We start from the raw sequence: 144,179 nt of genomic DNA, 5'->3' as shown, positions 1-144,179 counted from the left end.
ACATCTACTGTACATTAAAATGTATTTCTAACTTAAACATTTCTGAAATCTCAAGTTTATGTCTAGACTATTTTAATCAGCTAAATGTCATAATAAGCCATATGTTGGTCTTGATCAGTTACATACACCAGTCCTACTCATAAAGTATCAAAAGGTGTTTTTAGACAGAAGGCTGTGTTTGTTTTACCAAGAAAATTGTATTTCAGTCTATCATATCAGACATGCTGGCGAGCAGAAGGGGACCTTACGTAACTGGTGGAAAAAATGGATTTTTTTCTCCTGCTTTTCCTTCTTCTACCACTCCACCCATAGCAATTTCAAACTTCAGAACGTAAAGCAATAAACTTAAAATTGGTCTACAGTATCACTTAAGCACTGTATTTGAAATATCGACACTTCAGCAAGCAAGACAGTGTGTTGTATGTACTGTGTAAGTTATTGCTCATCTCACTGCCCTCATTTTGACAGGGGTTCCCTATTTCCAGCTCATTCAGCCCAACCTGAGTTGGCTTGCACTTCTCAGCCTCATAAAGAGCCAATGATTCACCTAAACATAAGGAGAAACACACAAATATTTGTGAAGCATCTGTCATAGCAAAGGTGTTGTGTTAGGACCTACAGTCACGCTAATGAGCAAGAGGATCCTGACACCTGCTTGCACAGAGCTTGCAGTAGTATTTGAGAAAGACGTTACACAAATGGTCACAGAAATGCATTTTCCTGAGCTCACTGAAGAGGAAATATGTTATGAAGGGACATACAAGCTTTCACCAAGGCAATAGCCAAAGGGTAACGGCATTGACCTTAGAAATAACACAATAAGTTGGTGAGACAGAGGGTGGGCATGGAGCTGAAGAATTGATGCTAGATAGAAAGACAGGAAGAAAGGAAGGGAAAATAGGAAGATGGAAGGAAGTGAAGGATGGAAGGAGGAAGGAAGAGTACAAGGAAAGGAAGGATGTGGATAAAGAAGGTAAAGAGACAGCAAGGAGATGAGGAGAAAAGGTGATAGATGGGCAGAAGATACAAAGACAACAGGAAAGGGAGGAGAAATGGAGAAAAAGCAGGGAAATGGAGGGAGGGAGAGAAAGGAAAGAAATCAAATCTGTTCACTGCATAATTTTATGACAAACTAGGAAGCATCAGAAATTATCTAAAGCAAGTTTGTTTCCAATTCTAAAGGAGCATAATTGAAAGAGCACTTGTTAATCAAATTGTAAAATACAAGCTTTCTTATCAATCTAAAGGGCTCTTAACCCAAACTACAGTGAGGGGGGAAAAGCACACAAAATGGTACTTCAAGGGAAATAAGTAAATTGGGTTCCAGTGTTGGCACTTGATAAAACTTTATGAAGTGTGGATTATGAATAAAAATTCTTGAATGTTTGGGAAGATGAAAATGGCCATAAAGCTTGTTCATGCCAAGCCTAGACAGAAACACAAGGAGAGTTTGTCTCTCATGATACTACACAGCCACATAATTGTACTCATTTGGCACAATCTAAGAGCCGGAAATTCTTTTGGATGATGATATTTTTTCAATGATGTTTTCTCTGGACATCTTCTGGAAGCAAGCTCTGCCTTCCCCAACTGGAATGAACGCATCTTGAGAGGAAGAACATGTAACAGCAGTGTGTGTGTGTGTGTGTGTGTGTGTGTGTGTGTGTGTGTGTATGTGTGTATCTGTCATGTCTGCCAACAGCATTAAGGTACAGATGTACCTTACCTACTAAATGAAGTCTCACTGTGCTTTAGCATGTTCAGACACTGGGAGAAGCTGGGTGCTATTTATCAACTCTTTTTGGCTTTTCCTTCTAAGACTGAGGATGTGGTAGCACTTTCCACCTATCCTAATGAAATGTCAATAAAGAAATACAAATCATTTCCAGGTAGAAACATCAGTGACCATGCACTAAGTAGGTAAGTGCTTACCAAGATGGAACTCTGTCCTTTTGAGACCCTAGGTAACCACAGAACAACGTGCTAGCGTCCCCAGCACAGGTAGCATAGAAATGTAATATGTTCAGTTGATCAACTAAGGTACTCTTCAGTTGTTCTCTAACCTAACCCAGTCTGGATCCACAAGAGTCATTCTACCTTCCCTTAAACTGCCCTACCTTCTCTTATACTACCCCAAATTATTCATCTTCCTCCTGTATAGATGCACCAGGCAATCCAAAAATGCAAATGTGTATTTCTTGAGATCCAAACTAGCTACTTTTCCTAAAAAAAAAAAAAAAAAAAAAAAAAAAAAAAGCTGGCAATATTTGCATTAATATGATTTGATCAAATTCATTCCCTCTATTACTCTTTCTTGTGTTTCTTTTATTTTCTTCACAATTTTAATGGGTTTCATTATTCTGTTTTCATACATGCTTATAATGCACTCCAACCATATTCACTGATCATTTGTCCTTTCTGTAACCTTCCGTCTTCCCTAGTTCTTCTTCCAAATAATTGCCCTTTTAATTCATTTTTTTCTTATTTTAGGTTTTTGGTAAGGTCCTAGGGCAAGCCCCAGCCTGGGTGCTGTCCATGAGGAGTTTTTACTCAAGGCTAGCACTCTACCACTTGAGTCACAGCTCCACTTCTGGCTTTTTGGTAGTTAATTGAAGATAAAAGTCTCATAGACATGTCTCATAGACATTCTTGCCCAGGCTGTCTTCAAATGTGAGCCTTCTGTCTCAGCCTCTTGAGTAGCTAGGGTTATCAGGAGTGAGCCACTGACTCCTGGTTCCATTTATTTTTTTAGGTTCAGATTCCATGAGTGAAAGAAAACATATTTGCCTTTATGAATCTCACTTATTTCATTTAGTATGATAATCTCCAGTTGTATCTTCCTCAAATTGTGTTTTTCCCAAAATGACAGTTTCATTGCTGAATAATACTCCATTGTGTGTATATATATGTACATATATACATATACACAAGTATATATATATATACATATATATGAATTACATTTTCTTTTTTATCTAGCTATTTATATACACCTCAGCTAATTCTAAAGTTTAGATGTTGTGACTAGTGCAGCTAAACATAGGTACAGGTATCGCTACCACATGTTGACTTACATGCTCAGTAGTGGTTAGAGCATGATCATGTATGGTGGCTATGGTGCTGGATTTTTTGTTGCTGTTGTGGTTTTGTTTTTTGAGAAACCTCCATACAGATACCCATAGTGGCTACTTTATGTTTCCATAAACAGTATTTAAGGGTTCCCTTTTCCCCACAGCTTCACCAGCATGCCTGTCTGTTTCTTGACCATAGCCATTCTGACTAGATGGAGAAGGAATCCCAATGTTACTGTGATTTACTGGGATAGAGTTTTGAGACCATCACTGTGTAGGTCATCCTTATCAAACAGAACATGGTCCTGCGGCATATGACTCTACCTCTATACATCAGTCCACTCTGACTGCTATAAAATTGCCATAGATTGGACCTCAATAACCAGTGTTTATTTTTTCACAGTTTTAGAGATAGAAGCCCAATATAAATATACAGGTCAGTATGGTACATGATCAGTGAAGAATTCTTCCTGGTTCTCAGGCAGCTACCATCTTACTGTGCTCTTATGCAGTGGAGAGACAAAGACCTCCTGAGACTTCACTCCCAATGCTCAACCTAACCCTCATGTCCCCAAGCCCCATCTCCATCACACTGGGTGCTAGGGACTCAAACCATTTTCAGGGGACACAAACATTTACTTCATAATACTCTGAAAACAGAGAAAAGCCCAATGGTGGCTCAATTATGACCTTCAACACTTGGGAAATCAGTCTGTGTCTGGGCAATCCATGTTAATGTTACTTCTTTAAGAGGTATTTACCAATTATGTAAACGGCCTTGTGCTAGTAACCACAGGAAATGTGAGAAAGTAGACATGGTCTTTGTTCTCCAAGAGCTTCATGGTCCAACTGAAAATCAGAAAAGCACAGGAAAAAAAAACACTAAAGATATAAAATATTACCCAAATAAAGTCTATGTACATAACAAAAGAATGAAATAAAAGTGTACTATGGCACAGGTGGGGGTGGGGGGTGTCAGAGGAGGCTAAACAGTGTCGGGCATTGTGAGTGAGAACCCACATTTTGTAATCAGATAGGAATGGGCTGGCTTCCTGGCTCTGCTCTTTCCTACCCATCTGATAATGAATTTGGAGAAAATTCATTAGCCATCCAGAACCTGTTTACCTGCCTGTGAAATGGGGCTAATCATGTTACCTCCCTCCCCCCTAGGGTTGTGGAAAGTCCTTAGCACCATGACTGGCTCAATAACAGTTCATTAAATAGAAGTGTAGGTGGGGGAATCGTGTGCAAGTGAGCCTTGGGGAGGGGTGGGAATTATTCCCAGAAGATGGCAGGGCTTTATCTGAACACAGAATCCTCAGGTCAGAGTCTACAAGGGAAGGCAGGCTTTTACTGGGCGGTGAGGGTTGGAGTCACAGGCTCCTGTTTGGAGATCTGTAAATAGATGTGTCTGGATAGAACGGACCGCAGGGTTAGAGGAGCATGGAAAGAGAGGATAGAGAGAGGTTGGACTTGAGCCCCTTGTATCCGTGGAAGCCAGACCAAAGTTGGGGTTGTTCCATGCCCTACCTCACTAGGAAGAATGCAGCACCTTGTCTTCAGAGCTTGTGAAAAATGTTTTAACTCAAAGTACATTTTCCTACTAAACCCACATTCAATAATAATAATTTTTTTAAAAAACATCTGTTTTTCCCTTCACATTGTTTAGGAGTGAATCCCAGTTTGATTTTATATTCAGAAGCTTGTTCTGCTTTAATGTAAAAAAAAAAAAAAGCATAATGGGACTCAAGTGGTTCATAAAACTATTTCAAAGGAATTTTAATTTCAAAAATGTCTAATGAAGCCCCTCCTTAACCCCTCAGGCTCCAAAGGTAAGTGAATTCTTGGCTTTTTCTTCCAATTTTCTTTCTCTCTGATAAAAGCTTTCCTAAAAGAATAAATATTAGTATTATGCTAATTTAATCTAATTAGTGTGGCCATTCTAAGTTAGTAAAACTTCTGAATTGTTCAGTCTGTTTAATGTTCTTCTAATACTTTTATAGAACAATAGGAATCAGAGAATGGCAAAAAGTTTGCCAGGTTGGCATCTTTTTTTTAATTAAGATTTTTTATTAGCATACATTACTTATACAAGGAAGTTTCTCTGTGGCATTTCCATTCACACACACACACACTATGCAGTGCAAACCATCAAACTTAGCCCTTACATCATTCTCATTTATCCCCTCCCCCTCCATTCTTGAAATAATTTTAACAGTTTCATAGTTCTAATTTCATATATGCATATAGAGTCAGTTAGGCATCTTAATGAACAGATAACCACTGGTATTTGTGCCTTTAATGAGGTCAATGAAAATGTGTCCTGCTAAAATTTTGAAAGAATAGGAAAATTGTTTTCCCTTTAAATATGCCACCCATCCTACTAATGTTAGGTACAAATGGGATGAATGACATTCTGTCCTCTGGCAATTCATATCTAGTTTAAGCAATAATGTTTAAGTAACAACAACTGCAACATACTATAGTAAACACAAAACAAGAATCTTCACAGAGCACTGAAAATGCTTCCTTAGCTCTTTGTATTGCTAATTTGCTTAATAAACCCTATTTCTAAAAATAGTAAAAGGTGATGCTATCCAATCCAACTAAGATTTTCATTCCACTTCTATCAGTTCCAAATTAGTAGATTTCAAATGTGTGATCTTCATGCATGAACCTATCTTCTAAAATCCTACTGACAGGAATGTCTTTTGATCCCACTGCCTTTCATTGTTCTTAAACTTGAAAAAGTGTTAACACTAGGTTGCAAATTTCCTCATGATAAGCATTCCAATGGTAGGTTTGTCTGCTTGCTTGTTCGCTTGCTTGTAACCAGCTCACATTGAGAAGCCCCGGGCCTCTTGAGTGCCATGATTACGAGTGTCTACCACCGTACCAGGCAGTGCTAGTTATTTTGCATTCCTTAGAACCTAAAAGAAATGAATAGAGGATACAAGAGGAATGAAATGAATGAGTAAGTGATTACTTGGTGAGAAAGCCTTTGTCCAGAGAATAATCATTCCTTGAAAATCTTGCATAATAACCTGTCATAACCATAACAGATACCAGTTTCTATGTGCTTCCTGAACCATGTGTTAAACCTGATTCTAAGCACTTATTTGTATTAGATCCTTGAAGTTTCATGGCACAGGAAATTATGTTCATTTACAGTCAAGAAAATGGACCCAGAAAAATTACCTATGAAAGGCTACCTAACACCCTAGAAACCCTCTCCTAGAATTGCATGCTGTTTGAGAGTTGTATATTCTGAGGAGACATCTTCTTTTATTTGGATTCCAAAGTAACCTATCCTCTCCCTTCTTCCAAAAGCTCATTTTATATATTTCAGTCTCAAATTAGATATTAGCAATTCAGTCTTCACACAGGACTGACTATAAAGCTGGTAATACTGCTGTAAAATGGAGTTTTCCATACTCCAACTTAATTTCCCCCAGATTTTCAATAATAACAATAACAATTCTTATGCATCTTTCAGTCTTATCTCACATCCCATCTCCTCAAGCAGAGTGCTCTAAGAACTCCGGAAGGTTATGTCTTCTACTTAGAGAACCAAGGTACTCACTTATGAGCACCTTCATTCCATGAACACACCATAGAGTTTAGGAAAGGGTGGCACAATCTTCCATGACTCCCTATTTTATAGATGAAACAAATCTCAAAAAAATAGTCAGCTGTTTGCTCAAGGTTAACCATGGATCTGTGACTGGGACATCATGAAACTATGAACTATATACCCTAAGTCCTGGCTACAACTTCCAGTATCAGGCCCTCAGTTCTCAGGAGAGTAACAGCACGCTCTGCTTCTTTACAGCCTCCTATATATAGGACATCCAGTGCAGTATGAATACATAGTCAATCTTCTGTAAACATACATTACATGAAAGCAGACAAGAGGCAAGATAGGAAAGGGAAGGAGGGTGCACAGCTCAAAAGGCTCTGCTCAAATGGCCGCGCTCAGAAGTCCACGTGGACCCTGGCCCACAGCCAGGACCCAGGGCCAGCCCTCTCTGAGAAAAGGAGAGAGGATCCCACCTGGAGACCACAGGAACATCCTGTTCCAGCCTCCAAGGTGCCTCCGCCTCCATCCAGCACTTAGGGGAGAGGTGGGGGGCTGGGGGATGCTTTCCCAAACTTCCAGCTCAGCCCAGTTCAGTCCTGCCTAGCTCATCCCAGCTCAGTTCAGTCCAGCTCAGTGCACTGTGTGGTTGGTGACTCAGAACCGGTGCTGTCGTCTGAGGTATCATTTGTAAAGTGCTTTCTTGGAAGAGAAAATGTTTAGGGCAGCTGGAAGGGGAGCTCCCAGTGGTAGCCACAAGAGGCCTTGTTGTGTGCTGTCTGAGAACACAGGCTTCTTATTTCTCTCCTTTTTTCCCTTGGCTGTGTTTATTTAAAGCTCCCACCATGGTAGGGTGTGGGCCCAGGACTCCAGTCAGGGCCCCTGGAGTGCCAGAGAGCAAGCCCAGCACTTACTGCAGGGACCACAGCAGCCATGGTCCCAGGCCATGGGCCAGAACCAGGGAGCACAGCCAGGACAGTGGGAGGCATTGGGAAAGAGTTGTTATTGTGTCTTTGGCCATCCTGCAATTATTGTGTTGGCTGTTATGATTTCTGTCTCTATTACCATTTCTCTTGGTAAATCTGTGCCCACTTGTGTTCGTGTGTGTGTGTGTGTGTGTGTGTGTGTGTGTGTGTGTGTGTTTTTAATACTATATATAGTAAGGCCAGGCATGGTGGCTCATGCTTGTAATCCTGGCTACTCAGAAGGCCAAGATTGGGAGGTTTATGACTGGAGGCCAGCACTGGTGGAAGAAAAATTAGTGAAACCCTCCCCCCATCTCAACAACAACAACAAAATCTAAATATGATGATACGTATCTGTCATTCTCACTCCATGGCAGACATAGGTAGAAGAAGATTGCCCAAGAAATTCCCCATCTGAAAAACAAATCATCCAAAGCAAAGAAAGTTATAGGTAATACTCAAGTGATGAGCACCTGTCTAGCAAGCCTGAGGCCCGAATTCAAACCTCAATATGGCCAGAAAAATGTTATTCATATTCTATAGGTATGTGTATATATGTAGTTATGGGTGTGTGCCTTCTACAAATACCATAAAATATTATGTTGTATATATACATATATGTGTATAAACACATATATGTGTACACAAACACACACACTGGGTTGACTTCTCCTAGTCTTAGAGGGGAAGACATTGGGGTTGGTTCCTCAGGTAAGCTCAGAAAGGAAGGTAGCTGAAGGACATCAAGCCAACTTTAGGGAAGACTTACACATTAGCCATCTATTACTTCGGGGGGGCTCTTTCTTCTCTGCCTATCCCTTTTGCTCAAGGAGCTCCCTCCAGTGGATTTACTACTTCTAACACTGAGCAGGCTAAAGGTATCCAAATGCGCTGGAAATCTTCTGCTCCCTCATTTTCAGACAGGAAATGAGCAGGAAAGAATAGAGCCCTGAGTCTGAACAGCCAGAAGAGGGGTGAATAAAATATCTCACACATCACAGGACAAAGGCTAGGCCAACAAAGATATCCATGGTTCCTGAGGAGCAGCCTGTAAGGTGGTTCGCAGACACAGACCATCATGTATATTTATTTGCACAACTCACCTGGTCTCCTTCCAGAGTAACTCTCTGTTTGCCACGGGCCAACATTAGTGAAGCTTGCTTTTACTTTGAACTTTTTTTCCTTCTTCTTCTTCTGTTTCCCCCAAGAGAAGCTCCAAGATCAAGCAGGATTGAGCTTCTTCAGAGTTAGGAAAACTATCTCAATAATCACCCTAATGTGCTTTCCAGACAATGGGGAGAAAAAGAAACTGATGTTTAGATCTCCAAAAATGATATAATTCCATAACAGTGAGTAGATGTTCAGTTACAGCCAGGCTCAGCCTCAGCTTTTTCTAGTTATTTTAAAACAAAAACTCTGTTTGGTTTTACTCGACCAGTGTCTGGATAAGACACTGGTGTATTTAGAAAAGATGGATAGCATTAAAGATAATTATTAGGTATTTGTGAACTTAGTACCAATTTCTGTCCTAACAAGTTTTAAAAGGCAAAAATCATATACTTACATATAGGCTTTTCTAAGTTAAAGTCTATACTTGATGGGTTCAGTATTACTGCGTTGAAATGCAGAAACATTTTTGTGTCTCCTGATTTTAATATACATAATATCAGCCCTTCTTCTATGGCCTAGTGGCAAGAGTGCTTGCCTCGTATACATGAAGCCCTGGGTTCAATTCCCAAGCACCACATACATAGAAAATGGCCAGAAGTGACGCTGTGGCTCAAGTGGCAGAGTGCTAGCCTTGAGCAAAAAGAAGCCAGGGACAGTGCTCAGGCCCTGAGTCCAAGGCCCAGGACTGACCAAAATAAATAAATAAATAACTGCATAAATACATAATATCAGACATAAATATTTATGACATATATTATGTAAGATATTCTCACACTGATATATAAAGATAAATATATATACACGTATATTCACACAGATCACATATATTTCATACATACTCTACCACTGCTTCTAGAAAGTCAGTAGTTGGTACTGAATGTCATCTCAAGTGCAGTGTGTATTATTTTATAATCCTGTCTAACAACTGATAGGAATAGGTTTCCATCCTAAGTGGTCTTCTTATTTAAGATTGTAATTGCGTTATTCTATTATTTTTCCAAATAAATTTTCTGAAAAATGTCCACAGTTTCTAGGAAAAGGATAGCCATTTTTATTAGATTGTGTGTATATGAATTAAAATGATAAATTCATTTGATTAACCTTAGAAAACATAAACTACTTGGAAGGAGAGTCGGGAGTTAAAAGCCAGTGTGGGCAAAAAACATTTGAGAGACTCTGCCCTCATAACAAAGCAATACAAAAACAAAAGGATGGAAAGATTAGCTCAAGTGGCAGGACAAGTATGGGAGGCCCTGGGATCAATCCCCAGCACCCTAGTAGTTGTAGTAGCAGCAGTACTAAAAATCATCATCGTCATCACCATCATCATCATCATCATCATCATCATCATCATGCTGAAGGCTTCTGTATTCATTCCTATCTAAAGCAACATCTACTTATTTAATTGATCTTTCTTCCTACCTTTTCCTTTGTCATGGATAGAGTCCATGTTGATAAGTGTAAAAAGTGTATATCAAAGAAAGACAGTCCCTTCTACACGAGTGTTACTAGGGCTCTCACAAAGATACTAACTACCCCAGTACACTTGCAGCTATTCTCTACCTGCAGCTGACCCCTGAGCTGTGGAGTATGAGAAAGCTGGGTGCCACTTGGGTGCTCGACCTCTGTCCATCCCGATGAGCACCTTCCCACTCCCTCACTTCCTTTTCGTGTCTCAGACACAAAGAATCCAGTGTTGCAGACCTGCACAACCCTGAAGATCATAGAACCCCTGCTTCCCTAATCACTGTTGGACAAGCCAATCTGCCAATATTCCATTGGGCCATTGTATGAATGGGAAATAAAATTTCATTGCACTAACCCACTGTGATTTGGGGCTTTTTTGCTGCGGCAGATAACCTACACTAATGGAATAGTAAAACTCTCTGCCTTCCAAGCTGAAGACTCTAATTTAATTAGAGATTGTATTGATCGGGGAAACAACTAAGAAAAAAAATGAGATTTATTTTAGCAATTTGGCTAACAAAATTGTTCTGGCTGGCAAGTCTGAAATCTGTAGGATAGGCCAGCGGGCTGGAATTCAGGTAAGAATGATGTTGCAGCTTTGAGTCCAATCCACAAAGCAGGCCAACAGGCTGGAAATGCAGGTATGTTTCTGTCTCGCAGCCTTGTGAATGAATGGTACCCAAGGCAAACCTCAAGTCTACTGTTGGGGCTTTCAACTGATTAGACAAGGTCCTCCACATTATGGAAATCATCTGCTTAACTAAAGGTCTACTGATTATAAATGTTCATTATATCTAAAAACATTACTATTGACATGATAAATTATACAAGATTCTAGGCATTCACACACAATAAGACCAAAAGAGGATACTCTTAGGAGAGGAACACAAAGGCACAATGCCTATGTGCATTTGATCATATAAAATAATACTTATCAAAATGAACTCCAGGAAATGAAAACAAGAGTGTTTTGCTTTGTTGTTGTTTTCTTTTCTTTTCTTTTTGTCTTGTTTGTTCATTTATCTGTCTTTGGAAGGGTAAGAGGAGGCCCAATAACAGAGGGACAAAGGATGCACAAATTGCAACAGTGGTACTCACTATACTTTGAAAATGCACTATGCAGTTTGTGGTTGAGGAAAGGAGGGAAAAGCTGGGAGAGAGTAAGAGAAGTGGTGACATTGTCCATAAAGAAATATACTCTTCACCTGACTTACGTAACTGTACCCCTCTGTACATTATCTTTATAATAACCATTTTTAAATTTTTTAATTACTATTTTGGTAGCATCTACTCTAGCGTTTGAATTTTCTAGTTCATCAGCCCTGAGACTATCAGGGGAAATAACTGACTTCATTGTGTGTTGTGTTGCTAAGAAAGGATATTCCTGAAATTAGGCACATTGAGTGTATTTGTCTTTCAATATTTTCAGCTTGTGATCAGCTTATCGAGATGTAACCTCTTCGTGAGTCACCAGGCATCCATCCATAGTCAGTTTGTGTAGATTAAACATTGTTATTTAATCACTACATGGGAAATCACAACTCACAACAAGCTATTTGCAAGTGTGTAAAGTACAGGAACACTCAAACTAATGATCTCTTTAATTGGACCAGCTTAACAAAAGTACATGGTTTCCATTCACAAGTCCAAATTCAGCTGGGTACCAGTGACTCAACTATAATCCTAACTACTCTGGAGACTGATATCTGAGGAATGTGGTTCAAAGCCAGCCTGGACAGGAAAATCTGTGAAACTCTTATCTCACTCAAAAGCCGAAAGTAGAGTTGTAGCTCAAAGTGGTAAAGTAAAAAAAGCTCAGAGACACCCAAATGTCCAAGTTTATTCATTATACCTGCTTTCTAGCTAAATGAGTAAATTAGGACTACCATAACAAAGAGCTACAGTCTGGTGACTTAAATAACAGAAATGTATTTTCTTATACTTGGTGAGCCTGAAACCCTGAAGTCAAGAGATCAGTAGGATTGTTTTCTTGGGAAGCCTCTCTCCCTGGCTTGCAGAAGGCATCTTCTCCATATGTCTTTACATGGCCCTCCCTTCTGCAAGTGTTCCAATCTCTTTTCTTACAAGGATATCAGTTTAAACCTCACCCTAACGACTTCATCTGAAGTAAATTACCTCTTTAAGAGTCTACTTCCAAATACACTCATATTTTGGGTTACTGGGGTTAGGGGTAATTACAACTTGCACATTTAAATTTGGAGGAGAACACAAACCACCTCACAATACCACGTAACTTGCCAACCCTCCACACAGGGACACGCGCACACACCAGCTTGACTGTGTCCTAACCACCTGGTGTCTGAAGAGGCCTACCCTTGCCTGGGCAGCTACTTAGGCACACTACAAGATGCAATGAAAGTTTTGAACTGGTATACCCATGTGCATATGTGCACACACACATACACACACATGCATATACACATGTGCATATACCCTGCGTGAACTGCTACACATTGGTCAGTGTCCTACCTGTAGACTTTTCATTGGAAGGCACATGCCTTGGCTATGGAACTGAGCCATAGAGGAGCTGAGTTGATGACCTTGTTAGCGAGACTTAATAACATTCACATATGCATCATCATCACAAGAGGTCAGGGTATCCCTCTTAGTCCACTGATCTACAAACACCAACCATAATGCTGTCTACTTTCAAAAACCAAGACCTGAATTAAATGGTCCAGAGTGCATGAACTCTATCAATAACAAGCACACACATTTCAGAATAAAAGAACCACAAGCTTGTAATTACTGCAAAAGGCAAAAAGAAAGAAAAAGCATCCCAAGACTATGCTAACAAAAAGGTAGATGCCACTCTGCATTTTGAACAGGTTTCTAAATCAAAAAGGGCAGTAAATCATGTTACTTATCATTTAAAAATAACGAGGATTTAAGAAATGAAATTAGACAAGTGATTAATGCATCAACTTCAGCCAGAGTTCCTTTGATAGTTGGAAGAAAATAAAAGCCAGCCAAGAAATAAACATTTCAAATTCAGGTGCTTTGCAATCTGTGCTCCAAATGTTTCCCTGAGCTTGTGAAGAGGTGGCCTGCTCAGCATACACAGCAGCCAGATTGCTGGCTCTGGTCTTCGCCTTCAAAATAAGAGCATCAGCACAAAAGAGGAAAGTTTGGGCTGATATGTCAAAAGACCACTGGAGTTAGATGGTCTGTAGAGTCAAAGGGGGTAAAGATATGGCCACATGATATCTGGCTACATGGCATTATATCTAAGCTTGGTCCCTTTCTAGCTGGATTTCCTGGGCACTGTAATTCTTTCTGCCTCAGGTTTTCCATCAACAAAAAAGTAAATCAAGTGTATCTCCTAAGACGGTTATGGGGACTAGCATGAATAAAGCAAGAAGAATTATATTCTAAATGCTCTGGAAGAATAAATTGCTGTAATGATGATATTACCGAGGGCTCACTCCCATAATCCTAGCTACTCAGGAAGGTGAGAGCTGAGGATCATGTTTCCAAGTCAGTCAGGGCAGAAAAATCAATGAGACCCCTATCTCCAGTTAACCAGCAAAAGCCAGAAGGAGTAGCCAAGTAGTATAATGCCAGACTTGAAAGAGAAAGCCAAGCAAGAGCTTGAGGCCCTGAGTACAAGCTGCCCCATACAGAAACCAAATGAAATACATACATACATACACACACATACATACATACGTACATACATACATACATACATGGTCATTTTTGTAAAAAGAAAATTAAGAAAAGAACTTTCAATAACAATGTGTATATTCTAAGGCTGGGGTAGGGTAAAAAGAATGGGGACATTTAACAGAGTTCATTTAAAGTGAAAAATTAGAAGAACACTCATAAGTTTAGTGACCAAGATAATACTAATTCAACACAATGGTACTAATTCAACAGCAATTCAACAGCAATAACAGTAGTTTAGCATTGACTTACTATCTATATCAAAAAGTATATCTATATCAGAAAGTATCCGAAAGGTTAAATCTCAAACTTATATTTCTGGAGTAAAAAATTATGTGCAGTTTCGTATTTTTGTTTGCCATGAGGCTGTATATAAGATAAACAAGGGTCCTTAAAGTCTAATTTCTTCAGTAGACACTAAGTTACAGTTTAGAGGAAGAAACTCTAGCTAACTAATACAACCCATTAGGATATATTTATGATATAGCCGTATCAGTGGTCTGTCTTTTTTTGGGGGGGGTGGGGCCAGTCTTGGGCCTTGAATTCAGGGCCTGCACACTGTCCCTGGCTGTGGGGCCTAAATTCCACATCCCCCCTCTTTTCCCGGGGAGATGCCAAGCCCCAAATTGTGAAGGACACTGGGCTCTGCTTCTCCTGCCAGCAGGAGAGACAGAGCGCGTCCCTATCGGGCTAAGCCGAGCTGAGGTAGGATGCTGAGACCGCCCCCTGTCCCACTCACGAATCAAGAGCATATGCAGACACGAACATATGCATATGCAGATCTCGGGGAGCTGGTCCAATGGACTGCCAGCCTCAAAGGGTTTTTTATTCAAGGGAGGGGTTTATATAACAGTAATGGCGGGCAGGAAGAGGAGGGACTAACTGGGTTAACGATTGGCTAATGGGATGTCCATCAGATGATGTCATGGAACTTCCTCTATGGGCGGAGACCACAGCCCCCCAAGGACCTGGTCTCTGGGTCTCCGCCATTATACATGTGGCCAAGCCAAGAGGTGGGGGCTGCTTTGCTTCTCTTCTGGTTGAAGCTGGAAGGTGGAGTGGCTACCTTCCACACTGCCCCAGAGTGGGAGGGAAGGCAGCGTCTCAGGACCACCCTCTCCCCCTCAAAGCCAAGCTGAATCCCCAACACCTGGCTACTTTTTGCTCAAGGCTAGCACTCTGCCACTTGAGCCACAGCGCCACTTCTGGCCGTTTTCTATATATGTGATGCTGAGGAATCGAACCCAGGGCTTCATGTATACGAGGTGAGCACTCTTGCCACTAAGCCATATTCCCAGTCTCAGTGGTCCATCTTATTTCAACACACAAATTAACACAACTTCTCTCATCTTCTGCCCTATCTACTGAAATTTTGACTACCTCAAAGAGTACTACCATTAACGTCTTTGCATTTAAAAATGATATTTTTACATATACACACAGACATTTCCACCACTATATATGTCAAGCATTTTAATTTTTGCCAACCCCAAAACGAAAGCTTGTATGTTCTAGTGTGTACCTAGAACATGTGAACATGTTAGAGAGCTGATGTGAGCACAAGCTTGGAGTCAGGCTCAGAAATTGAGTTCTGGTGTTCCCATTTCTTATAGGTCTGGCTTTGCTACCTGACTTCTCTGTGCATCTGGCTTTTGCTCAGTCAAATGAGGTAAAATGATCTCAATGTCCTTGAATGGAGTACATGAGTTAGTCAGGCACTGGTGGCTCACACCTGTAATCCTAGCTACTCAGGAGGCAGAGATCTGAGGATCACGGTTCAAAGCCAGCCCAGGTGGGAAAGTCTATGAGACTCTTGTCTCCAGTTAGCCACCAGAAAACCCAAGTGGTGCTGTGGCTTAGAGTGGTAGAGAACCAGCCTTGAACAAAAGAGTTCAGGGACAGAACTCAGGCCTTGAGTTCAAGACCCACAACTGACAAAATAAGAAGTACATGAGTTAATAGATATCAAGCTTAAAACAATGCATGAAATACAGTAAGCCTCAAGTTTTTGTTGGCGGTTATTATTATTAAAATAAGAATGTTAATAGTACTTATTTAATGACTATTTGTATCACTATTTTTACAGCAAAAAATGGTATAAACTGAGTGCTTATCATTCTCTCACTTGCAATTTTTACACATGGAAGCTGTGTGATTATATTTGGAAATGGAAATGAATTTGTTACTTTTCTCATCACTGTGACAAAATACTTGTCATAAGCAACTTAAAGGACGAAGAATTTATTTTGGCTCACAGCTTCAGATATTTCCATCTACAGTTTTTGGCTCAATTGATTCCTGGTCTGGTCTATGGTAATAATGCATAATGCAGGCAGGAGACTGTGGAAGAGGTTTTTTGCCTCATGGAGGACAGGAAGAAGAGAAACAAGATCGAGGCGGAGACCAGAGCAAGAAACAGCCCCTGAGGGCACACCTCCCAGTGAACTACTTCTTTCAGCCAGCCCCACCTTCTAAAGTTTCTGAAGCCTTATCCAATAGGACCACCAGCAAGGGACCAAATGTTCAACACAGGAGCCTTGGGGGGGAGGTGTTATACTGAAACTGATATTGGAAGTAATTAAGGACATAAAAGTTATGAGCTGGTAATTATAATTCCATAAGATTGCTGTCCTGGGTTGAGGATTAGCTCAGTGGAAGAGCACTTGCTGGACAAGTATTGGGCCCTGAGTTCAATCCTCAGCTCTGAAAAAAAAAAAAAAAAAGATTAGTGTTCTTGTAAAAAATATCAGATCTCTTTCTGTCTCTCTTAGGTTCTGTGTGCATGTGTCTTTTCCTCTCTCCCTCCTTCCCTTCTTCTCTCCTTCTCCCTCTCCCTTCCTCTCTCTCTCCCTCTCTCTCTTTCCCTCTCTCTCTCCCTCTCTCCCACCCTCCCTCCCCCTCTCTCTTTCTGCATACACACACACAAAAAGAAGTCATGTAGTACATCACGTTGATAATAAATAAACGAAGTCATGCACACACAATTGCCTGGTAGCTGCCTGTAAGTCAACAGAAGAGGCCTCACAATACATTTCTGTTCTTGAAGTTCCTGAGTCTAAGGTGTTTTGTTACCTTGGTCCTTGAAAACTAGTACATTCCGTTGATGTCTTCTGCTCACATTTCCATCCAATTAGACTTTTTTCTTTGTGTGGGTTTCTCTCATCCAATGGTAATGTATTAGGGCAGACGTGCTGACCAAAGCATCTGATTTGGAAATGAGTGTGGGTCACTGGCTTCTACTCAGGTCTTCCAACCACTGAGGACAGGAACTCAAGTCAGGTACTGCAGGAGGTAACATTTTCAGGCTTAAATAGTCCAAAGGTATGTGTAATTCTAGTCTTCAGACCCAACACAACTACAGAATTCCACAACACCCTCCAAAAATTTAGAACAAGCTCCAGGACACCAATGTAAAAGCTAGAAGTTATTTTTGCACATTACTGTCTAGTTAAAAAAAAATAGAGGGTATCTGTTACTTCCTACCATTGTTCATTTCCCCATCAAAACCTTGGTACTGAAATGCACTTTTGCAAGTTTAAATCCAAAATTGTAATTTAATGCAGAGCAATTATAAGTAACAGATGCTAGAAGGTTTGCACTTTTTGCTTCCACCAAAAATATACATGTACTTGGATCCAATTTTTTAATATGATATCCAAACTAAGTTACGGGCTAGAAGAAACTAGAGATTGCTAATTTTAAAGCCATGGGTTTAAGCTTCAAAAGTTGAATGTATGAAGGGAATGAAATTTTAAAACTTTATCGTAAAAGGCACATGCAAAACGACCACACCAGTGGCAATCAGTCCAAAGACAAGGCAATACATTGTCATGACAAAGCATCAATTCAATACCCAGGCCTACAAACTTAATCACCACATGATCTTACCTGGTCTAGTTTCCCTTCTGGGGTTCATTTTTTCCAGCTACAAAATAAGAATTATGTTCCCTACTTTACTGAGTTGTGAGAAATAAGTAAGCAAAGGATTAGAAAATGCTCAACCTATCCCAGATACCACATACTGTATACATACCTATAATTCCAGTTCTCAGAAGGCAGAGGCAGGAGAATAGCAAGTTTGAGACCAGCTTGGGCTACATAACAAGACCCTAGCTCAAAAAGTAAAAAGAAAAAAGAAAGGAAAGAAAAAGAAGAAAATGAATATTCAGCCCAGATCTAACATATACTCAAAGAGTTCTGCCACTAACAATCTCTAAGACTTGTTCTCAATATCCCAAACTTTTTATTTCCAAGTTTTGTTTTTGTTTTGTTGCCAGTCCTGGGCCATGGACTCAGGGCCTGAGCACTGTCCCTGGCTTCTTTTTGCTCAAGGCTAGCACTCTGCCACTTGAGCCACAGTGCCACTTCTGGCCATTTTCTATATGTGTGGTCCTGGGGAATTGAACCCAGGGATTCATATATACAAGGCAAGCACTCTTGTCACTAGGCCATATCCCATCCCTGTTTCTAAGTTTTTTGTTATCCTTCCAGTTCAGTTCCACACTCAACCAGTTTGTTGAATGACTACTAAGTACTAGGTACGTAATAGAACTATGTGAGGAATAAAGGAGACAAATGAGATGCTCAAGAAATGAGCAGGGTAATCACAGGGGCAACAAGAGTACATGTGAAACAGTGAACAATGCAAGTGGGAAAAATAAGTATATTAGCCCACAAATAGTGCATAGCTGAGTCAGGGCGGAGGGAAGAACACTGGTTTTAAACCATTCACATAGAAATCCATTGCCAGTTCTACACTGCTCACCAAACTGTGCTCATTCAAAATATCAGTGCATATAATAACCCTCACAGATCACAGAACAAGACTGGTTCTTCCTAGACAGTATGACAGGCACAGAGCAGAACAGCATAGACTGGGGCCAGATAGATGTTCTGAAATTTTCTTAGGCAAGTATCCAGGGAGATGGATGTTTGAATTACTTTTGCCTCCAAATTACTTCCCGGCTTTACCAATGGCATTTCTACTCCATGCACAAGTCTTCCAGAGAAGCAGCAAGTCTTACAAGGGCAGGGAGAGAGGGACTGGCTTTTCTTTGCATCCCTCTGTCCAGGAACCCTGGACTCTCTAGCCACCAGCTACAGTGTCTAAGCGACTAAAATGAATAAATGAGTGCAGTTCATATGTCTTATGTCAGAGTAGTGCAGGTAGAAATAGGAGGTAAGGGAATAGAACCCAAGGAGCTGCTTGTGATGAAATTTGCCAGCAATCTGTTGCAATGAAACTTAGATCACATAGAGTCTTCTTCATTTTCCCTAAGACTCTAGTCCATGGCTTGGTGTTTCATGGCAGGAAGGGAGATGTTATTTCATTTATCCTTGCTACAGAATGGACCACCCTAGAATTTAAAGCTTCTAAAATAACAACTCTCTTGTGGTTCTATAGATGGGCTGGCCACATTAGGACATCTCCATTTGAAGATTCAATCATAGGAAGTCTGGGGCTGGACTCAGCTCAGTGACTGGGTTGCCTGTCCAACATGGCTCCTTCACTGACGTCCCTGCAGCTGTGATATTTTTCCTCTGGAATATCGATCATCCTCTAGAGCCTTCATACACGGCTTGAGCTTTTCACTTCATGGTATGGTGGTCCCAAGATATTCTCCCATAGCAACACACCCTCAAGAGGCTGAAAGTTCAAACTGTCCGGTGAAGTCAGACTTGCTCCTGGAAGTGTCAATGTCATGTCTTCCATATTGTCTTGCTCAAGGCACTGATGGGACTCAAAAGAGTAAATAGGTTCCACCTTCTCATGAAAGTTAGAAGGTAACATTTTCACACAATGGGAGACAACAGTGTGACAACCAACATGGGAAAATAAAATCCACCAGGGTTTGTTAGGGTTGTCATCACTGATGCTGTCATCCTCAAGAATATTTGCTAACTCTTCAACTACTGGTGCTGGGAGAACTGGGCAGCCATATGCAGAAAACTCAAAGTACACCCAAGCCTATCACCATGCACCAAGATCAACTCAAAATGGATCAAGGACCTCAATATCAGACCTGAATCCTTGAAACCACTGAAGGACAGAGTAGGAAAGACATTAGATCTTATAGGCACAGGAAGGAACTTCCTGAATAGAGTCCCAGGGGCACAACAAATAAGGGAGAGACTCGACAAATGGGACTACTACAAATTAAAACGTTTCTGCACAGCTAAGGACATAGCCACCAAAACAGAAAGACAGCCAACCATATGGGAAAGGATCTTTACCAGCACAGCAACAGACAAATGCCTAATATCTGTCATCTACAGAGAACTCAAAAACTAACCCCCTCCAAGCCCAGTAAACCAATTAGGAAATGGGCAAAGGAGCTAAAGAGAGACTTTGCAAGAGAAGAGATAAAAATGGCAAAGAAACATATGAAGAAATGTTCAACATCCCTGGCAGTAAAGGAAATGCAAATAAAAACAACCCTGAGATACCACCTCACTCCAGTTAGAATGGCCTATACTCTGAACTCAGGCAACAACAAATGCTGGAGGGAGTGCAGGGAAAGAGGAACACTTCTCCATTGTTGGTGGGAGTGCAAATTAGTACAACCACTTTGGAGAACAGTATGGAGGTTTCTCAAAAAGCTCAATATAGACCTACCCTATAATCCAGCCATACCACTTCTAGGCATCTATCCTGAACAGCAGGTCCCAAGATATCAAAAAGACATTTGCACTTCCATGTTTATCGCTGCACAATTCACAATAGCCAAAATATGGAATCAACCCATATGCCCCTCCACAGATGAATGGATCAAAAAATATGGTACCTATACACAATGGAATACTACATAGCGATTAGGAATGGTGAAATATTGTTATTCGCAGGGTCAGAACTTGAACAAATAATGTTGAACGAGACAAGCCTAGAACACAGAAAACAAAGGGGCATGATCTCCCTGATATGACTGTTAAGATGGGGTGACGGGGAGACAGTAGAGACCAGGTCTGTGAAACCAAAAACTTCTTGTCAAATGGTATTTCCCACAGTATTGGGTCAGCGACCCAACATTATGTAACTAAAACCAAACAACTACTCAACATATAAAGGTCAAAAATTGACCTCTCAGTGGAATACAATAGCTCAAAAACTATGTATGTACGTTCATATATGACTACTGTCAACATATTGTCTAATGTCGACATTACATTTAAAGCCCTAGGCAAATTTTCTTTGGCATAGGCCACATGGATACTGTATATGTTCTTGGTACATTGTGTATTGTATATAAGTCTACCTGACCTAGGGAAAGGAAAGAAAAACAGGGTGTAAGATATCACAAGAAATGTACACACTGCCCTACTATGTAACTGTACCCTTTTTGCACAACACCTTGTCAAAAAAATTTGTTTAATTAATAAATAAATTACCAAAAAAATGAATATATGCTAAGACCAAGTAATGCGGAAAACTTCTCCAACCTTAAATCCTACTGCCAAGGTGTTTGATGGCTAAGTAGCAGGGAGGTGAAGAGGGATCCTGAAGCCAAAGTTTGGCCATGGCTCCTCAACCATTCTAACCATGATCCTTCAGCAAAGCTCCTCACTATATGCCATGCAGAGATGCCCATGTGAATCAGTTTTTCCTAACTGCAGCAAAATAGCTAAGGTAATCAACTTATGGAGAAGATAGATTTATTTTGGCTCAAGGTACCCAAGGCTACGATCGATGAGACTTAGAGTAGTGCATCACATCATGGTGGGACCATATGGTGTAGGACTATTCACCTCATGGTAGCCACACACCAGTGTCCCTTTCCAAAGTGCTTGTCAAACTTGCTCCCACTAGGCCTTCTTTAAATTAATTATCTCAGGCTAGTCTTCTGCCTCCATCTCCCAAGTGCTGGGATTACAAGTATAAACCACCATAGCAGGCTTTCTAAAAAGCTTGCATCTTAAAGGTGCTACCATCTCCTATTAGTGGCATAGGTTGGGACACGGCCTTTAAGACATGAGCCTTTGGGGTACATTCTCAATCTACACTAAAGGCCTTTTCCTCAGATGTACAATGTGAGTGCAGAGCAGATTGCCTGGGTTGGTGGCTGCCCTAAAGCCCACCCCCACAAAGTGACAGTGAACAGAAAGAACGTACTTCACTTGTAGTGAGGAAGCAGGCCCTCATGTATCTATGCATCTAAGTAATCTGGAAAAAAAACCCTAAGTTATTCATAACTGTAGTGGAGCAACAAGGCCAAACAATATTATCTCAAGTATTACCAAAGAATATAATTTTTCAGACATGTAGTTACTTTTTCGGAAACATAATTCACTTGGATGATTTTGAAATGCAGCCCTTTGCAGCTGTAAATGACCATTTGTGGGTGTTTGACTTATCTCTTGGCTTATTAAATCAGACCTTTTTACCTCTTTGCCAAGCTGTGGCTATCAGTTTAGGATTAAACTTTGACAGGGTGTTTGCTCTGCCTTTGTAGCAGCTCAGAAAAGAAACCAGCTGTGAGGAGAAATTTTGAGAAGGTACGTGCCTTTAAAATTCCTTTTTGTATAAACAGAGAAATTAATGTTATACATATATAAATTCTCCCTTGTTTCAGTTATCATGAACTTGAGGTGGTGTTCACGCTGAGTGCCACAGCAGGCTCTGTTCAAGTTCTCCTAGCACCAGGGCAGCCTTCGGCCCCCACCAAGAAGAAACGATGCATAAAAATGTGCTCTCGCTGGAAAACAGAGTATCAGCTTACAGCAGGTGAAGCAAAACCAGAGTCCCTATAGCCCCGTGGGTTTGGAAATCTACCAAATCACTTCACTCTATCTACTCAGGCCTTCTGGGTATGTAAAAATGTAAATATTTTATTTTATAGTTTATACGGGGTGTTTTATAGAGCAGAGAAATCAGAACAGCCTTTGCATGGCACTGGAACATTCCTCTGCATGGCTGTACAATGGCTCAGCTGTGCCCTCCTCTTGATTTCCCCTTATCAAGGGTGAAGGGGCAGATCCTTCATACACGAGAGCTTTGTATATTCCTCTCAGAAGATCCTGGAGAGAACTAGGTCATGAGGGAGAGTTTTGTAAGTCAAAAGCAGATTTGAGAGCTCTTTTCTTGCCTAAATTTATAAACGGCAGCTTAAGAAGTTCCCACAGAATTCAGAGCAGGAGCTGAATATATTAAGAGCCCAGTATTGCAATGCTAATAGGAGCACTAGCAGAAGCTCTCCACGTGCCAGGAGAGCTCTTCGCAGGCTTTACCCTTGTTCCCTGCCACCTCGACCCTCCCTAGCCAGGCACTGAGTAACACAGATATCAAAAACAACAACTTAAATTCATGCAGTGCTTTCTGCGTGCTGTATGCTGTTGGAAGTATTCTCTATGTAACTCATAAAATCCTCACACCAAGCCAATGAGAGTGCTACTATTATTATCTGCTGGGGGGAGGAGGGGAGAGGAGGGCTAGTATACCAGCAGTACCAGAGCTTGAATGCAAGCCTTAAGATCTCACTTGCCTTTTCCACTCAAGGCTGTGCTCTGCCACATGAGCCATACCTCCACTTCTAGATTGTGCTTGTTGATTGGAAATAACTGGAAACCAAGTGTTTCATGGTTTCAACTGCTTTGGCTGGCTTGCAACCTCGATCCTCAGATCTCATCCTCCTAGGTTTACAGGTATGATGCATAAGTATTCAGCTATGATGGGGAAAGTCAGGCACAGAGAGATAAAGCTCTGTCCTAAAATTCTCAGGAATACCAAATGATGGAGTCAGACCTGGAATGATTGTTCGCTATGATTCTCCCCACCTTACAGATGTAAGAGTCAAGGCATGCATGGGGAGGCCATGTGACCTCGTAAGTGATCAAAGCAGAGTTCACATCAAGTGGGCCTGGCTCCAGAACCTAAGTTTTGTTGTCACTGACAAATGGGATGGACAAAGCAACGACCTCTTGACTTGAGTGAAAAACTAGAGTTTGCATCTCACACCACCTACCCTAGCAGTACTCAGCATCATACTCCAGAGAAACAGTTTAAGTCTGAGTGAAACAGGGCATTGCCTCCTATGATTTCAAGATCACTCCCCAAATACACTCCTTCCTATGTACAAGGAGTCATTCTCTCTATTTCAGCCATGTCTCTTGTAGAGGCAAATGCTATGTTGCATCAACAATCCACATCTCAACTATCTTCCTCTCATTTGTTCAGAACAGGAAGTGAGAATACAGTTTTAGGGAGCAAAGGAGGGGGAAAACAAAAAGCCTGAGACCTACCTGAACAGCCCAGACTCACTCTAAGCCATGTCCAACTCTGGGATTCAAATACAACAGATTTAACAAGCTAGTGGGGCTGGATTGCCATCAGCACATTTGCATGAGAGATGAGAAGCCTCCTGGGAAGGCTCTCACCCTAAAAGGAATGAGAGTCCACAAACTTGGCCTGATGACAAGGCCTTAGTCACAGCAGCAGATGTAATTCTGAGCATAACACTGTGTTCTACCAATCACCCTGGTCTATTTTCCATCTAGGTGGTGGGTGGTAGATGATAGACTCTGAGGGGAAATGGAGAATTGACCCACTAAAGTGCTAAGTTGATGTCTATTAAATTAAACATGGCACAAAAGTGAAGGAAGGTGGGTTATCTAGTATGGCAGTCTATATCCCTGAAGACTTGAGTTTACCAGTTTTGTGATTAGGCAAGAGAGGTCCTTTGTGGTAGCCTTTGTGGTTTTTGAAGGAATTAAGGAAAGTGGCAGCTCCTAAAAGATATGGAAGCCTTGTCCTATAGAGGTAATTGTACAGCAAAGCAAACCAGGGTGGAGAGGAATAATGTGAGCCAATGAATCTCATTCCCCCGCAGCAACTTATTTTTTTTTATTGTCAAAGTGATGTACAGAGAGGTTACAGTTACATAGGCAGTGAGTACATTTCTTGTCAAACTTGTTACCTCCTCCATCATTTTTCTCCCACTTTCCCTCTTCCTCAATTTCCTCCCTCCCCCTCCCCAATATAGCTGGTTTACAGCATAATTTCTTGTAAGTATTGTTGTTGCACTGGTTTGCCTTCTACCCTTTGTGTCACCATTTTGATGTCCCCCTTCCCTTCCCTAGTTCAGAAAAACATATATACAATACCCATGGTACAAATATCAAATACAGTGATAACAGGAGTAAAACCATAGGGAAGAAAAAAAATAAAAAGGCATAATTCCACATCATACATTGAAAATAACAACAACAATGATAAACCACTTATTTCCATAACTTGGAGTTCTTTCCACTTAGCATCATCTTATGTGATCATATAGTTATTGAGCTATTGTGATCAGCTGCTAGGACTATCCTAGACAAAAACTAATTATTACCAATGAGGGAAACCATAGGGTCTATGTTTCTTTGGAGCAGCAACTATTTAGAATAAGTGGTATATCATAGTCAGTTGGTCAAATCTGAGATATCAAATCTGAGAGAAAAGTACCATAGAATTCTCTCTTGCCCTGGTAGAACCTATCTCTCAGTTGAAACTCAGGACCAATTTCAATCTTCAAATTATGTATTTATTCATTCAACAAGTACTTACTGAATAAGTGCTTTGTGTTCAGCAAAGGCAGGAGATGCATGGGTTGACAAGACTCCCTAAACATACCACCCACACCCTGTATTCACATGACTTCCTTTAGAAGCCTGTGGCAGTGGGCTCATTTGTTCCTTCCCAAGATTTATAGTTGACGTTCTATTCCTCAGTGTGATGACATTTGAAGGTGGAGAGTGACTCATGACAAATGATGTTACTGAACGGAGCCCTGGCCCTGTTGATGGGACTAGTGCCCTTATCTGAAGGGACATTGGAACTACCTTGCTGTCTGCCAAGTGAGAATACCTTTAGAAGGTGCCGTCTACAAGCCAGGAATGGAATTCTCCACAGCAACTGAACTGGCTGGCAAACAGAGCTAGTGTTTCTAACCTCCAGAACTGTGAGAAAATATGTGTTTCGACCATACAGTTGAGGACATTTTTGTCATGCAGTCACAGACAAAGGCAGAGAGCACAATGGGGTTGTGTCTTTGTCTCTTCTTTCCTTTCTGGGACCATGTCCCATGTTTTATGATGATTCTCTATTTCCTTGGCCATAGTACCCACCAGACACGATCACAGCAAAGGTGGAAATCTTGTTGAACATAACTGCCTTCTAATCTCTCGTACCTAGAATACTGTCTCACAGTAAGTACTCAATAAGCATTTGTGGAATCAGTGCTCCAATTTTGTTATTCCATCTGGAATTTCAAAGAATGTATGAAAATAAAGCACAAACTAACTCAGGATTTGGCTAAGGAATAACTAACACCTTTTTTTGAAATTTCCTATTTTTCTGTTATTTCAAAAGGAATTCATTTGGAAACATCTCCTAATTTGCTATTCCTAATGACAACTTATAGTATACACTCTTAACCCACTCATGATAGAATATTTGATCCAGTGATGGAAAACAATCTGATCTCTGAACTTTCTAGGTGTTTTTCCATTCTCTTTGTAAAGACCATTTATTCATTCATGTATACAAATTTTCCAGAATCTTCTAACATTTACATTACCTTGATTAGCCTCCTACCATTGTTTTTTTTTTAGTTGGTAAGGAAATTGAGGTTCAGAAAGGCTCATGACTTACACAAGGTCATCAACTAGCACAAGAAGAAAAGCCTAGAACCCAAGTATGGTATTTCTGAGTTTAGAATTTGTTGGAAGAAAACATAAAAAATTCAGAAGGCCCCTATGCTAAATCACAGAACATATATATCTTTGTATTAAAGTCATCATAAAGTAATGGTCACAAGTTAAAATTTTATGTTCTACTGGAAAGAAGAGACAGTGGGGAAAATATGATGTTTATTGCCAGTAGCTGTCCATTCACAATGGAGTATGTTCTGGGTGTCAACATCCCTTCTCTAACCACTCCCTGACATCAGCTGTACCTAAAGGATTTCACCATTCTTTGCATATTGAGGCAATCATTATATAGGTCTCCTGGAAGGGAAAATTGCCAACCTGACTTGCAGTGTCTACTCACATTGCATTTCAAGGGGATTTGCTCCATAATGTCTAAGCTGTGGAATATGTTTAAATACAAACTTGCATATTTATAATCCAGGGGTATCATCTTGATTGGCTGGCAGAAAGTTGAAGTGAGATCAGGAAAAGCAAAGATCGCTCCTTCCTGATCTATAATGCACTATAATATACTGAGATTTGTAGTGGTGTCAGCTCAGTGACTTGACTAACCAAATATTCATAAGAAGGCAGCATGCCCCAAATATCTCCAGCAACAAGGCTCCTGGCTTTGCTACTCCCTAGAGACAAGTTTATTGGCAAGTCTTCTGTCACAAGAGATGTGGAGGTTTGCTCTTAGTCAGATGCTGCACTCTCTCCCACAGCTGCCTGTCTTGATTCTTTCTTCTCACAGTAAGTCCCAGGAAGCAGCTGTCAAACATGAAATTTCAGTCAGTCATAAGAGACTCATCATTTGTGCAAGAGAAAATACTTGAAAATTTGGGGCTAGATGACCTAATTGTGGTTTAAAAAAAAAAAAGAAAAATGAGAAAAAAAGAAATGGCTCTATAAAAATGAGGCATGATGAGCATTAGCATGTTGCCTGGCACATTTTCAGCACCTCTGCCTGAACTGTAAATATTGTCACAGCCAGTCTTGTGGAAGCCTCGCCATTTTGTCCATACTACCAACCACTGGGTTGGTGGTCTCATCCAGTAGGCTGAAACCAACCAGTGCTTCCTCCAAACTCTATATGACCTTAGTATCTTCATGACTTCCAATTTTACACTCTATCTCTGACCTCCCCTCAGAGCTATAGGGTCATTTATCCAACTGTTTCTCCACCTGTCCACTTGCATCTCTCCCAGCCAACTACAAATTCAGAATTTCCAGCTGGGAGATCATGATTTCCTGTTCAACTTCTTTAAAAGATGTATCCTTCCTCCATCTCAATAAAAGAAATCCCCCACATGTCAAAACCCCAGGGAGGCATCCTGGATCATTCTCTTTTCTCACTCTCATACAACCTTTGCCTACACACATCCAATTTGTCACCTAGAACTATCAGCACATTCTCCAATATATGTCATGAGGTGGGTAATTTATATCTATCTCTCTGGATACTTTCCTAATGCTGACCACCATTATCTTTCCCTGGACTACAATAAACAAACTGAATGTGTCTCCCTGCTCCAATTCCTCCATTCCCATAATTCGCTCTCCATACAGCCACAAGGGTAACATTTTAAAACAAAGCTCTGATCATCTCTCTCTTTTGTGTGAAAAATCCCAGTGACTTCTCACTACCTTTGAAATCCATACTCCTGGTTTGGTCTTTAGATCATCCAAGACCTCCATATCCAACTGCCCCCTGCTTCTCTCACTTTATCATGCTCCTTTTTCTTCACTAGTTCTTCTATGGTGGTCTCTTTTCCAGCATTTCCAGCTCTCAGCTTTCTGTACTTGCTGTTCCCTCTGCCTGGAATACTGATACCAACTCTCCCCAGCTGAAATAACTGGCAATTTTTCAGCCTTTAGATCTTGATGTAAATGTTACCTACTCAGAGAGGCCTCCAGTGGTGTCCCAGGGTGGATACATCACCCCACTCATTTCTTTCACAGAACTTCATCAGAATCTCACAAAACATGATTTGTATATTGATTCACTGGTTTGTTGGATTTAATGTTTCTTTTCCTTACTAGACTATAACCTAAAGGGCTGTCTTTTTCACAGCTCTCTCCTCAATATGTTGAACAGTGCCAGGGAGAGAGAGAGAGAGAGAGAGAGAGAGAGAGGGGAGAGAGAGAGAGAGAGAGAGATTGATATAGATAGATATCCCTGTTGTATATATATATATATATATATATATATATATATAACAGTTTATTGAGCGTTGATATTCAACGCTCAATAAACTGTTAAATAAATGTACAAAGTAATCTACAAATGTAGTTAGTGAGCATTTCTCTATTATTAAAATTAGAGAAGTTCAAAAGAGAAATGCAAGTGACTGTGGGGACAGAACAGTATTGATTATCACATGCAATTCATATTTGCACCATGAAAAGCTCTCAACTCACTAGATTCTATGAAAAGGAGACCAGATCAGGTTAGCTAATTGTATTTATAATATGTGCATATGTAGTGCTATTCAATATGTATATACACAATTCATATAGTACAGGGGTTTAAACCCAGGGTCTCATTATTGCTAAGCAAGCACTTTACCACTTGAGCCATGCCTCCAGCGCTCCTGTAGTATAATTCCTTAAAAGAAATCAAACTCAGTTCTAGAAGACAAGTGTATTGGTTTGGTTTCCTATGGCTGTTATAATGAAATACTACAACCTTGTAGCTTAAAACAACCCAACCCAAATGTATTATCCAACAGTTCTGGAGGTCAAAATGGAGATGGGCTAAAATGAAAATAAGCACTATTGCTTCTTTTTATTTTGAGACGCTACAAGCAAGAATCTTGTTTTTGCCTTTTTCAGCCACTCCAAGCCACCTGAAATTATTTCCTCCTAGACTGTTCCAATATCTTCAAAGAACATCACTCAGGCTGTGCTTTCCACTGCCTCATTTCTTCTCTGACTTTGACCCTCTTTGTTCCTCTTATAAGAGCTTGTGGGCCATCTATACAATCAATAACAAAACCAAGATATTTAATCATACTTGCATATTCCCTTCATAAATATAATAAAATTCTTTACACTTGCAAAAAAAAGTCATTGAGGATCCTATAAAGCTATTGATTATTTGAATTATGTCTGTCAATTTATTTTACTGAGGCAGAAACTTTGAACTATCACACTTCCTACAACATTTGGGAAATTCTATTGTAAACCCAATAGGGAATGAGAGGGAGACCTTATGAAGTCCTGGAACGATCTTACAAACTTCACATCAAGAGCCTCTATTCCAGCAGCACAAACTGCCTGTCATGTGCTGCATGTACATGCTGTTTCCTTAGAACTGCCTTGTCTTTAATTGGTTAACTGCTTCCTCTTTAAGAGTTAAGCATTGTTTCTTCTTGAGTCCTGCACACAAGTCAAATGCTCTTCCTCTGGCATCAGGTTATACATTCTCTTTCTCCCTGGCTCATCCCCTCACTCAATTCACATTGCCCTGTTACATTGGATTTAACTCTCTTTGTGGTGCATCCCTCATTGTGAGCTACCTGAGGATGAAAGCCATGTCCTTTTATGTCCCCATATAAGCAGTGCTGAAATGTTTATTAGATGTCATGTAATGAGTTCCTCCTCCTGGCAATTAGAGCATCTCACAAGGCTTAGAAGCCAGAGCGGAGGTGGGCAGCACCAGCTGGTGTTACTGACTCTTCTTCTTCCTACCTTGCCCAGACGGATCACAAAATCTTTGCCGCTTTCATATGGCACTGACTGGTTCTGAACAACGTGGGTTGTCACTGAGGGGGGAAAAGTGCCTATAACTCCCTAAGAAGTTTAAGTCCACCAGACTGCCAATCTTGGAATCACATGTGAAGTTAAGCTGTTGTCCCCATTGACTACGCAGCTGACTCAAAGGAACAAGCAGAGGAACATATGCAAATCTATTGATGAAAAATGTTTAAGAAAAAGGTATTCAATAACACTGGGTTCAAACATAGACCACTGCAGAAGATTTGGAAAGATGCATTAAGTTATGGGTATGGCTTTATGTCCTGACTATGCTATTGCATAGTGTCTTCATGGGACATTTGAGTCTCCCTGTAGGAACAAAGGTCTTTGTGCTCAGGTGATGATGTCTTGGGGGCAAAAGACACAATACAAGATCCAAACATAGCTTTGAAAGCTCACATATATCTTTGGAGACAATGCTTGCTGTGGTCTTTCCTCATCTATGGATTTTGGCTAGACCAGGGAGTTCAGGAATCCATTGTTCTCTGTGCTCACTCCCTGATTTCCTGGCTTCCCACCTGCCACAAGTGGGCTGACTCTGTGGTAGTACTCTAGAAGTTACAGTGGAAGACCCAGCCTACTCTTCCAGTTGTGCAAGAATTTTGTGAGTGCCTAATACCCTTTCTGATTAAAAATAGTGAGTGGTTTATGCTAGCTATAACTAAGTCCTGTCTGATAATGGAATTAAATGATTCACTCATACTTCATCTCATAATTGAGTACGTGGTAAGGCTGGGATTCAAAACGAAGACATGTGTACTCGGTGGTATCCACTCCAGTGCATTTGTGCGGGGGTGGAAGGAGAGAATGATCGTGATTCTGAGGAATGATCTTAGGTTTGGAATAAAGTTTGTTGCCTGAATCTTACTTTCAAGTTCTTTCATTTCTTAGCTGTTCTTCACCAAGGAAGCATTTCAACAAGGAATTTTTAAGCAAAATATTATTTATTAAATGTAGAACAAGCCACCAGTAATCCCACAAGGCTGGGGTTCTAGAATAAATTTAAGGAGGATATGAAGTTTGTGGTGAGATCCCAAACCAAAGAGATGAGGTAAATCCATCTGACCCCCAGACTTCACGTAGGATCTGGAGTGGACTTATCATTAATGTGAAAAGAGGCAAAGAGAGGCTGGGAATATGGCCTAGTGGTAGAGTGCTTGCCTCATTTACAGGAAGCCCTGGGTTTGATTCCTCAGCACCACATATATAGAAAAATCCAGAAGTGGTGCTATGGCTCAAGTGGTAGAGTGCTAGCCTTGAGCAAAAAGAAGCCAGGGACAGTGCTCAAGCCCTGAGTTCAAGCCCATGAACTGGCAAAAAAAAAAAAATGAGGCAGAGAGAGAATAGAAAATGAGTCCCATGGATGTCTAATGCATTAAGATTGGCAGCTCTTTCTCTCATATGTCTAGAAATGGCAATGGAAGAATTCTGCATCCAGCTTGTGCAATGGTGAAAATGTGGCAAGAACTTCCTGAGCATGCCTCTCCCCAGTGTAAAGCAAGTATGATAGGAAACTCCATATCCTAGAGTCTAAAGTACCTGGACAACTGGGAGGAAATGAATGTACTACCTAGGAAAAGGACATAAAAGTTACCAGAAAGAAACGGAACATCACATTTCCTCCCTCCACTATTTTGCTCAAGACATTCGGAATGTGGGGGCCTTTTCTCAGCTTAGCTGTAACAATACTTAGAGGCATGCAACTGAATACCATCTCCTACAGATCGATGAAAAATGCAAAACTTGCATGCCCCTTGCTGGGCCAACATAGTTCCATTCCTTCCTAAGGGAAGCTGGTTAATAAGATGGCATTCATCTTACTCTAGTGAGTTTATTTTATCACAGACTTGCTGAGGAAAAAAAGCAGTGCAACTTACCACAATAAAGTAAACATCACAAGATAAATGACAATGTTGGAATGGAAATCACTTAGGGACAGACTACGGTCAGATGCAAACAGTTTCAAGACTATTAGCTGTTAAAGGTTATGCCTTATGTCACCCAAAAGGGTTTTTTCCTAGATTTATAGTGTGATCTCATGGAAGATTTATTACCATCCTAATTTTCCCCATTTTAACTTTGTGAACAGTCAGCCTGGAATTTTTCCTAGGTCATTTAGGAATGAAGAGTTGCTGGTCTTTAAGAAATGCTTTGTGGTACGTTTTCTGCAGTTTTAATATCCTTATGGTGAATCAGCTCATGACTAAATCATCTATTTGCCTCTCCAGAAGCCAGTTAATGCCCTTTGCCACCCAGCTCCCCTTCCTAGGGAACTGTCGTGGAAGAACCACAGAATAAGCCCTTTGTTTGGCTTCCACCAGAGTTGAAATGAAAAGAAAACTGACCAGGGATTACCTGGAGGGAGGATGTGGGTCATTTTTCTCCGGATCTGTTCTTTGTGCTCTGTGGCTAGCTCTGGTTCTCCCTTGCACCAATGTTTGGCTCCTATCAGGCAACCTTCGTCTAGCAGCTCTGCCTTCGTATTCACTCCTGCTGTGACAAGTAGTATCACTGGTCACAAAAAGTCTCTTCTTCTGTCAAGGCAGAATATGATGCCAACCACACTGATTTTACATTGGTCCATGGAATGTAAGCAGAGGGAGGGGAGCTGAAGTTGGAAATGTGTTCTATGTGGTTCAGCTCTGTCTGTCTCATTCGTGCTTTCCATTGGGAGAAAAGCATACCCTAAGAAGAGACCACCATTATCTGGGTTGTCAAACAGGAAAGCTTTCAGAGCCTTTCCAAGGCAGCCAAGCCCAGCATTAAGCAGAACCACAAACAACCCACAGTCATCACCTATTGCTACAAGGTTCAGAGTTGTTTCATACTCTTGATTGCTGGCTTCTCTATGCCCTTCCCAACCCCTAATAAAATGCCTCTTTGCTAGAGACTCCCCCATTTACCTAATAGGATAATGTCATCACTTCTTCCAAGGCCTTGATTGATACCAGCTATGACTAGAATTGCAAATATTACACCAAAATGTCTTTGATCTAGAAGAACATTGATTAAACTCTCTTTCTCACGATAAACAATTGTCAGGGGAAAAAAAGAGATTGTGTTGGGAGAAGAAATTAGGAAAAAGAGGAGGAAGAAGAAGAGGAGGAGGATGAGGAGGAAGTGGAGGAAGGGGGGACGAGTAGAGGGGGAGAAAGGGTAGAGGACAAGGAGGAAAAAGATGAAGAAGAGAAAAAGAAAAGGAAGGGAAGGGAGGGGGAGAGAACAGCTAGGTATTGGGGTATAGGGGCACAGGACTACAATCCTGGCCCTCAGGAGACTGAGGCAGGAGAATCTGGAGTTTGAGGTCAACCTACATAGCAAGACCCTGTTCCCTGTTTCAAAAAAAAATTAAAAAGAAGAGAGAAGGAGAACGTGAAGGAGGAGAAGCGGGGGGAAGCTCTTTTATAAAGGGGGGAAGAGGGAGGAGAAGGAGAAAGAGAAATAGTCAGTAGAGAGGAGGGAGAGAGGGAGAAGACAGTTGCTGAGGGCGTACAGTGTGTCAAGCGCTGTGCTAGAAGTTAAACATGATCTCATCCCACTCTCACAGCAACCCTAGGTACTGCCCATTTTTAGATACAACAGCTTTTTCAAGGTCACCAGATGCAATGCAGTCATCCGGCCTCCTCCCTTCCCCTGGCTGGATGTGTTCTCTATCTTGAAGCTGAAAAGTGGTCCAGCACAGTCCAGCCTCCCAAGACTATGGATGATGCAGTTATTCTAATTCTCGGTAAGTGCCAGAACATCTTACTGGCCAAGAGAAATAAATGCAGCACTTTCAGTTTATAAAATGTCAACCAATAAGCAGGTCTGCTCTTTATTTTCTAAATGTGATAGTGTCTTAGTAGCTCTGGAGTTCATGTGAATTCTGTACTTTTTGTGAAAGATGCACCATAAAGCTGCCAAATGTGTGCCCAGACCAGATTCGACAATGCTCAGATTTTCCATGATTGGGCAAAACAAAGGGAACTGTGGGGTTCCCTAGAATGAGGGACAAACACATACACATTTCGTTGTCTTTGGGGGATTTGTTTCTGTTTCAAGGTTGTCAGAGAAGCAATCGTTTAAGCGAGGCCTCCACTTTAAACTAACTTTCCATTCACCCCAGGCACCTTCTGTCCATTCCTGAGATGAGGCTGGAGAATTAGCTCAAGATGGATGGGCAGTTGTGCTTTGATTCCATCCTAACCTTTAGAAGAAGTCACACACCCCAGAGCTGTGAGCTGATTGCTCTCAGCAATCAGTCACAACGTCTGTCATTCCACTGTCCAGCACTCACAGCCTTAATTCCTTTGGTCTCACCTTCTTTTCTGCCACCTGCACATCTGCCACATTCCTTACTTCCAGGACAGCCAGCCTCTGCCCATGTCAGATGTCCATGCCAGAACTCTGATGCTCAGGCTACCTGGGCTGAACCCTAGCTCCACCATACATTGGTAAAACCAGTAATGATGGTGCCTAGTACATGCACTTCCGGGGAAGACTGCACGCTTAGAAGACCTTGCTGTGTTTCTCAGAATCCATAAACACCCTTGACACTTATACAACTTCCTTCAGTTCTTGTGGGCCTTCCTTATTCTCTGTTGAGTCCTGTCCTGTCCCTCCAGTCACACTTACCTTCCCCTTCACTTCTGCACCCATCTCCTATTGCCTGTCTGTCTTCCCAACAGCCAGTCACTCATCTTTCCGTAGCGATCTCTCTTCCTCTATCCTCCAGCCTCCCCCGCCCTCCACCCCGCTGCAATCTGCAATCATCAGTGAGATGCTGAGCACAGCTGGATCTTCAAAGCCAGTGGTTAATTGCGGGGAGCAGAGGGTGACCTGATAGCACTTTCAAGTATGTGGAGTGTGAATAATGAAGGTGCTGGTGAGCAGACCATCTGAAATCAGTACACGGCCCCCTGAATAGCTTCCAAGAGCTCTGATGAAAGAGTCTCACTCCCAGCTGGGGAAGATGTGGCTCCAGCTGAGCTGGGAGGCAGATGAGAGCTGGAGATCAACCCAGGGAGGTGTGCAGCGGGGAGCGAGTGTTCCTGGTCCTGAAGAAGGATTCTCATCACTTCCCAGTTGCCATGGCAGCTGGGCACACAAAGGATGACACAGGCACTGAGTCCTTAAATATTTATTTAATGAAGTCGTAACCTTGAGAACCCAAGGGCCTCCTCACCAGCCACTGTAGTCTCGTGACCCCCATTGCGGTGAATGAGGGACTCTCTAATACTCCAACATAAAGAACAGAGCTGGTCACCCTCTGGGCAAACGGGGGGCATCTAAACAAATCTGACACAACCTCAGCTCTGATCCATGTTCTCAAAATCTGAGACAGTTCAATTCATGCCTTCAAGCAGCACTTCGTTTTGCCCAGTACCGAAATCCAGACAATAGATGAGCAGGGAACCATCTGAGGAGATCATGCCACAGCACTCCGCTGGCCCTATAGGCAGGGCTTATCAGCACAGAAGGACATTTCGTGTTTCGGAATTTTCAGTTTTCAGAATAGCATATTTCTGTGAAGTACTTCCTTTGTAGCAGACTAGGGACAAAGCAAAGAAAAAACTAGGACCCTGCACTCAAGGAGTTCACAATCAAAGGCGCTGACACACACATAAACAAGCATACTGGGGTGGTATGCTACAGTACTAGAAGATGTGGGTAGACTGTCCACAAGAGACTTTGAATGAAGGAGTCTGAGTGAGGACCCACGCAGCTGGTCCCAGCTGGCAGGCCGGTAGTACTGTGCGCGGGGCTGACTCCTTGGCTGTGGACAGGTCAGAGCCATCAATGGATTCCCCATGTGGGAACAGAGGATGGTCTTTTAGAGTAGCAGAGCATTTCCTGACCTAATAGCTGTGTGTGTGGACACCCCCACCACCCACCCACCCACAACTGTCACTTCACATAGCTTGAAGGTCCCCATCTCCATCAGAATCCAGACAGAACTGAGAACCACTGCTGTCCCACATGACCCAAAATGGCCTCAGTCTCACAGATGCCCTAATCCAGAGTCTGAACTGACCATGGAACACTGCATTCTGGCTGCCCTGAGACAAGCTGGCACTGGAGCATTGAGGAAGTCTAGAAAAGACTAGACTTCCCGAACCAACTTCACAAAAGAGAAACTGGAGGCAATACAGAGGCAAAAATCACAATGGAACCATACAGCCAATATGAAAATGAATCATAATAAAGAATCTCCCAAGAAAGAAAATCTCAGAACGGAATGGACTCACTGCTGAAATCTATCAGACCTGTAAAAAAGAACTACCACCAGTAGCTCCTCAAACTATTTCAAAAACAAAACAAAAAAAAATGGAAGGGACACTATCAAACTCAGCAGGTAGTACCCTAATACCAAAACTGGGTTTTAAACCTGTTTCCTTGATAAACATAGATGTAAAATTTCTCAATAAAATACCTGCCAATTGAATATCAGTTACAAATGAAAGCAATCTTACATCGTGATGAATTTGATTTCATTCCAAGGATGCAAGAATGGCTCCATCTAAGCAAATCATTCAGTGCAATACCACACATAAACAGAGCCAGATGAAATAGATACAGAAAAAGTCTTTGACAAAATTTAATGTCCTTTCATAATAAAATCTCTGGAAAAAAAAACAAAGAGTGGAATAAACATACCTCCATATAACAAAAGCTAGATATGACAAACCCAGGGCCAACAACATGGAATAAAACTACAAGTACTTCCTCTAAAATGAAGACTGAGATATTGGTATCTCAATAAAATGTCTAGAAATTAAGTAAGAAACTGAAAGCTCTCTTCAAGAAAAACTATAATTCAATTGATAATCCAATGAATTCTTACTCTCTGATCTGTAGTCCTTTCCCATGTCATATAGTCTGTTCTCAGATTCTGGAGATTAAAATATGGACCTGCTAGGGTTGTTCATGATGACCCCTGGGGCTTCTACTCTTCAGTTCTCTAACCAGACTCTTTCTATCTCTGCGGCTCGCTACACTGATCTAGCATAAAATATGCATACCCCCAATACTTCTGGCACTCCAAGCCTTCCTTGCTGTCTTATTTTTCTGTTTTATTTATCCCCACCTGAAGTATTATGTATTCTATTATTTTTATATATAGTCTCCCCTCCACCATTGAATGTAAGTTCATGAGAAGTTACTTTTCTGACTCATATCCTAAGAGACTAGACACTTTATGACCCTTAGTAAGTGCTCAATAAATATTTGCAAAATACATGAAAGAGTTCAATCATAGATGCTAAGTGGTAGTAGAAAAATGAAGTGCAAAAAGCAAAGATAAAGTTGTGAACCAAGAGGGCACAATTAGACAGAAATCTGGGGTCAGTCTGGAATGGATTCTGTTGACTCACTAACTAACATCCATTCCCTATTCTTCTTCTACTTGAACCCCAATTTTGGTCAAGAACGTGGAACCCAGATCTGCATTCATGCCATTTAACTTAGCAAAATCTGATCCCACATCTTCTTCATCACAAAGGAGCTGACCCTGTGGGTGGAATCCCCAGGTTTCTAGGTTAGCCATTTGTTTGGCTCCTGGAGATAGGACGTACTACAGACAAAATTGTGTCATCCTCAAATTCACATGTGGAAACATTAACATGTGGCTAGAGACAGGGTCTTTAAGGAGGTCCTAAGAGAGCTAGGAATATGGCCTAGTGGAAGAGTGCTCGCCTCATATACATGAAGCCCTGGGTTCGATTCCTCAGTACCACATATTTAGAAAATGACCAGAAGGGGTGCTGTAGCTCAAGTGGCAGAGTGCTAGCCTTGAGCAAAAAGAAGCCAGATAAAGTGCTCAGGCCCTGCCAAGGCCCAGGACTGAAAAAAGGAAAAAAAAAAAAAAAAAGGAGGTCCTAAGAATGGAGTCTTATTTTTGACAAGATTTGATGTCCTTAGAAGACACTAGAACCCACTCTCCCCACCACCCATGAGAATGCACAGAGGAAAGGCCACTTAAGGACGCAGTAAGAAGGTAACAATGTGCAAGCCACAAAAAAAGGCCTCACCATGTAGCAGCCTATGGAGCTTGACTAATCCAGATAGGTTATAGATTGACCACATAGTCCTTGGTTTGACCAAATGATGCAAATCCATCTTCAGCCACTGTCCTCAGGCTTTGTTAACCTTTAGGCAGTCAGAGGATCCCTCCTGGGTGTCTGGGAGCTGTGTAATCTGCTTTATAACCCCCTGCTTAACAGCAACTCACAATCATTCTAGTACCTCTGGCTGGATGAGCCAAATGTCATTGGCAGGTCACTAAGTCCTGTGCTCATCAAACCACAGAGATGAACCTATCCAGAGGGCCTTGAGGAGCCAACATAGCAGCTTTGTCCACAGGAAGAGGGACACATTCAGGGCTCCATCTTAGAAAGACCCATGACAAAAGGCATCTACCCACCGTACCTGGAGGACTGGTCTTTGATGCTTCCATTTTCTACTTTAGTGCTGGGTAGACACAACCTGAGACATCTTTTTTTCATAAGGAATGCTCCTGGAGAAAGAAATGAGAACAGAGAACAGAAGGTAGGGACTGGCTCTCCCCTTTCCTCTGGGCTTGGGTGTCCTAACTCCTAAGTTGTGCTTCACTTTAACTTGTATCTAAACTGCAATTTACCTGCTGGGGCATGTTTTAAAAGATGGCGTTGCCTCCACCTCCACAACCTACTCACTTGCAAATCTCAGATTCTGGCCCTTGAAAGTGAAGGCTGAGGAAGAATAGACCAGACACTCTCAGACAGGACTGTGGCTATAGGATTTATAGATCCCTTCTAAGGGACCATAAACTCTAATAGATACCAGCCAGTAGCTACAATCACAGTGCCAGGCACATGATCTGAAACATCAGTTGTGATCAACAACAAGCCACAAGGAGAAGCCTACTGGTTCTCTGTCATTCTCCGGAACTTCTCCATCTTCTAGCTACTTTTCTTCCTCTCTTTCTTCTTCATCTATCTCTTTTCTCTCTTTCTCTCTCTCTGTCTCTCTCTCTCCCCCTAATATTCCTGGAAGCATTTCTCTGCCAATCACTGTCAATGGTGACTCCAGACTAAGCAGAGCAGCAGCAGATGCACAAGGAGATGCGCAGACGTGGCAATGAGCTAGGAGGGAGCTCTGCTCCCATGAGAAGCTGCAGATCAGACACGGGATGCTAATTCAGCCTGGAACAAAGTATCACAGATGGACAGAAAAGCAAACAGGTTTTAAGGACATTGACTTGTTGAACCAAGAAGCTAAGGTTTCTTGATGTTTAAGGATAGCCATGTCCAGGTGCTGGTGGCTCACACCTGTATTCCTAGCTACTCCAGAGGCTGAGACCTGAGGATCGAGGCTTGAAGCCAGCCCAGGCACGAAAGCCCCCATGAGACTTTTATCTCCAATTAACCAACAGAAAACTGGAGGTAGCACAGTAGCTCAAAGTGCTTGACCACTAGCCTTAAGTGAAAAAGCTCAGACAGTGCCCAGGCCCTGAGTTCAAACCCTACAATGCACCAAAGGGGGAAAAAAGGCCATGGCTTTGAGAACAAAGGTCATGATTGACATCTAGAAGAGCAGTTTCTCTCTCCTGGCCCCTCTCTCAGCACCAACCTGGACTCCCCTGTGTTTGTCCATATACACAGTTCTTTTTGGTTGTCTTTGTCATGACCTATGGAGAGCCACACAGGACAGGGGAAGCAGCTTGAGTGGGAGAGACTTATTATGATTCTCCAAACTTAAACATGTCATCTTGGGTTCTTGAGACACACTCACTGGTTTTATAACCTGTGTTGGCATTTCATCATTTTGTAGTGCAGTGCAGAAGACTGGAAACAGCTTTGACACCTGGAGGTTCTCAGTGTACATGACCTGATGCAGGAAGTGTTCATTGATAGGCTGGTATGAGTCAATGTCTTCTAAGGAGCAGGTAAATCCCTAATGCTTTGCTATGTTAAATGTATGATTTTAATCAGTTTTCCTAAGTGTGTGCACTGGGGAACCAGAGGGAAATTTCCTTTTCCTGAAAAGAAAGAAATAGGCAACCATTGAATCCTAAGTCAAAGAACAGTAAGAAAAAGGAGAAATGATCCTTGCAAGGCTTTAGAATTTCTCCCCAATCCCCACTCAAGCACACAGCCTGACACTTTCTTTAGCGTATTCTCTTCCTGTCCCTCTACACCTGGTTAACTTTTGTTTCTTTCAAAGCTCAGCCCACTACAAAGAAGCCTTTGTGACCCTCAGTGACACTACCAAATAGCATCTCAGGACTTCTTGGTGCCAATCACAATTGCACACAACCACAGGCAAGCATGATGAATTATTTTATGACGGTCTCCCTCTCCATATGGAGCATGGCAGCCTTCAAAATGGGCCACTTGGATCGTCTTCTGTAGGGCCAGTGAGCCATGAACTGGCTTTAGCCTGCTGGGCCCAGACTCCACCAGGATCTGGCAGACTTTGTGGGACTGTGTTGGTCTCTGTTGAACTCTGACAGGCTACTTCTTTTAATGGCTTCCTCCATACCTAGCCAGAACTTCCCTAGAACTGGGCTGTAGTCACAATCCCTTTCCCACCACTCTTTCCTGCCTTTTCTCCTTCACAGGAACACCCTCCCTCTTTTCTTCCCTATGGATCTGTAAGACACGCACAAATACAGGCAGAATGGTTCCTGCTTATTCTCTGGTTTCCTCAGGGCCTGGCATAAGGCCTGGGGCTTCACAGGTGCTCAGTTACTATGTGTAAAATGAATAAATGCTTGCAGACATAGGAAAGACTTGCTTGACAAAAACAAACCAGATTCAGCCACTAGGAACCAACTCCAAGGACAAGCCTTATAGACTTCACCTGGCCTGTTGTTCAGTATTTGTGTTGTAAGAGAAATGGTACTGCTGGGTGGTGGCACACATCTGTGATCCCAGTCCATCTCTAATCCCAGCACTTGGGAGGCAGAGGCAGGAAGATTTTAAGGTGGAAGCCAGCCTGGGCTGTAGAGCATGACCCACCTCCCCAATCAAAAACAATAAAGTGAGCAAACGGATAACAGGCCCCCAAACAGTCTCTTCTCACCATTGTAATACCAGTATCAACATAGCTACCTTTTATTGGTATGTGTCAGCATGGACTACCAAATTCACATTGATTGATTTATTTCTCATGATAACAGTCCAGGGTTAATCTTACCTTTACAAATCCCATGGTTAAAAAAAAATGCAAAACCAAATGCTAGTGCTTAAAATTCACATGTAAATGGGAGTTCTGTTCCTGGCATACATTTCACAGAAGGAAGTCTGTACGGCTTTCACACAAGACATGTTATTTGACCTCCAACCCTGGAGTAGGGCTCTGATTGGCACCTAGGACTGATTTGCTGGAATTGAGCTGGAGGGACCATTAGGTCTCATCTCTAGATTTGTTCTGGACTGAATTTCTTTTGCTCATTGGTTCTGCAAAAACCCCAAATAAGCTCACTTTGTAGTATGCAGAACTCACTTGCTGATCCATTCTTACTTTTGAGGAGAGCTGGCATTCGGCGTTGCAAAGATACAGTGTTTTACAACCTTTGCGTTTTCATCTTATTACAGAGACTACCCCCATAATTCTCTGCATTGGGCTTGTTATTTCAGCCAGGCAAGTAGAAAAGAATTTCTGTTTACATCTCTTCCTAGCTACTTAAAAAAAAAAATCCATGATACCTTTTGATGAACTTTCAAACCATAGTTTTTAGACAAATTGGTTATGCCATGTGGCCAAGTTTGGTGGAGTTTGACTTTTCTCTCTCTCTCTCTCTCTCTTCTCTCTCTCTCTCTCTCTTCTCTCTCTCTCTCTCCTCTCTCTCTCTCTCTCTCTCTCTCTCTCTCTCTCTCCCCTCCCCTAACCCCCCCACCCGCTTCGAAGCTGGAGATGGCGACAACCCTACCAGGTGACTGAGAAGGAAATCCACACTTGGCTCGCTGTGTGGACAGGCCAATGACAAATGACTACAACCATTTAGACAGGAATCCATTTTGGTTCCTGGACACTTGTGCACGGAGAGACAACCTCACTACAAGGGCCTCCAGGGACAGAAACGAGCACTGAACAGGGAGGAGAGAGACACTGTGTCCACACCCTGCGGCTCGTCTCTGACGGACGGCAGCCGTCCAACTCACAGCCCGAAGGCTGCCAAACTTCTTTCGTCCGGAAGCAGCATGTGGTTTCCTGATTCGAGCCCCTCCTCTGTCAAAGTGGGTTCCCTCCCAGCAGAACTTCCAGGCCCCCAAATCCTTCTTAAACTTAATTGGGGTCGTGGGGCTGAGAAGTCTCAGCCGCCCTCGAGACAAAGGCAGTCCTGGGGAAGGAGACCTTGGTCCTGTTCCTAAGGCCCACCGGGTGTGTTGGCCTGGGTCCTGCATCCAACGTCCAGCAAACGGATCTGAGCCAATCCCATAACCATTTCAGTACCTCAGTTTCCCCACCCATAAAAACTCAGCTCTGGGACTTGGGAGTCTTAATGAGCACTGGCCTTTTCTGGATAAATTAACCAGGTGCCGGAAACATCTGGGGCTGGAAGCTGAATCTGCTGTATAAACAGAACAGAGGATTCTTACACACATGACTGTAAGGAAGGCTCGCATGCCAAGCCTGACTCCATTCTGAGGCCTCTTCAGTGTTTATCTCCCGACACATCACCCCTTCTCCAGTCTCGGTTACATTCGCTGTGCTCCATGCTACTCAACACAAAGGGCTTCTGGAAAGGTGGAGAAATCGGTGGGGTTTTTTTTGTTGTTTTTTTTTTGCACTCTCCACTTAAATCATATAACAATTCTCCAAAAATAAACACCCAAGAAGATTGTATATGCCATGCAGACAGGGCCAAATCCATCTTAGTCACTACTGTAGCTCTCGATCTCAGCAGAGTACTAATTCCTGCCAAAAAAGAACTTATTGAATGAACAAATAAACACACACGCACGCATGCATGCACACACACACACACACACGCCTATGAGGTTTACTTTTTGGCAGTACTGGGGTTTGGACTTAAGCCCTCATGCTTGCGAGGTGGATACTCTACCACTTAAGCTATACTTCCAGCCTGTTGTGTGTTGGTCATTGTTTGAGATAGAACCAGCTTCATACCTGAGCTGTCCTGGGTCATGATCTTCCTATGTGTACTTCTCCGCGTAACCAAAATAACAGGAACATCCATCCATTGGGTGAGAAGAATTATCCCAGACTTCTTGCCTGGGGTTGCCTCTTATCATGATCCTTCAATCTAACCTCCTTACAAGTAGCTAGGATTATAGGTTTGAGCCACTGTGGCCAGCAGCAGAGGGTTGTAGAGTACCACTATAGCATCTTTCTCCATGTTCTCTTTCACTTATGTATTTACTAGGGCAAAAATCTAAGCCACTTGGTGAACCAGTTAACTAAGCCTCAAAGAGCTCAATTTGTTATAGCCGATGACAGAATTAGAACCCAAACCCAAGACTCCAAACACCCAATTCAGACCCCTTTACCTTTACAAACCACTGCTTTCCTTTGTCATCAGTTAGAGGCAGAAAACAGGAACCAAACTCAGATCATGTCCTGGTTTTTGTAAGTAAGGTTTTATCAGAACACAGCCATACCCACCTATTTAAATATCATCTGTGGCTGCCTTCCCATTGCTACCAAGGATGTTATTTGATAGCATAGGGACCACAAAGCCTAGCATGGCACCTGACAGAAAAAAAGTTCGCTGATCCCTGCACTATGGACTTCTTCCTCTGGAACCCTAAATCAGTCCTGAGAGCAACTCCCAGAAGCAAGAGCTTTACAGGTCCCCTGTTTGATCCTACAGCATATGCAATCCACTACCACTTGATGAGTGTTTGCAATAGTAAATACAGAGCTTTGCCACATTGCTTGGTGATCCTATTGTGTACATGTATCCACAAAGTGGCTGGAACTATGCAAAATTGCCTTTACAATTGTTAGCATTTCCCTAGCCTCAGGTCCTTAGCTCCTCCCACTAGCCCCCAGATCCACCCATACCTAATGAGCCACTCCTACTCACTAGTAACTACTTCCCCTTTACCCCGAGAGAGAGAAGCTGCCACCTGGATAAGGTGCAGACGCACTGTAGCTCCCTCTCCCGTGGGAACTATGGCCCCACTAATAAACCTCCTTATGAACCTTCTTCTCCTGTCTGTGATGATCTCCGCATGGTCCTCTGGGATGGCCGATACCTATGCTTTCAACAATAAGATAGGGTACTGGCAATTTAACACAAGTCCAACTAATACTATTATCTTCATTTGAAAGAAATGGAGTCAGTGCTGCTGGGCACGGTGGTATGTGAGTATTACGGACGTGCTCCAACACCAGCCAGCTCTGTGCCAGGATCAGCTGCTTTCTCCACTCCTCTTAAAGCTTCACTTTTTAGGCTGGGAGTGTAGCTCAAGGCCCAGACTTCAAACCTCAGTGTCACCAAAACCAAACCCCAACAAAAATCTTCACACCCTGTATTATATATTAAATGTTTTATAAGTGTTGAAGCCTAGTACTATTTACACAAGCCTTTTTCATAATTTATTTGTCTAGAAGTTGTTAGGTTCTCCCCACACACACACACACCTTTCCTGTGTAGCACCTATGACCACAAAACTAGCTGTTCTTTGAAACAGACGTTGGGAAACATCTCCAAGTCCTTCCATCTCCATAAACAGCCAGCAACACTTCTGAAGTGCTGCAAACTGCCATCAGCTACAGCCATCTCTCGCCTCACCGGGATGCCCACACAACTGCTCTGGGCATGCCCAATTTGAGACATGCACAGCCTTGCTCCACGGGCAAATGAAACTCCATTTTCACTACAATAACCTGAATCGTCCATGCTATTGCTGCAGGCTAATTCCATTTACAGGAATAATGAAGCTCCCTCCCGGTGTGGCCTGGGATGTTTATTTCATATACTTTAACTATCCCATACCTCCCATTTGTGATGCAAATAAACCACATCTTCCATCAAAACTGCATGATCCCCTTCTAAGTAGAGGTTCTTTGGATTTATGTGCCGAATCAGTTGCAGGCTTTGGTTTTTTGTTTTTTTTTCCCACTAGTAGTATGTGTAATTGGAGGCTGTCTTGTAGTCTTAAGCAGCTTGGTTATATGTTCAGCTTTCTTTCTTTACTTTTTTCTTTCTTTAAGATAGAACAATTGTTTTTACACACCAAGTTTACAGTCTGGACTCTATTTTTTTTTTTTTAAAGAAATAACGTAAGTCCATCACTTGTCAAAAACATCTTGCCCCTCCTACAAATTAACATGGTAGGGAGGTTAGAAATCTATCACAACCAATGACAGACACCAGGCACAAAAATAGCAACTCTCAAGTTTAATATTTTATTGCCATATTTTGAAACAACTGGCTAAGCAGCTGCTACTGTTATCTTCCAATTACTTCTCATTTTTCCAGAGTTTTAAATGCAAGCTGTAACAAATTAAATCTAAATTTCTATATGCTCTCTCTTTTTTTAAGAGACTATTGGTGATACAAAGGGTAAAAGGCAAACCAATGCAACAGCAATACTTACAAGACAATATATTATAAACCAACTGTACAATTTGGGGGGGATTGAGGAGGAGGGAGAAAATGAGGGAGGAGGTAACACGTTAGACAAGAAATGTACTCACTACCTTATGTATGTAACTGTAACCCCTCTGTACATCACCTTGACAATATTTTTTTAAGAAAGCACTGGAAAATAAAGAAAAAACAATAACTTGAAATGGAAAGGAAGAAAGGGGTATTGGCAGAAAGAGATAAAAACTTTATTTTTGGCCTGTCAATTATTTGTTTCAGTTGCCTTGAGGGATACAGATTCGCATCCCCTCAGTAGTCCTGGTACTTTCCATTCTCAGTAGACTCAAAGTGTTGAGACGTGGCAGTGTGCTTAATATCCCTGTGGTTTTAAGAAGATGCTCCAGTCAAAATTCCCTCCACCAAAATGGTGAGCATTTTTGCCAGCTCTAGTGTTCCTCCCCCCCCCCGCCCATACTGGAATTTGAACTGAGACACTTATGCTCACTTACCTGCTAGGCTGGTGTTCTACCATCTTACCATTTGTGCCATGCCTCTAAACCTGCTTGTTGCATTTTAGAGACAAATCTCACAGGCTTTTCTCCCGAGTAGCTGGGATTTCGGAAGTGAGCCACCATGCCCATGCTCTTCTTTGTCATCATCTATTTATGCTAGCAATGTGGCCATTGCATTCAGCACAGCTGCCTCAAGGAAGCCCTGCTATTGTCTCAGGCTCACGACATACAAGGCTCCATGGACCTGTGGATTCTTCCAACCTTTCCCCTTCCTTCTCCCTTTCTTCTCTTGATTCCTTACTTATCATCTCTCCTCCTCCTCCCTCTCCTCTCCTCCTTATCCTTGTTCATGACTTGATGTATTATTCCCCTTTACACTCAGGTGGGGAGCCTTTTTTTCTGTCAAGGACCATTTGGATAGTCATAATATCATTAAAGGAATACAAAATTATCAATACAGCCAGCCAGCCCCAGGCAGCTGATGAGAAGGATTATGTGTCTGTCTTGTCATGTAACTAATGACTTCGTGGGCTTTATACAGCCCAGGGACTGAACCTTCTCACCTTACATGTCTGCTCTACAATGACTTAGTGAATTAAGTCTCCCCAATATCAACTGGCTAGCAACTTTTTTAAAAAAATCCATTAGAAACCCGTATAATTTATTATGCCCCAGCGTATTTGTTTTCGTTTTACCATCCAGTGTGCTTACTTGTAGACTTATAGGCACATTCTAGTTATCACAAATGAGGGAAACCATGCAACCTATCTATCTTTTGGTCTGATCACAGAAGTGCAATAGCTATGAGTATCTGACTATATAAAATAATATTTAATGGATTGAACTCCAGGAAATGGAATTAAGAAGTTCTTTTTCTGTTTGTTGCTGTTTTTGTTTTCATTTCCTTCTGTCTTGTTTGTTCACTTAAATGTCTTTGAGAGGGCAAGGGGGGGGGGGGACACCGAAACAGAGGGACAAAGGGTGAACAAATGCAGCAGTGATATTCACCGGACACTCTGTTGAACACAAACTATACAACTTGTGGGTGGGGTGGGAGGGAAAAACTGAGAGAGAATGAGGGAAGGGCTGACATTGTTCAAAAAGAAATGTACTCTTGGAAGTGGTGCTGTGGCTCAAGTGGTAAAGTGCTAGCCTTTGGCTGAAGAGCTCAGGGACAGCACCCAAGCCTAGAGTTCAAGCCCCACAACTGACAAAAAAGAAAGGTAACATAGAAATGTACACTTTGCCTGATTTATATATCTGTACCACTCTGTACATCACCTTCACAACAACAATAATTTTTTTTTAATTCCAGGCCTTACTACCTTATTTCAGAGTTGATTTAGAAACAATAACAGCAGCAAAACAAACAACACTCCCGCTCCGCCCTCCCCTCCAAAGAAATCCCCTAATAGCAGCTAGATTCCAGAATCGAAATGCTGGAGAGAACACAGAGGTTGGGTGGGCTCCTGACAGAAACATGGAGAATCTCATTCCTAACAGGATCACAAATGAAACTCCCCCTAGGACCGTATCCTGAGAACCACTGCTCCTGACTCAACCCCTTGAGTCAGGGCTGTCTGTCTCCTCCCGGGCAGAGCTCAGACCATGGCACATTTGTTTGCTGAATAAACACTTAGAAAGTGCTCTGGATGGTGGGGAGATAGAATAAAAATTCATGGTGAGCACCCCTTTGAAAGCTGAAGCTTGTGATTCAACATTTGTTTCTCAGTGATGCTCCACTGGCAAAGCTAAATGCCATGCCAAATTAGTGACGAGGGACTCACGCCACTGGACTGGGCAGGTAAGCAATATTCAGTTCTTTTGCAGGAAAATTCAGTCTCCTATTGGCTTGGCTGTTTGGTTTCTCTTCCTGGAGCTAATAAGAGGCAAGCCTCTAGCACATGAAAGAATCAGAAGACAAGCTTTAGTCCAAGTGCGCTTTCGGCTGGGAACAAAGATTGACTGGGAAACCCACTCAGAATTCATGGAGGATTTGCAACACCAGTCTCTAATCACTTCACAGCAGAGCCCCCAAATTGCTATAGTCCCTCCACACAAGATGGGAGGTTGTCATCCAAGATTTGCCACATCAGGGCTTCATCTAGATGCAAAATCAACACCTTCCCTTTCTCCCTCTCCTAGCCCAGATGATTCTGAATTTCCGTACATTTGCAAATTCACAGAAGCATGAACAGAATGACAGGAACATCATAAATGCAAATGTCTTTGTTCCTAACAAATCACTTGTTTCTCTGAGTTTGGGAGTGGGAAGGAATAGATTCCACGTTACCATTGCAAAGGTGAAGAGTTGTTCAAATCTTAGTCCGTAGTGTAGTAAGTGGTACGTTTACACACACACACACACACACACACACACACACACACTCTTCCCAATGCCGATTTGTACTCCACTAAAACTGGCATCTGTATCTCCAACACACTTCACTATTAGGAGAACATGGCTTAATTTTTTTTTGCTTGAAATGTTTTCATTGCAGATCAAATTTAGAATAGGCTGCCATGTGTTTACACCGCCAATCTCCAGCAAAACTTCACCTCTTGCACTCACTTCCCAGCTGGAACAGCCAAGGTGATGGGGAAGGTGCAAGAGGAATCAAGTGAGCTTACCAACTTCATGTTTCCTGAGTTGTGTAACCTTTGTGTTTTGAATACTTTAGGGAACAAGAGCACCTCACAGAGAAAAAATGCTACCATGTAAAGGGAAGATTCGGGCCCCCAATGAGATGCTGAAACACAGAATAATATAAAAAGGTGAGTGATTTTGGAAGCAATAGCTCTCAGTACCTGTACTCACACACCTGTGAGCTGAGACTTTAATAGTGGCAGAGATGAGACAACACAGCCTAATTTCAAATCCTATCAACAGATTTGTAAATTAATTCATTTTCCTACTGCTACTTAGGGCTGAACCCCATTGACTTATTTGTTTATATTTAGTTATTTATGCATGCACTGGCTGTAGGACTTGAACTTTGGGCTTTGTACTCTCGCTTAGCTGTTTAAGGCAAGAGTTCTGTCACTTGAGCCACATCTCCACTGCAGCTTTTTTGTGGATTAACTGGAGAGTCTTGGGTTTCTCTACTCAGGTTGGCTCCAACCCATAATCCTCCGATCTCAGCTGGGTAGATAGCATTATAGGTGTGAGCCACTGAGTGCCTGGCTATCCTCAAATTTTCTGAAACCCAAGAGCAGTTAGCTATGCTTTGGCATACATGAGTTCAATTGGTGTGTGTGTGTGTGTGTGTGTGTTTAAAATTGAAAGCTATATAGAAACCAACCCAAAGTTGTTTCAGGGGGAGAAAAAAGTGTTAAGAAGAAGGATCCTTCTCTCGGGCCATGCATCACCTCGGTCACAGGCCAGCAGCTCGGTAATAAACTTTTTCTCCTGTCTGAATACTACATGGCGTTCTCCTTTATCAGCTACCGGAACTCCCCACTGTTTTCCTCCTTTTTTCTGGGAGTATCCCCAGTCCTGATGGCCCTTTTTCCATGAACCGAACTGCTGCAAGACTCCACACAGGAGGACTTTCCACCAATACCATTGCTGGCCTCCACATCCTCGTCCACACCACTTCTCTACCCTGGTGAGCAAAACCGCTGCTCAGCTTCTCTGTGGCTCGGTACCACAAGTGACCTTCCTGACCTTCCCAGGCCAGGGCCCAGTCACCTCCGGGGCCGAGGACCCTTGGCTTTGGAGGCTTGGCTTTCCCAGTAAGCTCTCCTTCACTCACCAGAACGATTCCCTCAAGCACTTTTAATGGGTGCCTGCGGTCACAGTCACGCCTGAGCCCGGACACAGCTAGCACGGTTCTTGCCAGTGCAATGAGGCCTGCTCGAAATACTCACACAAATAGCTGCTGCTGCTGCAATGGTAAATGGTCAGAAGTCGCTTATATTCAGGCTCTCTGCTCGCTCGCTCTCTCTCCCTCCTTTCCTCCCTTCCTCTTCCCTTCTCTCGTCTACCTGCTTGCTTGCTTACTTTATAAAACTCCAAGTCGTACCATCCTGATAATGTGCCTTGCTCACAAAGCTGCCTCTTTTCACAGGCCTTCGAAATGGAGGCTCGACCACCAATGTGCTTTGTCAGCAAAGCTATCTAAGATTGCCTGTTTTCTCTAGCATTGACCACGTGGCAGATGTTAGGTTTAACAGGCACAATCATGGCACCAGCTCAGGCGACATTATGCCATGCCACGTGTTCTGTTAGTGTTTGTGTCCTCTCGGCCCTCCTCTGGTCACCATGGCATCCCACTTGAGCTGAATCAGTTGATCAAAATAGGGTTTCTCCGTTTGGTAATCTGAAAATTTTTGTTTGCTAGCAAAGTTTTTGTTTTTCTAACTGACCACATAGTTCTAAAATATTGGGCAAAATGTCATTTGCTGCTGCAATTCCAAAAGATTCTATGGCCAAAATCCATTTTTGTGTGCTGTAAGACCTATGTGCACAGTGTGTATGTGTGTATGTCTGTCTGTGTAAATGTCATTTGTTAGTGAGGTTTTGGAAAAGGGAATTGAAGAAACAGTGTACGGAAAAGATGGTATGGGTATGTCTTAAATTCATACAAGACAAAGCTTGTTAATTTTGTGTATAATTAACCGGCATGTCATTCTTTATATGTCCATTTAGCTATAGATCTGTGCTAAAATTCTCATCACATCTACTGAGTTTTGTCATTGCAGAATTCTGGCAAGTATTTGTTGGTCAATTCTTGACAAGGTACAGGTAAGCTCTAGTCCTCTTGGTCTCCTTGTTGTTTTAATTAGGAATAAATAGGGGATTTTTTTGTGGCAAAGACTCCTTGGATTGCAGTTAGGAGCCAGCCCGGGCAGAAAAGCTCTCTAAAACTCCATCTCCTAACTAACTAGCAAAAAGCCAGGCTGGAAGCATGGTTCAAGAGACTTATCTCTAACCAGCCAAATGCTGGAAGTGGCGCTGTGGCTCAAGTGGTAGAATGCTAGCCTCAAGCAGAAGTGCTCAGGGACAGTGCCTAGGCCCTGAGTTCAAACCCCTGTGAATGCCAACTGGGGCCAGCCATCCCAGCAACAAGCACCTAGACCCCTGGGACTCAGCCAGTTCGGGGAACAAGGATCATGGAGTACAGAGAATAATGTCACATCCTAAATGGAGTCACTTTACTCTCGCCCTTTCAAAATTAATCAGAGCCAGGGGACCAAGGAATAGTAGCTTGTCCATCTAATGCCCGTACCTGAGTGTAAGAACTAGCCAAACTAGCCAAGTCATACAATTTTTAATTTTCTGCCCTAAATCCTTGCTTTTGCCTTAGTATTTTTTTTGTCCCGGCCCTGCCTCATGAGACTTCTTCCAGGTTTCATTCAAGGACTGGCATCTACTACCAAGTGCCAGCTGCTGCTGGCCTTCTCCTGGAGGGGCCACATTTCCACTTTTACCCCTAATGTCGATGCCCTTTGCCAGCAGGAAGCAGCCAGAGAGTCTTCATCCCTTTTCATAACTATTAAAAGGCCAGAATGTAAGGTCCACCCAGGAGGGCTCCAGGCAGATGCCCCCCACCTGTATACCTGGAGGCAGTTACCCCACCCCCCTGCCCTGAGGTCACATCCTAATCCACCTGGCCACACCCCGACCCCTGCCCTAGATAAGGCATAATAAACTTTCTCTCGTGCCTGGGGGGGGGGGGGGGAGGAGAGGGGAAAAAGCAGAGGAGGAGGGGGGAGGGGGGAGGGGGGAAGGAGACCACTCAAAACTGATTCCATGAAGCCAAGTCTTTGGAAAAGAAACAGAAAAGTAAGTGTTAGGAGCTGAGAAAGCATCTTTCACTTGGGGTCTGATACTTCTCCCCTTCAGTATGTCTGCTACTAAGCCCTGCATGACAGAACTGTCAACATGAGGTTTAGAAATGAATCTGTTGTTGTTTTATTGCCAATCCTGGGCCTTGGACTCAGGGCCTGAGCACTGTCCCTGGCTACTTTTTGCTCAAGGCTAGCACTCTGCCACTTGAGCCACAGCGCCACTTCTGGCCATTTTCTATATATGTGGTGCTGGGGAATTGAACCCAGGGCTTCATGTATACGAGGATACTGGAATCACTTAATCTCAATCTTTATCAGAAAAGGATCACTAACTGGGCAAGGTGTCTCTCTCTGGTCTTTTTATAAACACCCCACTGCTCTGAATTTAGTGGGTGAGTGGCTCAGGATGAAATAGTCCCTGGAAGTTGTTGCGTTAAGGGGAGAGTGGTTTACTCCAGAAGGGAAGGTATCACACAAATGGCAAAGGTTATCTTGAAACAAAGTGTGCTGGGGAGGTCTTGAAATCCACCTGTTTTTAATAGTCACAAGGATTCTAACTTGTTCCCTGAACTTAGCATGCATCTCTGAATATCACAGTTCTCTCCCAGACAGGCAAGGATCCCATTACCTCATCTTCAAGATGACAATGCTTGGGGTCTGTTTGTATAAGGGGAAGAACACAAAAGCAAAAGAACACAAGGCCTGAGCTCCAGTCCCCATGCTGTTATCTAGGGTGAAGCATCTCCAGTTAATCACAGCCTGCTTGAAATTTAGTTCCATCATCCCTGAGTGGGAATTGTATGTTTCATCCCCTCAGTGTGCAGCCACTTTCGAATGCATCTGTAGTCCTTCCTCATCCTAAATGAGAAAACATATGAGCAAGTGCTTTGCCAATTATAAAATAATATATTAATGAAAGGGTTGCTCTTAAAAGCTGTTTCAAACACAATGCAATTTGTCTATTCACTTTCTTTTCCCAATTACCTAAGTTTTGAAAAACCTTCTTCCCTAATAGGTCTGCTCTGCAGTAAGGAGGATCAGACTATAAGGCAAAACAAAACCTCCTGTCCATTAAGAACAGACAAGGTATTTTAAGTAGGCAGCACATGCATTTTGGGTTTTTTTTTGCCCATTGCCTCCTGAGAGTGCATTTCTGTTATAGTACAGTGGTCTAGAAGTGGAAATCATCAGCTGCAATTCCTCTCTGTATCTCATTAGAGGTCTAGTTTCCCCTTAATGCACATGAAGACCTTTCATTAGCAATAATGGGAGCTGTACGCATCAAAGAAAAAAATAGACCCGCACCATTGTGATGTAGGAGATGAGGTTATTGGGATACTTGCCTGTCTGATTAGAGAATTATAGCATTCAACGATGCATGATTAGATCAGGAAACAAATGAAAATCTTTGTAACTCTTAAAAAAATGGATTTTAACATCTCAAAATGAAGAAGGGCAAGAATCAACACCAAAGAATCACAGGCAGATTCAAATTGGGGAAGAGTCAAGCAAGTGAAAGCCAAATGACAAGATAAACAAAGGTGGGGAAAGATTACCCAGGGGATCTGACAAAATAAGAACGGTTTCCAACACACACAAAGTAAAACGTTGGCAAGACAGACTACAGCCCAAGAAAAGAAGGCAAGGATCATTTACCGTCAGAGACGGTAAACACTGCTGAAAGTTAAACAAATCCTTCACCTCCATGTCCACAAAAGAAGATGGAAGATGCCAGAAATGGCTGTGTCCTAGAGAAGGGTCAATGAGGAAATGATTTCTAAAAGTAATAAAAATGATACCTGAGTTTACATTTTGAGGTTGATATAAATGCCAGAACCATTAGTTCCCCCTGCAATCAACAAGGAAGGGGCATGTAGAAATGGACCATGTCTTACTGATGGTCAGATAAAGTGCTACTTCACTTTTGTTCAGAGTAGACACCTTTGGGTCAGGAGAGAAAATCATCTTTCCCCTACAGATCTTCAGCAGAGTATAAGAAAAATGCTCATACAGACATGGACAAAAAAGAACCCCAAACATATCTGAAACTCATTTAAAAGGACTTCCAGCCAGTCCTGAAGCATGGATTCAGCATTTTGTCTGCTAACCCCTTAGCTCAAGATAGTTCCAAGGACCACTTGTGTTTCTAAGACCCTGAGATTTTATTCAATCTCTGACACATTGCTGGCCATTAATTCAACAAGTGGATTGAAAACTGCATGACTAACTTGCAAGAAAACGCAACTGACTTCCACAGCTAATCCCACACAATCGTGACTGTAATAAAGTGATCGTATGGCAATTGCAGTAACGGTTTCACAGCCTCTTGAGAATAAGGATGACTCAGGTGCCCAGAGAATTAAATGTCTGCGAGAGATCAAATTCCAGAAGAATGGCCCAAACTCTCCCAAGTTGGCTTTTGGAAACCATTCCTGATTCCACAGACTGTAGCCCTAAAATTACCATTAAGACTAACGTATGGCCTCTCTGGCTTCTGCCAGTTCTATGGAGCCAAATAGGCTTATAGTACATTATAGGGAGTGTCCATTGATGTAAAGAGAAGTACCAAGGAAATGGGCAGTTTCTGCCAGCAAATGAGTTTCCCAGCAGATCTGGCACCCCACCTTCCCATGATGTCTTGAGTAATTTGGGGGCCAGTCCCTGTTCCAAACCATCCAAAGAGATTCAAACTCCTAGTTAGTAAAGGCATCACTGTTCAGCAAATGAGCTCAAGCTCCTACATAAGTACTCTATACCACTGCAGACAGTCGTCATGTACTGCTTTCCCGAGATCTTTGACAATCTTAATACACAGTTTCTATCCACCCCTTCATGTCGAATCCTCTGCACATACCAAGTCTGAGATGGCCTGAAGCACTAAGGTATTATGGCTTCTTCTTCCTGGCACCAGGAATTTGCTAGCAGTAATGAGCGCAGAATCTGTGGACTTACTTGGATCTTGGTGCGTTGCATAATTTAGTTGTGAAATACTTTACAAATGGGGTTTATACTCAGTTGCCCATGGCACCTGCCTAGCTCCTCAGAAGGCAGAGATCAGAGGATCACAGGTGGAAGCCAGACAGGACAAACCTGCAAGACTTATTTCCAATTAACCAGCAAAAGGACAAAAGTGAGGTGTGGCTTAAGTGATAGAGTGCTAGCTTTAAAGCAAAACTATGCTAGGGAAGAGCACAAGGACCTGAGTTCAAGCCCCAGTACTGGCATGCATGTATGTGCACATGTACACAGAAGAAATGAAGTTAATAACTACAATTTTAAAACTTCATTAACATTATTTCTATCTATCTATCATCTATCTACATACATATCAGGTTTAATGCCAGCACAAAGCAAAAGTGAAGTTTTCTAATGAATGGAATTAGAGAAGATAATACTAAGTGAAATATACACGGAAAGACAATTCTGTATGTTCTCATGGTATTTGTAATATGTAAAGTCTGAACTCAAGAGTTGTGGAGGAGGGGGAGAACAGATAGTACATAGTAATCAAATGACACAAAACCCTCAGGTAGAGGACAAGCTTGTGAGTTTGAGATGTTTACACAGAAAAGTGAATATAGCTAATACTTAAGTACTACACATTTCTAGGCTTTCATCACAAAGATGTCAAATGTTTGAGGTGATGAAGGGAATGTCTGGCTTGATTTGGGCATTTCACATTGTATTCCAAAATCCTATCGAATTGTACCTTATAAGTATGTACAATATTTTTCCCTAAATAACTAATGGTGTTTCAAGGAGGATGAAGATGTATTCTCTCAGGTATTTTCATGGGAAGAATGTAGCACTTTCTAAAATGTCACAAGTGATTATGAGACAATGGTCAAATGTTTTACTTTCTGAGTTATCAATATTCAACTTCCCACTGCTAGCTTTTCCTGTCCTTTTAGTCTGTGAATGACTTATTAGACCTGGTACTGAGCTCATCAGCATTCTTCTTTTCAACCTGAAGGAACTGCAAATAATTATGGATGAACCAATATGTTTATTCGTGAAAAATGGCGAACAAAAGCTACACTCTGTAGTAACATTAGCTAACACTACACACTGTAGCAATTTAATTCTTGATTTGTTTTCCTGAAGTTTTCCCCACAACTCCTAAATTAAAAACTACTAAAGTCATCCACTGAATACTCAGTATTACTGAGTTATAAGAAACAAAACAATCATAAGGTACTATATAAAAAGAACCACACCTTATGAAAATATTAACTGAATTTTGTTCATCATGAAATAAATACTAATTTAGGTTATGTTGGAGCTGAATTTCTTTCCTTTTATTTTGCCCTGCTACTTCAGGGGCAATAAAATTCCAAATCCAGGCAATTAGAATGCAGGGAAATGATCCGAGAGTATTCCATCCACAAGGGCACAGACCATGACTTGTCTGTTTATTAGTGTATCTATTCTGCCCAACAGTCCTCAAATATGGATGTGTTGACTCAAATATCACCGTGGGTGACAGTGGGAATCAGTAGCAACTTCTTTTTGCCTCTGTGTGTGTGTGTATTTGTGTGTGTATGATGCTGGGAATTAAACCTAGGATGTCTCACATGCTACATAAATGCTCTAACATCATACTATACCTCCAGCGGAAGCTTCTGCAAAGGCAACTGGGCAGTATAGGTAAAAGACCCTTAGTACTTGCATACCATTTGACCAGTATATCCACCCCTAAGAATTCATCCCTAATTGTTACACATGTGAGCAAGTACTAGGATTCTAGACTGTTCATGGTCTTAAGATATTTTTTGTTTTCAAAAATTGGCAGTTCCGAGGTTTGAGCGCTGGGCCTCTTGCTTGCTGGGCGGTCGCTTTACCACTTAAACGAATTTGCTTTATTCATCTGGGGGACAGTCTTGTATTTTTGCCCAACCAGGCTGGAACGCAGTCCTCCTATACAGACTTCTGTATAAGTGGGATTACACCACAACTGGCTTATTAGTTGACTCTAACCATATGAATGTGTGTGCGTGCGCGCACCCGCATATGCATAATTCCTGGGGCTTGAATTCAGGGCGTGGGTGTTGGTCTGAGTTTTCGTGCTCAAGGCTAGTGCTCTACTACTTGAGCCACAGCTAAACTTCTGGTTTGGGGGTAAGGGCGGGGGAACAATTTCAATGATTTTTCCTGCCCAGGCTGGGCTCAAATCATGATCTTCAGATCTCAGTTTTGAGTAGCTAGGATTATAAGTGTGAGCCACCAGCACCTGACTGACTTAGAATGGTGATCTTCTCTGAGCTTTTAAAGCAAAACCCAAGTTTCAACCTCACACCCTGAATAAACTGCCTAGAGTATATTCTTCATCATGAACACATAATGAATAATGGCTATACATTCCTGTACAGTATGCTTTACCTCCATCCCCAGTGAACTTATCTAAACTAATATTCTTATCCCCAATTTTCATCTCACTGATGAGGCAGCTAAGTAAAGTAAGCAAAGGAAAGTTAATGACTTTGTTTTAATTAACCTGACAAATCCTGTGGTCTCTCCAAAGCAATATTGAACAAGGGATTCCTCAACTCTCATGACCTATACAACATGCCACATCCGTCCATCACCAGGGCTTGAATTTGGTTGTTTACAACTTGAGCCATGCCTCCAGTCAGGCTTTAGATCCCACCAGGGCTGGCTTCAAACCTCAACCATCCAGGTTCCTGCCTCATGAGTAGCTAGTATTACATACAAACGAGCGTCTCTGACCCAGCTTCCTCAATTCCATTTCTGATCATCCTCTCAAGGTTAATTGTCATCTAAAAGTCTCATAGATGACTAACCCCGCCACACAGGTATACCTTATATATACACACAGTATCTTTAACCATCTTGAAAACATCAAAACTCTTTAAGTCTTTTTTTCGAATGTACTACATTTCTCCTAAATTCTCCTTCTCCTTCTCAGTAAGACTTGCCATTAGCAAAATGTATGAAAAGATAAATGCAAAATAGTAAATAGAACAATATATGCAAAACGAGTTGCTTCCATATAAAACATAGTCCTTCACTGAAATGACTGCAGACCTACGGACGGGGTTGCTGAGCGAGTACATGAAAGCTGGTCTTCCGGGGCAGAACCTGGGAGCAATGAGGATAAAACAAGTAGCTGTCAGGGTTTCGTGGCAAAAGTGTGGATAAGTAGCACTGAACCATACAGCTGAAACACGGCACTTGAGTGGGAACAAAACGATGCCTGGTGAAGTTTTTGGCCAACCTCCGTTTTAAGCTTCCAGTAAAGGTTCTCTATTAACTTTTGGAAATAAACAAGTATCAAAATAAACAAAATACACACGCCAAACGAACACTGTCAAGATTTGGTTTTATTATTGGCGAGAGACATTACAGCCAAAGACGGTCGTGACATCAAAGGAATGCTCTGTGCTTTTCAAAGTGTAACCACAGTTCTTCCAAGAGCTGCCCTGGTTTGATCTCCAGAGTCCTCGTTAACTCCTTGCCCTGAAGCTCCTTTTTCTCAGTTGTTATATTCTTGAAGAGCCTGGGCCATGAAGAGTTTGCCTAAGTTTTGAGCAGTGAACTCCTTGATATTCTGGCAGTAAGTGTTAATCTGACCTGTGTATTTGACAAAGACCACAATGGCAAAATCATCAGTATTTTGCTTTGAATCAAGAATTTATAAAATAATTCACTTTTTCCATAAGGAATAATGTATAAAATGTAATTTCTTTGGAAAAGGTACCTTCTACTTTTGATCAGGTAAGTATAGTTTTTCCAGGTTTTTAGTCATAAAGCTTTATTATTAGCTGACAATCACAAAGAGGTGATTACGCAACACTGGCTCACCTCAACAGACAGAAAGGAGAATTACAAAAGCACACAACTGCAGAGCAGCCAGACCCACCCATCCGGCTGCAAACAAGCAGAACGGCTTTCAGTCTGAGCTTGGGGAATGTTTAAGCGCCTTTCCCCTGAGCCAAGATGAGCAAGAGCTGAGTCCTCTTTGCTTCATTAAGCAAATCATCAAGTGAAAAAGACATTTTTTGAAAGTATAACAGTATATCTGAATTGGCCCTTACAGAAGGAATGGTATCTCAGCTTTCCAAAATTGGTTTTTATGTACACTAGAATATTTTAAGGAATTTTCATTTTCACCTACTCAAAAACACATCAATAGCATGAAGAAACTGTGAAAGATTACCATTTGTTGCAGCAAGTTTTTACTCTAATTAATAAACGTTATTAGAATAAAATGGCATGTAATATTTTTACAGAAATTTGATATGGCCTAATTAAGAACATGGGCAGTATATATGAAAAATTATCTCTATAGGATGCAAGGACTTATACTTTGTTCAACTGAAAAGAGGGGAGGGAGGAGAGGAAAGAAAGAGAGGAGGAATGGGGAGAGCGGAGAGAGAGGAAGAGAGGTTCTAAATGCTAAGCATTGCTAGCAGAAGGTCATCGGGAATTATGTTCAAGTAACCATAAAAATAGTAGGGCAATATTTTCAAGACAGAAACTCCAATTCAATGTATATACCCAGTATGCACACTACTAGAGCAGATGATGAAAAGGAGCTTGAACCACATGACCTTGCTTTATGAGGCTTTATGAGCCTTTTTCTTAGTTTCTCCAATGGATGAGTGAAATAAGTCATTCGGTTTCCATCAGAAATGCTCATATACCAAGGAAAAGCAGTGAAAGGAATTAAGACATATTTAAACTATGTTAGTTATTATGGCCTATATTGATATTTGCAAATCTCTTGGTCTGCTGCTTCCTCAAGAAGGAGGGAAAGCAGTGTGTCTTGCATCCCCTAACAGTACCTGCAATGAGCAAAGAATCCATCCTGGCGGGGGCCTGGAGCGGCTTGAACAGTTTGGACAGGTCTTCCTCGGGCAGAGGGGGTTCCCCTCGACTCTGGCGCTGCATATTCTCCTGCTGGCGACGCTGCTGATACTGAAAGCAAGGAGAAGATGATCTGGTTATTTTTTTCCTCAGTGTGAGGGCACAAAAAAAGACTTCTCTCACAGTAAAACACCATGGCTCTGAATTTTAATCTTCATTTTATAAATGGCATTATCTGGTTACTTGCTTCTAAGAACCTAATTATGGCAATCATTGGAGAAAATTCTTTTGGAAGAACTTTAGTTTCCTTGGCCTTTAACTTATGATTCAGGAAATAAAACTGATTCTGGAATCAACAGGGAGCTTAAGAATCTGACAATTCCTGAATGAGAGGGGTAAAAAATGCTTCCTAACTTTAGCAACTATGTAATGAACTCCAACCTGGGCAATTCTTTCAATTTACCTGTCTAGATCTAAAGTAACCACAATTGCAATGATGTTATTCTCTCCCCCCCCCACTATTTTGCTATTCTTAACAAGCAATCATTTGTGCCACAGCTCTGTAGCAAAGAACTAATACTAGCTCAAATAATACTCTAATTCCTATGATCCTCTGAAAAGAAGGCAGATTCAAAGACATAGACTATGTCTTATATCTCAATTACAAATAAGAACTGAAAGTTGAAGACTGTTCACAATTGCAGTAGAAATAACATTCCCTCACACAGCCTTTTGAAATGATATAATGTGAGGGGAGGGAGGTACTCATGAACGGAGTAATTATATTCGATGCACACTATGCAAAAATTGAAATATGTAACGGGAATAGGGAAACTTGGGAAGGGGAATGGAAGAGAACAAAGGAAGGGGTGAAGTTGAGCAAGAAGCAATTACTGATAACCTGATTTATGGAATTGTAACCTCTTGGTACAACTACTTAATAATAATTTCTTTTAAAAAGTGTCAAGCAATGAGAAACCAAGGCCAGCTAATATGAACTTAGTATTAAGATTCTTCATGAAAATGAATAGCAATGAAATAGGAGAGCTTTTTGTACAGAAAAAAGATATGTATGTATACAGCGTGTGTGTGTGCGTGTGCGTGTGCGTGTGTGTGTGTGTGTGTGTGTGTGTGTGTGTGTGTATTTGGTGGGACTGGAAATCGCTTACCCTTGCTAGGTAAGTCCTTTATTTCTTAAGCCTTGTCCCAGTCTTCTTTTGCTTTCATTTTTTTTGATCGGCTCTCGGGTTTTTGCCCAGGTCCAGTGTCAAATGAGATCGTCCTACCTCACCCTCCTGCAGAGCTGGGATTACAGGTGTGATCTGCCATGCCTAACCCAACAACATCCTACGTACAGTTGATTTTATGGAGCACAGTCATACGTAACATACAACATTTTCTCAATAAAAGAACATTCTGAAACCAACTTACTTGTGAATCAAATGCTAAGATCTTTTTGAAACTATAATCCAAAAACAAGGTATCAGAAAGTATGAAAAGCATGCGACCTTCAGTCAACACTAACAGAGAAAAGGCTAAATGGCCACATTCACTCCACATTCACTCCATGCGCATACACACGTATGTATACACACACATGCAATTCTACGAGTTTTTGTCTATATCATACTATATAATTTCACAGCAGTTGGTCTATTATTTCCTATCAAAATTGCTTGCACTTAATCATAATTGCTCCATTTTTAAAAAAATGAACTGAAGATTGCTAACTATGCAGCAATGAGCCACTACCAAACCAATTACAGTTAGTAAAAAAATGAGCTGTGACACTCTGGAATCTCTTTGCTTCTGATTTTCTCAATAAATGTATCTTTTATTTGCATAACCTTGGCATTATACCCTGAGCTTAACAGACCAACTCTTTACAACAGGTGTTTTTTAAGTACAATGTGCAAATAATAGAAGCACAGCACTAAAGAACAGGCTCTTAAAGTATGAGTTATTAGCTAACTAGCTAATAGATCACCAAGATAATTTACATCAATCTGAAGATGACTCTTGAAGCAGCTCACACAGAAATGCATGTGTAGGGCCGAGGATATGGCTTAGCGGTAGAGTGCTTGCCTTGCATGCTTCTTCGCCTTGGGTTCTATTCCTCAGCACCACATAAACAGATAAAGCCAGAAGTGGAGCTGTGGCTCAAGTGTTAGCCTTGAACAAAAAAGAAGCCAGGGACAGTGCTCAGGCCCAGAGTCCAAGCCCCAGGGCTGGCAAAAAATCAAAATAGAAATTTATGTGTACTGCTGCTCCATTTTCCACAGTACAAACCTGATGTTTCTGCTGCTGCTGTTTACTGGTGTTTCTCATGTAGGTGTTATACTTCACTATGTCTTGGCTCATTTCATCCACTCTGTCCATCAGTAACTGTAGATTCTTCCCCAGATGATTGCTGAAATAAATGTAAATACACTGACATGCCATTCTTTAAACTATGGCTTTGCTACTGCTCTTACAGTTCTGAGATATTAACATAAACTATTTTTTTAAAAGAACGACGCATATACATAAAAGCAAGGGGAAAGCAAAGAATCTGTGTCATCTTGTTATTCCACTTTCCATACTCAATTCATGGCTGTAACCTCAGGAATGCATGCCACAGTTAGTACATGAGGTTCTTAGGAACTGTTAAGAATACCTGGTGAGAATCAGGAAATTCCTCGATAGGAGGAAGGAGTAGAACAAGGAGAGGGAGGGAGGTGAATGAAAAGCAGTGGGTAGTCATAAAATTCAATGCATATTCTACAAAATTAGAAAAATTGAGAGGGGGGAAGTTGGTGAAGATGGAGGGGAATGATGGAGTGACAGTGATCAAGAGTCACTGTATTCATATACTGTTTTATTGAATGGCAACTCCTTTGAACAACTACTTAAAGATATAAAATAAAAACCTATGAGATGTTTGTAAAACACATTTTATAAAACGAAGTTTAATTTAAATCCAGTACTCCACAATCCTCCCTTCAATATGCCTTAGTAAATCAGTAGTCATAGAAAAGATCCACGCAAACAAATTAAGACTTCTTGCGCCATTCCTTTATATAGCAGGTTCTAACAGCAAAAAGAGCCATTTCCATTGCCTGTCCTTGGATCCACAGTACTATTGTCTTTCATCTTTTTTCTCTCCAGTTACTATAATCTTGTTATAAAGTGATAGCAATGATAGACACAATGACCATCCCATTCACTGATTTCTGTCTGTAACCATTTCACAGCAAAGCACAGCTTGTAAGCATGCATACCCCACAGCTGGCTGATGAAGAGGAGTCAGTTACCATAGCTTCAAGCAGATAACTTATTGTTTGCCAGCTTTAGTATATTAAGAAGTAGGGAGACAATAATGAATGAGGAAGACATTGCCTCAGAGAATGAAAAGGGCATTTTTGGTAGCATAGTAAGAATTCTTTGAGGAAATAACAGGCTACAAAAGATCAGGTCTGGTGCCAAGTGGCTCATGCCTGTAATCCTAGCTCCTCATGAGGCTGAGATCTGAGGACCAAAGTTCAAAAGCTAGCCTGGGCAGGAAAGTCCCTGAGATTCTTATCTCCGGTTAACCATCAGAAACCAGAAATGGCGGGCTGGGAATATGGCCTAGTGGCAAGAGTGCCTCCTACACATGAAGCTCTGGGTTTGATTCCCCAGCACCACATATATGGAAAACGGCCAGAAGGGGCGCTGTGGCTCAGGTGGCAGAGTGCCGGAAGAAGCCAGGGACAGTGCTCAGGCCCTGAATCCAAGGCCCAGGACTGGCCAAAAAAAAAAAAAAAAAGAAAGAAACCAGAAATGGCATTTTGGCTCAAGTGGTAGCCTTCAGCTAAAGAGCTCAGGGACAGAGCCCAGGCCCAGAGTTCAAGCCCTACAACTGGGGGCAGGGGTGGGGTGTGGGGAGAGATCAACCATGCAAAAAAAGTATTCCAGAGAAAGGAAAGTGTAAGTGCTGAAGGCCCAATGCAGGAAAGAACTGGCAGATATGGTTAGGTGTGGCTCAGGCATTGTATGAACAAATAAACAAAACAAAAACAAAAAAAATGTTAAAACAGAAAAAACAAAAGCGATGGCCTGGAATGTTAAGAGAGGCCAAAAAAGCACACATGGGAAGCCCATCAGCACCTGCTCAGCATCATGTTTGTATGAATGAGACCTTTTCACTACAACGTAAAATGGATCCTAAGGTGGTACAACATTGTCAACATTCTTCTCTGCTTTATAAAATTGTACTCTATATGTAAAAACGACTCGATTGTGATTCTCCAAATCAAATTGAAACTGTGGTGGCTCACATGTGAGTAATGGCAGTGAGCATGGAGAAAAGTGAACAGAATGAGAGACCCCAGAAGCACATGAGCAATTGTTACTTCATGTGGGGTTTTACAGTGGTGGCCAGATTCTTAGCATGGGACAGCCAGGAGATTCAAGATTACATTTACAAAGAAGGAAAGAAGACTGGGGAAAGAATCAGTTTGGGAACACTGGGAATGGCTGAAAGTAAAACTAGTTAAAATGTGGATTTTATGCTGGGTGCTGGTGACTCACACATGTCATGTAATCCTAACTACTCAGGAGGATGAGATCTGAGGATCACAGTTTGAAGCCAGTGAGAACAGAAGATTCCATCAGACTCTTATCTCTGGTTAACTACCAGAAAACCAAAAGTGGAGGTGTGGTTCTAAGTGGTAGATCATCAATCTTGAGCAAAAGAACTCAGAGATAGCAGCCAGGCCCTGAGTTCAAGCCCTAAATCTGACAAACAACTGATGGATTTCATTTGTAACCTCAAGAAAATTAGGAAATCTGGACAAGTTCGTGTGTGTGTGTGTGTGTGTGTGTGTGTGTGTGTGTGTAAATTTGGCTTTTAATCCCAGTCTGGTGGTACCTATGGTAACTTTAGTTGAGTAACATGGCCTAATGACTTCATTCATCTAGGAATCAAAATGCTTCTTTTATATTTTTTTTATATTTATCTTACTTCATTGCAGTTTAAAAATTAGTTCTACAGAAAGCAGCATTTATGCTGTTTTCTAATTTCTTAGTAGTCTGATTTAATCTACCCAGACTCGACTCGAATATATGAACATATGGTGCAAGGTGAGTAATTACTTTTTTTTTCTTACCCAACAGCTAACCAAATGTCCAGATCCACTGATTAATTACATTATTTCCCAAATAACTAGGTGACTAAATTTAGTGCTTTATCACCCTCACTCTTTAACATGTATTGAGTCCATTCTTAACTTTGCCACGCACTATTAGATACTCAGGATTAAATTACATGTGCGATCATTGCAAGTAAATAAATACTAGTGAAAGAAGAAATTAAGTAGAACAATTCAACATAGTGAGGAACTGCTGTAACAGAGATATAGCAATCTATAAAAAATAGGTCAAACCTTCCCCTATTTGGCACCAAATTTGAAATGAACGTACCAGACAATGGAGGTGAATGGGACCCTGAAGGTACTATACATTAGTAGTAGCACTTAAGATACCCTGGCATGAAAACATTTAAAGAACCACACAGAATTTAGCAGGCCAGAAGATAGCACAAGTACAAAATCAGGCAAAAGAATTACAAAACTAAAGGAGACAACAGTGACAGTTTATTATAAAGACTCACAGAAGCTTGGAATAAAAGTTTAGGTTTTATTTTCTAAAGACAAGGGAACTAGCCAAAGATTTTAAGCAAAGCAGTAATATGAGAATCCAATTTGCATTTAGCAAGATCATTGCAATTTTGGGAGAGGGAAAGGCTAAAAGCAGGATATCAGTGGACTGGGAAAGTCATCAGGAAGAGAACTAATAAGGCCTGGCCTAAGGTAGCAAAAGTCATGGAAATGGGATGACATCACCTGTGGAATTTTGGAGAGACAGACCCTGACAAACACTGATATTTTAGAGATGAGTAAGAGTTTATTACAGTGAAGAAAAGGCCTTTTAATGGTGAGAACTCTCGTCACACAATAGAACACTACAGTTTGGGCTAAGTGGAAAGAAGAAAACAGAGACTGACAGAAAAACTTATCCGAAAGTTTATCTATAAAATCAAAGAGAAAATATAGCAGATGGTGAAAATATTGGATAACAATACAATGAAGTTACAGGTTTGTTTTTTTTTAAGAGGGAGACTAAGCAGAGCACTGGTGTCTCACATCTGTAGTCCTATCTATTCAAAAGGCTGAGATTTGAAGTTCAAAGTTAACCTGGGGAGGTAACTGTGAGACTAAGAAAATCTAAACTCTAATTAACGACCAAAACAAACAAACAAAGCCACAACTGGAGCAAAAAAAAAGCTTAGGGACAATACCAGGCCCTGAGTTCAAGCCCCAGGACTAGCACACAAAAAGAAAAGGGAGAGTTGAAATGTCCTTATTTTTAGTTGCTAAAATATTTAGGGGTTGAAAATCATGTTTTCCATCTACTTAAAAATTGTTTAGAAACAAAAAGTATTTTTATGTGTATAGACAGAGGGATTTCAAATGTGACAAGATGTACAGTTAGAGAATCTAAGCAAAAGGTTTACTCATGGGTGTTATTGTATTATTCTTTCAATTTGTATAAACAGTCAAATATTTAAAACTTTTTAATCGGAGATATGTGTTGATGGCTCACACTTGTAATCCTTCTAGATCTAAGAGGCTGAGATCTAAAAGACTAGTGCAAAGCTACCCTAGGCAGAAAAGTCTTGAGACTCTATGTTCAATTAACCAACAAAAAGCCAAGTTGGAGGTGTGGCTCAAGCAGTAGAGTAACCACCATGAGAAAGTCAAGCAAGATCTTGAGACCCTAAGTTCCAGTTCAAGGTCCAGTACTGGCACAAAGTAGTAGTAGTTAAGTAGTAATGGTAATAACAGGAAAACTAAAACAAGTCAATAAAGAAAACAGAATCAGAATAGTGAGGAACTGAAAATCTACGAGGAAGAAAGAGACAGTCCCAGAAGACCTGGTGAAGCTGGTCTGAGAGGACAAATCTTTTCATTTTCTCCAGTGAAAGAACTGAGCCCCAGGAGCTGTATTAAGTGTAAGAAATGCCATTAGCTCCACTGCTAGTTAAAAAAATCATTTGGCCTATTAAGTCCAAAAGGACACCAGGAAGAAGGAAAAGGCATACCAGCTCTATGGCTGGGAAGACATGCCCCTGAAGAAAACAAAGGAAAGTAACTGCCATAGGCAAAGAAAATCTGTTATTTGGAACAAGACTTTAAACCTTGGGAATCTGACTACAATAATTTTAGCAAATGAGAAAAGTACTATTAAACCCAACCAAACATGCCTTTTAAAGTATTAATATTATGTGCTGCAAGTATCTGTAGAGCCAAAGAACACTGCAATAAATACATGAACTTTAAAGATTTCTTAACTTTTATATTATAATAATGTTCTTCAGAAAATATAACAATCAGAAACAATCAAAAGGCCATCCAGTATAGGTTCTGACGAGCCCCAGGAATTAATATAATTATTTCACAGCTACTCACAGAAAATCAGATGCATTACCAAGAAAAAGTTTTACAAGGTTTTTTCAGTATCAGTTCAACTAGCCTACTGAAACAGGGAGTTATTGTTAGGGGTTTCAGTAATACAGCCTTTCCTTTTATTGCCAAGGAAACAAAGAACTGAAAACAGATAACTTAAACAGATGTGAACCAGGACATGGAGTGCTAAGCCGCCTGTGGCTACAGTATCAATTTTTGCTTATTATCCACCATATAGGATGCTCTCTGTTAAGTTTATTTTTTCAAACACGAGAACATAAAAACAATTGTTTCATGGGTGAAAAGCTGGAAGGCTTCTGTTACATATTTTTTAATTAATAAAGGCTGATATGAAATTAACAGAACTTCCATCTCATAAAAATTTTAAAAAGGAGTCTCTTAAATGAAAGCAAGTATAGTACATTGTATGTACAGCATAGGTAAATAAAGAACTGATATACACAAATAAGTCAGGAAAGAAAACAACAAAATATTAAAAGAGCTGTCTTAACAATGATTTCTGCTGTTTGTTGGCCTGTTTCTTATAAAGGACATATATGGTAACTGGCTTGATAACCATCGTTGAACTATTAATGTTAGAAATTAAAAATTAAGATGAATAAAGGATATATTATGGTCTTTTAAAATAACATTATCCATTTGGCTCAATGTAACAGACATGAGTAAAATATAATAGTGCTTATAAGTTGCTTCTTTTTTTTTTCTCTCCAACAGGAATCCAGGAAAACCAAAGGGCCTCTCTTTCTATTTCACATAAAAATAAAGAAGAAGATACAACTCATACTTTTCTAGATCTATGTTGCTATGGCAAGCTGAGAGCATTTTCTACAGCAACTGCTTTAAGCAATGGACATTGCTCAAAGATGAACTTATTAGTCAAGTAAAAGCTACATAACAGTTCTATTTGTTTTGTATGCTCAATAAAGGAAGCTTGACAAAAGGCGAAGACATGAATTATATAAGCAGAATTCTCATGGAGTAAATTCAAAATTACTTTATACATAATATATCACATTGTAACCTTACATGCTGAAAAAAATTCTTAGCTCGATGCTTTAAATACAGGTGTTCCAAGTTTATTTTTAAAAGCAATAAGGAAAAATATAACTTTTAAAAACAGACAAATTTAAAGACTATTAAGAATTTATGTTCACAATCAAACAGTACCCTCTTTGGTGCCAAATTAGCCTTACTATCTGGCTGTATCACTTAACACCACATTTACCATTCGGTTTCCACTTCACTGTTCTGTCAGAGCTTTCTAGTGGCCTTTGTGATGAATATCACAGACAGTGGCATTTTTGTCACAGCCTGACCTTGTCTTTGGTCCTTCTTGACTGGAGGAGGAACAATTTTGAAATATTCTTTTTTGTTTGTTTTCTTTTTGGTAAACAAGCTTCTATTGAGGATGACTGGAAACCTGACAAGTAACTGAATTTCTATTCTGTTCCGTAATGTTTGCTTAAGAAAATAAAATATGTTGTTTCTTCCAGCCATCAAATATATTGATTATCATCTACTCGGACCATTTCATTTTACATTGTAACCCTGTTGCCTCCTCTCATCAGATACATGCTAACAGTAAAATGAAGTTTAAAAGGGCATTTAAGAGAACTATGCATGTGACAGTACTCACATTTCAGCTAGAAAAAGAGACGGGGGCGTGTGTGTGTGTGTGTGTGTGTGTGTGTACGCACGCGCGCGCACTGGGGGGGGGGGGGGGGAGCTTAGTGGCAGAACACTTGCTAGCATGTGTGAGACCTGGCACTCAATCCCCAGAACTTCCAAATATACAAGCCAACAGTCAGAATAAGAAATTAAGGGAGGAGAGGTAGAATAAAAAAAAAACACACACACATTAATTTTATAAAGGAAACAATCTGGGAACTCTTCTGTCAGTGTTCTAGCAATATAGCATTGTTTTACCAATGAGAAAGCCAAAGAAAGCAGTTAGTAAAACTAGAAAAAAATCCTATTATCACTTTTTTAAAAAGCTAATTTTGGTTACCAATTCAAATAACTAGAAGTTTACTACTGAAGTCTGCCCTTGTACAAGGGCAAAGGTAACAAGTAAAAGAAACATTTCCATCTTTCTCCTGATCATTAATAAAAATCTAGATATAATACCATAAGCCTCTCAGCATAGTGCAAATAATGTCCATTCATTCAAATAAAAGTCCTCCCTAGTGGGCACTTGCCACGTTGTGGTACAAGTGATATAGCAAAGGGAACAATGAGTAGTTCTTTCCATAATTAGCATCCAAACAGTATGTTCACTTCTTCCACTTTATCAGTATGATGGTTTACCTGGGATCTTAATAGAACCAGAAAAATACTACATGCTATTATGGATATGTTACTAATTTTTAAAAAAAACCTCTTTGGCAATTTTTTTCCTTGCTTCACAAGGGGAGTTTATGTAAAAGAATCTTTTGTAAACATTGATGAAAAAGGGACCTTTTGTAAGGGTCACTTACCTGCTAGCAAGACTGAGCAATTCATGTTTATCTGCTACAGCTGACTTCTTCTCAAGTTCCCACATGAGGACATTGATCAGATGTGAATTCTTAATTACAATCGGCACCTCTTCAAACATGTGCTCAAAGGTGATACTTGCCTTTTTCAATCTGTAGAGCATGTTAAAAATATTTTAGTGGTTAAAAGTGAGGATTAAATTGAGTATTTCAATCATATTATCTCATTACACACTCAAGATCTTTGTTTCACTAAAAGTGGGCAGGGGGACCAGAGTTTTACAGAGATGAATACATTTGACTAACTGAAAAAAATTATCTGAGCTGTAAGCTCAGAAAATAAAGTTCTTGGTCAAAGAAATGTTCATTCTTTGTAATCAGGTATTCTTACAATTTCATTAATACTAAAATGTAAATGTCACTGTAAATCATGCAACATAATTTATATCTAGAACACTTAAAATAAGTAGCTCATGAGGAGAAATACTATATATTCCTCAGAAAGTTCATCTTCAAAGCACACTGAACTAAAAAGATTAACACTAGCAGAAGAGTCACAAGAGACTTCACATTCAGCAGTTCAGAACACAACTCTTAGTTTCAACTCCATACTCAGAAATTGTTCAGGGGTTAGCTTTTCTTTTTAAAAAAAATCCCTTCACCCTAACTTATTTGAGGAGCCAAATAGCAAAATAGATAATTGTCCTCCATAAAGTCAAATTTGCTAACGTTAGTTTCCTAAGAAATCATTTTTTTACAAGTAACAGAAAATATAACTATATTTAACATTTTTAAAAATAGCAAATACCACTAAGTAAAAGCACAAAACTATCTCACCAATTTATTCTATGCCTATTTACTGTCCACAGATTTTCCAGTAAGTCACATTTTCACTGAATACTTACAATGACTCCATCTATCCCACCTCCCCTCATGAAATAAAAGCTCAAAAAACAAGACATGTGGTTCACAAGCAATGTGACATAGAATCTACAATCTGACAGCTGCTGACCAATCTTTCGAACTCCCTTTTATTCCTTCATTTATCCTTTTGAAAATACGGTAGCTAATTATTGCTCTTACTGAATTCGCCCTGGGTGAGAATGGAAGAGACTTTCCAAACAGAATAATTTAAACATGGAAAGGGAAAAGGTCAAGTGGCACTCGGCATGCAGAAAACTTCTATAGTCCACATGGCAAAACCATTACCACAAAACAACCAAGGATTCAATAAATGTGGCAAACTGACATCTTAAAAGAAAAGAAACCCAGTCCTTTACTATAAGCCTCATGGGCCCCAAACACTTACGCTTCGGGGGAAAAATCCTTCTCTTTACAAACTTCCATCAGTTTAGGAGTCAGTCGGTATGCCTTTAGCGAGAGAGACCCTTGGGCAGTTTTTATGGGATCTTAAATAAGGAGAAGAGAAAGAAGTTGTTAAGAGTTTTGTCACATCAATGCTCACTATCACTGGTTCTAGGCACATTGTTACTTATCACACAATCTTTGCCAAATAAATGGTAACATGAGTTGAACATACTCAAACCATTTATAGTCAACGGTAAGGGAAAATGTACTGACTTATTCTGCATATGATAGGGAAAATAATTTCCTCCCTATAATATAAACAGGAGATTCAAAATATACCTAAGATATTTTTCAAAGCCATTCAACTAGAACCAGTAATTTTGCTGCAAATTAGATATAACATATATTCTATACATCCTATACATTAGAAGTAAAAGACAAACAAAAACAATGCCGCGTGCATGTGTGCAGTTTTCATTCAGTTAATTTTAAATAAATCTCCAAGCAAACAATATGAACCCATCCTAATTATCACTGTTCATATTTCTTAGTTTAAGCAGACTGTAAAAATGAAACTATTAAGTCAAAGTGCTATCACACAAGCATCTTTTTTTAGTTTTAGAGAAACAAATTTTGTCAAAGTAAATGCTTAAACACTCCTGAGTAAGGGAGCTTAGCACTTGCTGCATGATAACAGCTCTGCCATGCCAATGTTCGCCTAAAACCTGTGTTAACATTCATGTTGTCTGAAACTTAACACAGTGAAACTTTTAGCAATAGGTGATAAAATGAAAACCAAAATAGACTGAAACAAGTGGAAAATTCATCAAGGTCTGATGATGCAATGTTTCCAGCCAATATAAGTACACTTTAACAACTTGTTCTTTACTGTAATCCAATTGTTAACATACTGAAACAATTTGGGGGCAGCTCATAAGATTGATCGTATTCATTAGTATTTTTTCTGACAGATACTCAGGACGTTACATTTACTTCTCAGCTGGAAACTATATGCAAGTCTGCCAGATATGGCAAACTGTGAGTGTTCGGGGAGGGGGAAGGCTATAAAGCTGTTAAATTGCCTACAGTTCTGATACAGCACAGAACATCTGGTCTGGAGAGCTTGAGGAAACACCATTAAATAGGCCGAAAAGAAAAAAATCTTTGTGCTAAGAAACAGTCCAGGTTTTGTAAGCTGCTGTCAGAGGTATAAAAAAAAATTTGGCACACTGTGTTATGATTGGTCAGTCACGTACAGAGCCAGACACTCCGGCAAACGGGGTTTGTTAGACATCTGGTCTAGTTCCACCAGCCCCTTCAATGAGGGAGGGGAGATGGAGGAATAAAAATGAAGCAGCTACTCCAGCATTCCAAAATGTACACATCAGGGCTCTGATAGCAAGAAAAATAAACAGAAAGAAGGAAACCCTGTCTAGACTTAGCTGCTGCTGAGGCTGCTGCAGAAACAGGGTTGGTATTTACTTGAGAAGGCCTGCCAGGCTCGCTAAGAGGCAAAGGAAAAAAAAAAAAAAAGACAGAAAGCAAAAATAGTAGGAATAATATTAAGGGAAGAGAAGAATAATAAAGGAACCTCCTACTAACCATAAATGAGAACGACAGATTCTTCAATGGCATGTTGGTAACTGAACTGAGAATCCAGAAGCGCCCGGGTGACGAAAGAGCCATAATATGTCGACTGGTACCAGCCCACATGGAGATGGTCGATGTTCACATGGCGGAGGCTCCGCATCATTTCCATCTGATACTGGACTAAATGACAGAGAGAGGGGAATAACACTGCTTCATGAGGCCACCAACACTGAAAATGAGCCTCTTGAAAACAAATACCTAACAAATCCACTCCCTCAACTAGAACCAGTAATTTTGCTGCAAATTAAATATATCATATACTCTACACATCCTACATGTTAGGAGGGAAGTTCTGATGAATGTAAACCACAAACAAAAAACTGTTCCATGCATTTGTGCAGTTTCCAATCACCTAATTTTAAATGAATAGCCCAGCACACAGTATGAGCCCATCCTAATGACCACTGTTCACATCTAATACCTGACAAACATGTAACTATTATCTACAACAAACGGGTTTTCAGGTACAAAAATTACTCCATTCGGGGCTTGGAATATGGCCTAGTGGCAAGAGTGCTTGCCTCCTACACATGAAGCTCTAGGTTCAATTCCCCAGCACCACATATCTGGAAAACGGCCAGAAGGGGCACTGTGGCTCAGGTGGCAGAATGCTAGCCTTGAGAGGGAAGAAGCCAGGGATGGTGCTCAGGCCCTGAGTACAAGGCCCAGGACTGGCCAAAAATAAATAGATAGATAGATAGATAGATAGATAGATAGATAGATAGATAGATAGATAGATAGATAAAAATTACTCCATTCAAATCACTGTTGTAATTACTTTTAATAAGCCATGTGAAACCATAGCTTCTTTGGTTGATGATCCTCTTGTATCCCCTTCCTGTGGTTGTACCTGCACTATCACTGTATCTCATCTGAGTACCCTGGATACTATATATACTGGTATTAGAACTAGGAAAGTGAAAGGGAATATCAAAATTGAGAGACAAAGGATAAAAAGACAAACTACTCCAAAAGCAATACTTGCAAAGCCATTTGGTATAAACTAATTGAACAACTCATGGGGGGAGAGGGAAAAAGGGAGGGGGGGGATGAGGGTGGAGGTAACAAACAGTAAGAAATGTACCCATGACCTAACGTATGTAACTGTAACCCCTCTGTACATCACTTTGACAATAAATAAGTAATTATTAAAAAAAATTATTCCATTCATATAAAAAAGGGCAAATTTAAGCTTGGGGCTTTTCTTTCATCAATGAAAAAAAAAGTCTGCTTAAAAAGGTATTCAAGACACAGTATTAATGCATTGCTCTAAACAAGTAAGCAATAAAAGTAGTTAAATTCTTTTTTAAAATTCTAAAAATAGTACATATTTAAGGAAAAGTGTGTAATTAGTAAACTGCTTGGTATTAAGACATTTCAACTGTATTAATAAGTCAGAATAATTACCAATCTTTTCTTCAACACAGCTTTCAAAAATAAGACATTTAAAATCAAGACAACTAAAATGCAACCATTAACTACAGGATACAGGCCATAGTACATTTAAAATGTAAGAATTCACTTTTTTCCTTCATCTGGTGCCCCCTGCTGCATACACTAAATTTTAGAAAGAATTGGTGTTTTTTTTCCTCTATGTGTTCTTTTGTTAATAACAAACACTATTTTTCCCCTAGGAAAGAATGATAGTTTAATTACCACATACAGAATGAAAAGGTTTAATGACTTTTACCTTTGTCAAATTAATACTGTAATATACTTTATTAATTTAAAGCATTACTAAAAAATGAGGTACAGATTGACAATGTAATAAATGACATTTAAAAAAGCACTAAACTCCAATAACACATAGAAAATATACAATAAGGAAGCTTTACAGTACATAATATCTAGGCTATTTCTATCACAATGAATGTATGATAATGCAGAATAACTATGTTTGCTTAACTCCGAACCTAAACATTTCATTTTTAAACACTTCATCGGGTTTTAGAAAAACTGCAAGTTTATATCTGTGCTTTTATAAAGAAAATAAGACTCAGGATCAGAAATATTTTTAAAGCCTTCACCAGATATACAGTCTTATTTTTCAACACACAGAGAAATTATAAATATGGAAGGATTAATTTTTAAGCCCATGGAGAAATGAAAACAGAGGTCAAAGATACATTACCATCAAGACATACTAGAAAAGCATCTGGTCTCAAAATGACTCATTCATTCATACAGAAAGTAAGTAGTAACATAAAGGAAGTTACGCTAGCATTATTTCTTGGCTATTTGGGGAGGTGGGGGGAGTAGTATGTGGGCACTGGGCTCGAACTCAGGGCCTCAACTTCCTGTTGAGATTTTTCATGCATAGCTGGTACTCTACCATTGGAGCCATGTCCCTAATTCTAACTTATTTTAGGGCAAATTGAAGAAAAGAGATACAGGCTTTTGCCTGAGGTTGGCTTCAAACCATGATTCTCAGAACTCAGCTAGCTCCTCCTGGATTGCTATATAGGTGTGAACTACTCTTGAGTTGTTTATTTTAAGGGAAACAGGGTGATGTACTAACGGATATTTTTAATACCCCAAATCAGTATTTTACATACTATAATAAAACACAAAAGCAAAGTCACAGTCTATGTGATACTCTTAACCGATATTAAAACTATCCCAACTAGGCTGGACATAGAGCTTAGTGAGACAGCATTTGCCTTGTGTGAGGTTCAATCCCTAGCACTGCAATAAACTACAACCTTCCAATCTAGTTTATACATCCTCAACAGTCTGAAGCAATAGAAAATGAGTACTGTTATGCAAGTATAAAGAAACCTTAATATTTTATCTCTAGCATATAAGACAATCTGTCCACCTTAGCTAACTTAATAGATTTATAGCAACTATATAAATTTAGTAGAACAGTTATGTTTTGTTATACAATTTCATGATTCTTTCAAATAAAAGTAAAACCTCTGATTTGACTAGTGAAATTTAATCAAATTTACGTGTGTGTGTGTGTGTGTGTGTGTGTGTGTGTGTGTGTGTGTGTAAGGAACTGGAATTTGAACTATAGAGCACTGTACTTATGAGGTACTATTCTATCACTTGAACCATAGGCCAAGCAAAAGTCCCAATATTCTAAAGTAAAATAAGAGTCAAAACTAAATGTGCTGTGTTTATTTTAAAGAAAAGGGGAACAGGAGATGGATGATTGATAGGACAAATAAGTTTTTATGGAATAACATTTTTAATTAGCATCTGCAAAACAGGTTAGTATGAAATTTATCTTTTAAGATAAGCAGAGGTTAAAATTTACCAGCTTAGAATAGCAGCAAAGAAGACTTGGAATCTAGAGATTGAAACTCCTCATGCCCGCTTTGATATTTCCCCTATAAGGAATCTTGATGCTCAGTTCATGATCCTTCTCTCATGTTTAACTTTCCCTTCGTTAAAGACTTCTGAAAACTCACTCTAGCCAAAATGCCATATTGTACACTGGATATGCTAATTATAGACAATAATGTGCATTTTAGCTAAAGCAGGGCATGAAGCCCACACAGTATGACTTAAGTCAAAATCCAAATGTTATATAATCTTGCTAAGATTTCCCTCAAATAACTAAATAAAAGATTTTTAAATGAGCATGTTCATGAGGTTAAAAAACCCAACATCTACAGCAAACCTCCAAATTCCTTCTTGCCCAGAATCATATCTATTTTATACTCCCCCCCACACACCATATCTGAATAAAGACAGGAATAAAAACAAAGCATTTCTCTAAACTAGACACACACCAAGGACACTGAGGCCAATATCCCAGAGCCTATACAATGTATAAATAAATTGGGCTGCAATAGATAAATTTCTGAGGACTGATGAGATTAGATCTACATTAGCCAGAATTGTGGGGAAAGGTCCATTTTCCTTTCCTACAGCTTAGAAAAAATACTGCATTTGGAAAAGTTCTAAACATACTACTAATGAATCATGTAGGTTTTCAGGTTACCTAAATATCTTAGCTGAATGTAAAAATTAAAGGTTCAAAGCAGAGCCGAGTAAATCTATAAAACTTTTTCTTAAATCCTCAATATGTCTGTGATCTCACAAGTTCGGAGGAAGAAGGGAGGATCATAGTTTAAGGCCACTCTGGGTACACAGTGAGATCCTATCACAAAAAAAGAAAAGCAAACAAAATTCAAAGTTTTGACATTCTACTGTTACACAATAAAAAACTTGTGTTGAGCCTACATTATGTAAGGATTTAGGACACTCTGTGTAGATTCTTTATCTCTATCTCCCTACCCAATTTTAAGAATTAAAAATTAAAGCCAATATTAAATAGTCCTGTGTAGAGCTGGAAGTGTGGCTGGGTGGTAAATTGCCCACCTAGCAGATGTCCAGCCCAAAAAACTCAATAAAATTCTATGGCAGCATCACACACAGAGAAATAAGGAACTCAAAAGCCTTGAAACGGTGGGCATGCAGGTGCTGGAGCTCAAAGTGTAGAGACCCAAGTCAAAATATGCACTGTTTGAACAGGTCAATTTGGTTCAATTTTTCTTTCAAAGTATTTACTAGATACAAGTTAAGGAATAAAACTGAAAACTCACAACTAACATCCAGGGTTGAATAGACAAACGACTCTCATCTCCCTTTTGTTTTTCTTCTTCAATCAAATTCTTCAAAAAGTACAAAACCCCCCGGGGAAAATGGTCCAGATAAAACTAAGTAGAGATAAGACACTTAACAATAGACAGTCCCCACTAAACTCAAACCCAGGCAAATGGAAGTCTCCCGCCACACAAGGCAGTAGTGCTGAAATGCTGACTCAGCCACAGGCTGGGAGAGATGAAGGAATTCCATTATTCACCTCCTCAAATGCAGCCAGTCCTCTTTTTTTTTTTTTTTTGGGGGGGGGGGCTAGAGTTTAAAAAGTGGATCTAAAAGACAGATGTGGTTCAATCGTAACAAGTGGTTCACACCTAGGAAGAAGTTATAGCCAAAGAAACAAAGCGCCAATACACACACACCAGCATACACACGCATACACGCATGCATACATACACACACACACACACACGGGAAGATCCTAACTCACTATTGCTGCTCTGTGCAAGTCAATGAAGAATGAACTTTAAAATTTGGGGGAGAAGAGAAGGTAAGGGGGAATGGGAGAAAACAAGGGAGGGATTAACACCGTTCGAAAAGAAATGCACTCATTACTTATGTAACTATAACCCTTCTGTACATCACTTTTACAATAAAAAAGGAAGAAAAATTAACATTAATATACAATAGCATCCAACCTGTAGATTTTTTACACTTTGCCAAGTGCTCTGCTAATGTCTTTAAAAGAAAAAGAGAATAAAATGAAATGAATTAAAACAAAAAAGAGGGCTGGGGATATGGCCTAGTGGCAAGAGTGCTTGCCTCGTTCGTATACATGAGGCCCTGGGTTCAATTCCCCAGCACCACATATACAGAAAACGGCCAGAAGTGGCGCTGTGGCTCAAGTGGCAGAGTGCTAGCCTTGAGCAAAAAGAAGCCAGGGACAGTGCTCAGGCCCTGAGTCCAAGTCCCAGGACTGGCCAAAAAAAAAAAAAAACAACCCACAAAAAAGAAAGAAGCAATTCGTTGGCAACTGTACATTTGTCTAGGGTTAGACTCACATCTTCTACTTTATAGAAACACAAGCAGCAATCTCAACCAATGACATTCACTTTGGAGTTAATGATTAAATCTCCTGAGGAATTTCCCTAAATATGAATGAAAACAAGAAAACTTTTGGGGGGGAAATGTGTAAAATTTATGATACTGTTAAACAGAAGTGACCAAAATTGTGTAATGAGAAGTTAAAGAAAGCACCTTTTAAGCATTCTATCATTAAAAATCAATTATCACGGAAGAGAAACAGCAAGTAACAAATGAATTACAAAGAAAATGGTAGTATACTAGTAAGCCAAATCAAATTACTAACACCGAAGGTCTGGAATACAATGAAGTTGAAGTTTTACAAATCTCTTCAGCCCCTGTAACTATCTTAATTGACTCCTCCCAATCAAAGGACAGCTTGGTTAAATAACACTGAAAACCCCACTGGAGTGTGGCACCAATGTAGTTATATGTACTTTTTCAAAGTACCTTGTTGGCAAAAAATAGTCCAATTTAAAGTGCCTAGAGCTAAAAACTTTCCTGAGGCAAAATGCTCAATAAGTAAATCTGTATTTGTTGGGCTTTCTCATTTCAACTTTGAACATAAAAACACCGAAAGTTATGTTGCCTTCGATTTAGATATTGTATTTGGTGTAACACTGGCAGCCAACCAAATAGAGTTTGTATTGTATTTGGTGTAACACTGGCAACCAACCAAATAGAGTTTGAAGAACATTTAACTAGATAATTTTCACCCTTTAAAAAAAATGTTATTTTAGCCCCCATGAAACAAAGGCTTTTTCACTACATTGGAGGAACAGGAATTGAAACCATTGGATAGCTGGGATGTACTGAGTCAGAAAATAAAGACTAAGCATGCTCAAAATCAGAAACTGTCTAGGAGAGTGAGGGGGGAAAGACATCCTCTACTGACAATAGGGACTCTTCGGACAAGGTAATCTAAAGAAAGGTTAAAAACAAATAACCTGCAGTCCTAGTTACTCAAGAGGCTCAGATCTGAAAGGATTTCAGTTCAAAGCCGGCCTAGGCAAGCCCACCAAGATTCTTATCTCCAATTAATCATCAAATGGCTGGATGTAGAGCTGTGGCTCACATAAGTAGAGGGCTATCCTTCAGCAATAAAGCTCAGGGACAAAGCCAGAGTTCAGGCCCCAGAACAGGCACAAAACCAAATAACAATAACAACAGCAACAAAAAAGCCAATACCTACTACCTTATCTAATAACAACAGAGATAGATGACAAATGGGTGGAGAGAGAGATAACCTGGAGAGGGGAAAAAAGAGAGAGAAAAGCTAGCCCAAAGCAAGCAAGCAAAGGTTTTCTAAGTTGTATGTGTGTATATAATCTAATTTTATTCTTTACAATAACACTGATCAGCTAATCACAACTATTAAAAATCTTTTTAGAAAATATGTATACCACAACTCCAACCTCTCTATGACAAAGCCTAGGCAACTCATTTAGAAAACCCAATCATGACTTAAGGATAAAGAGTAGCTTATTAATCAATAAAGGATAGCACACATATGGGACAAAAGAAATTTCAAAGTGCCTAAGTCTTCAGGGACTCAACTTGCCTTTGGCTTGATCACTAAATTGAGAAATCATTTAGCACTACTAGTTAAGATTTTTAAGTGATAAAACTCCCCTCCATGACCTCTAAATCTTTTAGTTGATAATTATCACAAATATGTAATCAAATTCCTAAAACACTACATTTTATGAAACTAGAGCCAAAACTACATTGTAATTAAATGCTGGCTCATATCAAAGATGACCTGCAGGAGCACATCAAGCAAGCAAACAAACTGACAGAGAAATTACACACTGTGTGGCTAAGAAACAAAACTCAATTGGGAGGTACAAATGACTTAAAAGGAAGCAAGCAAAACCCTACAACTTCTTGAATCAAACCAACGATTTCAACCAATATGACAGGGAAGCAGAACACATAAAAATCTCTCTCTTCTGGTATGGTGCTCAAACAGGGACTTTGAGGAAAACAAGTACAAGCAAGTGCCAGGGGACACACCAGGGAGTGCTCCTAGGCTGTGGCTGTGAAGGCTCTGCACCATTATTTAACAGGACAAACTATTCTATGCTTTCCTTTTCACTTCAGACTTTCTGCCAAGCTGCACATACGTTTCAGGCAATGTTCAAAGCTAGTAGCAGATGTAGATTTAAGCAAACAGAATGTGCATTTGAAAAAAGAATTAAATAGCCTACTTTGGGTGGTGGAGTGAATTATGGAATACACGGATTTCTTAAAACTTCTATATTCTCTTCACCCTGTCTGTATCATGGATTCATCCCTTATTGCAATTAATACATGTTATTAATGCCACTCCTGTGACTGCTTAAGAATTTGGTAACAGTTCATATTTTCACAATAAGATGTCCAGCATAAATTCTACTTTACCTAGAAACTGCCCTCCCTATTTAAATGACAAAAATACTACTTTTGTGCCGGGTAGTTACATTTATTCTTTTAAGTATTTGTGGATTTCAGGAGAATTATTTCTTTGAACATCATCTTGGGGGTAAGGAAATAGGACTAGGTGTGGAAAGGTTGTCCCTTGACTTTATCTTTTAAAACAATGTAGTGCTGGTGACAATGACTAGAAATGGATTTTTGAGGTTTCAATGTTTAATAAACTGGTCTCTTCACAGGAAATAACATTTCTATTACCTTCTTAACCAAATCATTAAGCAGAGCCAAGAAATTCTCTATGAGAATTTTACATATATATGTATTCATGTCCTAGGCAATAAAAACACATCCACAGAAGTGAAGGACAGAGAGCTATTAGGAAGTGATACACACAAAGTTGAAATTACCTGATGGACTATGGTCCTATGGCCCTAGATTCCTCACCAAGAAAAGCTTCTTGGTACAATTAGGAGCATGGTATATGAGATATCAAATCAGAATCTCTGGGTTTACTGAAAAAGAAATTAACTGACTCTTGCATGAGGACAAGAATTTTCACATTTACAAATGTATATGAGGTACAACATGGAGTACTGGCAATATTCTGAAAAAGTGGAATATTTGAAAAGTAGATGATTGTTGCAAAAGTTCATTAGAAAATTAGATAAAAGAGATGTCACTGGTCAAGATGCATTGTGAAGAGACAAGGGATAAAAGACAAACCAATGCAACAGCAATATTTACAAAACTATATGCTGTAAACCAACTGTACAACTCATGGGGGTGATGGGGAAGGAGGAAGGTGGGGGGAAATGAGGGAGGAGGTAACAAGTTGGATAAGAAATGTATGCACTGCCTTACGTATGAAACTGTAACCCCTCTGTACATCACTTTAACAATAAAGAAATAAATTTATTAAAAGATGCATTGTACTCGACATGTTGAACTGAAATTTCTGTTCAACTATTTAAATAAAGGTAAATTTTTTAAAGCAAAAGATCTGTAAGCACTAAATATTCAAGAGGACTAAAGATCACCATTAGGCAGTAATGTTTGCAGTTTGCACCCAGAAATGTGTTGATAAATGGTCCACAAAATCATTTTACTTACCCTAATGTCCTCAGTGCCACCAGGTTAAAAGCTAGAGAAAGCTATAATGCTATAATGTTACCTTCTAAAGTGTGCCCTATTTAATATGCCTGCCCAATGAACAGATGGCCTTTACCACATCTGTATCTCTAGTTCTTAATTTCCTCACCTAGGAAATAATGGTTTAAACTTCCAAACATATGTTAACAGCAATTTCAAAAACTTATCTCCAGCTCAGATGGCTCTTTGCTGAACATTCATTTTCATTCAGGGTGAAATCTCATAGGTATTACACACCAAAAAGGTATACAGTGACTTATCAATCCATACTCGGAAAGTCTACTACTTCTATAGTTTCTCCCTAAGTGGATACTCTGAGTCATTTCTACTTCTCATTCACTTGGCTTACACTATCAACTACTCTCAGATAGAATTTATTTTCTTTTGTTGTTGTTGTTGTTGTTTTGGGGGGGGCAGGGTCAGTTGTAGGGCTTAAACTCTGGGCCTGGACACTGAATTCTGGGCCTGGACATTGTCCCTGAGTTCTTCAGCTCAAGGCTTGTGCTCTACCACTTGAGCCACAGCGCCACTTTCTGGTTTTCTGATGGTCAATTATAGATGAGTCTCACAGACTTTCCTGCCCTAGTTGGCTTTGAACCTCAATCCTCCGATCTCAGCCTCCTCAGTAGCTAAGATTACAAGCGTGAGCCACTAGCACCTGGTTAGAATTTATTAAATTATTCAGAACATTTCCAAAAATGTGTAATTGACTTAAGAAAATGCTCAAGAAATGCTAAGAGAAACAGCAGAATTCAGCCTATAAGCAAACTAATGCCAATGTGCAAAGAACTTGGGTTATTCCTTTCTCCTAGATTAAACACTGGAAAGAGATATGCTAAGAAGTAATGAAAATAGTTTCCCAAGGAAAAGGCTCATTCAATACTTTTGCTTTCTCGATGTTAAAGGAATATGTGAGAAGAATTTTTCTATTGCTGTCCAACTTGACCATTTCCCATAGTCACCTAATAACCTGAGTACTACTGCTGCTGAACTAACTGTCGCCATCAGAGACTAGACTAAAATACCAGACTACTCAGATGCTGAAGCTCCTAACCTACCATGAATAAGATCTCTTTTTATGTAGCCAGGCACTGGTGTGTCACGACATAATCCTAGCTGCTCAGTAGGCTGAGATCTGAGGGCTACAGTTTGAAGCCAGCCCAAGCAGCAAAGTATAAGAGACTCTTAGCTGGAAGTGGAGGTGTGGCTCAAGTTGGGGGTAGGGGGGTTGGCGGCACCTGTGGGCCTCAAGAACAGTGCTCAGGCCCTGAGTTTAACCCCCAGAACCAGCATGATATAGCCACGTACAGTCTAGATGTCCTGTGCTGTAAAGCTCACCCACCCTCTTATGTAAAGTTAGTTAAGAGGATTAAATGTAATCACAGCAAGAGCAAGATACAATGAATACTATCAGGAAAAGCTTGGTAAGTTATTTCTATCACCTATTACTCAGAAATATTAGTTAGAATCTTGAAGATAAGGCCTCTTGAAGATTTATTTTGATTAAAGGAATTGTTCCTGAGAAACTGATCAATTTGATCACCAAGAATTGTACAAAGTCCCTATTTACCATCTCCATATTAAGTGTAGTTAAAAAAAAAAACAATGGACAAGTGGAATGGAGACTATATGTATGATTACAGGAGTCTACAAATTTATAACCTTCATTTTATGAAAGAGAACTCATATATAAATGTGTATTAGAACAAAAAAATCTACGAGAAAGAATTACATAAAAAATACTTCTTAGGTACTAAAACTATAAGCTAATTATATTCAGTACAATAAAGAACAGATTCAATAAAGAGAGAGACAAGCTACAGAAATTAGATTTCAAAGAAAAAAGAATCTTGGATGTTCTATTATTTCTGTGTTTATAATTGCATTGTACTATATAGGTTTCTATCTCCAAATTCCATTTGTAACTCTGCCAAAGAGAGAAAGTAGGAAGTAAGCTTCCTTTCCCTCTCCAAAAGGTTATTTAAAAAACAAAAACAAAAACACTGATAATAAGACTGAAGTTGTAAAGGAGTGAGCATTGGGGCCAGCTTACTCTGGAACAAGGTAAAATCTACTTGGAAATACCACCTACCCAGCTGAAGTACTAAACTCAACCAGCCATACAAATATTTCAAAGTGCGCCATGTGTTAGTTGTTCCAGTTGAAGCAACAAGATTTGGATAAAAAGATCAGTATTAAGGATGTTATATATATATATAGAGAAAGAAAAGCCTGAGTGAATAAAGATTTTGAGGAACACTCTTAATTACAATCTAAAGATGGAAATACTGGCAAAGAAAGGGAATTGACCAGTGCCAACAACAACAAAAGGTATGGAAAGAGAATTATTTCCTATGGTTTTGTTAAAGTGGAATGACAAAAGTATTGCTAACCGTATACTCTATTCTTTATTTTCTCCTCCTTTCTTTACATGAGTATTTTGTTTCTTCAGGATGTGTTTTGTTTTAAGTTAAAGAATACAGAGCCCCATGTTGAGAACAATGATCAAACAGATATCTTTATGGCAGCTCACGATCAATCAGAGGTTAGAAATCTATCTTTTATTTTTAACCAGATCATACTTCCTATTGAAACATTGGGATTTCAAGGTAAATTTCCCCAAATCATTTGCATAGGTGCCACTGTGCAGAAAGGTCCCAACTATCTCACCAAATTCCCAAACAGGTTCAAAATCCAAAAGAGGGTAACAAGTCAGGCTCAGGCGAGAATGAGGCAAAGTGATCCCAGCTCCTGTGTGTGTTAGGAGAGGCAGTGATCAATTCAGTTTCAGAGCGGTGGCAAAATAGCACCAGTGAGACCTGAGATAGTTGACCAAAGATACACTTCAAGAAGAAAATGGAGGACAGATCAAAGGTTCTGAGGAAGACGAGTTGTCAGCAGGAGACACGAACAGAATATAACTCGGCATCATCCTAACAAGAACAGGAAGAGAACAATTGAGAAAGCAGAATGGGGGTGCCCAAGTCTGTAATCCAGACTATTATTTCCCAAGAAGGACAGGAAAAAAACACCTCCTGCTGTCCACCAAGTGCTATAACCAGAGCTGACTAAAACATCCCTCAAGGCCAAGAGTGGCACTCTAACTCTCATATATGAGATGAATACATACATGCATTTGGAGTTTCCACTCTCTCATATATGAGATGAATACATACATGCGTTTGGAGTTTCTATCAACAATAATGTACTATAAAAATACTCTTGGGGCAAACCTTATTGTTTGATCACAAATGTACTTGATACACTAACTAGAAATTAATATTTCCATTAGGAAAATAATAGTAATTAGATTTTGCCCTTTGATTCAATTGAACGCTGAGAGGTATTCATATAGTTTAAAAAAAAAAAACACAGCCAACTCATCAACTTTGTCCTCTGATAAATTAAAATCACCAAGACTTGGTAAAGTAGAAACACTAAGGATACTAATTACCACTATTCTAGTATTACAGTCTAAATTAGAAAGTGATATTTTCATTCAGAAATAATACTGTCAAGTCACTTGGAACATGATAGGTTAAACTAAACTATGCCGCTTTACTTAGAAAAAAATGAAAATAGTTTTACTGGTGTTAAGTGTGTCATAAAGACATGGTAAAATATTAATCTCTCCTCTCATAGTAAAGATTCATGGAGGCATCTTTCTTCTTCCAGACAGTATGGAAAAGTGGGGTCAGAATAAATCTCCTGCCACACATTTTTCATTCAACACATTATAAAATGAATACTCAGATAAAAAATTGTATTATTTTCACTACTTCCTTCCACAATGAATTAAAATTAGAAAGCATAATATATTATTTCATCAAGTCAGAAACTCTACTAGGTAAAGGGAGAAAAGGAGGAGAGCTAATTTTAATTCTAAAACTCTATGGATTAGAAGATTCTGTTACAGTTCAGATATAAAAAGCCTCTCAAAGGATCATGTGTAAAAAAAAAAAAAAAAGATTAGCTGCCAGCTGATAGGAATTTGGGACGTGACTGGAGCCTGAGTGCTGTCATATCAGCGGGTCAATCCCTGATTGGTAATATTACTGGCAGGTGGTGCAAAGTAGAAGGTGGAGCCCACTTAACAGTACTTCATTCACTGAGAGCATCCCTTAGAAAGACACTCTTGTCTCCAGCCTCTTTGCTGAGCTACCTGTCTGCTTCCTGGTCTCCCATGCAGAGAGCAAATGTACCCTGACCTAACTCTCCCATGCTGTTCTGCCTTACCACCCAGAACAAAGCTAACTTACTTGTAACTGAAACCTCTGAAACTATGAACAAAAATAAATATTTTCTACTTTTAAGTTATGTCAGGTATTTAGTCAGATGACTGATGGAATTTCATAGAGATTCAACTGTGAAAGAGAAGAAATTCTAGAGTCAATGAATCTATTTCCTGCAAATGAAGTGTGTGTGCAGGTGGGCACTGTGGTAGTAATCCTCCGTCCTAAAAATACAAATGAACCTTATCAATACTGACTCCAGTCTACATATTAACTGACTCCAGCTCACAATATTAAATGCCACATAAAAGCTCTCTTTTCTGGAATTAAGGATTTTCTGAAATCCCAGTACTTCTTCATATGAGAACACAAAATGCTGGGACACAGACACATAATACACATACACACACACACACACACACACACACACACACACACACACACACACACCGCTCTTGTGTAGATCAACTGTGAGTCTGGATATCTACTAAAAATATGTTTAGCATTAAGTGTTTCTGCAATACTGTGAGATTGATTAGACAGTATTATCCAACCATCACTTTGGAAAGGAAATGACAGGCTATACTGCTTTCTTTCCAAACATAATACTCATCCTTAACTTGTAGCTGGTTTTACAAGGTGTCTGCAATAATGTGACTTGTACATGTTTGTGCTAAAAGTGCTAATCTTAGTCATGTTCAGGTAGTTCAGATTATTGATCATCTATAAAAATGTTTCATTTTACACTTCATGTGTCCTGAAAAAACTCTTGCTTTTCAAAAAAAAAATAATAAATTGTGCTGTCGCTTCCTTATAAATATACAAATGTTTGGATGGCACTATGCCACAACTTGGGAAAGTTTCATAAATAGCCAAAAACTCTGGGCAAATGACTCAGAAGCCAATAAAACTTATTTTCAGACACATGTCACTGTAATTCCTATTCATACTTTTCTTTTTTCAACTGCATATGTAAATCATCACACTCCTAGATTCTCATCCCCAGCAGACACAGATTCCTATTCTATTCTGGCCAACATTTCTCAACATGCATAATAATGACCTTTAGGGTGGCTAATTCTTTGCTGAGGAATCGAGGCAGGACTGTTCTCTGTATTGAAGGGTGTTTGACAGCACCTCTGCCTGGTCTCTACCTCTAGTTGCTAACAGAATGTAATACTTTCCCTCAGGTTGTAACCACCAAAAAGTGCCACCAAGCCACTATCCAATGTTCCCCAGAGAAGCAAGCCTCAACTTTCAATAACTGCCATTCCAAATGGTATTTAATTTAGGTTGCTACTGTCAATGTGTGCCAGGTATAGAGGGACATGCCTATAAGCCAAGCACTTGGGAGGCTGAGGCAAGAAGAACTCCTGGAAGGTACTGATTAGACACATTTGAGCTGTGTCAAAATGTCACATTTATATTATTTTGAGACAAAGAAAAAAGTTGATTCTAATAACTTGAATACAACCCAACACTGAACAGCTTACTATTCTTCATATCCTTTAAAAACTGAGCAATTAAGAATGTGAAAAAGGGGGCTGGGGATATAGCCTAGTGGCAAGAGTGCCCGCCTCGGATACACGAGGCCCTAGGTTCGATTCCCCAGCACCACATATACAAAAAACGGCCAGAAGCGGCGCTGTGGCTCAAGTGGCAGAGTGCTAGCCTTGAGCTGGAAGAAGCCAGGGACAGTGCTCAGGCCCTGAGTCCAAGGCCCAGGACTGGCCAAAAAAAAAAGAATGTGAAAAAAATCACCTAGGAAAACCATAATTAATTTTGTAGTTTAACAAGTCTTATGAATGTATCATTGCAATACCTTTTCCTTGAAAACATCAACATCTGAGTGCAGAAAGCAAAGGTGAAAGATGGTTCCTTAACTGCCATTTTGGATAGTAACTACTTTAGTCACTACTAGCAATGTATACCATGTATGTTCATGCATGCCAGTGAAGCCAGGAGACGCAAGAGCTCAAGGCCAGCCAGGGCTACTCAGACAAGACCCTGTCTCTAAATAAATACATATTTAACACATAACATACTTATAATAACGGTGGCAGAAGTAATGTTAGCAGCAGGCAAGAGAAAGGCTAGGCACGTACTGCTCTTAGGTCTTGGAAAAGACCTTTCTGGTTCTAAGTCCAGATCAAGTGCCTCTATCTTGTGTGCTATATTTTTGCTATGTCCCTATGCTGTAATTGCCTTGTTTTGTCTACACTTTCCTAACTAAATCACTATGGTCTTGGTCCCAAGTAGATACCTGCCTGGCACCATCTTTAGTAAGTCCTTGCTTAAAAACTATTCAGGCCAGGTGCTGCTGACGCACACCTATATTCCTAGCTATACAGGAGGCTGAGTTCTGAAGATAACAGTTCCAAGCTAGATTGGGACAGGAAAGTCCATGAGCCTCTTATCTCCAATTAGCAAAAAAAAAAAAAAAAGGCAACCCAGAGGTGAAGCTGTGGCTCAATTGGTAGAGAGCTAGCATCCAACAAAAAAAAAGCTAATGGACAATACCCAGACCCTGAGTTCAAGCCCCAAGCCCCAGGACAGCACAAATGAAAAAAAGATTCTGAAGAATTTTATGATAGCTTTACATAGTATACAAGATAGCATACAAGAGGAAAAATCACATGTAGAATTCAGAATGGGGAAAATGCCTGAATGAGCCTTTGTAACTATCTAAAATATTGCAAAAAACAACTGTACATCTCAAGGGTGGAGAGGGAGCCAAGGAGGGGGGAAGGTGGGAGAAAAACGAAGGAGGTAACAAGTTTGATAAGAAATGTACTCACTGCCTTACGTATGTAACTGTTACCCCTCTGTATATTAATCTGACAATAAAAATTGTTTAAAAAAACAAAATGTTGCAAAAACTACTAGTTTTTAGAAGCCTCAGTGAGCAGCATGTATAACTCCCTAGAAAGGATGAATATTATATAGCTAATTTTCTTTTTTTTTTTTCAGAAAAAAATACATTAGACCAAACTAGTCCACTGGACTTACTCAAATACTTCCTAATTCAACATTATCTGCAAACAAATAAATTTGAACACCATATAATTTTAACCTGAAAAGTATGCAACTTAGGTAGCCAAAGTTCAATGATAGTTAAGATGTAGTTTTTAACTGCAGAGACATGTTTCTGGTGTGGCTGGTTCCCAATTCACATTTGTTATCCTAATGCCCATGGTTTAGCCTTTGTCTGGAACAAAATATCTGTTTGTACTTTGAAAGAAAAGAAAAAAGGACACTGTAAATGGTACTCTCATATACTGAGATCAACTACCCTTAAGGAAAAAAGTTGACACTTATAGCTTCTATTTACTATGTAACTATTATATTTCTATCAGAAAATCAGATAATTCCTGTATTTCATGGGAAAAATAGGTATCAGGTTTTTTTGTCATTTTGTTTTCAAATTGACACAGTGTGGGATTTGATGATATATATAATAGGTAAAGGACGACCAAAATTTAAGGCTATACCCTTCCTAACTACCAAATTTAGGTTATTTTCATTATACCATTAAAAATATTTGTCCTGTGACTAATTTCTCTCAATGGTAAAATAGTCATAAGCCTTGAGACAAATTTCCAGCGTGAGTGCACACACACACACACACACAAACAAACACACATGCACGCACATACACACAATTGTTTATGATAGCAAAAAGTTAGAAATACCTACTATGGCTGATTGGAAGATAGTAAAGTATATTACATTAATAACTAAGAGTTTAGAGTAATAATGATAGTGATAAAGATCATTCTGTAACAGAAGAATGCGTCATTTAATGTGAAACATATACAAAAGGCAAAAACACTCAAATTTAAAGCATATTTCAAAGCTTGAAGAAAGTATACTGAACTAATAACCACTGTGTTAAAGATGATATAAGATGGATAATTATCTTTTCTCTGAAGTAGTGTTCTAATACTTTTATCATTCAAAATTATATTTAAAATGAAAGTAAGAGCTAAGAGTTCAAATAGAGTACATTCTGTTCTAATTCATAACAAAATTCACATGCTCACGAAAGTGATAGTTAAGTTTAAAGATACAGATAAGATAGGAAGAGAAAGCAAAAGAGAGATATAAGAATTTGAGTTCAGTAACACAGGCATTTCAAGAGGTAAACCAAATGTTCCTGTGGAAAATATAGCAGAGACAGCCAATGTCAAAGGCTATATTTAGATCAAAGAGCATTAAAGTAAGGCCCACCCATCACAAAGTTGTCCATCATACTGAAAGGATTAAACTACCCTATACTTACAGCAAGACTCAAAAGCAGTTGAAGGCTTCTGGGTAACAAAGAATGAGCAAGAGGAGACTATTTCCTTAAGCATCTCACTAGGGAAAGGAAACTTGGCATTCAGGTCAGAAGTACGATTTAAATGTGCAGTTCCAATACCCTCACAAAATATGTTCTAAGCCTAATCACATTTTTCAGGGGAAGAAGTACATAATCTGACTAAATTACTCACAAAAGGCAAAAGGGAAAAAGGATTCATGTTTGGTCTCTACTTAGGAAATTTACCTTCCTTCAATGGGAAGTAAAATGGGAGTGTATTACATATATACCAGAGTAGGATTAGGCCACCTGGGCAGCAAATGTTCATTTGTTGGGGGTGAAAGTCTTACTGTCCAAATGGTTTTTACTTTAGTACAACAGCCTAATCAAGAGGACATATAAAATGAAATGTTACAATGTATGCTTTGCTATGGTTGTAACCCATGAACTTTTCCAGGGAAGTCTGCTTAGAAGATAATCATCTGACACTAAATTATGACTAGTACATTAAGTACCTGTCAAGAGAAAATCAATTAAACTTCCATGAATGTTAAAGGTCAAAATATCTCTGAGTACCTACCACCTCCTAAACAATAACATTTTACAGATGGCAGCATAAAACAAAAATTTCAACAGACATTTTTTCTATAAAGAAAATGGTAAATAAAGCAACATCCCACACATTAAAACAGAATGACTTTTTATTGTTGTGATGCCCTATGTAACGAAATTATTCCTTTATTGCAGAGATTAGCATACTTAAAACCTAAAACTCCAGTTTTGATCTTCACAAACCCATTAATCTGCCTAAACTATTAGAAGCAAAAAACTATAGACTGAGTTGAGTTTCTTATAACCTTATCTAACACCACTGACCTCTCCATAAGCCCATCTCTGGGTAACAACACATTAGGAGTTAGGGTTTCAACATGTATTGAGAGGATAAAAGCATTAACTTTCTCTACAAGGTAAGTATATGTATGCATAGCATGAGAGACATAAGTTAACATTTATTTAGACCATAAAGTATTTTAAAGTTATTTTCTGAATATCAATATTAGCAGAAAGGACTACACAAGAAAAATACTAACTTTAACACGGAAAAATGTGATCTAGTGGTCATGATATTTTCTAAATGCTGAAAGCATTAATGCACTTGATAATTTGTAAATCCAAGGTTACCTGCATACAGTTCTTTTTCAGCTATCTCTTTTTTCTTTAAGTCACAGGAAAATAGCCAACATGTATCCTTGTGTTTTACTGACAGTGGGCTAAAAGTAGCAGACATATCTCTTCCCAACAGTTCTACAATGATGATCCAGTATTTATTCCCATTTTAAAGATAAGGAAAGTGTAAGAATTGTCCACTATAACAGTTTTAAAGTACAGAGCTTTAAAGGACAATCACAGTTCAGTGGGTCTTCTTTCTTTGTGAATCCTGAGACCTAAGCTAAACAGACCTAGTGCTTTTCTTAAATATTTGATTGAAAGTGAGAAGAACAGAAATTGGATCATCAAAAGTCCATCCACTATAAAACTGTTCTTGCTGCATGTTCCTAAAGTGAAAACTGAATGAACACAATTTTAAGGCAATGGTTCCAAAAAAGAATCCATATCATGATTCTTCTCTTTATGCTATACAATAACACTGTGGCTAACCTTTTCCTATTACTCCAAAGAAGTGATGCATTTGTGCTTAACTGTTAAGACTGTTATTAATGGAAAACACAGACACTTAGAATATCATGAAATCTTTTCCAGACTCAGAATTATGACTATTTTATGACTAATTTTAGTGGCAAAATTCAAAGACTGAAGCAAAATGATAAGGAAATATTTCTTTTGAACTATGAGTATACACTGCAGGAAGTATGCATAACATAAAAACAACACTGTATTTTATAATGTTTATAAATCAACATCCTGTAGATGTTATCATTAAGAATATCTACAATTTGTTCAATTATAAAATGTTTTAAATTGTCAAATTTACAAGAAATGCTTCAAATGCTTTCTGAAAGGAATATGTAAATCATAAATATCTGTTGCATAGTTAACAAGAATATTACTCTACTGTTTATTTCTTAAGCAATGTTTCTTGAAATATATTGTTCCTGAACTTTTCATGTACATTGTAAATGCAGCATCAGCTAGGTAGGTATAGTAGATTAACAACTGCAATCCCAGCATTAGGGAGGCAGAGGGAGGATTGCAAATTCAAGGCCAGCCTATAAACTACATAGAGTGCCAAGCCAATCTAGGCTACTTAGTGAGAAAAAGCAAAAACAGAACAAAAATCAAGACAGAAATTTCAATCCAAAATTGGTTTATAAAATACAGTTGCAACACAACTTGATATTAGGCAAATTATTTACTCAAGTCTTTCAGGTTATATAAGACTGCCTTTCCCTTACAGTATCTGTTTAAAATAAACTTCAAATTCTAGTTCCTTACAGAAACTAACCAGAAGGTTGCCTAAAAATAGAACATCTGGGGAAATGTGACATGCCTCGGGATTATATCTGCTCCTAACATTAGTATCCAACCTCTGTGCTAAGCAATAAACGCATAATAGAGAATGGAAAAGTCCTAGGAAGCATGTTCTTTGCCCTCAAATACTTTCTTTTCCTCAGTAACATGTGAACTGGGCCTCACAGAGTACTTGGAGAAAGAGTTTTCTAAGTACACACTTGAGTTCAAAGCACAGAGCTGTTGACTAGACTGTTCCCTGTTCCTACCACGTGACTGCTGATTACATCCCTCCCTCAAATATACCAAGCAGGCAGGCATTAATCAAGGAAGGATGTATGCTATTTCTTGTCTGTGATTCATCAGTGTAGTCTGCTCCCCCACCCCAACTCTCCAATAAATGACCTTGGAGTAGAAGAAATCGAAAAGGAAAAATGAGAAGGTCCAGATGATCAGAAGAGATGGCATTATTAACTCGAAAAAGGCACAGCCAGCTCAGCAGCTTTTCTCCTCCATTTACTTTTAACTTTCAATTTTCTGTCATAAACAGCAACAACAAAATTCTATGCTTACCATAGTATAAACTGCTTTACATTTATTTATGACACTTTTAAAAGCCCCTATGGTGCCATGAAAAGTTCCCAAACAAGGAATGATCCCCACAGCAGGAAAAGGAAACCTCCAGCTTTTCTGACAGCTGTGAAGAATCAGTCTCCTGGAGCAAGAAGAGAAACCAACTGTAAAGCATTTAGAAATAAAATGTTTAGATCACCTCACACCATCAGCTACATCCATGACTACCCTACCATTTCAATAATTACCTTTACTGACAATGGGGGGGGGGAATATACAATTATGGAGTAATCCTCCTATAAAATACAGAATGTCATCAATGAAGGAAACAATGAATAAACTTGGCTCTTCACTACTGAACAACTAATCACAAAAGCCCTAGAGAATAGCTAACAAAAACTTACAAAGCAGATTTCAGGTTCCATCTTTTGAGCTAAAACATTATTATTTAAAATATGAAAGCATCTAACCAGGACTTGAATTTACTTCAAGTTCAAAGTCAATAATTCAGCTCCCTGATAATGCATTTTATATATTGTAGTAGTTTACAAATATCTTAGCTACCTACTCATCAGATAACAGAAAGGATAACATAGTACATGATATGTGACTACTTGGCCTCAAATCATCCCTTACAACAACAGGAGGATGTGAAAGAATTAAGACAGACAGACCCAAGCCATATCTCAAAGAGAAAGGGAGAATAAAAACTTTATAGCATAGACATGGGCAAGAAGTGCCACAAACAGGTTTTAAGATATCACTATCAAGTGAAGGATGGACTAAAATGGAAGACAGCTAGACCAAGAAACCTACTAAAAGACTACACAATAATTCAAGCAGGAAGTAATCATGAAGTCTAAGGTTAGGTAATGTGGACAGACTAAAACTAGAGTTAATATGAAAACTGGAATGTGCTACACAACTTTAGATGTTACCTTAAAAATGGTTTTTCCAAAAGCAAATATGCTATCAGACAAACATCAAATGTTCAGAAGGCATTCAAGGCTGCTTACAGTATTAGCAGAAGACATACCACAAACCCATTAGAAAAAAATCAACAGTTTACACATTCAACAAACTGATGACAAATCTAGATTAATACCTGCACCAACTTGGGAGCTCCAGTAAACAAAAAATAAATCACAAATTGGTATTATAAGTCCAAAATCAACCTGCAAATTTTCAAAAAACAATTGATACAATTTGTAATTACATTGTTGTTATTCTATTATCCAAAGAGAAATAAATGTATAAATTGGATAAGAGTTGACTTGATTATTTTATAAGCTTTATGAAGTTTATTACTTGCCTAATTTTTTAAAGCTGTAAGAATTAGGAGACATTTATTTAATTTGTGATGTTTTCACAGAGTTTTAAAACTATCATTTCTGAAATGTTGTTCCCCTGTGGCTTTCATTTCTACAATAATTTTCACATCTATTTTTAAAGCATCTAAACATATACATGCATAAAACCCTTTAACAATGTTGCATCTAAACATACACACACATATCCTTCAACAATGTTTACTAGTTATTTACATATACCATCATTCCATCTAAAGATATAAATTATAGAAACTCAGTCCTCAAAAAAAATCATTCATATTCATAATGATTCAAAATATCTAAAACACAAATTTAGAATTAATCAGGTCTTACTATCTGCATACTAAAGTATGAGCTAAGGATAAAATTAAGAACTTTAGAAAAGCATCAGATACATTCTGACTGGTTTAAGAGCAAAACCACAAAAGTGTTACTGTTGACACAAAGGAATAACTATAAAAAAACAAGCACCATATTTAATAGCCCAGTTTCTCTTATAATTTCTTTTATTTTATTTGTTAATACTCACTACTGGAGAAAACTGAAACAATATATTTAAATTTCAAAAAAATTTTCAAAAAAACATTTGTGGCAATCAACTGACAAACCTACCACAAACAAGACAGTAATAAAATACCCTCTACAGAAGATGCTTATATAATACTTGTAAACACAAAATGATGTCTTGTCACTATAGAAAATATCCAAATACATAAGGCAATTTCACAACACAAATGTTTTGCTTTAAAAAAAACTAAAAAAAAAAAAAAAACCGGGCTGGGGATATAGCCTAGTGGCAAGAGTGCCTGCCTCAGATACACGAGGCCCTAGGTTCGATTCCCCAGCACCACATATACAGAAAAACGGCCAGAAGCTGCGCTGTGGCTCAAGTGGCAAAGTGCTAGAGCAGGAAGAAGCCAGGGACAGTGCTCAGGCCCTGAGTCCAAGGCCCAGGACTGGCCAAAAAAAAAAAAAAAACCAACAACTAGAAATTCCAAGTGGAACATCATGGCACAGGCCTGTAATCCCAACACTGAAATGGCAAAAGGTGAGTCTGGAGTTAGGAGGCCAACCTGAGCTACACAGGAAACTCGAGGCCAGCCTGAATGGTATAAGAAGACCTAGTCTCAATAAACCAACCAACAAATAAACTAACAAAAGGGCTGGACATGTAGGTCAGTGGCAATGTTTGTCTAACAAGTGGAAGGTCCAAGGTCCGACTCCCAATGCTGTTGTCCTACCAAGAACAATTGAGAAATTACACATAAAAATTAAGAACAGCCCAAATGTCTGCTGAGAGTAGACTCAAACTTTACAGTGTGATATATTTACATTTTAAAAATACAGTAAGCTAGGCACTGGGGCTTAAGTCCATAATCCTAATTACCTGCAAGGCAGAAAATTGGAGAAACAAGGTTGCAAGCTAGCCCAAGTTAAAAAAAAAAATCACAAGACTCCATCTGGACAAATGGTTGGGCATAGTGGCCTGAGCCTGTTATCCTAGCTACAGAAGCACAATGGCTTGTGGTAGCATGTACTTGTCATCTCAGTGAGGCTTCAGGGAAACACAAGTAGGAGGATCACTTCACAAGCCAGCTCAAGCATAAACCGACACTCTGCCTTGAAAATAGACAGCCCTAAGGGTAAGAAACATGACTAAAGTAGTAGAATACCTGTTTAGCAAGCGCAAAGCCCTGAGTTCAATCCTCAGTGTTGCCCACCACCCACCACAAAAAAAAAAAAAAAACAGAAAAAAAGATAAATGAACCAGCGAGATTGAGGACTGAGTCTCAGGAAACAGCGTGAAAGAAGATATAAAAGATATACTGTCTTGCATTTATGAAGTTCAAAAAATAGACAATATCAGCTTCATAATACATGTAAACAAAGCTTGTAGAACTGAAAAAGGATTAAGCTTCATAGAAGTCAAAATACCCGTTAGTTTTGAGAGGAAAACAAGGGAGTTGTAAGTAGGCAAAAACACTCAAGATTGTGTGTCCCTTTAGAATTCTATTTCTTGACCAAAGTAGAGATGCTGTAGATACCTGCTTTATAATTATTCACTAAGTTGTCCAGGTGATGTATATACTTTTACAACCATCTTTTTCTGATTGGAAAAAATAGGTTTTTAAATGTAATATGAGACATCAGCATTTTTCAATGATGCAAAGATCTCAAAATTTAGTATAAACAGTATAAATATAAATAGTTTTGGAAGACAAATTGACAGGTAGTAATTCAATCACACATAGAGAAAGCATACAACCTAGCACTTCATCCTATGAATATAAACAAGAAGTGAAAACATAACATCCGCAAAGTCTTATCCACAAATGTTTGTAGCAGCTTTATTCATGACAACCAAACGTCCATCAACTATCTGATTAATAAGGAATTCAATGTTATGTGCTACAAGGGGGATGAACCTTAAAATTTCAATATTTAGTCAGATAAAAATTAAAAACCTTACAAAATCAAAAAATTAGTGAAATAAGCCAGACACAAAAGGACAAATTGTGTAAGATTCCACTTATATGAAACAAAAGCAAATTCAGAGACAAATTAAGATTTGAGGTTATCAGGGCTAGGAGGAAAAAGGAAAGAGAAGTTGTTGCTTAGTACACCGTTTTCTGTTCAGCATAAGAAAAGTTTTCACAATAGTAGTGATGAACTCATAATGAATATAATTCACTCCTCTTCATTAGACTTTAAAATGGTCAGTTTATCCAATTAAAAAAATATTTTAAAAAGGAAAGATGTAATCCCCATATTACAGCAGGGATAATCCTGAAAATATGCTATGTCAGAGAAGTCAATCACAAAAGACTACATATTATATGATACATCCAAATGAAATGCAGAAAGCAATGAAATGTACAGCAATAGATAAATAGCAATAGTTTAGTGTTTGCTGGGACTACAGATTGAGAAGTTAGGAGATAGGGAGGTAATAGGTAATGAGTGACAAGGTTTCTTTTTGAGGTGAAGGGAATGTTCTAAAACTAACTCTAGCTACATGACACATATCCTTGCATATCCTTGCTAAAAATGAATGAATTATATACCTTAAGGGGGTGAACTGTGTGATATGGGAATAACTTGACATTTTATGTGTGAAATGTACCAGTAAGGTTATTTTTTTGAGCCTCATCTGCTGAGAAATACAAATGGTAGAACAAATCACATTTTTAGAGAATATAAATTTTCTGAATTAACCAAAAATACCCATAAATTATATCAATAGGTTTTATTGTTTTACCCAATGACTAATTACAGTGAATGCTAGATAGTGTATCTCTGTGTATGTGCATGTATGTATAAAACCAACATAGACTTGCTTTGTGTAACATTTTGGAACCAATTTCTTTATTTTGTAGTAAACAGAAATGCATTGTTCCTGTCATCTTTCCAATCTGTGCTGATGCTCCTTTCATTAAATAAAGCTTTCAAATATTAAGGGGAAAAAAGTACTGTTGTTAAACAATCATCAAGAGCTCTGGGAATTATGTGGGGGCATTTATTTCATCCTTGCTGGTTTATTTTAAATTCAAACACAGCCAAAGATTATCATCTTGAAAAGACAGATGTTTTTGTGTGTTTCAGGTAATCAACTATGGGTAAAATGTGTGGCACCAATTTTTAAAAATTCACAAGTAAGAACACATTGTAGAAGAACCAAAAGATCTGACAATGCCAATGGATCTTGACAACACCATATATATATACACTTTCCATCTAAGTTTAGACATTCATATCCATACTACCATGATTTGAAAAAACATCATTTAAAATAATTTCTATTTTCACATGACTTCAAGCCAGTCATACCAGTGGTTGAAAGAAAATAGGTCCTTCAGAAGTTCCTTCCAAAGAATTTCAGACCCCAGGTCATTCTCCACACTGACCCTCCGTTTATTCTTTTCTGTTTCCTACTATTGTTTGCCTTGAGTGAAGGGAAAGAGCTGGCCTAAAACTCGGAGCTGACAAACCTCAGATAAACTTCTTAACAGTAACTACAGAAGTTACCTTTTTTTTCCTTCTGAAAATGTGTGGACAGCAAATGGTATAACGAAATGGTGATGAGATGTTAATACAACTCCAAAGAAAACCAGCTCCTTTCTTCCCTTATTCCTCATTCACCAACAATATATTGAAAATGATGGGAGTTTTTATTCATTCACTAAATTTAACAAATTCATTTAAAGCACTTTTGACCTTTTTTCAGTTTTATTTAAAATTAGTACAAAGAGCAAAACTAGTCTTTGAATATTTCTAACAGTACCTGCTAGAAAAAAAATTGTTACAAATATACTAGAAAATTATAAGAGGAATGAGTGTTCTGTGCAAGCAGAAGACACACTACAAAGACTGCTCAGACACTGAAGCTGAGAAAAGGAGAGCTGAACTTACTCACCCTTCCAGACACATCAACAGTCCTTTGCATCCTAACATTTCTAGGCTGGATGTACATTTGGGCCCAATTATAACCTATTTTTCTTATAATTCTCAGTGTGTAAAAGAAAAAGTCCCATATAATTAAGACACAGCAGGGGTGGGAATATGGCCGAGGGGCAAAGAGTGCTTGCCTCCTATACATGAAGCCCTGGGTTCAATTCCCCAGCACCACATATATAGAAAAGGCCAGAAGTGGTGCTGTGGCTCAAGTGGCAGAGTAGTTAGCCTTGAGCAAAAAGAAGCCAGGGACAGTGCTCAGGCCCTGAGTCCAAGCTCCAGGACTGGCTAAATAAATAAATAAGACTCAGCAAATATTCAAGGATCAGTTCTGCTCTCTGTATTCATTTAAAATAAAACAAAAAGACTAAAGAGGTAGAAAATGCTATAAATCTATTTGATGAATGAATTTAAAACTCTCATCATTCTCAACACATTAAAGGCTCTCGTAAATAAATGTAGAGATGTATAAACATACATCATGGTGAAATGAATAAGTAATTTTCACCCAACTTACTGAAGATGTTATCTTTGAAAGAACATACTCAACTCTAATCCTTATTATTCAGGTAAGCTTATGTTTTCCCCAGTCGTCTTAGACCAAAGGAGCATCTTATAGGAGCATTTCAACACATAGTTTAATCGTTACTTAATTTGACGGCAATTCCTAATGAGGACAGACAACTGGCTAAACTTAACAGTATTGGCAAGTAAGGTCCTACTTTCTGGATTAACAATCTCCTCCAAAATCTTCCCCTACAACTACCTTCTTTTATCCACAGACTAAAGAAGTAGGCAAAGAGAGATACACACTAGTTCCTTCTATCTGTAGAAAATATTAAATGGAAAATTCCAGAAATTGTAAGTTTTAAACTGCATGTCATTATGCATAGTATAATGGAAATTTCATCCCATCCCCCTCATTCCATCTGGGACATGAACCATTCCTTTGTCTGGTACATGTATCCACACTACATACACTATCTGTCCATGAGCTATCTCCATTATCAGATTTACTATCTTGGAAATAGAGCTATGGCTCAAAGTGGTAGAGCACTAGCCTTGAGCAAAAAGAGCTCAGGGACAAAGCCCAGGCCCCGAGTTCAAGCCCCACACCAACATAACAAACAAAACTCAAAAGGAGAGATAATAAATATATAATAAATAAAATATAACATTTCAGATTTACTACCTTGTTATCAATATGCTGTCCTATTTGATTATTGTAGTTTGTCTCTTACCATGGCTCATTTATAACTTAAACTTCACCACAGGTATACGCATGTAAAAAACATAATATGTTTAGGGGTTCATTTCTACCCCTGGTGTCAGATACTCACTATGGATCATGTAATAAATCATCAACAGATAAAGAACTACCCTGCCCTTATGCTATGTACAGAATTTTTGTAAAAGACTACAAAAATCCAATAAAACCTCACCACCAGTACAGTAATATAAAATACACTAAAATTATTTAAAATCCACTCTATTGCAAAAATACAAAAACAACATTTTCCCAAAACTTTGATTATACCAAAAAGGCAAAGCAACAATATGGTAGAAAAGTTAAATTTCTGGTATTTAACTAGTGCAATCACTCTGGACAGCAGTCTAAGTTCTTCAAAAAACTAAACACAGATCTTCCCAACAACCCGGCCGTACCACTTCTGGGCATCTAACTAACACATCACACGCCGGGATACTGTAAAGACATTTGTACACCCATGTCCGTGGCTGCACTATTCACAATAGCCAAGATATGGAAACAGCTCTGCAATAGATGAGTGAATACAAAAAATGTGGTACCTATACACATAGTTTTACACAGACATTAGAAAGAATTATATTACATCATTTGCAGAGAAATGGATGAATCTAGAATACATCATGTTACGTGAGGTAAACCAAGCTCAGAGAGAAAAATGGTGCATGTTTTCTCTCATGCCTGGAAGCCAGACCTAAAACATATAGAGACACAATAAACTATACAGGACTCTAGGTATTCACCGTTAGACATAAGGAGGATAATGTCTTAGGGGAGGAACACAAAGGCACAATGTCTTTGTGTATCTGCTCATATAAAATAACATCTATCAAAATGAACTCCAGGAAATGGAAACAAGAGGTCTTGTTCCTTTGTTACTGTTTTTTTTTTTTTTTCTGTCTTGTTTTTTGCCTTTGGGAGGGTAAGGGGGCACAGAAATGGAGGGACAAAGGTGAACAAATGCAGCAGTGATACTCACTAGACACTAACAGTTAAAAAATTAAATATTTCTTAGAAAGAAAAAAATTAAAATTACTTAACTTATTAAGTTTGACTAAAGGTAACACTTTCAAAAGCTATCCTAAGTGAAGTCAAAGCATTTAGTTTGTTGCATAATAAATGAATTAGCCAGTTAAAACAGAATTCTACAAAACATTTAAGGAAAAATATAATCTGTCCTCTGAAAAGAAAACTCCTATCATGTGCATTATATATTGACATTTTATATCACAGTACCAAGACATTGTACATTTTAAAATATTGTTCATAATCATTATACCTAATGTGTCTGTCCTTTACACTAGCACATTAACAGTGTCGACACTTACAGTGGAATGGAGGAAATCGTTAAAATCAGCTGACCTTTTAAGTGGCCTGCCTCCATGTAAACACCTGGGCTCATGTCACTCTTTGGACTAGGCTAAACTGCAATTCGCTAGCTTTGGTCAACCATTTATAATTCACTCTTCCTCCAAAATTTCCTACAAAACTAACCATTCCAAGGCAACTTGACTCTAGTTACTACCAATCACAACTTCTGAGAAGCAAATAGCACAACCACCACATGATTTTTTTAGCATTAAATAAAGCCACTATTTTGTCAAATCCTGAAGCACATTCTCAAAGCTGTTTCAATCTGTGTTTTCCAGGACTACAATTCTAATTAACCCAAAATAAATTTAATAGTCTTTGCTCTTGAGCAGGTTGATTTATTCTTGACTAGGTAATTTTACCACAATTTGAATACAGATTGGAGACACAAAGAGAACATCCAGCTTTTTGACAGGTTTTTACAACTCACTGTGAAGTTATCTTAATAAAGTCCAAATTTATCTGGCATGAAGATTAAATTAGCTATATCTTTATATCAATACCATACTTTCTGCTTACCCGTTTCTACTTAGAAATAAAATGGAACTAATTTATAAGCCAAAGTAACTGCATAGATTTCTTAGTTTAAATCTTTCAATGCTCAAAGTTCATGTCCCCAAAAGCATACAATTAAGCCAAAATACTATGTTTCATGTACACCATGAAAGCTTTTGGTCTTCAGCAACAAAGACTCAGAAGTATATAAAGAAGTCAAAATACTAAATCTGGTTATATTATGTAACTAGATAAAGCCAAAGTATGACTAAAAATATAGTGTGTTCAATTTGTGGGAAACTATATTTTTAATCTTGTAGGTAGATATAAGCATCATTCTGACATCAGAAAATTTTAATAACTGCTTATTCGTGACAGCAGCCTCCCTCAGACTGAGGAACTCTATTTCACAGGGCCATTTTCTTTCCTTACAAATAAATTTTAGTCACTTTTCAAATGGCACCACCCACATGACAATCATAATCACACTTCTTGCATTGGTAAGTGGATATGATGCTGAATTGAGAAGCCTTTTAGGCCAATTTGCTAGCTACATGTGTATATAAACACAGACATACATATACATATGCATGTATTCATATGCATCCATGTGTATATAAGATGTATCAACCAACAAGGAAAAATTCATTTACATGACAGACACTAAGCAGGAAGTTATTATCTCTCAACAAGTCAATATAAACTTTAAAGTCAATTTTGCCTTTGACTACATATACTAATTTCATTACTTTGTCCTATGCAGGTTAAAAGAAAGTTAGTTGTGTTTTTTGTTTGTTTGTTTTTTTAAGGTGCTGGGGTTTGAGCTCAGGGCCTATTCTTTCCTAAGTGGGCCCTCTTACCACTGGGCCATACCTCCAATAATTTTTCCCCTAAGTGATACACATCTACATTTAAAAACTCACCAAGTTCAGAATAGTACCAAGAGGACCACAGTCTCGCTCCCATACCTGTGAAGCATTCAGGACACTGAACATCTACTCCCACCGTCTCCAACCTTGTGGTCTGTGTCAGTCAGTACTGGCACATTTGCTGGCTTTCCTCCTCATTCTTCTACCCATATCTCCCTAAGGAGACCAAGAGGAATTAAATCCCTCACAAGTCAACTTCTGAATTAAATGGAATTGACATGTACTCTACACTCCCTATATCTCAGCCATTACACAGGTAATACTCCTATTGCATGGTGCTATCTAACATTACCTTTAACCCTTTTACCAGGAAACCTGGAAATCAGCATTTCCTCTTCACAGTGAATTAATTAATGGCCTGTTTCTTCCCTGGGGACCTAAACTTTTATTTGTTCTAGTCAAGTATTATCCAGCTTAAAAACCTGAATTTTAACTTGTCATGATTAATCTGAATTATACAATGCAAATGAGCCTATTAAATAAGTCCTTATCTTGAAATTTCATAAGCATAATCTCCACTGATTAAGCTCAATTGTACTCAAGTGGAAGATGGACTCTATATAGTTCAAATATCTCCAGGCACACAAATGAATTAGTAACTGCTCAGTTTCTTTATGAAAAATAACATCTACCACTCCTTAAGTTGCTTATTAGGACTCAGGCACTGCCTTAATGTTTTACATGCATTCTTACTTGATCCCCCAAACAACATTAAAATGTAGACAGCATGACTAAGCTCAAAAATCAGGTTAGACCCAGACTCTGGTGGTTCCTGCCTGTAATCCTAGCTTCTTGGAGGCTGAGATCTAAGGATCAAGGATCAAAGTCAGCCCAAGCACCAAAGCCCATGAGACTCTTATCTCCAGTTTACCTCCAGAAAACCAGAAATCAAACTGTGGCTCAAAGTGGTAGAGCACTAGCCTTGAGCAAAAGTGCTCAAGGACAATGCCCAGGGCCCTGAGTTCAAGCCCCACAATCGACTGAGAAAAAAAAAATTCAGATTAGATTCAAATGTGCCTTGTATTTAATTAAATTCAGAGCCAAAGTGTTCACCACTATACCAGAAGGCACTGTATGAGTAAGTGCCTATAATTCCACACACAAAACACCTTCCTTTATCATGGCACTAAAACGTGATGAATTTGATATATATTTGACATAGTGATTACTTAAAGGAGTAAATCATATACATTTCATTTGTAATGAGTCAAAAACTTCCAGATCTTCATAAGCTGAGATCACAATTCAAGTTAGCTATTAGTCACATAAGCATACTACCCTTTTTTCCAGTAGATATCGCATTTCTCCTATTTACTCCCTAGCTTCATTCCCACTACTAGTTGTCTAACTGGTCCTTTGTAAATTCAACTAACATTTTTTTTCTTAATACAGATATGAATATTGCCATGATTACAGAAGGCCTTCATATTTACTCACTGTCAATGGTATAGAAGCAAAACTAACAATATGATCAACAATTTACATACATACACTATATTGTAGGTACTGAATGCCTATTTTACAGATGACAAAATGGAAGCCTTGAAGACCTTTAAAAATATACTCTGTGTTTTCTCAGTACTTTTGCCACAACAGCCACTACTTAAAAATTTACTACCACTAAACTCCTTCCTCACTTTTTTTCCTGCAAACATGCAAAAGTCACAGTGGCGGGGCTGGGAATATGGCCTAGTGGCAAGAGAGCTTGCCTTGTAAACATGAAGCCCTGGGTTTGATTCCTCAGCACCACATATATAAAAAATGGCCAGAAGTGGCGCTGTGGCTCAAGTGGTAGAGTGTTAGCCTTGAGCAAAAAGAAGCCAGGGACAGTGCTGAGGCCCTGAATTCCAAGCCCGACACACAAATACAGCTATGTATATATATGCTTATGTGTACATGTTTAAACTAACTTATCAGTCCAACATTCTTAAGTCACTTAGGACTGTCATCTATGAATTATTAATTTGATGGCATTTGATTATAATTTTACTCATTTCATGGATCAATTTTCCAACAACTGTTGCCAATAAAACCCTAGACTTAACTCAATGAACTATTTCCTTAAATGACCTCTGATGATTCTCTTCTTATGATATAGTCTTTTATATCAACAGCAAATGACAATCTAGATTTTTTTTTTTAATGAAAATAAGGAAATGGAAGATAGGATACTTCAGCAGTCTTAAGTAGCCAGTGATGAATCTGGCATTGGAGTAAATGCTGCTTACATTAACTACCAGAAGAAAAACATGGGAAGAAAAGGTCATCGTTCACAAGGTAGGAGCAACAGACAGCTGAAACAAAACATTAAAATCATTTATCACCCTCATGAAGTCGTCACTTTCTTTATAAGGAAAAGCTCTCTTTACTTTTTAGCTACTACATATTTTTAAGTCAAAGGACAAATGAAAATAACACTTGTTGGTCCTGTTTCTAGAAAGTCAACCAGTATCCTTTTTTAAAAGGAGAGGGAAAATAGCCAAAACGATTTATACAGTTCAATTCTTTTCAAACTGACAGCAGCATCTCTAAGAAAACTGACATATACTATATAAGTTAAATTTAATGTGGTTCAATAAGTCCATTTACAAAGCAAAACCTAGGTTAAATGTAAGATTGGTACTTTCAAACACCTTTTTTGAGAATTTGAAGGGAATTTTCTATCACTGCTAATTTACTTACAAATTACATGCTTTCCTAAGTAAGTCTACCCTTCTAAATATAGGGTATGTTCAAAACATTCAACCAACTATCTTTCATCATAAAACAAGACTTCTGGCTTAAACTTATATCGTAAAAGTGCTTTGTTCTAATAAGTTCTTCAAAGCTAGCATGAAAAACACTGTTAAAATTAGGGAAGAATATATTCCTCAACTTAAAATAAATTTAAGATAAAAGAAACAAAGGAGTACATGTTCTGTTAAATCATTCAAACATTGTTGATAGTGTTTCACTACCTACCTATAACATCCAGTTGAATGATTTTAGTTCCGTATAACTCACAATCTCATATTTTCATTTCCATCAATTCAACTGGTATTTTTATCTTATTCAAACGTTTTTAATATTGCTTAACTACCCATTTAAAACATTCAATTCAACTGAATTTTAGTATTTTAGTTCTATATGTAATACAATCTCCCCTTTTCACTTCAATCAATTCAACTGACATTTTATTTAGCCCTTATTATATTCTAATGTTGTACATACTGGGGAACAACAAATAAATGTCAGCCCACAAGTTTAACAAAAGCCCATTCTAGAAGTAAGCAATAGTTGAAAATGTAAGACAAATTAATATAAGTACTTAAAGATGCTTTTTGGGGGAGGAAGGGGGGTAAGGGAGAAAGTCAAGGGCTTGAACTCATGGCCTTGATGCTGTCCCTGAGCTTTTCTGGCTCAAGCCTGGTGCTCTACCACTTTAAGCCACCGCTCTACTTCCATTTTTCTGGTGGTTAATTGGAGAGAAGAGTCTCATGGACTTTCCAGCCCAGGCTGGCTTTGAACTATGATCCTCAGATCTCAGCCTCCTGAGTAACGAGGATTACAAGCATGAGCCACCAGCACCTAGCTAACAAAAATATTTTTCAAAAATATTAGACAAAGTCAGATAGTCCAAATGTATTAATTAATTACCAGGCCGTTTTTCATATAACTTCAGAAGTCCTTTAACATTCTTTCCATCAAGAGATAGAATTTAGGGGCTTGAGAATGTGGCTTAGTGGTAAAGTGCCTAGCAAGCATGAAGCCCTGTGTTCAATTCCTCAGTACCACATAAGCAGAAAAGACCAGAAGTGGCACTGTGGCTCAAGTGGTAGCGCACTAGCTAGCCTTGGGGTGGGAGAGAGAGAGAGAGAGAGACAGAGACAGAGACAGAGACACAGAGAAAATTTAAATCCATTCTAATAGGCTATGACTCACCTCTAAAGAACAGATCATTTATTCTAGATATAATGTGAAGAGTTCTAGAGAGAACTCTTTCTTTTTCAAAACTGATCACCAACACTGGAGGGTCTAGGGAAAGGAAGGGAGGGTTGGAGTTATCTCCTCATATTGGTGTGTACTGTAGGAATGAAGACACCAACCCAAAAGATACCCCACAAAAGAGTTTACTCCTGCACAGAAGGGCATTTGAACACACTAAAAGGGCATTAGGATAAAGATGCAGCACAAATGCCTTTTATGCTAACTCACTGAGTCTTGCCCCTTACCTGAATTGTTCAGCCTCAGGGTTCAGTCTGCAGCATCCAACATTTAAACGAAAAGGACAAGAAGTCTCTAGGTGAGTATTTATTTGCTTTTGTACCAGTGTTGGGGCTTGAACTCAGGTGGGTGCTGTCCTTGAGCTTTTTTGCTTAAGCCTGGTACTCTACCACTTGAGCCACAGCTCCACTTCAGGCTTTACTTGGTAGTTAACTGGAGATACAGAGTCTCGGGATTTTCTGCCAGTAGTGGCAGATCTCAATCTCCAGAGTAAGTCCAATGGCTTTTAGGGAACAAAGGCTCAGGAGAGAAGAGTCTGGGAAAGTCTCACAGGCTTTACATTTTGGCAGGCAAGTTTCACAAAGGAAAAAGGGGCATAGCAAAGCAAGAATCTAAAAAAGAACCCAAAGCAGGACAAGTAAAAATAGAATCTCACAAAGGAATGTAATACACTTTGATAGAAAAGAGCATCTCCTGCAGGAGTCAAAGGGAATGGAGGTACAGATATACTACTGCAAGTTATCTGATCACTACAGACAAAATTTTTAGAGAAAATTCCATCACCAATAACTCCAATTAATCATCAAGCTGGGTTTCCACAAAGAAAAGTCTTAGATTACATCATAGCATTATGAACATGACAGCCCACTGAGGGACTAAATAACCCTCACCCATTTTTCTTACCACAGATCTTCCTTATTCTTCTAGTGTCAACTGACCATACATCCATAACAGGGACTCAATGCCCCAATGCCCTGCTTAAAGTGGGCACCACACACTCATGCAGCTATTTATCTCTCATAGAAACTATCACTGGTTATCAGTTTAATTTTTCTGTCTTCCCCTTGTTCAGTTGCCATATAATCCCTCAATATCTGGCAGTGTTCCTAAGACAGGTGGCACTTACTAAATATTTGTTAAAGAAATGAATTAACTCAACAAGTTGCTAAAACTATTCTGAAACAGGGCATTACTATCTAAAGACCCTGATCCTACAAAAGAAACATTGTTTGAAAAATAGAACCAATCTAATAATATCAGTACATATCTATATGATATGGACTATTTCTCACCGTATATAACTTGCTATTTGGCAGGTTTGGGGGCTTGAACTCAAGGCCTCTTGCGGTCAATTGGTTTTTGCCCTCAAAGCTGGCACTCTAACCTGAGACATACCTACACTCTGGCTTTAGGCTGGTTAACTGGAAATAAGAATCTCATGGACTTTTTCGGTCCCTGCTGGCTTGGGATCTTGATCCTCAGATGTCAGATTTTGAATAGCTGGAATTATAGGTGTGCGCCACTGGTACGTGGCTTTGTATGTACTTTTTGCAAGGTCTAGCCAACATTCTATAATTTCTGAACTTTAAAACCTTCAATATTTATAAAGGTGGTATTGCTAAAATGTGTAAGTTTAGTAATCCCTCAGCTTATTATCAATAGCTTAAACTTACTATCAATCTGCTGTGCAATACAAACCATTATCTCTGAATAGGTAGTTTTATAATTTATATATATATATATATTTAACAGAAAGTAAGTAAAAAAACTAATTACTTTAGAAATGTCACATACTAAAGTTAAGCACTGAAAAATCTCAGTATCTCTGACTTTGTCTCTCTCATATTCAACTTTTCCTTCTTTACAACAGCCTGCATTTCATTCAAACCTTCAATAGCTGCCTATTGTGTTCCTCCTTATCATGCTATCATTCTATATCCTTAGGATATAGAACACAACAACTTCAAGAACAAACTTCATTTTCACGTGTTCAAAGTGTTCCACAATCTGTCCTAGTACTATATTTTTCAGCCAATTTTCCAAATTAAGTCTCTGCTCAAACTGACAGATCTCCTCATTATTCTGTGTTTATATTATATTATTGTTCCTAAATCTATGCCTCTGCCTTATGAGTTCATTTTTCCAGAATTAGTGAGTTGCTTATGACAAAAACTTAAAATACAATCCTATTTTTCAGAAGCAAGGCAAACCAAAAGAATACTTCATATTTAACTACCTTTGATCAAACTTATGTCACATGAAGATTTAAAACCTGGAGTTGAAATTATAGTACTTATAATAACTTCTCAAATATCAAAACAGTAAAAACTAATAGGAACATGCAAAAACATACAAGGAATTTCACATGTAAAATTTCAAAAGAGCACTAAGTGATCATTATTATTGTCATGCTAGTAACAGTATATTAAGTTATTAAATGTTCCTAATCTTCAGTTTACAAATCATAAATATTTTTCCAAGCCAATATTCACTTAAGTCACTATCAGTAAGTACCTGTAAAAAAAAAAAAAAAAAACTACTTCCATGGTAAAGAAAATTAGTGAAAGGCAATACTATTTTTTTATTATTAAACTTCATTTTTTAAATTTTTTATTATAAAACTAATGTACAGAGAGGTTACAGTTAAGGCAATACTACTGATGTTGATGTTAACAAAAAAAATTTCAGAGGTAACTGAAGTTTCAAGATTTCAAGTTCACAGGCAAAAGCAAGACAATTCAGCAAGAAAACTAAATTCTGTGATTAGTATAAACTATTCATTATGGGTAATTAAAAAAAACTTTCCATAAATTGTCAAAGCTATTCATCAAAAGCACTTAATACCAACAGAAAGGAAACCGATAGCACTGGTAAATTCTGAGACATAAGTATGTATTTTAAATGCATATATTTATATCAAACAATAATTAATTGAATTATACCAATCATCCTTGCAGTACTCTACTACATTATGAAGTATAATTACAATCCAAGCAAAACTACAGAGAAACAAGGTCAGATGACCTTGATAGTCAACTGCTATCCTTTCAAGTTTGCATTTTATGTTTAACAGGTTTTCTAGTATTGAAGGTCTCCTAGCTGTTGAACCTGCACCTTCTCCAAATTTTGGCTTGGCTAAAGCCTTAAAAAAAAAAGTTTGTTCAATGAAAGAAATCGCAAAGATGACAAGAAACCTTAGCAATTTAAATAGACAAGCCTTGAAATAATATTGTGATCAAAGTATCAAGCAGCCTAATAAAATCCAGGTGGCTCAAGCTTATCATATATGGTACTCATTACCACAATTGCAGTATTTAATCTACTTCCTGGTGTCAACAAAAACTTTCTGTTACTAATTCCCCCCAGTTGTGGATCTGCTTAAGTTGCTGTGTTTTCTGATAAGACAACTCTTTGTCCAAAAAATTAAAAAGAAGGAGTGGGTCTCATTTTAAATGTTTTAGAACTTGAGCCATGGTGGGTAAAAACCACAGAAACCACAGTGGCTTTGTATTATTAGCCATCTGTAAAAGGCTATGTTAATTCCTAAGAAGGTACCAGATGATTCGTAGTGAACACAGCTTTGCAAGAAGCTCACATATTTTATCACAAAGAAGTAACTTTATCTACACACAGTCATACACAGTACTACTTTACAAATTCTTAAGATTCAAGGAAGAAAGATGTAACCACTGATACATGTATTCCTCTTACTCATACACAACTTTGCCAATCACATAGTTCCCTGTTGGTTGTAACTGACATGATTTTTGAAGCAATTTCCCATCTGCAAATCCTGCTGCCTTTTTAAAAAGTATTTAAGTGTTTCTCAAGAAGCTTGCTTTATAGCATAATTTGTTTTCAAAAAGATTTTATTCAGACAAAATGAACATGGGCAACTATTAAATCTACTTCAACATTTATGTAACACTGGAGCAACAAAAAGATTATGAAAAAAATTTTAATGTGAGAATAGAATCAGAGTGTTGTTGCTAACTTTACTGTCTCAACCACAGGTACCTTGCCATCATAAGGAAAATTCTGAGTTTTTCATATTGCAAGCCTCCATTTTACAGACAGCTAGTTATAGTGGTTACAAAGGAAAGCCACTCCTGCTCAGTGTTCCATGAGTGGCACCCAGTGTTCACACAGCTTCCTTACAGCTAAGTGATCATTCTCTTTCCATGCATTCTTCACTCTTATTCTGTTTGCCCAGATGGCAGAAACAGCAGATTGGAAGCATTGCGCAACATACCACTTAACCATACTGTGTGATCAGTAAAGAAGAAAATTTACATGACAAGCTTTATCAGTAATGTCTGTTTAAGTCATCTGCAAAGCAATGTACTCTAGAAAGTTATCATGTGGCATAAGCCAGATACTGATTTCCTAATAAGTCAAATTAAACCACCCATTCAAACTATTCACAATTATATTCAGTGGCATTTCATAACAACATATATTTCCATCCTTCTCCTGACCAGCTCGGCCTATATTTCAATTAGTTTCTCAATTCTATGTACAAATACTAGGGGCTGTGCTCATTTTAAGCTGCTGAGTGCTCTGAGTGTCTAAACTGTCTGCCTGCCTGCCCCTTTCCCTCTCTTTCTCCCTCTCTCTCTCACCACCACCACTAATTTTTGTGCTACTTCTAAAAGTTTTTATTGCCCTCTATTTTTATTTAATGCCTAGGGGGACATCTAGGAAATTTTCTGAAATCTAAACAAAATGAGGTATTTGAAGTAAATGTATCTACAAGTCACAATTCCAGGCAAGTGCCTCACTCACTGACAACCCTCTTAAACTGTGCGTTGTTTTTTTTTGCCTTTTGTCTTGCTTGCCAGTCCTGGAGTTTGAATTCAAGGCGCGGGCACTGTCCCTGAGCTTCTTTGTGCTCAAGCCTAGTGCTCTGCCACTGGAGCCATAGTGGTTTATTGAGTAGTTTATTGAAGATGAGTCTCAATGACTTTCCCTGCCAAGGCTGGCTTTGAACCACAATCCTCAGATCTCAGCATCCTGGGTAGCTAGGATTACAGGCATGAGCCACTGGCACCTAGCTATATGTGGTTGCATTTTTAAATGGGCATGTTGAGGGTTCTGATTCTGGATGTGTCTCTGATTTAACCCTGGGTTTCTCTAGACCTCAGTTTGCAATCTGTTAAAGAATTACAGACATTCCCATTACGACCTATGTTGCAAATGTGAAAACTGTGGCTGGAAGAACCAACTAGTGGTAAATCTAGAACTTGAGCCAGACCTCAGTCTAGTTTTCTTTCCTTTTAAGTCTTTTAGAAATTTGAAATCATTCAGAATATATGAATGATTTTAGGAATTTACTCAGCAGCTATGAATTATAATGGTATATATATGCACACAGTTTCCATAGTTGGCTAGTAGTATTTTTTAAGTCAAGCTGCCTGTATAAAGAAACAATCTGGAAAGAAATACAAATCTAGATTCTGACAAAACATCTCCACTCTATTAGTCATATCAAACACTTCCTAAAGGAGCAAGAAAAAGACCTCAGTCTGGCTTATAAAAGTCACAAGAGTTCATGTAATGTTGTCCCATTCTTCATTTTAAAACTACCAGTACTCTTCATTAATCTTCCTACAACCCCATCACCCTCTTCTAGTACTGAATTAAGGTATTTCTCTTCACCCAAGTCCTCATGGTAGAGTTGGGGTAATGGCAGGACAAGGAGGGCAAACTAAAATAAGAAATTATAAGGAGAAATAACTCTCAGTATCAGAAGGCTCGTTAATACATTTTTAAAACTGAATGCATTTAAAGTATTGGGAGTTCCTTCCAAAGAAAGATGAGTTAATTTTTTTTAAATAAGCTGTGAATAAAGCAGCACAGTGGGTACCAGCAAAGAAAGAGCAACAGATAAAGTTGCTCTGTCAATAAATCATCTGGTCAATAATTCATAATATATGCATGTGCAATTACCACAGTAATGGTATGGGAAGAGGGACACTAAACGTGGGGAGAGCCAATAGAGAGGAAGAATGACCGTAAATATGATCTAAGTACTGTTTATGCATATATGAAAACTGCTGAAATAAGTTTTAAGGACTGAGAGGATAATAAGGAAGAGAAAATGGAAGTATTATATGGCTGTAATGGGGTACATTGTATGGATAGATGGATAGATGAATAGAAATGTCACAATAAAATCTCTCTGTACAACTAACATACACTAATAATACGTAATAAAGTTTTTAAAAGATTTTAAAGCACTTGGAATGTCTACCAAATGAAGTAAAAAATTTAAATGTTTTTCTAATAAAAAATTTAAAAACATCCAACTTATATGTTCAAGAACAAATTACTTTACAATACAAAACATACCGAAATCACTTTGAATTACAAAACTGAAGATTTGCAAGAATCTATCTCACATTACTCTCAATTATTCAAAAATATTTTTAGACAACTGCACCTTAACAGCAACAAAATGTTTATATTTACCTGACTCACTAATGTAATATATATATATATATATATATATATATATTCCTAAGTCTCGTCTTACCTCAAGTTAAATACACTGTTAATCACAGCTAAGTCTATAGTAGAAATCCAGGTAAGTGACAGCCAGTGCAAGTGCCTGGATACAGTTCCTACTCAAATCTTTGTTAGATGACTGAACAACGAAAGATAAAAAAAAAAAAAAGAGAACTGCAAATAAGAAATTAAAGTGAGAGCAGATGACTCTGGAAGCTAGAAAGGCTGGGGACAATTGGCAGAGGTGGAGCTGCTGCAGCTACTGCTGCAGCAGCTGTTTCTCGAGGCTAGCTAGCTGCTTCTCCTAAGGTTGTCAGGCTTTGAAAGCCCGGAGAATGCCGACTACAGCTCTCCCACCAAACTCCTAATGCTTCAGATGCTGGCTGGTGGCTTGCTACCAAAAACCTATTTCTCTATTCAGTTCTGTAAAACAGAAACAAAACAGATGTATTTCTGTAATGACCACTGAAATGACTGTGTAGTCTTCTCAGTAATCAAGCAGGAAAGAAGACAGTTGATTGCATATTAAAAGAGGTCTGCAAGTTAGTGGAGGAAAAAAAAAAGGTGCACACGCACAGTATAAAGGAAGGAGGTGGTGCAAGGTTACATTACAAGTTCACACTATTGTGACAGCTACATAAGTCAAGAGACATATTATTTGTTTTTCAAACCAAGTAAAAGATTTTAAGGCAATACATAATATTCATAGAAAAGTGGTAAAGCTATACAAATAAAAAAGTGATAAAGGTATTTTAAAAAAGTATCACTCTGAAACCTAACGAGTACACCCCTGAAGAGTACTCTCAAACAGATGGGATTTTCTGGAGTTATGAAAATTTCAACTACAGAGAAGGTGAAATAAGCAAACAGAACACTTCACTGGCATGATTAAGATAGCACTTTGGAAAATGCAAGCACTAGCACCAAAAAACATCACATCTAATTATAATTAACCTATCAACCTATAAAACTTACAGATTAGGTAATATATTTAACTAGGAAAGGAAAATTGGGTAACTATGGAAAAAATAGGAAGTGAGCTTAAACTTGTTCATTAGGACTATTTTTTGGAAAAAATAGAAATAACAAGGATATCTGATTACATACTGTAATTGTGACTTTATGACATTTTAATTAGTGTTAAATAGTTCATTTTTAATAGCTAGTGCTTGAAGTTTAGTAATAAATTCAAATATCTTTACCTAAAGTTATTATGGGTCAAAAGTAAAACAGTTTTTATTTAATTAAAATTTAAACTACTGGGAATAGTAATTTAAGGATTACATTTTTAGACTTGGGAAACTTAGGAATTTTAAATGCTATTTAAGTACTGTATCCACCTGTAATTTTCAAATCTTACAGTATTACTTTAAGTCTGCACAAAATTTGAACAGGTTTTAGTTGGCCCTTTTCCAAACCATAGCACTTATACTTTGGGGACCAAGGGAGAGTATAGTGTAAAGCGCTTTAATTTCTTTAAGCAGAAAAATCTTTTACCTTGACCACATTTTCAATAGTGTATCCTTCCATACACCGAGGTTTCTAATTTTTTTCAAAAAACACTAAATCTTAAGATATAAAATAAATGCAATAGTATTTCTAGAACTTTTAAAATGAAACTCAACTTTTTTCCTTTTGTATTAAAATAATGAAATAGTCGAACTAAATATACTGAGAAAGAGGCTTCATATTTTATTTCTTCATATTTTAAGCTCTTTAATAAAGCATAAAATATACCAATAAATGTAGGCATTTAAATTAAATCTTTCAACTCACAAACTATAACCTCTAGGAGTATTCAAAATAATTTGATAAAGAAATAAGATTTCTGCCCTGAAAGTTACATATAATCATTATATGCGAACAATTTAGCATTTTCAAAAATACTATCATGAGTAGCAACAAAAAGATCAGCACCCTGTGACTCAAGTGGTAGAATGCTACCCTTGAGCAAAAAGCAAGGGATAGTGCTCAGGCCCTGAGTTCAAACCTCATGACTGGTATATATATATATGTGTATATATATATATACATACATATATATACATACATACATACATACATACATATGTGTGTATATATATCCAAGAGAGTTGTATCATAAATCACTGTACAGAATCTAGCTTTCTGCCTACACAATGTCTCTAAAATGAAGCATTTATTAAATATCTTAAACATTTTACTAAATATTTAAGTACAGCTAATGGCCCTGCTGGCTCCAAGTTTCTATAAGTATAACACTAACACAATTGTCAAGAGTCATTATTTATCAAAAGAGCACAAATATCAAAAACAAACTTCTCTACCTGGACACTAAAATAGCAGCAGAATTTGAAAAGTATTGCCAAAGAATGTAACTTTCTCTGATAAAGATGACAAATGTATACATCAGTTTATTCTTTATTTCTAGAGATAGTTTGTGAATTTATGAGGGCCCAGGAAAATGAATGAAGAGAATAAACTCAGAAGACATTCACTTCTTTATTAATAGTTACAGGAACTTTAAAACTTTAACATTCCACTAGCTACAAACTTTCCCTCACCTATAAAATGTCCCCCAAAAGGCAATAATAGCAACTGATACCTAGGTTGATCCTATCAATTTATTCTACATCATATCAGACTTATATAAAAATTCTGTCTTATACTTCTTAATTTACACACCTGTCTGTCCCACTTGAAAATCTTCCAAGGCAGTAGCCAGGATTTCTTTTTCACTGGTCACTTAGTGAATAAATGCTGAAAAAAAATTACTGTGGGCGAATCTTTATCCTAAGATATCTGAAACATTTTATTTCACCTCTACTTAATGATAAGGTCACTAAGTAAAGCTAACCTTTTATTTCCAGAAAGTTCTAAATGATATCCCTAAACTGTCTTTATATTTAATGTCTTTATCACAAAAACATCTTATTCAAAAAAAGTCCAGCAAAATAAATAGGTTCATTTTAAAAAATAATTAAATCTGTTGAAGAGCACAATGACCACTGGCTAAATTCTACAAGTAGGCAAATGAGACAAAATAATAAGAAAACATCATGCCTGGAAATGGCTCCATCAGTCTAAAACTTATGAAAGGCTTACTCTGTCCTGCCTCACTCTTCCTTGAATTCAAAAGCAATCTGAAGCTGAAATAGTACTACCAGCCAGGTTTCAAGTCATTTTTTGCTTTACTGTAGGCATTAGGCAAATGAAGAAGAAAACAGAAGGAAAGGGAAACTTGACGTAGAAAATAATTAGGCAGGTTTTTCTCCATAAAATATGACTTATGTATGCAGATAGCACAGCAAACTTCACAAACGGCTCTCTTCAAACCCAGTGATATAAAAAACAGCACCTATGCTGTGCAAAGTTACTCTTAATACATCTTATTTTAATTAAAATGTTTTACCAATCCATATTTCAGTCTTTAAATATTATTTTAAGGTAGTATAATACTGCTTTCTTTTTCAAAGCTTAACGATGATGAAATATTTTGTAAAACAGATCAAGCCAGTATTTTTAGTTTAATATAAACTCTACAAGAAAAGAATTTTCTCTTGAAAATGAACTAAAAAAAGTTATATCCTGTGTATGTATTACTTTAGTGTACGTATGTGTTATCACTTTCTATACTAAACACATTAATACTGCCCGAGCATGTTAAGCATCATTTCATCCCCTAGCTGCATTTCGGTATATTAGTCTTCATGCTTCATTTTGAAAGAGAACTATTTCAAAGGCCAAGGATCACCCTTTGTGACTAAGAAAAAGCAAAATAAAAAAACTTTGTTCACTCCAAATATAAAACTTTGGCTCCAATGTAGAAAAAAGTTAGCTTTTTATATCACCTACAACATTAAATTGGTTTAGTACGGTAAAAAAGACCGAGTTACTGAATCTATTGCAGTGTACTTCATAACATATTTAAAGAATTCAATCGTATAAAACATATCTGACTTATCAGATGAAAATAGTTTTTCCCTTTTAGCAAGCCTCGGTTTGCATGTCTGAGAAAACAAATTAGTCTCCAGTTCTCCTAAGCTTGATAATAGTGCCCCCTAATGGGAATTTTATTATGGGGTTTTCTATTCATATTTTAAAAAGCAAATATTCTCTAATGTCTCACTTTCAACTAGAAATAAGTTTATCATGAATTCGAGCACTCAAACAAAGGAAAGTGATCCCATGCCTCATTTTCTGGGTTTTGAATCATCTAAAAATCAAAGGCACAACTATCTAGCTTACCTCATTAGGAAATTATCTTGTTTACTATGTTAACAATACTCAATAAATGAGCAATTAATATATGCTTTAAATAAATAAATAAAGATATCATGGAGTCAGAAAAACCTTGATTCAGAAGTCACTCAGTGTCATAACAACTACAAAAGGAGCTGAAAGCTCCATCAAATTCCAGACCTTTCCATAATGTCTAGTTACAACTGCTATGAATTTAATGCTTTGCCATTCCTCTAAGCATCAACTACTCAATCTGTACTATAAAAGCTAAAAAAAAAAAAAAGGCAAACTAACTGTTACTACTGAAATACTTTTTAGATTTTCCACTTATACATCACTTCATATATTTTCATTTCAATGCTTATATTCTGGACTAAGTTAACATTAAGAACAGTATCAAGGGCTGAGAATGTGGCTAAGTGGTAGTGGTAGAGTGCTTGCCTAGCATGCTTGAAGCTATGGGTTCAATTCCACAGGGCTGCTGGAGCTCAAGTGGTACAGCACTAGCCTTGAACAAAAAAGAAGCCCAGGGACAGTTCCCAGACCCCCAAGTTCAAGTCCTAGGACTTGCAAAAAAAAAGGAACAGCATGAAGTCACAATGAATAATCACCTATTTCTAAGGGAAAGAGATAAACTTTGTCTTATTTTTTAAACTTACAAAGAGGTTTAAAAAATGAAAAGTTAGGGGCTGGGAATATGGCTTAGTGGTAGAGTGCTTGCCTAGCATGCAAGAAGCCCTGGGTTCGATTCCTCAGCACCACATAAACAGAAAAAGTCAGAAGTGGTGCTGTGGCACAAGTGGTAGAGTGCTAGCTAGCCTTGAGCACAAAAAAAGCCAGGGACAATGCTCAGGGCCTGAGTCCAAGCCCCAGGACTGGCAAAAAAGAAAAGAAAAGTTATATATCAATCACAAGTGGTAAAACTTTCTGATAGAGCCAGAAGTCACACATTTCAGGCTTGGTGCCTATATGATCACTGACACAATTACTCAACTGTGCCCATCTGCCACTGTAGCAGAATTATAGCTACAGAAAATTATAAATGCACTGGCATTGCTGAAATAAAACTTAAATTACAAAAGTAGGACCACTGATCATAATTTGTCAACCAAATTTAAAATATTTACTAAAATCATCTGGAGCAGAAATATAAACTCAACACTTGACATGAGGTACCAAATAAAAGCAAACAAAACACCAAATCCATATAGTTACCAAAACTCCTAAGCAACTTCAAGTATGTAATTAGCAACATTATGAAATATTTGATATTTTACTTGCAGTAAGTTGGTTAGCAAAAAAGTACATACTGAACATTTGTTTTGGAAGGCATGAAACAGTGAAAACGCAGCAAGCAAAACAGGGGCTTTACCCACAATATAGAACTTCCTACATATAGAATTATTCAAAGATACATCTACACAATAAGAAATTTTGGTTTTTATCTAGATTTCATAAAAATATTCTGATGCGCATTAAGACAAAATTAAAAGGGTTAAATTCCTAGAAGGAAACACAGACTTGTTTTTCAAATGTATAAGAAAAATGATAAATCTCCCATTTGGAGTTCCTGAAGGCAAGTCATGAGAAGGAACTTTATTTATTTTGCCCTACCCCCAAAAATGGATTTCATATACAGAGCACCTAAAATTCAATACCTTTTCACCTTGACATATACGTCACTCAAATTTTAAGACTACGGAAGAGTGAAAATTTCAGGATTTGGACTAGGCAAAAACAGGCTTGCATCACTATTCCATCAACTTGTTAAATGATTTTAGACACATTATTTACATATCAGTTTCCTGATGTGGAAAATGAGACTGAACAACCCTTCAACTGTACAGAGGAACATTGATGGCAGTGTACATATTATACCACCCAGACTAGTGTTTAGTTATTACTTACTGCTAAATTCAAGTGTCTCCTTATCTCTGGGTTGTTAAAACAGTTTGTTAATAAGTGTCGTTAAGTACATTAGTTGGTAATTACCTCAAACCCATGAAAAAGGTTAAATTGCAAAGAGCATGAATAGAAAGTGCTCAAAAGTATGCTGAGAACTGAAATTCTTCTGCATGACTGGAAGGAATGTATAACAGAGCAGCTGCTTTGGAAAACTTAACAATGAGAGGGTTGTGGATTTGTATTTAGATTTAGCTCAGCTGTGGAGCACTGGCCTAGCATGTAAACACCGTGGTCTTGCTTGACAACACTGTAAAAATCAACACACAAACAAATAAATAAATACATAATTTCCACATGATTCAGAATTTCCACATGATTCAGCAATTCTTCTAAGTCTGCATTGAAAGCAACTAAAATAGTATCTCAAAGATTCCTGAGGAAGTGGTGCTGTGGCTCAAGTGGACGACGGCCGGGCCAAGAGTCCAAACCCCACAACCCACAAAAAAAAAAGAAAGAAAGAAAAGATACCTGACACTCATATTTATTGTAGCATTATTACCACAATAGCCAAAGAGGTAGAGGGAACCTAAATAAGCATAACACATGAAAACATAAAGAATGTTACGTATAATACAACAAATAATTTAGGCATTAAAAAAGGAAGAAATAAAAGGGACAAAGAAAAATAAAGGGTAAATAATTTTAAAATGTAATTTGAAAAAAAGCTGAATATGGACAAAACAGTATGTGTGACTGAAAATAGAACAATGAAAACTTAAAATTATTTAGAAAGTAGAGAGTGATAAAAGGGGTGAGCCTGACTGGGATACAGTGTAAATATATGTGGAAATGTGACAATAACAAGAAGAAAAATGGCCTAACAAAGAATCAAGCTGCAAGAACAAGAAAGAAAAGAAAAATAAAAGTTTCTATATTCCATAAAATAAACTTTATAGTTAAAAAAATTCCGCTCTATGTAACTAATATAGTGCTACCAGTGATACCATTTTGTTAAGTAAAATAAGATAGTCACAAAAAGACACAAACTAAATGACTCCATTTATATAAGGCAAACTTTGAAAACAGAACCATGGTTGCCAGAAATGGAAAGGGGGAACTATCAATGAATAATGAGAAACAAAAAAATATTAGAAATCTGTAGCACAACGTAACGTGATTAACATTCTTGAAATACAAACTAATAAAAAGATTAACTGTCATTAGAAAAAGAATTTAAAAGTTACATAGAAAATGAGTCATGAGAGCTCAATAAAGTAAACTATTATTGTCAACTAGATTCAAAGAAAATCTTACATGATGTTGACTTTGGCCTTTAAGCTTTTAGCTGTGATAGGACTTAGTTCACAAGGCAATTACCCATATAATACAAAAAATAAAATGCTTCCTGAAACAAACAGCTAAACTCATCTCTTATGATACACAAATGGAGTCAAAAATACTAAAGAAGAGAATGGACTGCTAGACCCAATGACAACCCATGTTCTTCATAATGTGAAATATACAGCAAGTTTTTCACAATGAGAGCATCAACATCAACCCTACTCCTATCACAGACATAGAAGTTTCTCCTCTATTGTTTCTGCTTCCCATGGCTTCAATCACCTTAGGTCAACTATGGAATGAAATACATATACACAAAATTCCAGAAACAAATAATTCATAAGTTCAAAAAATAAATATAGTAAAATACATTATTATGAAGATAGGTATTTATCTCAGTTGTAGACCATTGACAAGCATGAATAAGTCCCTTGATTCAATCTCCTGCACTAAAAAAAAAATTATGTAACTTTACATTATTGTTATTCATCTTTCACTGTGCCCAACTTATAAATTACTTTATCATAAGTATAAATGTAAATGTTAATATGCATATATAAATATATAAAAAATAAACAGAGGGTGTAATACCATTTGCGGTCTGAGTCTTCACTGAGAAGGGAATGTATCTTTTAAAGTTGAGAGGGAGGGCTGGGAATATGGCCTAGTGGCAAGAGTGCTTGCCTCCTACACATGAAGCTCTTGGTTCGATTCCCCAGCACCACAAATATGGAAAACGGCCAGAAGGGGCGCTGTGGCTCAGTTGACAGAGTGCTAGCCTTGAGCGGGAAGAAGCCAGGGATGGTGCTCAGGCCCTGAGTCCAAGGCCCAGGACTGGCCAAAAAATAAATAAAGATGAGAGGGAGACTACTACAAATCACCATCACATCTCCAAATAAGAAAAGGCCTAGGGTAATGAATACTAGTAGATAATATTCATTTCCCAAAATGTATGCAATCTTCTTAGGTTAATGTGAACAACTCCCATTAGCAGGCAATAATGTGACGGTCTCCCTAAAACAATCCAAAGTTACCTTGAAAGCCAATGGTGGTGGCTCATGCTTACAATCTTTGCTACCAAACAGCCAGAAATGGAGCTGTGGCTCAAATGGTAGAACATTATCCTTTAGTGGAAAAAGCTTAAGGGTAGCACCCAGGCTCTAAGCTCAAGTCCCAAAGTCAACATAAAATTAAAAAAAATTTTAAGTGACACTGAGAAATACACTCATTTGTATGGACTATAAAGACAAACTGGAGATGAATACCCTTACCTTCATCAAAGTCAGCATCATCCTCTGTGTGCTGGGGGAATGGAAAGCAGTTGGTAATTTCAAGCCTGTCTTCTACAACAAGGCCCAAAAGCACTCCTTGAACAACCTCAGTTCCTTGTCCTTCTTCTTGATAATGTTTGATTATCTTTAATACTACCTAAAAGAAAACACAGAAGGGAGCTTAAAAACCATCCTAGTTTATATTTCCCTTATTTGAAAAACAAAACAAAACAACTACCACATTAGTATATACAAAACTACTTAACAGGACTAAGCAAATGTACATCATTCCTTTAACCTCACAGAAATAAGTAAGGCTCAACTAAGTTCCTGGATACTAAATCCTACTAATGAGATCAGTAACCACTATTAAAATAAAAGTATACAAAAGATGCTAAAAGACAAGTAGACACATGCAGAACTGATTCATAGAAAACTCATTTCTACATATGCAAAAAAATACTTATGACTAAAACTTGGCAGAGATTAACAAAGAAACCAGGTCAAAAACACTTTTATTCAAAAACCTGAAATTTTAAAATTAACACTTTTAAACAAGCTGCAGGTCAAAATGAAAAATGAGTATCTTTCCTCAATACTACTGAACTGTTCTACTTGATATTTCATGACAGAAAATTTACCAGAAATAGTACCCAATGGAAATAAGGAAGCACAGTGGTATGATTATCTGCTAAATAAAACCAACCTGTATAAGAATACACACACAAAGAAAAGGACAACTTTTAGAAAGAAAGTTAAAAACCTGAGGATGAGCACTACTTTGAGTTGAATTAATTTATCTCACTCAAGGAAAGACACACTCACAAAGTCCATCTTCCAAACAGTGAAGGGAATTCATCTTACTTTGAAAGACAAACCTGGGGACCACTAGTGTTAATTTGAATTAAAAAAAACTTTAAATTAAAGGATATATTCTCTCTAGCACTCACGACCATCCAAAATAAAACTCATTAAAAAAATGTGACTATTGAAATACTTTCCTACTCTATACATTTATAATCTGGACATTCTAATATAATCTTATGAAATCATTAAAAAGACAATCACTAAAAAAACCTATCAAATTCACATTTTATGGTCTTCCTAATTTCCTATTCTTCATTTTGTATTGTTGTGACAGAATACCTGAAAAATGAAAGAAAAGATTCATTTGGGGTTATGATTTCACAATTGGCTCCATTGTCTCTGGTGACACAGAGCATCATGGTAGATGTAGTGGGACAGAGGTCCTCTTATCATAACAATGGGGACATGAAGGGAGACAGAGGCTCCAGGGACAAGAACATGCCCCCAAATAACCTACTTCCTCCAACAAGGCTACACTTCTGAAAGTTTCCACCACTTCCAATAACACCATCAAATTATGAATCCATCACGCAATAAATACACTGATAACGTCAGTGCCCTAATGATCCAGCATTGCCCAGATTCACCACTGACTGGCATCAGAACCTCTAACAACACAAGCCTTTGGGGAACACTTCATATCCAAACCTTAATAATATTAAACTCAAAAATTTAATTCAAACAAAACCAAGTAGCAGAAATGCTTGATGAACATCAGACTAAGAATCTTTCAAAAGCAAAAAAAAAAAGACAGAATCATGTTGTATATATGCGTAGAAATCTCACCCATGAAATAAAATACTCCCTTATAGCATTAATATGTAGTTTTAAAAAGTTTTAAGAATAAAATGTGATCAGAACTAATATTTTTGTAGTTCTACAATAATTTGCCATAGATATATACCTAAGATTTTAATAAGGGAGGGAGGTTCGCTCAACACCACATCTTTGACACACAGTACTGGCATATAAAATATGCCCAAGATGTAGTATGCCCAAGGAATGAATGATAACCATTTATCAATCATTTGACACAATAAGCATTCTTGTATCATATCTGAGATGAGTGACTCATTTAGTTCTTACCATTCTTATAAAATCAATTGTATGATTTTTCCCATTTCAGATAAGGAAACAAAGATAACCTGGCATTGAATTACTAAATCCCAGAGGTGAGACTTGACTTTTGAGTGCGCACTTTTAGTTACTTCACAATGACTGAGTAACTTTAGGTGCCCCAAACATATTTACAGCAAGGTTAAATATACCAGATGCAGTGTCAATAGCTTTAGCCAAAGCCCCTGTATATAAGGTAGGAGTGGGAAAAGCTTAATAGTAGGTCTCCAAGGCCCTGTAGCAAGTGACTGTCAGGGGACAGGGCTAAGGACCAAACTACTGTTTCCTGGTCCTTGAAAGTCAACTACCTGCCAGTAGTTCTAAGAATGCAATACATCCTTTAGTCTTTCGCAAAACTAGTCTCACTAGTCACAAGATGGTAATAATAGTCCCTAGCAAAAGCACTGTCATGCTCACAAGTCTCTATTCCCTCTCCAACCAACCACACATTCTATCCAAAAACGTGTCGATACATATTTAGTTAATCCTGTTTACTTAAGACATGCTCCCTGATCTTGAAACATGGAAAATGTGTTAGCTCTCCAAACAGAAGCATACTCCTGTGAAACATCTTGTTTGTAGGTATCACAAATGACTCCACACACTCAGGAACCCAACAGGTAAAAAATAAACGGGTACTTTTTCAGATAAATAAAGAGAAGAGTTCTGACAATAGGTACATATTATAGTCATCCTAAGAGCTTTAAGATGCACTGGAGAATGAGCCCATGAGCCCATGAGCCCATGCCCTGAGTTCACGCACACTATTGTTTGAATTTAAAGTTCCCTTCCTGTTTTAAGACTTGCAATGTTGCTAAAAAGTGAGGACACTGCGTAACATAAGCTCAAAAGTCAACATTTCTAAAAGCAAAATTATCACCCCTGATAAGGGAACTCAGCTCTACTTAGAAGAATTTCTCCAGAGAAATGAGAGTTAATGGAACACTAGAAACTCTTAGTGGAAGCAATTAATATTTATGGGGCAAATAAGACTTAAGTATTATGACTTCACCCCACGATATACAAACCGGTGCTGACTAGGTTTCTTTATTGTACAGACTAGTGGCACGTGAGGCTTCTCAAATTATGCCTCAAAATATAGAAGTAAACTAGCTAGCAGAAACCTACAGTACCACATTTTTCAACACTTCCTGAAACTCTGTCACATTCTGAGTGTAACTGATTAACCTATTTGATTTTCTCACACATTATACACTGTTCTCTGGATAGGTCAGTTCTAGAACTATCTCACAGATTCTGAGACTTGCACTCTCTCAAGTTAGGCAAGAAATTCCAATCTTCAAGATAAGAAACAGATATCTCCTCTACTGAAAATACCCTAAAGGGAACACTTTTTACCACTGTTGTTTATTACTTAAAACAGATTATGTGAAAAAGCAAAAACAACTACTGTGTAATGAACACAATATACAATATTAAAGTATGTGGCCTTAAAGAAACATAAAAACCTAGCTTTACCTCAAATCTAAAACCAACAAAGGACTTAAGATCTAAGACACAAATATTCTCAATAATACAAAGTAAAATATAAATGCCACCTAAAATATCCAAATAAGATGACTAGAATCTCCAACCCTCTCTAAAAGGGAAGGGATCAAAATCTGTAGCATCCTATTGAAAACTTTCATTTTTATAATGGCAAATAAATAACTGTCATCAAAATACAAATTATGGGGCTGGGGATATAGCCTAGTGGCAAGAGTGCCTGCCTCGGATACACGAGGCCCTAGGTTCGATTCCCCAGCACCACATATACAGAAAACGGCCAGAAGCGGCGCTGTGGCTCAAGTGGCAGAGTGCTAGCCTTGAGCGGGAAGAAGCCAGGGACAGTGCTCAGGCCCTGAGTCCAAGGCCCAGGACTGGCCAAAAAAAAAAAAAAAAAAAATTAAAAAAAATAAAATAAAATAAGTATTTTAAAAAAAAAAAATACAAATTATGTTTTTGATAAACTCTTAATTATTTTTGTCAAATACGGTATGTGAAAAATAAAATACTAAAGATAGAAATAATTAAAATCTTTCTACACAAAAATCACCAAGTTTCTGTTATGTTTAACCTTTTTCATTCACTTACATTGATACTGACTGCCACGCTCTTCTATATCCTGAGAATGTGAAACTAAACCAACATAAAGCCTATACATACTACATTTTTAGAAAAGGAGTCTCAAACACAGTTTCTTTTTGTTCTCATTCTCACACACCATTCCTGATACCCCATGTTTTTTTCCCCAACATTAAGCAATTTTTCCAATTCTCTAAACAGCTGAGTCTCAGAATTGAATCCTATTCTTGAAGTTAGTACCAGATTTTAACAGGTCATCCCCACAAGACTGCTCAGATACCAACTACAAATCCAGGCCACTGGTACTTCTGACCAACCAGCTCTAATTAGGTGCTCCCAAGGGTACCGTCCTTCAATTTAACAATTTGCTAGAATGGCTCAAAGAACTCAGCGAAACATATTACTTAGCACCTATAAATGGAAACAGAAAAATTCAAGAAAAAAATATGCACAAAATACAACGGGGGCCCCATTCTTCTGGGCCTGACACCACATCAGATCCTCTAAACATTTAGAGTCCCAACACTCAACAAAGCTAATAATGTTGTTAAAGAGTTTTCATAGACTTTTATTAGATTAGTCTCTTGTCTACCCACCTCCATCTCAAAATCCATAAAGCAACAAACTTAACTAATCATTTGGTCTTTCTAGTGACCAGCAGCAGCCTAAATTATCTCACTAACATAATCTCCTAAACTGATCAAAATGGTTTATTATGAATGAAGAGCCATTCCAAGCTCTCAAAAACTTGGGAGTACAGATGGGTTATCAGATATGCTTTTGCATTCAATCTTTTATGATACTACACACTACTGCACATCTGGAAACCTCTACAAAGGCTAGTAAAAGAATGAGTAAAGCTGGCAAATAATATATATTATTATGAAAATAGTTTTGACTGTGGAAACACGAAAACAATGTATAATGCTCACACTTCCAGAGCTGCTTTACAAAAATGACAATTTTTTAAAAAGTGATATGGTTAAAGACTGAAAAGTATGCAGAGGAGGAGGAATACTATGAGGAAGGAATTTTCACTAAAGGAACCCAAGGAAGATCTCTTAAAACAGGAGAAAGAATAAGTCATTAGCCTTATGAAGACCTCGGTGAAGATAATATTAATAACCATTACTTCAAATGATGTCAAACCCTTTAAATGCTAATACCATAAAGCACACAAGTTATATTTTAATAGGAACAGACCTAAGACAAATGAAGATCAATGTAAGAGTGGTACACTTTTCCTTTCTCTTTTCTAAAATAGTAACAGTAAAAACAAAGCCAATCTACCAGCAGAATCAGTTGTATTTAAAAATAACATTACACAATTCAAGACTGCCAATTTCAGTATGCATGTACATAATCATCACAGTAAAAAACCTCTTATAGTCAATGAAAAACCTCTTATAAAGTATGCTAATTTAAATTTAAAAATAAAAGCAAAAAAATACTTTTACACCCCTACAGCTCTGCCAAGAAAATATCCTTACCTTCCATTCTGTTTTGTTTTACTTAAAATACTGGGATTTGAACTCAACCTTGTGTTCAACTGGCTTTCTCAGCAGGCATTTACCACTTGAGCAATCTCTCTAGCCCAACTTTTTGCTGTTTTTTTCTAAGTCTTTTCTGACCTGACTGACTTTCAACCAAAATGCTATGAATCTCAGCCTGCTAAGTAGCTGCATGAGCTAAATACACTCAAGCTTACTTTCTGTTCTTCAGGATAAATGTCAAGAACAACTTTTTTCTTTTTGTCAGTTGTGGGGCTTAAACTCAGGGACTGGGTGCTGTCCCTGAGCCTCTCTGTGCTCGGACACTTCCAGCTTTTGAATTATAAATTGGAGAGAAGAATCTCACGAGGATTTTTCTGACCAGGCAGAACATGTTAGAGCACAGAACATGCTTCAGCTTCCTGGTATTCATTTCATTTAACGTTTTATTAGTTGTGTGTAAGAGTTAAACCACTGGACCCATTCCCTAAATATAATGTCCTTTAGTCAATTTGTTTGCATGTATACTCATATAACCTTGTACATTTTATGATGTATGTTTTGTATTTTAGTAGTTAAATAGACTTAAAAGAACAGGAAAGAAGGAAGGAAGGGAGGGAGGGAGGGAGGGAGGGAGGGAGGGAGGGAGGGAGGGAGGGAGGTACTGTAAGTCAAAGAGTACCTGCTAACTTTAAACTGTTGGAATGGTTAGTCTTCAATTCTAATCAGATGTCACTTCTACAAACTACCAGATGATCATTGTTTAAGAGGTAGCTTTTGGGTACTAAGACTACTTTTCAACAACTGGAGAGCAGTGTTTAGAAGCCTTACCTGTGCCAATTATAAATCAATAATCTTTCTGTACTTATTACTGTGAACATGCACCAGGAAAAGCAGCAAGTTTCCTATTGTCTCAGTAATAAAAACAAAGATCTGCTGGAAAAACTCACTGAGATAATTAGGGATATGAATAGTTCAAAAGGTTTACAACTATAGAATCTACCATTTCAAACCTAACTATAAAGCTGAATTCAATGGGAGATGAGATGCATAGTTAAAAAGTAAACAAATTCTGAATTAGTTATTTTTCTTTCTGGACATCTAACCAGGAAAAAAAAAAGGAAAAGAAAATTAGCAAAACCAAAAGCTAGCCAGGTAGAGTAGCTCATACCTGTAGTTCTAGTTACCTGGAAAGAAGAAACCAAAAAGATTCTGAGTTGAGGACAGTCCAGACAAAAAAAGGCACAAGACTGCTCCTCCCCATATTTTTTTTCACTATTATTATTAAGTAGTTGTTCAAAAGGGTTACAATTCTATACATCAGATTATATGTACAATGCTTCTCGGTCAATGTCACCCTTCCTTTGTTTCCCCCCATGTTCCTCCTCCAGTCCCTACCCTCAAGTTACATACTTCATTTTTTTACCTAATGTACATTGAATATAAAGAATGACTCCATTTGCTCACAACTCCTCTGTCCATTGCTATGCCTCCCCTTTGTCCATCCCACAAAACACAGAATCTATGAACAGTACATTAACTGCTCAGAGGAGTTAAGCATTCAGGTTCCTCCCATAAGTATAATCCTCCTTTAGTCAGTTTATCTATAAATACATTGAGCCTACTATATGTTATCACACATAGTTGTGTTTTAGATATACTTTCCACCTATAATAGAAAACATGCATCCATCTGTCCCCAGACTTACTTCACTTAACATGATTTGTTATAGTTAACCCCCTACCATCATCTTAATCAATAAAAGCTGAGTGTGAGGGCTGAGAATATGGCCTAGTGGTAAAGTGCTCGACTCGTACACATGAAGCCCTGGGTTCGATTCCTCAGCACCACATTAAGTGGAGGGGTGTGGCTCAAGTAGGGAAACAACAGCTGTGCGAAAGAGTTAAGAAAGACCATAAGGCTAGTACTTACTGCCACAACACACTTGCATGCACATACACAATCTACTGGAAAAATAACTCAAGAAAAATGGGCTGCAGGGTGTGGTTCAAGTGGCAGAACATCTACCTAGCAATAGCAAGTGCAAGACCCTGATTTCAAATCCCAGTACAGCTAAAAAAGCCAAAAAAGAGGGGGAAGGAGAGAAAAAAAGTTGAAGTTATTAAAATGCTTTATAATGATTCACACCTATAATCCTAACTGCTCAGAAGGCTAAATTCTAGAGGATCACAGTTTGAATGCAACCAGGCAGAAAAGTCCAGAAGACTACAACTGGAAGCATGGCTCAAGTGGTAGAGCAACAACCAAGCAAACAAGCCAAGAGGGTGCAAGACCATTTGAGGTTTGAGCTGGGTCCAAACTCCAATACCAGCAAAAGAACAATACACAAGCACACACGCACACACTCACAAGCCTATCTGAAAATTAAGTAAATCTAGTACTAACGATCCTAGTGCTAAATATCAATGCATTAAACAGGACACTGGTGATAGAAAACCATTAGCTAAAATAAGTTTAAAAAAATAAGGCAAGTTTTTCTCAAGCTATTGGTAGTGAAGAATCTGTCCCTCCACACCCGGTGAAAATGTAAAACAGAGAAAAATACACACCCATGAGCCACACACATCCACTGCACAGCAGTGTCAGACTGCTATAAAAGCTTCTAAAGTTGGTCTCAATCCTGTTCTTACCTCCCATAAAACACCGTGCACAAGAATGCCCCAGACTTTCAGTAGAAATGTTTTACAGAACCTGTAACATTAAGCAGGTAGACAATTCCATTCCAACTCCAGCAGAACATTCAGACACTAGAATAAAACACAGTTCGATTTGTGCCACAAATACCACACCAACAGAATGTTTTCCTGGTCCTCAAAATTTTTTACTCAACTAATAAAATGTATATTATCTTATTTTGTTAAAAAAAAATCCAATTAAAGGGCTGGGAATGTGGCTCAAGTGATAGAGTGCTAGCCTTGAGCAAAAAGAAGCCAGGGACAGTGCTCAAGCCCTGAGTTCAAGCCCCAGGACTGGCAAAAAAAAAATTTTTTTTTTAATTAAAAACCATCCACTACCATACACCAAACTTACTGATTATCTAGAACTGGAGCTATCTCTTGTAACAACCAAAAGTTTTGAGACAGAAGTTTTGGTGTTTTCTTAATCTGCATTAAAAAAGCAAGAGTGCAATTAAATTGGTTTATAATATTCATAATATTCAGTGTGTGTGTGAGTGTCCTACCAGAGACCATTAAATAAACTCCAGGAAATGGAGTTCTTTGTGGCTGTTTTTGTTTTGTTTTCTTTTCTTTTTGTCTTCTTTGTTCATTAATCTATCTTTGGGAGAATGTGGGAGGGGCAAAGAAATGGAGGGACAAAGGGTGAACAAATGCAGCAGTGGTACTCACTAGACACAATGATGAAAATGAACTATATAATTTGTGCATGGAAATGGGAAGGAAAAACTGGGAGAGACAGAGGGAAGGGGGTAACACTGTGCAAAAAGAAATGGACTATTTATCTGACTTATACCCTTATAATAATTTTTTTATTTAAAGAGCTAAAAATAAAAGCAAAGTTTACTAAGAGTTTGTGTTTACCTTTTAGTTTTCAAAGTCTGAAATGAAATAGCAAACCCCAACTGAACCAGTGCTGGCCAGTTGAAGAGGAGGTCAGACAGAATGCACAATTCCTAGCTGGCTTTACTCCAGTTTTGCAGCTTCTGGGAGGTAAGGCCCACAGCCTGAATTTCTCACATCAATCACTGTCAAAGAACTGCTATTACTGTAAAAGAATTTTATTCTCAAAGAAACTGTAATGCCACAAAATCTCCCGTTAGCATATTCTTTAAAATCAATATCTAGACTTTCATTTAATTCTGGCTTCTTTCACTTACTGATCTGTGAAGTTGGCAGTTTTCTTATTTTGTTAAGCCTAGATCATTTTTTCTAACACTGAACAAAGAAGGTAGTTATTGCCAAAATGTAAATTCAAAAAGCAGAAAGCTGTATTAGTCTTAAATTTAACACATTTTATGGCTCAAGTGGGATAGGGGTTCCATTTCATAACTGGCTGAGTCAAATAATAAATGGGATTTAAATCACTGCTGTTAAGTTTTGATGTGAAAGAAATTTAAGTAACTTCAATACAGGGGAAAAAAGATACTTTGCCCCTGACACATATGGAATTAGTTACAATACTCCAATATACTTAATCAATATCACCTCTATAATATTTGAGTTGGAGAGGGGATATTTCATTATTATTCTTGTGGATCTAATGTTCATTGATGGTCCACATTCTTAAGTTAAAACAAAGATGTATTTCCTAAAAAGAGAAGGAAAATGTAGCATCAAGAAATCCACTAGAATGGCGCTTTTCTCATAAAAATAATCTACAAAAAAAGTACAATGACTCAACTAAATGTTCAGATATGCAAACAACAGTTAATGTTAACTGAGGATTTTAATTTGTAAGTTTCCATGCTACCAACCACACATACATACTTACACATACACACACATACAAATTTACCCACACATACCTGAAACGTATCTTTACTTAAGTCAAATCAATGATAAAAACACTAAGCTAAAACAAAGCTTATTTTCCCTCATACAAAACAAAAATTCAGAACTGCTGAGTTACCAATTTCCTAATATAATTAATTTTATTCTGAAGTACTGATCACTGTTTAAATACAAGACTTTTATGTGATTGATCACTGTTTAAATACAAGACTTTTATGTGATTTGAGGGCAATTCAATTATCATATTTCAATCTCTTTAACAGGAAACTTGTTAAAATAGATACAAAGAAAAACTGAAAATAGAGGCAACTGGCAGTCAGGGATGTCAGAGTTACTTTTAACTACTCATCCTTATCTTATTTTCTTCTATGTTAGTGGATCTGGGTGTAGTGGTTGTGTCTAATAAGCATAAAAAGTTAAAAGGGCTTCTGTTTTCAATATAAAAGATATAATATTGTAAGACTAAAAGGTAATTATTCATTGTCCTGTTCAAGAAGTCCTTCAAAATAAAATTTAAAACTACAGAGGCTAAAGGTATGGCACACTGGTAGGCCATAAGGATAGCAAGCAAAAGACCCCTTAAATTCCTGTACTGCCCAAGTTAAGAGAAAAAAGAATATGAGGATGGAATTAATAGTGTAAGAAAGGCTTAAGAGACAGATTTTTATGTGAATACTAAGGGACTAAACTTTTTTCTTCTTAACTGTCAAAGTTAAGTACAGAGGGGTTACAGTTTCATATGTAAGGCGAGTACATTTCTTATCCAACTTGTTACCTCCTCCCTCATTTATCCCCATCTCCCCCCTCTCTATTCCCCCCCCATGAGTTGTACAGTTGGTTTACAACAAATGGTTTGTAAGTATTCCTGTTGCGATGGTTTGTTCCAATACACGTATATACAGTATCCAGGGTAATAAGATCAGTTACTGTGGTAGTAGGGGTAAAACCATGGGAAGGGAATACAAGAGAAAATTTAAAAAAAAAAAAAAAAAAAGGTACAGATCACAATAGCTCAATAGCTATACCCATATGAACACGTAAGATGATGCTAAGCAAAATGAACTCCAAATTATGGGAACACGTGGTATATCATTGTTGTAGTTATTTTCAACATGCCATGGGAATAAACTTTTCAATTAAAAAAATGTAAAACTCCATATTTCTGCATAAAATGTACAGTGTGTGGTTTTCTTTTCTCCAAAAGAGAAAGAGAAACTTTAAATAGCATACAAGTAATTTGATTTTGTTTTTGATGTAATGTGATTTTGCAAAGAGCTTTTGAGTTTAGGACTACAGCTGTCCTTTAAGAAGACAATGTACTTGGGGGCATTGTCTGTGACAGATGAGTCCAAAAGGAAGCATGAAAACCAGTTATGTGAGGGTTTTGTAATAGGTGGGAAATGGTAGAAACAGAAAGCACAGGCTCAAAAAAACAAATAACTGATCTCCACAGAATCCAAAGAACAGGGCTGGGGATATAGCCTAGTGGCAAGAGTGCCTGCCTCGGATACACGAGGCCCTAGGTTCGATTCCCCAGCACCACATATACAGAAAACGGCCAGAAGCGGCGCTGTGGCTCAAGTGGCAGAGTGCTAGCCTTGAGCGGGAAGAAGCCAGGGACAGTGCTCAGGCCCTGAGTCCAAGGCCCAGGACTGGCCAAAAAAAAAAAAAAAAAAAAAAGAATCCAAAGAACAAAGATGGTACCACAGGTCCTAGTGACTGACTTAGGCAGACAGGAAAATCACTAATGAACACAAAATTGTTACTGAATTGAGTAACTGCAACAAATACACCAACATGCACACTTAATATTTAAAATGGAGTCTTTTCTCAAGATCCAAAAGACAAGGGAGTGGTAACAATGTTTGACAAGGATTGTACTCATTTCCTTACTTATATAACTGTGATCCCTCTGTACATCACCTTTACAATGAAAAAAAAAAATATCGGGACATGATAAATTATACAAGACTCTAGGCATTCACACACAGTGAGACCAAAAGAGGATACTGTTAGGAAAGGAACATAAGGGCACAATAACTATGTGCCTTGGATCATAAAAAGCAACATTTATCAAAATGAACTCCAGGGAAAGTAATGTACATATCACGCGAAATGGAGGAAATTATTTCGTTGTTAAAATTCATAGACTTTGTAAGCTTCGTAGAGTAGAATGATAATTTTCATCAGTGTGTAAGTTAAAATGTGTACTGTGAAATATATGTAGTAACTTAAACCCAACAAAATGTTTTTTAAACAAGTAAAAAAAAACAAATTGAACTCCAGGAAATGGAAACAAAAAATAAATAAAATGGAGTCTTTTAAGATTCTTAAAAATTGCAACATTCAGCTGACAATGGAGCCAAGGTATAATACTTGCATATTCTATAGGCAGGAAGATAAATGGTACTACAGAACCATTCAGGAAAGCAATTTCACATGCTTAAAACCATACATAACTTTTAAGTTACTAACGTAAACGCTATGCATTTGCTAAAAACACTCGAAAGATAAGCCCTAAATATTAATGGTACTACCTCATATTGTAAGCCTTAAAACTTTTCTTTTCTGTTGTTTTTTGTTTTTTGTTTTTTCCAGTAGTTCCTTGCAATGAATATGCACTGCACTGTCTTTAAAAAAAAAGTTGTATTTTGGTCCATTTGTGTTCTGTCATAAACAAACATTTCTCAAATGAAATGAAACCAGTTGAGGACAGAAGGTACAGAGAAGAAAAATCTCACATAATCATCAGGATATAATAAACAAGAGTGTAATTTGAGATGAGATTAAGTGCAATTTGGAGATAAAATCTTAAATTCTATGCCAGAAGTCACACTCAAGGGGTAAAAAAAAATCATATGATTAAATTCATACTGAATTATCAACTTTTTCTTTTATGTGTGGGTTGGGTATAATAATATTAACAAAAATATCCATTCCAGGCCTCATAAATTTGGTGGAAGTACAATTTGTTGTCAAATAGATATACAGACTACACTGTGCTTTAGTATTTAATCTCCACTAGCTATAAAGAGTGGTATTTTTAAAGTAGTAATGTAGAAAAATAAAGCTACCTAACTTCTATATATTATTTCATCTCTTGACAAATGAAATAACAGCAAAGTATCTTAGATTAGTATTTTACGAAAACAAAAACATGAATTGAAGAAAAAGTAAATAAAAATCAAATTTTCATGTAAGAGCTAAACTCATAGGCTTTCATCTAAGAAACTACCCAAGTTAGATAAAATGAAATTTTGAACACACTTAAAAGACCGAAGTTAAAAAATTAAAAATAAATTTTCAAAAAATATGTTTCTTTACACCTGAATGAAGAAACACTGGATTACTCTGTGCCTATTCATTTCTAGTTCGGCATCTTGCAATAATCAAAACACATTTTCTTCCTCGTGTATCCCTTTGTAAAATGGGGATAATAATGGATCCTATCATTATCATCAAAGTTGTATGGCTTTCAATGCCATACAAAAACAGTGTAAATTTCTGATGTTACTACTTTACAACTTTTCAACTTTATAATGGTGTGAAAGCAATGGAAACCAAACTTGGAATTTTGATAGTTTCGTGGATCAAGTGATATAAAGTGGACAATGGAGGGAACCTTGACTCTCTCAGGAAAATAAACAAGCGTTGCTAAACATGGATGCTAAGCAAGCTGATTGCCAAACACAATTCAACTTACAGTGTTAAACTTTTTTTTTTTTTTTGGCCAGTCCTGGCCTGAGCACTGTCCCTGGCTTCCTTTTTGCTCAAGGCTAGCACTCTGCCACTTGAGCCACAGCGCCACTTCTGGCCATTTTCTAGATATGTGGTACTGGAGAATCGAACCCAGGGCTTCATGTATACGAGGCGAGCACTCTTGCCACTAGGCCATATTCCCAGCCCTACAGTGTTAAACTTTATACTGTGGGTTTCTGGAGAAGCAATCTCACAGTTAAGTCAAGGATTATCTGAACAAATTCCTGATATGTAACAATGAACATCTATTGAGTCCTTAAAATTGTATAAAGCACATGTCATGATTCCAGCTCCATGATAACTTGTTTTGTACCTTAGGCCATGAACTTCTCATCACATGAGAACCATATGGATGATTCATATAATACCAGCCTTATCGACTCCTAGAACTACTGAGATACAATGTAAGTCAAATGTTTCTTTTTACTATAAAAGGTATTTATTATTTACATGCAAGAACATCTTACTTGCCTAACTGAAAAGTAAAACTAAACAGTCAAGATATCAGGCTGCAATTAATTTAATCTTTAGTTTACACTAAAATCAGAAATAATCGTAAACAAGACTACTTAACTAGAATTTCATCCTCAGCAAATAAAAAGCTAGAAATCAGGGGGTAATAGATAAATTTAACAACAAGAAGCAACTAACTGGAAAAAATACTACTAAAGGCACTTCAGTTCAATGTTAGGAGATATTTACTATAGGAATAAACTATAAATGCTCCCAAAGAGGGGCTGGGAAGATGGCCTAGTGGTATAGAATGCTCACCTCATATACACGAAGCCCTGGGTTCAATTCCTCAGCACCACATATATAGAAAAAGCCAGAAGTGGTGCTGTGGCTCAAGTGGTAGAGTGTTAGCCTTGAACAAAAAGAAGCCAGGGACAGTGTTCAAGCCCCAGGACTGGCAAAAAAAAAAAAAAACAAAAACAAAAAATGTTCCCAAAGAATCTTGAGAATTACTACCTAATATGGTTAATTATTTTTTAATCCACCAACAGATCTGTCCACTAATTAGGACAGAATACTGATAATACAATCACTTCTCAAGGACCTACCAGTAAACACTGTTTCACTGAAGACTCAGTCTTTTGGACATGAACCTTTCTGTAGGACACTTTCTATCCAAACTATATCCATGACTCAAGAACCACACTAAAGGCTGGGAATGTGGCTTAGCAGTAGAGTACTTGCCTGAAGCTATGGGTTCGATTCCTCCACATCACATACACAGAAAAAGCCAGAAGTGGTGCTGTGGCTCAAGTGGTAAGAGTGCTAGCCTTAAACAAAAAGAAGCCAGGGACAGTGTTCAAGCCCCAGGAATGGCCAAAAAAAAAAAAAAAATCATACTAGGTTATCGCAGGTGACATTAGAATTTGTTTTCTTACAAAAAGAAATGATACATGTTCACATATGTGGGTTGAAATGTGTTGTACTCAGTCATGTTTGGCTGATAAGAGCTGTCCCGTGAAGTTTGCTTCTCAATGACTTAGTGATCACCTCGATTTTAAGTTTTTTATATTTTAATTATATAAAATCTACCACTTTATGAGTGAAAAGCAAAACTATGTTGTTTTTATATGTTTAATATTTCTTCAAATAAATCCTATTAGGAAAAAAAAAATATCTCAGAGGAGGAGTCCAAAGGTGTAACTCCTCTGAACAATTAATGAACTGCTTAAAAAAATGAATGTCATGATGCAGCAACAGGTTTGGGGTGAAAAGGCAATGAGGGAGTTTACACAAAAGGGAGCGTGAGCAAATGCACTCGTATGTTCATTGTATATTATGTAAAAATTGAACTATATAACTCAAAGGCAAGGATGGAAGGGGAAACTGAGAAAGAAAGCACGGGTGGTACTGATCAAGATGCACTGCACTCATAACCTGGCATGGACCCGAAACCTCTTTGTATAATTATTGGGGGGAAAAAAAGAAAAATATATCTTTATCTAAAGAGTAACTGTGTTAAAGAAAATATTTTTAAATGACAAAAAGATAAAAAGCACTGAGCTCCCAAAACTGTGTTCCTAGCCTCACTGTGCTCTTTAACATGATTCTCTCACAAATACCCACAATGCTACAAAGCAATGTTCCTGTCTCATAATTCACTTTCAACAAAATTTCCACATAACAGCTTAATATTAACATTTTTCCAATATGTGAACACTTTCTGTTTGTCTGGCACTGTTCCAGACAATTGTATATCATTGCAGTGCACAAACCTGTTCTTAGGAAGTTGACATTCTAGCATGAGGAGGAAAACAAGCAATAAATAAACAAGAAAGCTTCAGACACCCAGGGCCCAATGAAGTGACATCTGAGCTGACTTTTCCACTGATCAATAACATACTATACCTTACTTGCAAAACTAAGGGAATAAGTGGCTAACAAGTTTATAGCATTATAACAACCTAAAACAAAATTACTTTTGAAAAATAAGGGGAAAATTATGTCAGGCACAAGTGGCTCACACATGTAATCCTAGCTACTAAAGCTACTAAGAAAAGAATTGAGGATCATGGATTGAAGTGAGTGTGGGCTTTAAAAAAGCCTGTGAGACTCTCATCTCTAATTAACTACAAAAAAAAAAAAAAAAGGAGCAAGTGGAGCTGTTGCTCAAGTGGTAGAGTGCTAGCCTTGAGCAAAAAAAAAGTTCAAGAACAGTACCCAGTCCCTAAGTTCAAGCTAAGCCCCAGGAAAGGCAAAAGAAAAGGAAAGGAGGGGCTGGGAATATGGCCTAGTGGTAGAGTGCTTGCCTTGCATACATAAAGCCCTGGGTTCGAATCCTCAGCACTACATAAACAGAAAAGGCTGGAAGTGACACTGTGGCTCAAGTGGTAGAGTGTTAGCCTTGAGCAAAAAGAAGCCAGGGACAGTGCTCAGGCCCTGAGTCCAAGGCCCAGGACTGGCCAAGAAAAAAAAAAAAAAGGAAAGGAAAAAGAAAAGAAAAAGGGAAAATAAAATTTAGAAGGTATAACCATTTCAATGGCAATGAGTTTAAAGCACTGAAACAATGGAGGACATGAATGTCTTCAACCTTAACCTGCAGAAATTGGAAAAGGAAAAACTACATTAACAGGAAACTATTAAGTGAACATGCCTAATCATATGCCAAATGAAATGATATTAACCATCACCATTATAAAGAGTTCAGATGAAGCCAGGTGCTGGTGGCTTACACCGGTAATGCTCAGGAGGCTGAGGTCTGAGGACTGCAGTTCAAAGCCAGGCCTGACAGGCAAGTCCATAAGGCTCTTATCTCCGATTTACCATCAAAAAGTCAAAAGCAGAACTTGGCTCTAGAGAGCTAGCCTTGAGCTGGAAAACTCAGGAACAGCTCCCAGTCCCCAAGTTCAAGCCACAGGACTAGCACAACCCCCCCCCCCGCCAAAAAAAAAAAAATCAGATCAGTGCTTTCCAAAGGTTAATATACTATAAATAACCTGACTAAGTAGGTCAGGACAGGGTTGAGAACATGACCCTTTCTGTTTGTGTTTCTAACAAGCTCCCTGATGAAGCAAATGATGCTCTGCACCTTTTAAATATTGGTGCCTGGACCACATTTAGGAGTACTGAGATCCTAGAGTCAGACTTAAACTAATCTGGGGAAAAAGGAAACCTTATAGAGGACCAACATGGGAATTAGGTTGATCTTATCTAAGAACAATAAGGGGAAAAGTCCAGACTGCAAATCTTGATGTGATTCTTCAACATTCACTGACAGGAAAAAAGAAGCCAACAAAAAAGACTATGGAAAAGTGCTTATGTATTTAAAACTACTTACTGCTGGGAATGTGGCTTAGCGGTAGACGTTTGCCTAGTATGCATGAAGCCCTGGGTTCAAATCCTCAGCACTACATAAACAGAAAAGGCTGGACGTGGCACTATGGCTCAAGTGGTAGAGTGCAGCCTTGAGCAAAAAAAAAAAAAGAAGCCAGGGAGTGCAAGTCCAAGCCCCAGGACTGGGGGGAAAAAAAAAAAAGACTATTAAAAATCCTCAGGAGGGGCTGGGAATGTGACTTAGTGGTAGAGTGCTTGCCTAGCATGCATGAAGTCCTGGGTTCGATTCCTCAGCATCACATACACAGAAAAAGCGAGAATGGTGCTGTGACTCAAGAGCAGAGTGCTATCCTTGAACAAAAGAAGATCAGGAATAGTGTCCAGGCTCTGAGTTCAAGACCCAGGACTGACCAAAAAAAAAAAATCATCAGGAAAGCTGGGTGCTGGGTGCTCATGTCAGTAATTCTAGCTACTTGGAAGGCTGAGGATAAGGAGAACTGCAGTCCAAGTCCAGCCTGAGCAGAAAGTTCATGGGACCACCTTCTCCCATAGCTTAGTGACACATGGAAGAACTGGAAATTCGGGCCAATGTGAAAAGTCCATGAGACTTCATCTCCAAGGAATAAAAATGGACACGGTGGTATGTGCCTGATACTAGCAATGTGATAGTAGCAGTAGTTCAGGCAGGTTATTTAGGAAGAAAGCAAACCCTTACCTTTAAAGTAATCCGTGCCAACCAGACACCAGTGGCTCAGGACAACCAGAAAAGACAGACATATCCAAGACTCTAGCTATAACTGTTAAATCAGTAAAAGTCAGAACTGAAGGCATGGCAAATGGTACATGCCAGACGTGAGCAAAAAAGCCAAGTGAGAGCATGGAGCCCTGAGCTCAAACCCTCCTAATCAGCACACACACAAAAATAATAGTCAGTGGCTGGAAGCACGGATCCAGTGGTATAGCACCAGCCTAGCAATCGTTAAGCCCTGAGTTCAAACCCCAGTACCACAAAAGGGGATGGGGGAGCCCCCAAGATTCAGATACAAACCTACGTAAGGGAGAAAGCATAAATTAACTGAAACACAAAAAAAGACAATGTAACTTTGGGATGAAACATGTACTTTTCTATAGCTGCTGTAGTTCCGAATAAATACTACAAAACAGTTTATTCCAAGTTCGAGGTTTCGGATAAAGCTCTTGACTTATTGACTCAAAAAGTGGTATTAAATCGGCACGTGAGGAGTTTACATCTGTCAAAAGCCCAGCAAACAAGCAAGGAAAGAAAGGCCCTTTGACTCTCCAGTTCCCACAGCCCTAAAAGTAAGGTCCTAAATCCTTCAACACCCCAGTCTGCTGCCTGTCCCCGGTAAGAATTCTTTTCCCTCTCCTAAACATCACCAAACAACACGCCAAATACCTGTCATACAACCAGAGCCGCAGCACCTTCATCAGCCCCCAGCTCTCCCATCAGAGGATAGCGAAGGCTGTCGTGTGGTGAGAAGGGGAGAAAGGAGAGGACTGGAGCAAAGCCTCGGAGGGAAGGCAGCCCGGAAGAGAGCCCCCCCCCCCAAACCCGGCGGGACCGGGCTGGGATCTCCGCTCCCCACGTGCGCCTGTAGACCCGGAGCTCCACTCACCAAGCCATCTATCTGCACTTGCTTCACGGCCGAATCTCCAGAGCCGCCTTTGCCCTTGCCCTTCCCTACTGCGCTGGCGGTGGTACTGGAAGAGGTGGCAGTCGAGCCGGTGCCTTCCTTGCGGGACGCCATCTTTCCAGCCGGACAGGAAGAAAGAGAAGCGTGAGTTGCCGGAAGCGGAAGGGCGGGCCTGACGCGACGTCACGCGCAGGTCGGGCGCTCGAGGAGCGGATCCGCGAGCAGGCCACGCCTCCCTAGCCTTCCCAAGCTTTCAGGCGGGAGCCACTGCGCAAGCGCACCACTCCTGCCTGCCGGGCCCTTACTCTTTGAATGCCCCAAGACTCAAAATAGGCTTTATTAGCATGGAGTTTACTCTCCAGTAGCAGACGACCTTAGTTACAATGTAACTCGCATGTCTGTAGCTTCTCCTGCATGGAAATACTTAAATCCTTTTACTCCCGTTTCTTACCTATCAAGGGTTGTCCTAATTCCCATTATACACATGAGGAAATTGAGCATTGTTTCTTAAGGAAACTCTGCTAATTAATAACAAGCTAAGGGGGAAGAAGGAGAGTAGAAGAATGAAGGACAAATGAAAGGAGGGGGAAATGCAGTGGTAAAATTCAATGCATATTCTACACCAAATTGAGGGAAGGGGTGGGTTGGAAGAGATAAGTGAAAATGCTGAATTGTATTCGTAAAGTGCCTTGTGTTAGAAATAGCTCGAGATGTTGGGGTGTCGCATAGCAACAAGGACACCAACTTCAGTGGACTGGAGCAAGGCAAAATTGACTTTTGCTGAAAGGTGTGCCACCAGCCAAAACTATGGAAAGCAAGTACAAAGCAGCTGTTCCTTTTTTAGCCCCTAAATCAGGCCCTGCCCCTGTCTTCACACTGGCTGAACTCAGATTCACTGTCTACAAAAGGATGTGGCTTAATTAGCAGGAGGTAATTAAACGTCAAGGAGCTTATAAACAGACATGCTCAGGAAAAAGATATGTGTAACTAAAATATAATTAGCAAGGGCCAAGTCACCTGGCCCAAGCAGGGACTTTTCAGAAAAACAATTCTCCAAGATTAACAGAAAGGAAGCAAACTAATAGAAAAGATGCTTTTTCTTACATTTGTTGAGTGGAAACTCCTATGCACAACTACTTAAAGATAAAAATCATTTTTTCAGGGCTAGGAATGGGGGCTTGGTGGTAGAGTGCTTGCCTAGCACGCATGAAGCCCTGGGTTTGATTCCTCAGCACCACACACACAGAAAAAGCTGGAAGTGGACTGTGGCTCAAGAGGTACAGTGCTAGTCTTGAGCAAAAACGAGCCAGGAACAGTGCTCAGGCCCTGAGTTCAAGCCCCAGGACTGGTAAATAATAATAAATTTTTTCAAAAACTGACAAGCTACTATTGTGTAGATTTTATGCAATTTTATATAGCAGTCTCTATTTAGATTACACAGAAATTAACTAAATATGGAAACTTGGATCCGTTACCAGGATGAGCAGCTTTTGGCTACTAGTTTTGTGTAACTTACCTAGATTACACAATAACAAAAAAAAGTATTGTTGAAGACATAAGAGATCTACTCCACAAGCCAAAGGAAAAAGTGGGCAGCGTTAGAGAAATAACTCTGACAAGTACAATTCCTAATAAGATACAGCCCCTGCCTCATAAGACTTCTTCCAGGCTTCATTCAAGTACTGGCATGTGCCACCAAGGGACAGCTGCTGCTTGCCTTCTCCAGGAGGGACCACATCTCCACCTTTTACCCCTAATGACGAAGCCCCTTGCCAGCAGGAAGTAGCCAGAGAGAGTTGGCGCCTTTTTTAATAATTATTAAAGGGTCAGAATGTAAGGTTCACCTAAGGGAGGGCTCCATGCAGATGCCCGCACCTGCTTACGTCTGTGCCCAGTACCTGAGTTATCTAGGTAACTGGCAACCTGGAAGCAGTTACCTCTTCCTTCTCTGAGGTCATATCCAATCCACCTGGCCATATCTCCCATCTTTTCCTATATAATCCAGCTCAACACGGTCCTCTCTCTTTCCTATTCTCTCTTACTCTCTCTTGCTCTTTTCTCTCTTTTTCCTTTCTTCCTTCCCCTCTGTCTCCCCACGCCTCCATCTTGTGTGGGCTGGCAATTTGCT

The 144,179-nt window shown here is 38.7% G+C and overlaps 1 protein-coding gene across 1 annotated transcript; it reads right to left on the bottom strand.

The window, feature by feature from the left end:
- Window positions 1-58,508: 58,508 nt before the first annotated feature.
- Eif3h (eukaryotic translation initiation factor 3 subunit H) lies at window positions 58,509-142,204 on the bottom strand. Its single transcript, XM_048358423.1, has 8 exons — window positions 142,034-142,204; window positions 122,804-122,960; window positions 72,907-73,074; window positions 71,306-71,405; window positions 70,000-70,149; window positions 62,304-62,424; window positions 59,993-60,125; window positions 58,509-58,778 (listed from the first exon to the last, which is right to left on the bottom strand). The coding sequence occupies exons 1-8, from the start codon at window positions 142,163-142,165 to the stop codon at window positions 58,681-58,683; spliced, it is 1,059 nt and encodes a 352-aa protein (XP_048214380.1). The 5' UTR covers window positions 142,166-142,204; the 3' UTR covers window positions 58,509-58,680.
- Window positions 142,205-144,179: the final 1,975 nt, after the last annotated feature.

This window comes from Perognathus longimembris, chromosome 12, assembly GCF_023159225.1.
Source record: "Perognathus longimembris pacificus isolate PPM17 chromosome 12, ASM2315922v1, whole genome shotgun sequence".
Taxonomy (NCBI): domain Eukaryota; kingdom Metazoa; phylum Chordata; class Mammalia; order Rodentia; family Heteromyidae; genus Perognathus; species Perognathus longimembris.
Note: the sequence above shows the minus strand (reverse complement) of the source record. Positions and strands in the feature narration are given on the sequence as shown.

Bases quoted from the DNA above. Each gene is read 5' to 3' on its own strand.
- Eif3h (XM_048358423.1), bottom strand. From the start codon at position 142,165: ATGGCGTCCCGCAAGGAAGGCACCGGCTCGACTGCCACCTCTTCCAGT. The intron at 71,406-72,906 runs GTTAGTAGGAGG...TCCTTATTTAAG, and splicing joins ATCTGTCGTTCTCATTTATG to ATCCCATAAAAACTGCCCAA. The intron at 60,126-62,303 runs GTTTGTACTGTG...CCTTGCTTTCAG, and splicing joins AGCAGCAGCAGAAACATCAG to TATCAGCAGCGTCGCCAGCA.